This window comes from Chaetodon auriga, chromosome 15, assembly GCF_051107435.1.
Source record: "Chaetodon auriga isolate fChaAug3 chromosome 15, fChaAug3.hap1, whole genome shotgun sequence".
In the NCBI taxonomy this organism is placed as follows: domain Eukaryota; kingdom Metazoa; phylum Chordata; class Actinopteri; order Chaetodontiformes; family Chaetodontidae; genus Chaetodon; species Chaetodon auriga.
Genome location: NC_135088.1, coordinates 7,566,711 through 7,670,965, shown reverse-complemented (window position 1 = coordinate 7,670,965; position 104,255 = coordinate 7,566,711). Strand labels below are relative to the sequence as shown.

Genomic DNA, 104,255 nt, shown 5'->3' with positions numbered 1-104,255 from the left:
TTTAAAGGCTGTTATGAGGACAGCAGGCTCAGCTCATCCATAAAGAGACTGTCCCTCACCTGGGGACCACCAGGATGAAACAGCATTGTCGACAATCTGCCTTGCTGTAGTGCCTTTAAGCAAGGTAACTAGACAGAATGAGCTCTGGGGGGCGCTGTTCTGAAGCTGACCATGACCTCTGACTCCATGCACTCATGAACAAAGTAATATAAATAGTGTTTTTTATTATTATTATTGTTATTATTATTATCATTATTATTATTTAGACAGCTAATGTGATTGGTCATTGGGTTATTATTCTTCGTTTTAGGGTCTAACCTAAAAGCAACTGGCTAAAGCTGCTGTAGTGACTCTGCAGTGCTGAACTGACTTTACAGTGAACTTGGAGCTGTGACAGGCGCAATAGTCTCTGATATTCCTAAAATATCTTCAAGATTTTAAGGCGTGATCTATTTGGTATCTCTCTGAAAATGCATCAGGAGATACAACTTTTATTTTTTCCGAGTGATGAGTGAGTGTTAACGGCAGGGAAAGCCCATAGCTACAGCAGATCAGCCTGACCAGCCCATGAAACGTGCCTCTCCAGACGCACGGCGGTGGCCAGCCCATTGCACAGGCGGCGATGTGGAGGTCAGTCGCTCATCAGTGCAACGCGCCGAGCAGTTTCCCCCCTTAAACCCACACGGCTCCCTTTGTCCTCTTGTCCTCCAGAAACAAGGGATTTCGCATTGCACTCCGTCGGCGCATCCCGCAAGTCTCGCTGTGTGGTTCCATTTTTTTTTTTTTTTTTTTTTTTTCCGGGTGGCGGGTGTCCCGGTGCGTCGTCGTCCGAACACCGGACAAGTGATGCTCTGAGGTGCACTGTTGCTCCCGTGTCGCCTCACATCTCTGCAGCAAACCGGGCTGGAAATGGTCCTATGCTCAACTAACCGGCGGCGCTCTGAGGTAGGTGCCCACAGCTGCCCCGCATGGATGCGGGGGAGATGGCGGGTGGGGTGGAGGGGGGGGGATACTTTCTATTCAGCGCATGTTTCCCCCCATTTGATCAGATATCGGCTCTGAGCACAATGTCCTCTGCAGGGAGCTCAGCACTGCGGCTTCCCGCACTAGTTTTTGAATATTTCATTTAACCCAAGAGGGACACTCGGATGCGCCGTGGTGACCTTATCATGCAGTCTGGGGATGACATTCATGAAAGGGTTTCCCCTCGCGGATTGAATGTTGCCACGGTGACTTGAAGTTTGCCTATTTATCCCTCAAACGCATCTCCTCACTCGGGTCAGTGGTTCTTTCTCCTTTAAGATGCTGTTATGGAACAAGCTGTCATTCAGTGTGAGAGGCTGCTACGGTGAACCACATGGTCGAGCTGTGAGGTTAATGTTGTAGTGTGATAGGAGATATTCATGCCATTAAAAACTTAAAGTTACTTCCTCGCACTCCAGCTCCCTATAGGCTGAGGCTGGAACAGGGATCTAATACTGCACGATGCACACATGATGTACTGCACTTCAATAAGAATTTAATTATTGAGGTCATGTGTAGATTTATAAATCATAAGGCAGCAGAGACTCTTTTCTTTGTCTACTAGTGGAGCAAAGCCTAGCAAGTCATGAAAGCTTGTGTCCTGAAGAGGGCACACTGAGGGATTCCATTTACAGTTCACAACACCAGCAAACTATAAATCAAAAGCCTCCAATTTAGTTCTCTTAATGGGAAAACGGATCATACCATTCATCACACATGCACCGCAGACGAAGCTCCACTGGGAGGCCTTTCTGAGTAAAGCATAAAAATTAAATAACTGATACATGACAGATGAAGGAGGGAAGGTAAGGAAGCAGGAAGGAGACTGCTTGCGGTCTCCATCACCCAGAGAGCCCGGACCTGTTCTCTAACAAAGCTAATTTCTAACCAGTATTAGCATCACTGCTGTCCAGCTGCTACTGCAGGTTAAAGTTTGCGTGTTTTTTCTTTTTGTGTCTTAAAATCTTAATATGTGTCCATCTTTTCATTGATGTTTAGTAGGAGCTGTTCATCTCTCACGGCTCTGCCTCTCTACCTTTTCCTCCCTCCCTCCCTCTGTCCCTCCTTCCCTCGCTCTGCTGGTGGTGTCATGTTTTCCTGCCTCCCCTCGCAGGTTAGACTCTCAGTCAACAGAGGGTCACAGCCACTAACACATCACCCACCCTCCTCCTGGCTGGCGAGAGTCGTCCGTCTGCCTGCGTTCATCTGAACAGCAGTGAGGACAGACAGGACTTCCACTGTAGTGGTTCTGCCTGTGTGTGCGTGTGTGTGTCAGCGCTTCAGTGCCTTTAGTGTTCCCCAAAGCCCTCCTCTGTGTGTGTGCGTGTGTGTCTGTGTGCAGTGATGTGTGGTTGTGTCAAGGTGGAGAATTAAGAGGAAGACGGGACCTGTTCAAGTCAGCAAAACCGAGCCAGCTGCTGCTGCGTGTGTGTGTGTGTGTGTCAGGATTGAGAAGTCCAGCACGTGAGACCAAGAGGCAAGTGTGTGTGTGTGTGTGTGAGGGGCTAGTGTTGACCAGGCTATGAGTGCGTCTCAGAGGGAGAGGCCGTTGGATGCTGAGCTGAGCTAAGAGGAGAGCAGAACAGGAGAATCTGTAAGAGGAGCAGCCATGGGGCTCGGACAGTCCAGCAAGGCTCCGGTCACCGACGACACGGACGAGGGTGAGTAATGAGGCATCCCAAAACTCTGATTTGACTTTCCTTCTTTTTGTTTTTCCACTTTTGAGGCTGAGATCTATGAAGATAACTAAGAAAGGCAGGTCAAAGAGAAAAAGTTGTGAGCAGAATTCGCCACCGTCGACTGGCTTGTCCCTGGGTGTCCATTTTCCCTGCAGCCTTATTAATGGGCTGACTTATTCTTATTACCTGCCAAAATAAAGAGCACTTAGAGTAAATGGTTAGAGTGATGTAATGCTGATTAGGTCTGCCACTTCCTGAGTAACAGAAAAGAGGAATTCCCCTTACTGTAGCTACAGTTTTCTGAAGCCCACAGACACAGATAGAACTCTTCAGGACAGTTTCTTCCTGTTGTCTTTGGTGGTGAAGTCCTCGTATTTATGGTAATTTGAAAGCGGCTTGAATCTTGCCAGACTATTATCTTAAATTCTTTCCGACCGATCGCCATCAAGGTCAGCTTCAAAAGGAGTTATTACTTTGATTGGCAGAGCTCCTGGTTTGAATTTATCTCCCTTTTCTTTGTGACATGAGTAGATAATACAATGTGAATTTATTGATCCGAGGCAGTCTCGGAAATGAATTCCGCTCTGGCTGCACCCCATGGACTTCAAATAAGTCAGTGTTACATGAGTCAGTCACTTAGTCACAAGTGAAGAGGCTTTCCCAGGTTTTTCCTCACTCTGTGTCTCATATCGTAAATCATCTAAGACATTTGTCATTTTAAGAAGTTGCAAATTGAGATCCGTCAGGTTCAAACTCAAACTCCATTGATTATCATTGGACTTTTCTTTCATTCGTGTATCTTTTCACGATTGCGTGGCAAACGAAAATGATTTTTTTTTCTGTGTCACATTGCCGCCCCGCAGCCTCATGAAATCCGTATCTGTGGCTTTTTCACCGGAGGCAACTTCTATCAAAGAGGAAATCATTATTCATGGTTAACCTTGCTGCTTAGTCATCTAGAGTGCCGTTCTGGAAATGTCACTCATTACAGAGCCTCCCTGAACTCTGGCTTAATGCAACAGTGCACCTTTCTGACTTCTCCCTCACAAAACAGCGTGGGCGATTTCACCGAGGGCAGGGGAATAATAAACACAAGAGACACATCGTTTTGAATTAGAGAGAGCGCCACTCATCGGAAACAAAGTAATCCCCTCGCCGATGAAACTCACGTCAGACACAGGCAGGATTCTCCTTCCGAGGCTGGAGGAACCAGACGGGTTCTCTGCGTGTTGAGTCTACATCATACGCTCACTCCCTCTGAGTAGCAATAAAGATGCAAATTGAGTTTTCACTTCACACTTCAGGAACATTAAAGGTTGCTTCAAGGTAATATTGGCCGCGGAGGTGGAATTTATGTTTGTTAATTCGACAGCGAACATTAATAAATGCTGACATTTCAGAAGTATTTTATCAAGAGCTGTGTTTCCGTCTAACTGTCGAGCGACTTTGGAGCAAAGTTTTGAAATGACACAAAACAGGAAAGAAAAAGAAAATGCCAATTAGGTTTGAACGGGTTTCGAGCGGCTAAATTAGGTTATGCAAAGCAGAGTTCAATCGGTAGTTTGTGGTATCGGCTAAGTTACGCATGGCTGTGATAAACAGCAGAGGAAGTAGAAGTCATGACCTGGAAACAAAACTGACAATAAACCTCAAAGTAAAAACAAAACCAGTCACCTTGGCCATCCTCCATGGAATAGTAATAATATTTCTTCTTCTTCTTCTTCTTCTTCTCCTCCTCCTCAGAGCTTTCACAGTTGCTCAGTCACGCAGTTAAATGTTTGCTACGTCATAACTTATTCAGAAAAGTTGTTTCCATCTGCCATCGGGCGCTTTAACTCTTTCTCTCGTGAAAGGCAAACATCACCTCAAGTGAGCGAAAAGCTTCTTTTTGTGTGAAATTGGGGACTTTTTTTAAATTTTGCCCCTTCCATCGACTTCCGTAACACAGGACTTCAAAATGTGTGTAAAATTATGTTGATAGAAACGCGGCTAATGTACGTACACATGCTCTGAGGTCATTTATTTCCACAGTTCCCGCGCAGCTAAAAAACTACCAGACTGGTTGTAAAGTTATGAAGAATATTTTTACTTGTTTAGAAAAATGTTTTTCTTTGAGTCCTTCGACACTTTCAGTTTAGACTGTGGTGCCACCATCAGGCCGGGTTTGCAAACATCTGTTTCTTTCCCATATTTTACACACTTCTGTTTCACCGAGATGAATGTGAGATTGTGATGGATCCAGTCATTTAATGGCACTTTTTGTGATTTATTTTAATCTGCTGTGGCAACAGTTATAGCCTCATTTTACTTACTTTACTCTTCATTTTTGTAGTGTCTGTTGTACATCTGTGGAACATAAATTTTTAAACGAACATAAATATTTTAGATCAAAAGCAGCAGCAAGTTGTCCAAAAAAGAAAATATAATAAAATGAAATTTCAAAGTGTAAATGTTCAAATAAGTTTTTTCCAATGAAATGATCAGAATGTATCTGCAGACATAATTTATAGACTTTTTTTTCCTTGCTGCTGTCAGTACAGAAACAGATGCATAATTTGTTGCTCATACTCAACCCGCATTAGTTGATTTACAGAGGTGTGTGTGCATGGAGGTGAACTCTGTCAAGACATGTTTATCTCCTCTGAGAATGATGTGTGTGCCACATATGCTTCTTGTGAGCCACATAGGTTTTCCACTTTGTGCAACCAGGAGCCTCTGGTTAATGGACAGGCCCTGTTTACTGCTGATCATGCTCTACTCACACTGCAGTGGCACATGGACCCATGGGCTCCCTCTCAGTTGTCAGAGCAACAGCGTGAGCGCTGATGTTCCCACGCTGGTGGGTCCTTAAGTGATTTACAGGCTTCTGTGTGAGAGGTGGGAATGAGAGAGAGAGGGAGGGAATCAGAGCGAGACACTACGTCCACAATTGAAAACCTCATTTATGTTTTCCACACAGAAACACCTAAAGAGCAGGACAGTGGCTAAATCTCTTCCTCTTCAATCAGCTAAACTGTGGATCACAGCCAGAATCCAGTAAAGAGTGAGACATCTTAGTTAGTCTATGGAGTCTCAGCTGGTTAAAGTGTCTTGATACAGCCAAACTATAATTCATGTGCTCTCCATTTACACGTCTGCTTCTGTCGTCAGAGAACTGAATGATGGCAAACGTGTGATTTGATTTAGGGTCATAAATGCTACCTGTTAACTAGCCAACCACAGTGCTGCATGAAGTGAGACTTAAATCAAAAACATCAAGGAGCCACGCTGTCAGACTGGCCGATACGTATGTTTACCATGATGAACGTGAATACTGTAGTTTGTTTTGAGTCGATCCCACATGCACTATCCTGCTGCTGGAAATGCTCACTCAGGCACCAAATGTGTATTAATCCACCGCTGAAAATAGTCCCCAACAAACGTATTATTTACTCCTGTTTGAGTTTGCTAAAACTACAATGCCCAGCTGTTTTAGGTAAATACTGAAACTACCTGTTTGTGCTCTGTTTTTAAAGATTTATGTCTTCACTGGGATTGAATGTGCTTGGGGCTGAGTGCAACAGACGGCAGGGGACTTGGAACACACTGCTGGTCTTTTCATTGGATTTGTTGTCAATGTGAGAATACTTTGCAAAACATGAAATAATGCCAGCGTCATGCTTCACAAAGAGACAGAAAGTTGTCTTCTTCAGTTTACTGGCACACCGACTGCGAGCAGGCTGATTTCACGAGTTTTCAAAAGCTCACTTTTCCTTTTCCACCTGAAAAGTGACGTCTTTGAGTTTAGTTAGTTGTGTGTCTGAGCAGCTGTGAGGATGCGTCTAACATAAATCTCGTCATTTGCGTAACGTTGCGGTACAGTCGTGCAGAAGGCGCGGGAGGTTGTTGATTACTTCAAATCAAACCGATTAGCACGTGTCAGTCAAATTCCAATTGACTAGCAGTTGATTTCCTCAGTTAGTCTTAGCCATGGAAAAGCCATCAATGTGTCAATTCCACTCTAGCAGATTTCAGTCATTATACGCTCTATTACTCATGTGTCCATCATTTAATACAGCAACCATTCAGTTATGCTGGTAAAATATGAGTTTCCATCCCACCCCCTCCCCGTCTCTCTGTGTCTACCTCCCTCTCTTTGTATGTCTTCATGTCTCTCTCCTTCTGCCCTCTCATCCACGACCACAGCTGTCTCTCAGAAAAACCCATCAGAGCAGAATCTCTGAGTATCTCAGCAGGAAAATGACCATGTTTATCTGGAGTGTGTGTCATCTATAAGTCTATGCATGCACAGTATGTGTGTGTGTGTGTGCATCATCAGGCGGGTTTCATATGGTCCCTATCAGACTAGGTTGTGTAAACACTCCAACACAGATAGTGTGAGAGGAGGAAGTGCCAGTGATACGTGACTAACAGAGCATAACATTAACTGTCACATCCAATAGATCTAGTGACTGCAGGCAGAATGAGTGTGCGTGTGCGTGTGTGTGTTTGTGTGTGTGGTGCGAGAGGAGCAGGTGATGTTTTCAGTCAACACTTGACATATATAAAGATTGTGAATGTAAGTGTGTGCATCTGTGTGTGTGTGTGTGGCCAGAGGAGTGCAAAGGGTGGGCAGCAGCTGTTCCATCATCGGGGACACGGCAGAGAGGGACAACCTTCTGTCCCGGTTGTCATGGCAGCAAGACACAAACAGCCCCATCCGGTTCCAATTGGCGATAAACGTCGCTGATGGTTGGAGAGCGAGATAGGGATTTAAGCTCTGGTTTAGGTCGTGTGTGTGTGTGGTGTGTCTGTGTGTCTGTGTGTCTGTGCCCATGTGTAACATGCATGCAGAGGAGAGAATGCTACAAAGACTGAGAGGATATTGAGCTGCAAAAAAAAAAAAAAAAAGAGAGAGAGCTAAAAATACTTCTTTTGTTCGGTGGAAAAACGCAACAATCATAAAAGGCGTCTTTGTGAGGAGCTTATTTCAATTCTCTGCTAGACAATGTCAGTGACCTGTGGACGCCCCGGAGTCCTCCATCTGCTTCAGCTTGACTTTCTGCACTGCCCAGATGAGCTCAAAGCAAACCTCACAGTGAACCTACTGTAACTGTACCGACAGTTAACATTCATCTGTTCTGCTTCGAGTGACTGGATGACCGTGTTTTCATTTTTTAGGTTGTGTTTACCTGGAACGCATTTTCATATTATGTGTATAAGCTTTCTTTTCTTCGTTAGCCTCACACTTAATGTATTTGAAGCTGAAATCAATAAGTTGTCAAATGATTAAACTGCAGCGAAAACGAGTATCTGGTGCATGTGTTTTAATATTGAAGGTTCCAGGTTTAAATCTCTGTTTTGTGCTCAGTCTGAATTAACATAGATTTTCTGCTCCTCTTTCTTGCAGTGAATTTCGACCACTTCCAGATCCTGAGAGCAATAGGAAAAGGAAGCTTCGGAAAAGTAAGTTTTCTTTCCGCCCTGGAGAGGTGAAGAGAGCCGAGTTGGAAACGGTGTGCTAGGATGTTTCTGATTGGTCGAGAAATGCGATCACAACTTCTTAAAGCCCAACTTGCCTGTTTTGTGCACTCTGAACTCTTAAGTTAGTGATTTTACCATCACATCAGCAATAAACAGCAGTGAATCCTCACGATGTAGAAGCTGGAAGTAGTGCTTGAAAAATGACTTCAAAATAGCTGCCGATTATTTTTCCGTCGATCAGCTTGTCGTTGCAGCTCTACATGATCTCCTGTGATTTCCTTAAAAAGGCATGTGGACATGAGGCGCAGCGCATTACAAATTATATATCATGTCCCCGCTCTGTCAGTAGTTAGACCAACTGGCGGCTCCATGGAAACTAATCTGAGGTGACAGCAGTCGTGCTTCCTCTTGCTGTTAAGCTATATAATGCAGAGTAATTCCCATCAGCATGTACAGTTCATGAGTGCACATATAGTGACGCACACTCTCATGCACATGTATGCGCACACCCACAAACCATCCACGCTCTGTCCAACAACAGATAAGCAGTCTAATCACAGTAGCTGGCAAGCTGTTCAATGGGAGGAGTGATGTGATCAGGGTTTGGCTGATTAACTGTGCCAGCTGGTCCACAGATCACTCTCTTAGATAGCAGTAATCACTGACTTATTGACGCTTGTAGCACAGACAAGCACAACTACAAATAAATATGGGGTATTAAATGGCTGCATATTGAAAATAGTGTCTGTTGTCAGACGCATCGTCAAAAGGGGTAATCATGTACAGTTTGATAAATACACACAATGACAGCTACCCAGACTGCACCGGGTGCTGTATTCTCCATTTTAAGTATTTATTTCCACTGATGTAAACAGACTGAGTGCTGTTCGAAAGCATTTTTATGCAATTTTGAAAGAAATGTCCACATTCCCCACTAAAATGCACGAGCAGTTCTAATGAACGCTGACGTGATGTTTCCCATCTCTAAAATGCAAAACCTGCCGGTGTGAAAAGTTTAACGTCTGAAGAGAGGATTAAATTTGTTATCACGGAGATTAAAGGGAGATCCTGAAGTTTCCTTCCAGCCTTGTTAGACGGGCAACATTTCTTGTTATTGCACGATAGCACTTGATGTGCCCTTGAGTCTCAAGCAATAAAGCTTCAGACAAACTTGGATGAATGATGGTAAACACACTTCTCTACTGCAGCATTTCTCAGGAGTTTTTCAACATGCAACACAGAATGTCAGAATTCTTATTTTTCGATGTATCATGCAACATAATTAACACATGATCAATGATGCATCACACTACTTTCTGGCTACACTTAAGAATACAATTATGCGTAAGAGGAAGGGGGTGATTTTATCATATATTATCATATTGGATGATGAAAGTACTGAGGTGTAAGACAGAGATGCACAAGCAGAACACAGAGTATTAAGTTTGACCACAGCAGTGAAGGAATTTACCCTTTTTGTGATCTTATCAGGTCTGCATCGTGCAGAAGAAGGACACTAAGAAGATGTACGCTATGAAGTACATGAACAAGCTAAAGTGCGTGGAGCGGAACGAAGTGAGGAATGTCCTGAAAGAGCTGCAGATCATGCAGAACCTCGAACATCCTTTCCTGGTCAACTTCTGGTAAGCCACTGATGCTTAAGCAAATACTGAATATGTGTGGTTGTATATGTCTGCGGATCAATTAGCGTTGGGACTGATCCAATCCAACATCTGTATCAGGTGCCGATCTACAGTAACAACTCAACATGTCCTTAGTTTGGAGATGCTTTAGTCTGGAAACACAGGAATGCCAGACAGCACCTTGTAATGTGTGTAAAGCCAACATTCAGAGGGGTGGAAGTCGTGCTGCATTGTATCGGCATTGACAGATATCCAAACTGAGGTTATTGGGACTGAAAAAAGTGGGTCAGTGCATCTCTAGTATAGGAAATGATTATTCCTTTTTCATGAATTCAAGCTCAGACTGACTTAAATTTAGCACAGAGTGACTTGGACTGAAGCTCCATTCTTTAAATATGTATACAAGAAGCTGCTGTGAACTCCATTTCCACTTCACCTCCACACAGGCTGGTGTTTGACACTTGCTATTACCATCAGCCATAGCAGCTATTCGACTGATTTTGCAGTGCACTGTGTGTCACCAATTCGATGTTTATGGTGATTATATCCTGTCTAGTAAATCAGTGAGTGCACAGACACACAGAGAGGCCATTAAAGAAAGCTCTGGATTGAGGTGTCCTCCACTGAAGAACACCGACAAGCCTCCATCTGCATCATCTCACCGCGTGAAGCTGCTAAAAGGAAAATGTGGTTTGCTCACTGAGCCCAGCTTCAACTTTTAAAGCCGCGACCCTCCTCTCCCGGCAGCTCCTTGTTTGCCTCACCGCATTTTAGGGTTGAGGAAGTCTTTCCCTCAACGTCGCACAAGCTCATTCAAACTCTAGTGAGCTAATCTAAGATGACTCATCAGGTAATTTTCAGCAAGTCATTCATCATAATTTGAAAGCCAGAGCTTATTGAGCACCAGGAATCGTACTTTTGAGATGTCTGATAAGTATGGCTTGTTAAGTTTCCATCTGAAAGGCATCATTAATTCTTGATAAGCACTCCCACTCTGCAGCTTTTGAGAGGACGCCACCCTGGTTTTCTGTCAAGCAGAAAGGCAGAGAGAAGGGGATGTCTGTCCAAAGACGATGAATAACTGCCATGGTCGTGTGGTCCAGTTTTTAAAAATCAAGGCACATTTATTCATGTATTGTTCCTGCTTTTGATGTGGTTGGGTACTTGCTCTTTTGGGGTTAGGCAGCGTCTTACAAAAAAAAAAAAAAAAAAAAAAAGCTAATTTTTCTCCCCATCTACCCTTTGTCTCAGTTTTCTATCCTCTTTTCACCTACTTCCCCTATTCTTCCACTTTAATTGTACGTCTTTGTGAATCAATAGCTCTCTTTTAATTACTAATTTGAGGGAAATAAAACTAAATCCCCCCACGGTGAGAATGAATGCAAAGAGACCAAGAGCACAGTAAAAAGAACAGAGGATGGGAAAAGATGGCAGAGGTGGTAGAAAAGGGAAACGGCAGAGGGGGTGAGCAGAGGAATAGAGAGAAATGCAGTGTACAGACTCATCAGACAAACAATGCCAGTGCTTGCTTTCTTGCTTGATTGCATGCTGTGTTGGACAAAAAAAAAAAAAAAAGTCCGAACTTAATGGTTTTGGCAGCGTAAACTCCCACTGGGTGGGGGTGATTTCCTCCAGAGATGTGCTTGGGTCAGCGCTGTGCCCACTCTCCCTCTCTCTTTCTGTCTCTCTCGCTGTGTTGAGTTGGCGTAAGTTATGATTGTCCTGAGGTAAGCGCTCAAGGTCAGAGACGGGGAGAGATTACCTGCAGGCATAGGAAGCGCACTGAGCCTGCTACATGCAGAAAACCAGCCTTTATTTTTCCTCTGGCCTGTCCTCTCATCTTCCTCGCCTGTCCCCTCTTCATTCACCTCGTCCTCTCTCACCTTCCTCTTGTTTTTCCTCCTCCTCTCCTGCTTTCCTCTTCCACCACCTGCTTCACTTACTTTTCTCTCCTCTTGCTGTCATTGCACTTGGTACTGGGCACGACCTCAGGGGTCCATCTGTGCGCAGCCAAGCGACAATGTACTTGGAGGCAGGAGCAAAAAAAACAACACACCCACTTCTACATAAGTTGTTTTCCTTCCATGCAAACTACGTACTGTAATGTGGAATTCTGATTTTGAAGAATATTAACTTCTTGCATTCAGTCTGTGTACTGATGTGCCAGCACTGTTAGGGCAGCCTGATGTGCGTGCGCTGCACTAAATCCCACTGTGTAAGGGGAGCCCTTATTGGCACTGCACTGCTTTGACTCAAAGGCCAGAGATACTCTCACACTGAATCCAGAGAGGGGAAAAGATGGCATCCAGCATCAGATGCTGTATTCAGCTGTCGGTCTTGCTTCCTCTTTAACTGTGGCTTTTGCAGTTGATTTGTTTGTTGATGGAGGAAAAGTCACAGAGGAAGAACTTTGTGAAAATACCTTGCTGTTTGGTGTGATGAATGTGTTGATCGCAGGATGTGTAATGTTTTCTCTGTGAGTACCACATTTGTTTGGGGCGTCAAGCGGGAAGAACTGTAGCGCAGTAGTGGAAAAAAAAAACTGTTTAGTTCTTGAGGTGAGTACAATTTTTATATATTTTCATACTGTTATAAATAAAGTGTAGCATTACAGTGATCTGTGGAGTGTTGGGAGTCCCTCAGAACTTCGTCTTCTTGTAATCTGGAAGAGGCTCAAAATGGCAAAGGCTCAAAATGAGAATAAAAAAGGGCCAGATTAGAAGTCTGTGACATAATAATATATTAATAATAAATTAAATTTGTGTAGCACCTGTCATAGAATTGCAGTTCAAAGTGCTTCACGTAAAACAAAAGACAGAATGAACATAAAAACAGGGGTAGAAAAGTAATGGAAAATAAAATGGAGAAAAAAACACTTAATAATAATAAAAATAAGGAGAAAAGAAGAAGTATCAAAGGTCTCCACACTCTTTTTATTCCTTTACTATAGGGGATGTTAGCATTTCACCTCATATGCAGACTGATGCAAACAAGCATAACACAGCCTCCCAATTTCCCATTAGCAAAGATTTGCTAAAAAAAATGGCTAGGATTAAGGAATTAACAGTGTAACTATAGATCTTCAGTATCTTTTCTGTTTTCTTCCACAAACTTGGCCACGGAGTAACACTGTCCACTGCCATCCTCTTTCACTGCGTGATTCAGATTTGAGTCTGTCAGACGCTTCATCCCAAGACATCTCCCATGTCCAACCTCTCCAATACTACTATGATGTAACATGCTATAAAAAAAAGCCATTGCGTAACTGTCAAAGGAAAAGAAGAAGAACATTAACAAAAATCTGAAACATTGTGGAGTAAAAGCTTCACTAGCTTCAGGGAGTCCCTCTCCTGCCCAATCCTACTAATGCATTTCATTTCTTTGCAGAACGAGATATCACTCGTGTGCATTTTTCCCCTCAGAAAACCAAACAGAAATGACATAACCTCTCACAAAGGCAGTGGTTTTCTCAACAAGCTAAATAGAATTCCTCCAAGCATCTGGATATAAAAGGTCCAGAACGCAAGATATGTTGCATTGTGACAGGCACTAAAGTCTGTGTGCAGGGCACAATCTGAATGAATGGCCTGAGCTAAAATAAGCTTAACTCCAGAGTCTAATACTAGAACCAAGCAATAGTAAGATCTGCTGGCACCTAAGGTACAAATTGCATCGTTGTGGATCTGCAAAATGTGCACATCAGATCCTCATTTTACTTTTAACACTGCAGGCTTTGCCAAATGCCGGAAAGCAGCATGTCAAGTATTTGATGTCAAGGTGACCTGGTGAAATGGAAGATCATAGAAACAGGGGCGGCAAGAATAAGAGAACATCCTGATCAAAGACTGTTACGCAGCCGTAAGTGGAAATAACGAAAAGTAAAAAAAAAAAAAAAAAAAAAAAAGCAGAACGAAAAGTCATTCTTTCAAATATGCTCACTATTAGTTTGTGTGACTTTTTTTACGTGTGAGATCCATTTTCCGTGTGTTTTTTATAAGAGATGTGTGTGTGCGCGTATTTTTGCATCAGAGTGCATCCATGCGTGTGCACTCAGGGAGCATTAGACACAGGCTGATGGGAGCTGTCAGTCAAAGGAGGTGTTGGGAGATGGGTGGGAGGAAGGTCGGAGGGCTGTCGGCTTCGATCCAACGTGTCACAGTCTGAGCGGCTGGCCGGCTGTGTCCATTTCAGCGAGGGGCATTGGTCAGATGGTGTGTGTGTGTGTGTGTGTGTGTGTGTGTGTGTGTGGGGATAGTAACCAGCCGCTATTGCAAAACCTTGCTTTGAACAACACAGTCTCAATGAGCCACTTTATTACTGAGATTCAGTGAAGTGGATTTTCTGCTGTGGGCATTCAATACATAGATGTTAATTAACAGAAATCACTCTACAGTTTAGACCGAGGCGGTTTAGCCCATTTACTTCATAAAAGGTGTTCAGGTTATGGAAGATGGGTTACTGAGAGGGATGAAGAAGCCCATGTAAAGGAGGATATACGGTATGTTAACATTTAATGAATAGAGGGGATACGTTTAGGATTATTGCCAACATTACCATTACTTTTAAAGAAGGGAAACTATACTTTATTTAGGCACTTACTGTAATGTAATGAAAAAAACTGGGATTTTTTTGCTGAACATTTCAGTATGAACAGCCACTTTGCTTGATTTAAAAGCCATAATCTACCTAAAGCAGGGATAAATTGTGTGTGTCTGAAACATTGCCCTTCTGTAAGCAACAAAAATGTTATGTCATTTGGAAATTGCAGCAGTTTTTGTATTATTTTAATTAACCGTGCGGCCTCGCATGTCACAATTGTTACCCCTGAAAGGGGGAAAGAAAGTCTTCTTGTAAGGACACGTTACCATTAGCTTCTGAGCCCCTGTGGTGTCTCGAGACTTCCATTACTGAAGTGGCCTGGGGTGCGTGTGCCTCTAAAAGCTCCATGCAGGATGCTCTCCCATCAGACTGACTGCCTGGAGGCCACCAAGAGGTCACATTGAAATGCATGTGTGGCAGAGCAGATACAGACAATGAAAGAAAGAAAGACAGAATTAGACAGAGAGAGAGCGAGAGGAGGGAAAAGAGGAACAACGAAAGGACAAGAGAGAACAAGCAAGCGAGAGAGAAGCCAGATGCAAGCAAGGTGCCAGGAAGGCTGATGAAAAGTCTGCACCATTTCAGCATAATGCACAGGTGCTAATCTGCAGCCCGGCTGCTGTTCTCTGCTCTCTACCCAAAATTCTGGTTGAGGCATCAAGCAACAGCTGCTAACAGATACTTGAGGATTTGCCTGTCTTTTCAGCCCAGTGCAGCTGCAAAGTGCAAATGGAGACAGACAGCAGCGTGATGATGTTGTCAAAACGGGGAAAAAAAAAAAAGAAAAAGAACAGAGAGTAAAAGAAATAAGTCACTAGTTATACTTTTACATCTGTTTCCGTTTCCTTCTTTCTATCATCTTTATTCTTTTGCATGATATTATGTGGTTTATACTGCCTGTTAGGTTTGACATGGTGAGGCGTAGCGCGTGCAGCATCAGCAGCTTCAGTACAATCACTGTAATTACAGGCATACAGTAACCAGTACATGTAAAACGAACTAAAATGAGAGCTGTCAGCTGGATTTGTTAAAATAGCAGATCATCTATTCCACACTGCTGAAACACTTGGTCTGTAGACACAATGTTAGGGTCACGAATCTTAATGTATGCCGCTACTATTCATGGAAAACACAGCCTAAAAAAATCCCCACTTCAGATACATAGCATTGAAAAAAATTGTTAAGTCCAGCCTCATGCACTCTCATGTTCTTAGTATTTATTTCATGTCCATATTGTCGTTGTGCTAACTAGCATGCTATCATATGTTGTTGATATGGGTGTTAATTGTTTACCGGGTCATACTTACTTCAACAACTGAGTGAGCGACACAGAGAAGGTGTAAATTGGAACACTTGGTCACAGCTGCTCATCTGTGATGGATATTTTTCTACCTTATATTTGTATTTCCAACATGAAACTTTCTACGCTAATGCACAGATTCAACATGAAACAGACTCTTTGAAATCACAGTAGCCATACATACATATACTCCGTCACATCGTCACATTAACGGCAACTTGGGTAACTTTTGTGACCCAGCGCCTTGAGTACCTGTGACGGACAACTTAATGAGTACCATTTCTAATTCATTTTGACAGCAGTGGCAGCAGGCCAGTGGAGAGTTCATTCATATTGAAGCACCTTCTAAACACTGTGGTGCCATGTCAGTGAGGGAGAGAGAGAGAGAGAGAGAGAGAGAGAGAGAGAGAGAGAGAGAGACAGACAGACAGACAGACAGACAGACAGACAGACAGACAGACAGACAGACAGACAGAGGGCTTGTTTTTTGAAGAAATGGGGCTTTTATTGTCATAGGAGACCAATTTACACTCTGAGTAGAGATATTGCTGAAATAGCATAAAATAGAAAGTTCAATTAGCACAAGGTCAGTCAGTCCCAGAGCAATGATGTTGATTTACAGCTATAATATCTTACATGTATAGCAGAACATATCTTTATGAAGTGCAATGATGTGCACTTGTGCGGTCAAGTGCTGAAGCAGTCAGAAAAAATACTTAGTGGGGATTTTGTATGTGTATCTGCAGGATGCAAATTTCAGCTGTACCTTAGATTCCAGGAAAGTTGGGGCGCTGAGTAAAACATAAATAAAAACAGAGTGCAGTCATTTGCAAGTTAACTTTGTTTACCAACAACAGTTTTACGAAGTGTTGAACCTCCCTCCATCCTCGCTTGTGAATGGCTGAGCCTTTCCAGGACGCCCCTTTCATACCCGATCATGATACCATCACCTGTCCTATGTGTTTTAAACAACGTCCCAACTTCTTTGGCCGTGTGCACGTGTGTTTATTTGTGTACAGTTTGTAGGTAATATATAAACAACATTTTGGCAGCTGTCATCAGATGCTGCGAAAACGGTTGCTGGTTCACACAACAGGCTGCTGGGTGGCCATAATTATGTGCGTGTGTGTGTGTGTGTGCACTTTACACTAATCAGAGTGTACTGTAAGTGCCTCACTGTGTGTATAACCACAGCAGGCTGTCAACCATCTTTATGGCAGCTTTGTTCCTGAGCAACCATGTGAGAGATTGCGGTGAGTCACTCAGTCTTGTTTGCTTACGAGCCAGAACAACTTCCCCGAACAATGACGGCTGAGCCCTTTCAGATTTTACCACCTTGGTTTTCTGATGGAAGGGCTTGTGGGATTGAAAACATGGAAACCTCAGTCAAGCATGAGAGCTGGTTTTCTACTCGATTAAACTGGTTTCATGGAGGACTCACGTGTACTATCGATTGATTTGATGGACTTGCTGTCAGTCCCTCCTAAAGCCCAATCCAACCGATCAATCCAGTAGTTATGTGCTGTATGATAAAATATTAAAACACTGCATTTTCATATTATCTTCTATTTTGGCTTTTCTACTAACCAACTGATGTTGAAGCTGTTATGTTACATTTGCTTTTCTTGCCCAGTGAAAAGCCTGAAAATGCTAAATTAAGCACCAGAGGTGATGTTTGGTCAGTACAGATGTCACATTTGGATATTACCAAAATGATCAAAAAGAAGGTTCAGGATTATCAAGTCAAAAGACAGTTTAGTAGACAAAAAGATTACAGTTTTCACAAAATCAAAAGTAAAGTTTAGGAATGTCCCCATCAAGGTTTTGGGCCCTGAGTCCTTTAATATTGGTTATCAGCCGATACCGATTGGATTGTGTTTTTCTGCTACATTATAGCCAATACGGATCCATTAAAATAATCCCATATATAATAATCAATCAATCCTTTGACTTGGCTTGCACCTTTTATAGCAAAAATTAAATAAAACACATAATACCATAATTGAATAGTCAATAGTTCATACTAATAGTTTACAAACAGAAAAGATGAAATTAAATTTGCAGATTAAGAACTCACAAAGTCACTGAACTCATTACATTAGAAGAAACTGTCCCATGGTATATTTTACAGATTGTATAGTTTTAAAAAGATAAACTGCTGCTTTTCTGGAGGAAGCCAGTGTTTGTCTGCCAAGAAAAAGAGCAATTAAAGTCCAGTTTGTGTCCGCTAAATGCTTCTGACAACAGTCTCTGGGATTCTTTACCACCTTAACTCCCTCCACTGGGTTCGATGTATTTACACTCCACTGTGTGTGTGTGTGTGTGTGTGTGTGTGTGTGTGTGTGTGTGTTTGTCTAACAGAGAGAGTGGGTGGAGAAACACTGAGGTGGACCAAAAATTGAGAGAACAGGCCAGAAAAAAGGGGTAGAAAGAGAGAGAATGAGGGACAAAGAGAGTTAATCAAATGATTAATACGCAGAGTAAAATGGAGTCTGTCCACTGGACACAAAGTGCTGTTGAGCTCACTCTTTAAAGCACTGAAAAGCGTAGTTTTTCTTGTCTTTGCTTACAGTTTTTAGCTCGCCTTGATTTAAGCTTTGGCCATCAAATTTGGGGTCGCAGATATTTCAAATTTGGTTGCTGGATCTCACGCTTAACTTTTTTCTCATGACAATATTTTCATAATATTCTCATCAAAGTTATTTCCATCCTCAAATGAAAGCTTCAGACTAATAGCAGCTCTCCGTGAAGGAGACGGCAGCGCTTCAGCTAATTACGCAGGAATGTTTTGACCATCTATGAACTCAGTCGCGTTGGTCCCAAAAACTACAAATCCTGTATCAAAGTGAAGACTTGCTTTGATATTTAAAAGAATGTGGTGTTAATGCGAGGGCCTGTTTGATCTGAGCTTCCTCTCTGTGCCAGACACGAGTGTCATATCATTTTCCAACACGCTCTCTCGCTCATTCCCATTAAGACACAGACATACAAACACACACTGATCACTGCTTTCTCTCCCTCACATCTAATGGCAGCAGTTGGAGCTTTGATTTTTTTCAGAGTCAAGTCTTTGTAGACTCTCCATGGGAGTCTCCTCTTCTCAGAATATGTTGCTTTAAAGTAATTTTGTCTCCTTTTTCATACAAAAATGCAGGATTGATGGGATTTTAACAGAGGTGCCTGTCATTTTGACAAGATAAAGAAAAGTTTTCTGTCGAGGAAAAAACTTTAAGACCAATCATCTCACAGACTGAAAGTCCTCCTTGTCCAGCTTGCTTCAACTAATTGATTTATTTTCATTTTGGTGATGAATTTAAAAGGAATAATTGCATAAAGTGAAAACAGAAATGTACTTACACAGCTACAAAACAATGAATCAATGTCAAAAAAAGAGACCATGCAATGACTGACAAGGTCTAAACCAGATCAGGCCATTAGAGATCATTACATTTTTCTGTTTGTAATTTCATAAACAAGGGTGGATTCTTCCTCATCTGATTTGGTGATATCATGGCTCTCTTTTGTGAAATGAAAACTGGGTTTGAGTTTGTTCTTTGCATGCGTTTCCTCATATCTCTCTGTATGAGACAGGAAAAACTGAGCACTACAGCTTATAACAGTCTTAGTTTTGTGCTGTAAATGTACTCAGTGCACCATTTAAATCCTTCCCAGAAAAAAAAGAGGTATCATCCCATTATGCTGTCCCCTCCTCATGGCAAACACACCCTCATACATACAAGCTTTGCCAAAAACTTTAGAGAATCTCTGTGTCCGCAGGCGTGGCTAAGTCATGCCTGTCTGAGTGATAGATAGCGCTGCAGCTGGTCTCATCCATTCGGCTGTACTGTATAATATACTTGAAGTGGGAAGGGCTGGCCTCCTCTCATTTCTTTTGCTCCAAAAACTGCTATTCATTCATTCATTCATTAGAGAACTGTTTGTTGATGTGTGTGTGTGTGTGTGTCATTGTGCATCTGTGTGTTTAGGAGACTCATTCAAATTCAAGATGAGTTGTTTTTTTTTTTTTTTTGCCAGTTTAAGTTGTTTTATAATAATGCATCATATTTAATGATGCATGCAGAGGGACAGTGCTGTATGTGTGTGTGCGTGCGTGTGCGTGTGTGTGCGTGTATCTTCATGCACCTCTTTGTGACTTTGGCGAATGTGTGTGCGTCTTCGGGACAGGCATCTAGCAGATAGTCTTTCCACACTCTGAGGCCATTGGCAATCAGATGTCAAGTGGCCTCAGCATTATCTGAGCCTTAGCAGACAGTTTTGAGTCAGCTCGATCAATCCACATCCACCCAGCGCAGAAAAGCACCACCTCCAGTTTATTGGAGAAGGGCCCTGAGGAAGGGAGGGAGTTCACCAGCGTGGCAAAAAACTACCCTCGGTCACTGAGGCTTGACTTTGAGCCAAGATGACGGTCCTTACAGAGAAGTGTGTGTCAGTAGAAAACCCGATGGACTCAAGAGAAAATGTCCCAGTCACCTCGCAGCAGTGTTCAGTGAAATTGTAGCCTATTTATTTCAGATCAGTAACATGTTGAAGGACTTGAGACGGGCGGGGGTGCAGTTCGCCATTTCTATGGAAGATCTGAACACAGAGCAACGCTTCAGGCGAGCCAGGAAATGTTGGCTGCTGCAGATTTTTAAATATTATTTTACATAAATTAGTTTCTTGTGGGAGAGAAACTAATTAGCTGATCGTTTGGGGGTGGGAGGTGGGGGTGGGGGGGGACGCTCAGCATGTAAAATCAATGATGATTTGTGCAACAGCTTCTCAAATAGCAATGCAGTGGGCTGCATGCTGATATATGCTTGCTGTGCATGACAGCGCTTAATAGATTGATGAATAGATGGATGACCACAAGTAGCATTACCACTTAGAACATCCCTCAAACACTAATTGAGGACTGAGGCATACTGCATGTAGTATGCACTAAAAACAATGCAAAAGAATGCCAAAAAACCTTCATTCATGAATATAGGAAGTGACTACTTGTTGGAGGCATCTAAGCAAATGGGATCACTTTTCCTTGCCAAATGACTGCAGAGTGATATCAGGAATATTTAATAGATGTAATGGTCTGCTTTAATGAAATGGCAATACAGTCACCAGTCTGATGGAAGACCTGTTGAGAGCAGGGCAGGGAGCTGCATGAGCAGACAATGTTGCCGAGTGTGTACAGATATAGAGCTTCAGTTAAAGCTTTTCACGCTGCCAATGCTGACGGCGTAGAAGACAAACGAACGCTTAATAACACCGTACATCACTTCGTGTAATGCAAAAAAAAAAAAAAAGGGGGCCAGGATAATCTGTTGATCACTAATGTAATCACAACAGAGATTATGTTTTCTCTATACCGACTGTCCTCATTTGCTTTTCGCTCTCGAAATCAGAAAGTAACAAAAACAATAGGAACTATGATGATGACTGTCGAGCACACATTTTTTTAACCTGTAGATGATGTATTTGATGTATATAAGCCTCTTCAGTATGCTTATATCCTTCATAATTTGTGTTTATGAAGTCATTATTATTAATAAGAATGTCAGGTATATTACTGCTCATAAATGTGGGTCCAACATCCTTCATTTGTAGCTCTTAAACTTAAAAAACAGAAGTCCCTGCAGGCCAAAACACTGAATATAAAAACATTCACTTTAAGGATTAAGAGAGAGGGAAGGAAAAAACAAGACAGAAGAAAGCGACAGAAGAAAAAAGAGGCATAAAAAGAAAGATTTTATGTCGTTTACTAAGTCTACATCCTGTCAAACACTATGTTACCTGCCTCACCTGTCTCCTAAATATCATAGCCACTTGTACCAGCTTGTTAACCTTGAAGACAAGATAATGAGCATTGCCTCAGGCATGACTCAGCCAATATGTGGGCGCTCTCTCGCTGCGATGTAAAAGAGTGTTTCTCTTCTGCCTGTGCTAAGTCCTACGGAGAGCAGCATCTACACCCTGGGAGGCTCCTGAGGTTGTGTTTTTCTGAGATCGTGGGGTTGAAACACTGATGGGTGATTTTGTTCAACCGTTTGTTCTTGCCAAACCTTTTGTACTGAGGTCTTCTAGAGGCTGATTTGCCTGAGGAGCAAGAGGCTGACAAGAGTTCAATTTGCACTTGTCATCCTTTTTTATTGCTGACGGGTAAAAGTGTATCTTCAATGTTGCTGCAATCCAGAAAGTTAGAAAAAAAAAACACCCTCTGCTCAGATAGACATCCTCCCAGCATGGCCAGTCCCATCTAAAAATGAAGAGGGTTATCTTTGGGAACCCTTCCTGCACACTGTTTTATGGTAAATATGTGACTCTTAATCGTGGCTTCCTCTCCTCACCTCTTATTTCCCTCCTCTTTCTCTTCTCCTGCAACTTCCACATCTCCATATTTACCTTCCCTTCAAACCTCCCTCTCTGCTGACTACGTCTTTCTTCATGTCTCTTTCCGTCACCGCTGTTATTTTCACTCTCACTTCTGATTCCTTCTCCCCTTCCATTCTGTTTGCACGTCGTCCTCTTCCTTCCATCCCTCTGGCATTCTCACGCTTCACTCCTGACCACCTCCCCCTGCAGGTATTCCTTCCAGGATGAGGAGGACATGTTTATGGTGGTGGACCTGCTCTTGGGAGGCGACCTGCGCTATCACCTCCAGCAGAACGTCCACTTCTCGGAGAGCACTGTCAAACTCTACATCTGTGAATTAGCCCTGGCCTTGGGATACCTACGTACCAAGCGCATCATACACAGGTTTGAAGCTTTCTCTCAATATTCCTCCTCTGAACCCTTTTTTTTTGTTGTTGTTCGTTATACTGTAATTTCTTCAATAGCCTTTAATAATGCAGAGGATGGTTTGCTACCCGCTCTGTCTGCACAAATAACATGAGAGAAATACTTTTTGACTGGTTGCTCCATTGTGTCTCTCCCTGATACACTACATGTTCCCCTTCTGTCTCTCTCCCTTGCTTTTCACCGTGAGCACTGAGCACCCTGGTGTTCTTTTCTCCTTGGCTGTCCACTTCCATATTATTTTCTAATATGACTGCTCCTCCACTGTGCAGAAAGGTCAAGCTGTCTTGACATGAGGGTCGCACCTGACACAACAGTTTACCCTGAGCTGCAGACTATAGTCATCATGAAATGCACCAGTTCTGTCTACGCTGCTGTGTCGATGCCTCATTTAATTTACAAAATGCAGGTTAAGAGCTTTTTAGGCAGAACGAGCCACAGCTATGGCAGAGCCACAGACTCGCATTGGCCAAGAAAGACATGGCTGCAGCCCAGTATTATTATTTTAAGTTGTTGAAGTGACTGAAAGCGCTTGGGGTATCCTGTTACAGCCAGTGAAGCTGCCAAAAAACGATTAATACACTGAGTGAGGGAAAAGTTCAAAACTGCTCTTTTGCTGAGACACTAACCCGTTGAGATTCCTTACTGGAAACACACAAATCTGCCTCATTCCTTTGGGGACAATGCAGATACAGTAACATACACAATTAGAGATACACTGTCTCACACTAAATATTTTCTAATTTGCTTTGCCAAATACTATTTGGAGGAAACGTTACTTGTTTTTTTATATATATACATATTATATTTATTAACCTCAGTGGCAGAAAGGTCTCATTTGAAACAGGCTAATATCACATAGCTTAACATGTTCCCCTGTTAATGCAAACTCAAAACTTTGCCTGTTGTCTCAATGAATCCAACATTATATATAGTACATTCAACAAAACTAATCCCAACTGTACATGCTGTTATTTCATACTCACCTGTCTGTTGGTCAGAGTTTATTTTCTGTAACACAAGTGCTGTTTTCATCCATTCATTCATTCAGATTTTTCACATTAAAGCTCTTCCAGTCATCATTTTACAGGTGACCTTTTGGTGAATTAAACCTGACTCTGACAATGTATTGATGGAAAATTTCACTAGAAGTTATCATGTGAGCTACTTAACTAGCAGTTTATTTCTGGCCATGGCTACTGTATGAATACAGGCTTTTATATGAACATCATTTAAAGGAGGACTTTAGATACAGAAACACATACTTAGACTACTGCAGGCTACCCACACACATCCTAATGTATACTTTAACCTTTTTATGACTCTTCCATACATACATACAGTACTGTATGTAAGTACATTTCTCGCATGGACGATCTAAGTAGTGCTTTGCTCCAATCTCTGAGGCATTGTGATGTCCATATTCCATCCGCTGCTTACATTTACTCTGGTGACCACAGTAAACATAGAAAGAGAGGCCCTCTCAGATCATGACTAATAGGAAACATCACCGCAACAGAGAACATTCATTTATCAACACCCCCTGATAACAAATTACGCCGTTTAACGTAAAGCAGGCTACTTGTTCTTGTCCACGCTCTTAAACCTTCACAGGAAAGAGAGGGAGAGAGAGAGTAATAAATGGGACGGATTATTAATTTGCTTATTCATTCGGTCCATTGAGGGGTATGAATATTTAAATCGTGTTTTCTATTTCAGTGCTGGAGAGGACAGACTTGCCACTTGATGTGCAGGTGTTGGGGGTGTTTGTTTAGACGGAATCAACATCTTTTCAATCTGCATTCATTAGCTTCAAATAGGAAGAGGAGCTGAAAGTAACTCTCAGCTCATCTCTATGGAAATTGAATATATAATTTCCTCCCTCAGATGTGGACGTGATGACTTTGGTACAGCGAGTGAATGAACTTAAAGCGTTCAGAATGTGTTTTTGTGTGCGCAGTATGCACCAGTGTATACGTTTGTGTGTGCATGCAGGATGTACACATTCTCCTTCCGCTGGTCTCTGATGATAATTAGGGGAGTAATGATGATAATGACATTAATCGCATGCAACATGATGATACACTAATTATATTATTTGCAAGTTTGATCACAACTGTGACAGAATATGCTTGGCAGCAGTTGGTTCAATATGATGTCCAGATTCGTTAATCTAAGCTTCATTTATCCAAGAAGTCTCATGGAGATAAAGATCTCCTTTAAGAGACCTGACAACAAATATACATCCTGTATAAGTTCACAATAAGAAAATTCGACCACTACATACAAAGACACACTAATTGAGACAAAACAAATATTCAAAAAATCTTAAGTGGAACTTTAAAGTCCTTCGGAGGGTCTCAAACTGCAATTTGTCGCAGTTCATTTTGTAATGTGCATACATGCCGTCTTTATAGCACTTACAGCATGCTTACAATTAATAAAAGAGGTATGGGGGTCATCAAAAGCAGACTGCAATCTGGAGAAGGGCTGGTTTGTGGACGTGACAAAAACATACAAGATGGTATCATCAGCATTTTGTTTTACGTGTTTTACACAGCATCCCAAATATTTTTTGGAATCTGGATTGTAAAACTACTCCCATCAACTACAATCGATAGAGCTCACCTGGGTTCTCGGCAGCAGTGGAGTGATTTTTGACAAATAAAAGTAATTTAATCAACTTGGAAAAAGCTTACATAAGGTTTTGTGTGGTCAAGGTCAGGGTAAAGATCTTGAGGGAGTTCTGTCTCCATCTGTAACTATACTGGAATCCATGAAAACATGACAACAGCAGCGGCCACAACAGGACACATTTCAGTCTTTAGCATTGCTAATTACTTTGAATAATGAGCTTGCACTCTATGGCGAATATGAACAATCTCAAGGGAGCGGAGACTGAACAGCAGTGAGGTTAATAACACCAGCTCATCTCTCAGAGCCTGGACGGAAAATCAACGACAGGGCAGCGTCATCATGGTGACACACGGGAGCCTCTGAGCTGATATGATGCAAGGAAACAAAAGAGTTTATGGCACTTTGGGTAAGACTTAATAATTATTCATCTTTGCTGTCTCGCTCAAAAAAGTGTGGCTAACCTAACGCTCAGCTCAAAACTCTGACAGAATAATTTTTTTAGATTTCTTGCAGTGTTCCTAGATCTCGGCAACTAACTTGATGAGTACAATGTTATTATCACTAATTAATAATACTCCATGTTTTCAGAAACCTATAAATTAATCACATTACATTCCATCACGTGTCAATCTTTTTCTGTCTAAATAATCCTTTTGTGGTGCATAAGTATATTTTCGTGAATGCAGTGTGTATTTGCAATTGGAGACATCGTATTCAGAATTCAGTCAACCTCATGGGTGTCATGCATCCGGTTCAGCCTAATTCAGGGTTGGTTAGTCTGTGTTTTTAACCCTAAGCTCTCTGAGGAGTTTGAATTATTAACAACAGAATGAGTCTCAATTAGATGACATCTTCAGAGACCTCACGAGTCTCTCCAAACAAGTGGAAAGACGGAGAAAGACACAGTATGTATGTGTCTGCGTACATTTACCTCGTCACAGTCTCTTTGACAACAACACAACAACAACAACAACAATAATCTCTGGCTGAATCCTCAGGTGCATTTTTGCTGCCTCCTGGAATCCTTGTAATGGAAAGACTTGCATGATGTCCGCCAGCAGAAACCCTTAACGAGTCATTATGCCTCAGCATTTCATTGGGAAACACACTGGCCATTAAGGTGGTTAAGAGACTAATTGTTTGCTTCTCATCAAACTGACAGTGATGGATATGCTGCAGACAGATCTCACTTTACAGTCAAAATGGACGGTGCATCAGTGTGTTGTTAACCACAGCACTAGACATCACTAAATCCTCCACAGTGGCACCTAAAATGAATGAGCATTTGCTCTTTTTATAGTGTGTTGATGGGTGAATAATTATTGTCAACAATATACCACGAAAAGACTGAAACCATGACAATAAATACAGTCAGTGTAGCAGAAGTTGATATACAATATGTTATTACTCACGACTCACTGAGCCACATTATTGCACTGGGTGACTTGTTCTGTCATGACCATAAGCGTGTGGACCCTGTAGTCTTCAGTTTCAGTGATAAGTTTGTTGGTACTGTAGGTACTGTACCCAGCTGCAGTTAGAACATGTGGGCTTGGGGCTGAGTGCCACAAAAAGGCTGGAAAAGTTGGAAAGTAAGGAGAGATGGATGAACACACTGTCGCGTTTTGTCTTTTAGAAATTGTCCAGTCGATTTATTCAGATTTCCTATTTCTTAACAAATGAACTGAAGCGTACTGAGAGCCAGCTGTTGCAGCAACAAACCTATTTCAGCCAAAAAGGATTCTTTTGCAGGCTCCTGCCTTACTCCCTCTGACACACACACACACATGCACACGCACACGCACACACACGCATACACACAGTATATCATGCCTTCCCCTCATAATCTCTCTCATCATCATTCCCCCTTTTTTCCCTCTTGTGCTATTTTCTCTACCTACAGTAGTTTTATTTCTTTCCCAAGCTCTTCTTTAGCTCATCCTAATTTCTTAGTCCTGGTTGTGCAGGATCTGTCTTTTTCTCAGAGGGAGTGGCACGAAGTGTAGCCCTGCTTCAAATAATTTATTTGCTCTTTCATCCCCTTTTCCTCCAGAGGTCTTTCGCCAAGCTGTCAAAAGGGAACATGGTCTTAATTCACCTATATGGTTAATTAAAGGTGAAAGAAAGGAGGAAAAAACAGTCTCAGTGGGTCTTCTAATGGGTGGTTCTTAAAATGTAGAGGTAATATAAAGTACCGCAGATTGCATGGAGGCATGCAGGCATAGTCGTTACTCTTACTCTCCATCAGCTGCTGGAAACGGCGAGCGTTTGTCATGTCTTCAAGTGAAGTATTCTTTATTCATGGAGTGTGTTAATGTTTTATTTCCCAGCAGAAGAAGAAAAAGAAGAACCAGGAGGGAGGGGAGGAAGGGAGGGAGGGGGAAATTATACACTCATATTTCATAAATACAGATTAAGGTGCCAGCTGGTGCCAGCTCTCTGATTTCCACCACAAAATGGTGAATTGAGCATTATCGTTGTGGAAAATCTCCCCCAGCTCAACCCCGCTCACAGCAGCAGATTAGCCGATGGGAGGAGGTCTGCGCTCTGAACATGATAGAATGTTTACTAGCTAGTCTGCTCCAAAAAACATCACTAATTGCCTGCTTGTGTATCTAACTCACGTGCCTGCCTGGAGGAGAAAGAAAGAGCGAGATTTTGGCAGAGAGCAACGCATTCAAGCAGTCAGAAAGGCAGATGGGGAGACAGAAAGAAGGAGCTACAGGCAGAGATAGAGTCAAAGATCCAGGCAGAGAGGGTGGAGAGAGCTAAGGTTTTTTTAACACTCCTTGAATGTTTCTGACTCAGTGAATTATTCATCACTGGTAATTGTGATGTGAGTTTTGGCCTTGGCTTTTTAGTGCCGACTGGCTGCTTTCAGCGTCTGCTGTGCACTCGCCGCCTCCCAAAAATCAGCTCCAAATTAGACTGGGGACTTGTCAAGCCCGACTTTCGTCAACCAGACACACTCAGTATGTGTTGATGAATAAGGAATGAACATCTCTCGGTTGCCACTGTCACGCACACACGCAATGTTTACCCATGTGCATAAACGGGGCGAAACACGCACGTACACCTGTGCCACTCTCACACTTGTCAGAGCTGCTTTTCTTTAACAGAAAGAAGAAAGGGTGAGTGAGAGACGCAGCAGTTTGCTGGGGTGGAGCTGTTAGCCTCTGTGGGTCTAGTTGGGCTTTCAATTCACGTTCAAAGGCAGCGGCTGTCTGACTCGCTCTTCGTCGGCTGGTGGGCGTGGGCACTTAGAACTGAGGGATTCTGTCACCATGCGTATCTGCATGTTTCTGTGCAACTGTGTTTTATCGCGTTCATGTGTGTCTGTGTGTGTGTGTTGCTTGTTTTGAGCGTGTGATGTAGCTGTGCTGTGGGCTTTCTGGGGCTTCCAGAGCTCCTCCACCCTCCTTTGTGGCAGAGAGGGAGAGGCACAATCTCAAACAGCTCTCTGCTTTTATTCTGGAGTGGAGAAGAGAGCTAGTAAAGCAGCAGAGCCATGAAAGAGCCTCTGATTAAACCGCCTGAAATCTAGGCCCAGAAAACCAGTAACAGCAATTTCACTGAAGCAGCTACGCAGTTTTTTTCAAACTGAATTGAATTTAGTGGTAATCCACTGAATTAAAGATTTTTATAAGGCTGAGAACAATCCATCCACTTTACATTTTGCCCAAAGCTACAGAAACAGAAAAAATGTAAGACATGATGTAACTAGAGCTGCTTATCGAATCTCAATACTTTTGTACTTTTGGCACAGTCAGAAACGATTAATGGATTTGTCGATTGACAGAATATGAGTCTACGACAATTTTGATAATCAATAAATTGTTCAAGTAATTTTTAAGGTAAAATGCCAATTATCAAATGGCCTTCAAATGTGAATATTTGCTGGTTTTTCTCAGGTGTCTTTGTCAGCAATCTGAAGGTTTGGACTATTGGTCAGGCTAAAAAAAGCTGAAGATTCTGCTTTTTCTTTTTACATTTTATAAACTAAACAATCATTCGATTAATGGAGAAAATAATCTGCAAATTAATAACAATGAAAATAATCGTGGCAGTCCTACTAACAAGTACCAAAGCTGGCACTGAATGTCTGCTGATATCTGTAATCTATTTTGAATTTCTTATAAAATAAAACATTCCAATATTTGAGAAATTGTTAAATACAAACATATAAAAAGACTGTTTCTCTCCAACAGGCCGCTGAGGCATATGTGTGTGGATATGTGCTTTCATAAGTTCCTTGAATGATTGGAGTGTGTGGCTGCGTGGTTGCATGATCTGTGCCTGTGTGTGTGTGTGTGTGTGTGTGTGTGTGTGTGTGTGTGTGTGTGTGTGTGCATAAGCCTCCGTTCTCAGGTGTGTTGGCCGCTCCAGTATCACTGCAGTATCGTATGACCAGGTACAGGCTTCAGTTACCCCTCTGCCTCTGATAGCAGGCTGTAATGAGGCCATTAGATCCTAGTAATAGCTTGTAGGGTCAGTCAACCGAGAGAAAAGCCAGGGGGATCAGCTTGCGCCAAGCTCTCCTCGCCCTTCGTTTCACTCCTCACTCAGGAGAGCCCCAGTTTTTACATCCACTCTTGCCTTTTCCTACTGCTCACTTCATTTCTTTACCATGCTTGCTCAATTTGGCCTTTGTACTCGCTGCCTATCTCTCTAAATTTACCCACAGCTCTCTATATCTCCTCCCCTCCTTCTACTCCAATCGTCTCATTGACTCTCCATTTTCTTGATTTATCCGTTCAAACTAGCTATATATTCTGTTTTCTCTCAAATCGTCACGACCCCGCCTTCAGCTCTCTCACTCAGTAAATGTAAAGCTGTCTGACTTCCTAGCTCTGTTCACCTCCTCTCTTTCAGTCTGGCCCGTACGTCACAAATTATTTCTTTACTCCCTCTCTCAGTTTATCGTTATACATTTACTTTATATCCCCCTCCCTGTCTTTCTGTTTCTCATTTTTTCGGGCCAAGTGATTGATACGCAGCTGTCAATTCATATGTAAAGCGCTTTCAATTATCGTTTTATCACTTTTTGCTGTCAGGTAAAAAAGGAAAATCAGAGAACCAGACAGGAAAACGTGCACCCAAAAAAGCCACAATTTCATGTACGACTGCAGTGACGAAGAATGACGGATGATTACAAATTGCTGTCGCGATAGTCAGTAAACGGTCCAGGATCTGGATCAAGCAGCTGAAGTAAAACACTTCTGTCCTACCAGGCACCCACACACTCACACACTTCTACATCCAAGTTTACTTATTCCAGTATTTCCCAACACATTTTTTCTCCGTTGGACATTTCATCAGCTAGAAAACTCTTTCATGCTACGCGCCTTTTTGTTGTGTCATCCCGTTCAAAGTGGTAAACGCTTGCAGATGGTTGAGGTGTCACCTAGCCAAGCAGTCCTGTCTTCACACAGCACTGGTGTGACTGGGGCTGCAACAGACCCATCTGTTTGTCAGCACTAATAGATGTTGCATAGTGGTTATACAGGCTAATAAACACAGGGGAGAATGAAATATTCAGGCCACAACTCAAAGTGTCCTCTCAAGTCTTTTACTGTAGAAATGAACAGTAACTCATCCAGACATAGTTACATAATTCATATCAATAACACTGTATAAAGTCACTTCATTCAGTACACACTGCACAGAAAAAACTGAAACGATATAAATGGCAACACTCAACGATTACTCAAAATACCATCTCCAGATGTTCGGGAACATGATTGTTTGGTACAATGAAAATCATATCATCAGTGAAAATGAAATGTAAAAACTACCATTCCCTCTAAAAGTATGACTCACATTGAAATATCTGTCAAAATAATCGCAGTATGGTAATAACTATAATCAAAATCACAGCTCCTCGTAGCTGCGATGAACACAGGGTCAACTCTAAAGTCTGAGTCAAGGAAAATACAATATCCTGTGAATATCAGCACTGCTCTTTCCCCAGACATCATCATTACAGTCTGACCTACTTTTCATGATGACTTTGTTCCTGACAGAAAGACTTTAGTTTGTAATTGTTGGGTAATTCTTTTATGTCAGCTTCTATGAAATGAAAACAGAACTTAATTCATGGATCATTAAACCGAATGCAACTGAGAAACTGTGAGCATTGATTGTGACTGTAAGAATAGGCTTCATAAGTCTCTGAGGTTTATAAAATATTGACTTAATTTTAGTGCAAAACCGCTATTTATGCAGGGCTGAGCCCATTAAGTGGATCTGAGACTATTCTTTCATTTGTTCTGGTTTTAAATAAATCTCGTTATTTCGTGTCTTGTAACATAACACTTATTTAGTACTTTAAGCTACTGGTATCCATCTACCACTGGATAGCAGAGAGTCCCGTTTAAAGAAGAAACACTCACTAAATCCACTTCTTTAAGATGTCATTACTGTACATGTATATGCAGTCACTTTCATGTTAACTGGTTCTTTGCATAGAAGTAGCTGACTACTTTAACTACAGTACGCGTTTGAGGTAAATGTACATGCCTTGCACTCAGAGACATCTGCTTCCCTGTCATTGTCCATTCCTTGAGCTGCATCTGTTGCACCCTTGCTGGTGTTAGCTAGTGTTTCAAACCAGTGCAGCCCTGGAGGACGGCGGTTTTTGAAAATGTGAAGGAAGCGTTTTCAAGCTAAAACAGGTGTTAAGTTGAATGTCTGCTGTTGTAGGAACAGGTCAGTCATGGCCATCATCACCACCTCTACCTCAAAAGCTTGGCTTTTACCATGTGCCACCTCCTAATGAGCCTCGCTGCTTTGCTTTATCTCTTGAGCCACTTGTCTCAGCACCTTCTTGTCCTGTGGCTTCACAATGGCAGCATGGCCTTTAGCTACAAAAGAGGCTTCCGTGTTCTCGCTTACAGCCTGCTTTTTTAGCAGCAACACATGCCCCTCCTCTCTCTTTGAGGCAAATGTCAGCTAATTAAGGGTTACATGTTCGACCTTTCTCACCCCCATCTGGGCCGGCGCCATTCAATCCGCCAAAGCGCCCATGAGCCGAGCTCCATGCTACAGGTCGTCCCTGTCTCTGAGAGTGTGCCGCAGACACACACGCGCGCACAACCAGGCACACACAAAACACAGGTCAGCATGGCCTTTGATATGCTAAATACCGCTGGGTTCCTACAGGGCAGCAGACTCAATTAGAGGAGACACACTCATTCTGACACTGAGGATGCACAGTGGGTTTGACTGCCACAAAGATGATGTGTGTGTGTGTTACAGTGCCACAGTCTCAATACTGTTGTGATTAAACAAAACACATGAGATGTCCAAATGCGCTTTTCTTCCTACAACCCTACTCCAAAAAAATTGGGAAGCTGTGTAAAACATGAATAAAAGCAGAATACACTCATTTGCAAACAAACTGCATTTACTGACAACTGCTTTATGAAGTGTTCCTGAGCCCATGCAGTAACATCCTTCATCGAATCATGTGTTCACAAAGTGGTGAACCTCTCTCCATCCCTGCTTGTGAACGACTGAGCCTTTCGCAGATGCCCCTTTTCACCTGTTACCAATCAACCTGTTTACCTGTGAAATGTTCCAAACAGGTGTTTTTGGAGGATTCCACAACTTGTTTGAAATGCGTCGCTAGCATCAAATTGAGAATACACAGATATTTACACAAATCAATGAAGCTGATGAGGTGAAAATTAAATATACTGCCTTTGTACTCTCAGATGAGTAAATGTTTTACACTGCATCCCGACTGTTTCGGAATCGGGATCGTACTGCTGCTTCCGTTGCCAAATTTGTTCCCTTAAAATCTGCATCATGTATTAATTTGTCTCCTACAACAGAAGGTCATTTAAAATGCAAAGACCCCTCCCTCCTCCACAGATTTTTGGTGCCATAGGAGTCATTTCCTGAAATCGTCCGCTGGCCTGATCACAAAACGAGTTAAAAACGCACACCTGAGAATGAGCAGGAAAAGCATCTTCACTTCACCATCGCTGCTAATGTCCACAAACTGGTACTTCTGAGGCGTCCTCACGCTGTAATGTCGATGTCAATTTCAAGGTGTAGTAATTCTCAAATTGAACACTGCATTTGATCATCAAGCACAAACGGAACATTTGAGAAGGCCGCTGAATATTGAATGTCGTCTCTCCGGTTCAAAAGCATTTTTAGAGCTGTGGGGATGCATTCCAGAGACAAGAGAACAGAGAGGAGCTGAGAACACACTGTACCCTTCCACTGATGTAGTCTGCAGCTACGCACAGGCATGAAGGAGTGGACTGTTCAGATAAAAAAAAAAAAAAAAAAAAAAAAAAAAAACACACTCCTGTCTTATGAGAGGATGGTGATTAGCAGAATCTGATGCTGTTGTTGAAGTGTGGTTAAGCATGTCTGTGAGTCTCCAAGCATCCACACACATTATGTTATTAGGAATAGTCTAAGGTTAGGGATGAAAGAGAAGGTTGACAGTGTGAAGGACAGATAAAGATCAGTGATAATGAGAAGAAAGAGGAGAATAATGTTGCGTTGAGTTCAAATAAATGGCCAGGAGGGACGCCATTGGGCACTGAGCTGTTCTTTGATGTGGCCGATTGTCATCAGGGACCTTGATATTGTTACTGGTGCCTTTCTGTCACTCTGTAACAAGTCTGTGTTGCTCTGAAGTCTGCGGCTAACATTCATTCTCCTCTCTGCTAATTTGCTTTCTATGGGTCTGCTATGTTGCTGAGTATTTAATATGGCAACCGTTAGTAAAGCATCACTTTCATGGGAAGAGAGGGTGATTCAGCAGGGAGAGCGATTATCAAAAAATACGTGTAATCAGAACAACAAAAGGACGCAAGTAGCTGAACGTAAAATGGTAAATGTCAGTCTTTCGCAAAAATACAGAAATAGACTGACTAATGGTTCACTTTCCCGACTAAAATGACTTCAAAAGACGTCGATTTGAGAAGTGTCTGGAAAATGAAATGGAAATATAAAATTACAGTAACAGGAAACTACTCCCTGTATTCAGTGTACGTGCTGCAGAACAATTTTTTATTTTCCTCATAAAATCTCTGCACAGTAGTAGTCTTTGCACCAGATCCAGTACGTCTTTTAGTGCACTGGTAGTTTTCTGCTCCTAATAACAGATTCAGCTTCCAGAAGAATTTGGAGTAACTGTGTCGCTTCTAGGTGCCATTTTGGATTGATGTGGCGTCGAAGAAAAAGAGAAAAAATAGGTGCAGAAAAACAAATATCTGCTTGAAAACGTGAGAAAAACAGACAACACAAGGGATGACGAGAAACAAGCAGGAGGCAAAGGCGACTCTATGAAAAGCCTCAGTCTACACCTGTTCCTCTTCTCAGGTGTCTCAGCTACTCCCACGGCTTCACCTGCTGTCCCTTCCTCCCCCTCAAAAGTATTAGATATTCATTTGCTGTCGTCACATGCCTGACACAGGGTGTCATTTTAAAACGTTTTGATCTGTGGTATTATATGACCATTTTCGTCACTCACTGAAGCAAAGTGATTCAACGAATCGATGAGTCAGCCTACTCCATAGTCACCTCCTGGAAGCTTTTACATTTGATGATGTGTGCACGAAGCTTTGGGTGTCACTCTGACACACAGGAAGTGCTTCAACTTCAGCAGCAGAAAAAGGGGTTTGTTTAGCATATTCCGAGCAAGAACTGGGCAATTAATATGAGCAATGGAGCCTCCCTGGCAGGACAGATAAAGAGGAGAGTGCCACCTACAGAGGCTCAAGCGTCATCAGCAGCAGATAAGTCATCAGAGTAGCGCCCACACGGTTTTATTTACAGGTAAACTGTGGGAAGTGCGGTGCTGAAACACCAAAGCCATGTGAATTTATTACTGAAAATGATAAAAGAAGAACAAACCAAAGTCAAGGATCTTTTAGATTACCACTTTAAAGTATATTTTTAAGGATGTGTCTCATGGGACCAAATGTGTGAGGGTGAGATGAGACGGCGGTGACTACAGTAACGTTCACAGAGCAGAGGTGTCAACTCTGTCTGACACCACCGCTCTGGTTCTGTGTTAAATAATTCCTCTGACTGGTCTAAGGGGGTCACTATCATCAAAGTCAAGTTATAGTCTTGTCTAATCTGAATAAAAGTTTGAAGGATGACTCATATGTCACCGATGACATATCAGACAAGTTCTCATATCTAAATAATTACCTGGGTTGTTTGTCACTGCCTTCAAAATGTTCAAAGAACTAATTCTATGAGTGGCCTCTTGCTTTAACTTTGGGGGCTGCAACGCCTGGTTTCAAGTGTCAAAGCCATTTTGTCAGCCGGCTCTTCAACAAATAACCAATCTCATTATTTCACACCCACAGACACGGCATTGTGATGTAGCCTCAGAGCAAACAGTTAGTAAAATCTGCTCTGAGTCATGAGGAAACGTCTTTATGAAAATGCGTGCCTTGAAAGTGTAAAATATTAAAGTGAACTGAAGGGAGCAGAGTGAAGGCCAGTGCAGACTCGCTGCCTATTATCACTGTGGTACTTAGATACAAAAACCAGTTATTTCTGCACACACACACACACACACACACACACACACACACACACACACACACACACTCCAAGACTTCTTCTTGCCGTTGGATTGCCAAAAGCTTAAGTTTGATAAAGATCAAGAAAACTTTGGGGTTTAAGGTAACAAACCATATTTTACAGATTTAACTACAGTTGTCTAAAGACTCTGCTCTGATTGTATCCTCCTTAAGGCCAGATTTTGTAAATCCCTCTACTGCTTGCTTTCCAAACAATACTGCTTATTAGAATTTATATATTGTACACAAAAACACATACTGATTTCACTGTCCTGTGTTTATGTTTTCCCTTCCAGAGACATCAAACCTGACAACATACTCCTAGATGAACATGGTAAGATCCTTTGTCTTATTCTATTTTTAATTCATTCATATGGGTGTCAGGGGGTGGACTTCAAAATCCAGAAACTGTACAATAAGCTTTGATTAGGTTTTGTAAGTGTTTACATCTGTTAATAACATTCGACTTAAATGGTGACTTGACTTGGCTCAGCATTACAAATTCGAGACCTAACTGCTTCTGACGAAGGATTTTACCAAACCTCCGACCTCTGGGATCACTTCTGCACAGATCAAAGGGGTTGAAAGGCTTAGAGGCAGGTCTCACAGTCATAGGCCTTGCAGCATAAAGAAGGTAAATACCTCATACCTTATTTTAACAAATGCAACAAAGAGAAGGTGTGCACACATGCATCTTTATTTTCTGCCCACAGTGATAGTCGGCGTTGGGTGAAGCGCTGTGACATTTACATGGTGTTTTCCTTCTCTGAGCTTTAGGATAAAATAAGACAGAGGGATGTGATAGGAGTGTGGAGGACAGGGTGATATTCATCATGCCTCCTCTCTCTGAGGGAAAATCTGCTTCTGAATGATTGATTAAGTCTCATCATAGGCTTTAGTGTCAGTTTCAGTTTCACACAAAGAGACATCTTGCATGCACGCACACACGATGAGAAAAGAGGCAGAGAGCGCAGTGTGTGTGTGTGTGTGTGTGTGTCTGTGCGCGTGTGTGTGTGTGTGTGTGTGCGTGTGTGCGTGTGTGCGTGTGCGTGCATGAATGACAGAGGGGAACGATTACAAATCAAGGCCACATAAAGACAGACTGTAAATTTCTCCATCAATATGTTAATCAAGAGGAATATTAAATTACTTCATGTTATGATCCATCGTAGAGACACACAGACATCCGAAGATAGACATGATGGTACAGTATGAACACGTACACCATGTGGCAAAAGTATTACAACATTATGAACATTATACCTTAAGTGCTGGGATGAGACCATGTATTTGACAATGGTCACTGTTTCAGATCTAACAATCACAGTGTCACACACTTTTGCCATATCTTGGTCATTGCATGAAACAAATAGTTTAAGCCCTGTTTAAACTCTCTATCACGCTTTCCTTGGAGTGTGGACCCCCACATACAGCCTCACCTGTTAATTAATAACCCCTTACCATTCTAGTAGAAATGAGCTTAACTCGTCTATCCAAGGCATACGCAAAGCTAATTCACAGCTGTTCTTGAACCATGTGGAGCACATGTATCAGAATTACTGTGCTACAGGCATTGAGTAACAGAAGTTGAACAGGAGTCTCTCATGGTAGCCCGACAACCTCAGTAATGACAAGACTCCAGGAAGCAGCTGCGTCCAGCCAAGAAACAGTCCAGCATGTAACTCCTCACAAAGCCACACTGTGTCATTTTTATATTTGTGTTAGATATTAGGTTTTAATTAGCGAGCTTTAGAGGTGCTGGTAGACAGTTTTTGTTAGTTTGGACAGAGCCAGTTGTTTGCAGTGTTTTTGCTAAGGTAAGATGATTAGCTGCTGGCTGTTGCTCCATATTAGCATAAATATGAGAGTGATGTTAATCCTCTAATCTAATTTTCAAAAAGCAAATAACTGTATTTTGCAAACTATTGCTATCACTATTACTTTAAAAAGGACAAAAATGGTTATGTACTCAATGGACTAAACTTACATCATGAATTCACACCTGGTTCAAGCAATGGAGGTGACAGATTATAACAGTACAGGACTGCTGTGAACAGACAGTAGGCCATATATTAAAGATCATTTGAGCATGAACTTTACAGTTACTTTACACAGGAAATACAAGGATGCCACACAAAACGTGAACAACACCTCAAATCTTATGGAACAGGTATATAAAATAAACAATGTAGTATTTGGCCTCAGGCTCAAGAGCAACAGATTTTACAGTACACTGCACGTATTCTTCATACACTGATTTCCCCCAAGTGGAACTAAGCAGTCGCAACCATGAAAAACAGTCCACGACCAAGTCTGTCCACATACTTTTAGCCATATCGTGCACACACATAGGCAGACACACACACAAGTCCTGAGATCTCGCAGGGCAATGGGCAGCTGCTCAAGGGAGCTGAGCAGATATGTGGGACAGCAGCCCTGCTGTCGCTACAAACTGGAAGCAGACAAAGAAAGACAGAGAGCGAGACAACACAAGAAGAGGGAAAGCGATGAGCAAACGTTTCTGGAAAGACAGATTTGTCAAAGGAAGAAAAGCTGGGTAGACAAAGAGAGAAGGAGATACGTGAAGAAGAGAGATAAAGACGGACAAGAGAGAGAGAAAGGCAGTTTTGTCAGCCTCAGCCTGGTTTCCATAGGACATCAGACGTTCACCTGGGTTTTTTTTTCTCTCTCTCTGTTTGCGTGCGTGTCCTTTTAAACTCAAGAAGCACTTCTCTCCCCCTCATGCATTCTACCCCCACTGTTATTCTGTGCAGACCTGTAGTTTACCTCTCCATTAAAGCCTAAAACAACATGAGGTATCAGAGGAGGGGGAAAAGGCTGTTTCACTTCTGCACACCACGTCAATTTTGTGAGCTGGAATTGACCCGTTCCTCTGGGAGCTGCTTCAAATACAGAAAAACAATTTACTCATGCACATGTGAATCGGCGCTGTGCCTAACGGCGTAGCCCCAGGATGCTAGAAGAAGCTCCAAGAGGGCCGTTGTCTAGGTTATCCACTATGAGCCCGCACACATGCTATGAAGGCAGGCACTACGTTCAGGTAATATCATGAGGGAAGCCACACCAACACCCATGGGACTCTTTAGAGAAATACAGTATATGATCTTTCCTGATAAGAACTAGCAGGTAGAGTTAGCTTATGTAGGTAAAATGATGGAATTAAAAATAGGCTGAAAACAGGTGCCAATGCTGAGGTAGTAAATAGCCAAAACAATATACAGCCGTTTTTAATATTACGAGAGCGTTTTCACATCAAAATGCATGCATTTGATTGGCCAACACACACATTGCAGGATAACGATGCATTGCTGTTGCTGCAGAAGTTGAGCGAGGTTGAACTTTATTTACTCTGCCACCCTACATTTGTTTTGCTGGAGTCCTCTGCGTTTCATTCTGGTGCGGAAATGTGGACGCATGCCAATAAGATTAAACACTGAGAATTGACTACAAAGAGAGTGAAATGCATTGGTATGGAAAACGAAGTACGTAGGGATTCTGACTTGGAAAAGGTGACTGAGAGCAGGAGAGCTGAGCCATGTTACATGATGCTAAGACATATTCAAAAGTGTGGATACCTGAAATGGCCAACAGAGATCCAGAATGGGACTAATAGTAAACTAATTTGTGTACGCACAGTATACATGACATATGTCATCTGTTGTGGGGGTGATCTGAGGTCATAGAAAGCATACGAAAGTAAGAATAGAAGAGACATGCAGCAGCGTGACATAACGGCAGGATCAAACCTCCACAATGGTTGAGGTAATCCCAGTAAAACATGTTAGATAACTAAGCCACCAGCAAACCTGCTGAGCCTTTGTTCAGCCACCACACACTTCAACAGTCGTTGGCAGGGAACAGAACGACTGCAGACAAACAAGGGTTAATCTCACGTATGGACTCTAGATTTTAGAGCTCATATAATCAATTTAAGGGAACAGCACTGCTCTGAACTACATGTATGATCTTAACAAATGATCAAATTTGTCAAATCTGATCATTTAGTGGACATGCCTGACAGACTAGTGAAGCCGCCATTTAAAAAAAATAGAAATAATGCAACAGGAACTATAATTAAAGCTTTACATACAATAGCATTACCCGCATTTAATTTGGTCATATTCAGGCCTCTGAAACACTTTTTCACAGCACAACATGTCCACATGCTGAACAACAACAAGACCAGAGCATGAAAACAGTGACTTTGCTGGAAATTCAGTGATTTTAATATGTTACGTCACACAGGCTGATTAGCTTCCTCTCTGTCTCTCTAAAAAGCAAGCTCCTGCTAGTCCATCAGCAGCTAATGGTACTTTAAAATAAAAGCACTCTGTCACAAATAAGCTGTTTTTCCTCCCTGGGGTCCACTTTTGTTTCAATCACAATGGACCCCACCGCTTTTGTACATCCATTCACTCTAACCAGCAAGTAATCCACGAACATGAGAGTCAAGTTCTGTTACCCAACAGCAATGTACTGTACATTTTCCATAAGGCTGAGATTAAAACTGTGTCATGGTTCATCTCTTAATCTCTCTCTCTGACTAATGCCATCTGTCCACGACTATGCCACGTTTGAGACCATATCTGCTCTATCACGGAGATTCTACATTTCACCTGCCACTAATATTGAAACGTGAACACTTAATGGTTGGAGCAAACCCATGAGTCTAAAAGAATGTGCTATTGACCACCAATCAACAGAAAGGTACCGGACAGCTGGGTGGGACCAGAGTTGAATTTCTCCATCCATTTCTAATTTATTCACACTTTCTCTAATCTCTTCATTAACCAGGGTTTATTTTATTTTGACTCACTTGCTTGCCTTTTTTAGACCTAATTGGAGCAAATATGATGATGCAAAGGATCATCATCGCCATCCTCGGAGCTGTTTTGAACTGATGTCAGAATGACACTTTGGTTAAAAATTTGCTTGTAGGTACTTCTGGCCTAACATTTTGATGATGCTTGTCTGTTTCTTCCTGCCGGCTACTGTGTAAAACTCCTGTCCTGAATCTGTCTTCTGCAAAGCTAAGAGAGATGAAGACAGAAAAGGGAAAAAAAGGGAGATAAGTATGTGACAGAGACAGGAGGCTTCATTAAATATGAAAACAAGAAGCTCCAGTTAAAGTCTACAGTGACGTTTCTTTTTATATTGGCAAAGCACCACCCAATCTCCCCTCTGTGCATCACTACACAGCTGCAGGCTTCACCCACTGAGCATGTTTCAAACTGCACAGGACAAAGAGGGGTTAAGAAGTAAGAGCATAAGGAAGCGGAAAAAAAGAAAATTAAAACCTGAAAAATAACAAGTGGATTGGAAAGGGGGGAAAGTGGGTGGAATAAAAAGGTACGCAGAAAGAAAAGGTGTGATAATGCAGAGTGACAAAAAATTGAGGTAAGACGGAAAGAGGGAGAAAATGAGATTTTTTCCTTCCAGTTCTTTTATCTTTAAGGCTCTGTATCTTTTTGTAAACACTGAGACTGGCTAGCTCCTGCCTGCTTTATATTCACACACCGTTATCTCTGTGCACGGTGTGTGTGATAAAATACTCTGCCTTTAAAATACAGTATGGCTGTGCAGCGCTCACGTGTGGTCGTACTGTATGTGTTGGCTGAGGTAACCGGGGGCATCAATTCATGCGAGCAGTCACTCTGCGGCAAAAACTCTCTGGCTCTGTCTTGCTCTCTCACTCAGTATGACCCACACACACACAGACACACACACTGTATACATTCAGCTCATTAGTGTGTGCTCAGTGTGCATGGCAAAGACTATGGGCCATTTTGCAGCACTGTGAGACACAGGTCAATGGTTTGACTTTGGAAATCACTGAGGTTGCCATTAAAACAGTCTTTCAGCTCTGTCACAATATCACCGTACACGTTTCATTCCATCAATAAAGCTGCAGTTTATTTGCATTTGATGTCTTTTATATCAATGTAAGAACATTATGATCGCAGGAGTGCGTAAAGGAAACAGCATCATTCCAATGGATTATGTTGTATAAAATTCTTTTGATCCTCGTTTTTGCATATCCAACACTCACACAAGCAGCATACAAAGTAGGATACCTGCTACGTGGAAGATGTGGTTAAATTTGAGTCTAAAGAAAAAGCTTAAACTTTTAGGGGAAACACGGTTACTGTCATTGCTGGCGGTGTAAACACAGCCGTGTGATCTCACAGCTCAGCGCCACCTTAAGACTGACACGGTTCACACATGTATCAAAAACATGCTCCGGATCACTTTGAGGTAATATAATCTCTCTGTTCTACAGGGCACGTCCATCTAACAGACTTCAACATCGCTGCAATCGTTAAAGAAGACCTCAAAGCAACTTCCATCGCTGGGACAAAGCCGTACATGGGTAAGAAAACAGAAACTATGATTTCAGTTCCCAAGGATGTCGAAGGGATGTTAGAGACCAACTTTGGTGAGCCCAGTTTTCACCGGAGGAAGAATCCTCCCTCTGCTGGTTGGAAGGCAGTTTGTTCATTTTTGTTGATTCATCAAAGGCATGTGCCACAACCAAGCACACAGAACAAATAGAGCAAAACTCGGCTGGCAGGCTTAAAAAATCTCAATGATTGATTTAAGAGTAAGGAATCAATTACGGATCGATGGGTTGAGGGACACATGCAGAACATGCAAGAAAAAAAGACGAAGAACTGTAATTTTGAGATCTGAGAAGAAAAGCAAAAATGCTCCTGTACAACGCCACAATTGAATATAAAATACTTCATCACAAAACCCCTGAAGCCAAGTTCACAGAGTTTGACCTTTGTCAATATTAGCTACTCCATGGTAGAACAAGAGACAGCTAAAAATAAGTGTGCACTTATACCAACACAGTCATGGTAGTACTTTGTTGCAAGGTACACAGTGAAGGTTAAAAGCTTAAGGAGCTTAATGCATACGTTGTTTAGGAAGCATTTTAGAATTAGCTCTGATAAACATCATTTTTGCATCTTGTTTGATTTTGATGCATGGACTCAAAACCTGAGAGTAACATTTAAAAGAAAATGCTGCCCACAGAAACCAACTTTTATCCTTTTCAGCGTCGCTGCAGTCGTCGTCCTCGTGACTCTTAAGCACAGTAGTGATCAGATCGATGTGTATTCAGCTCCTGGGAGATCAGATAGTAGCTAACAGGATTTCAGGGGGATATGAATGATGAGGCAGCGCATGTCTGTGTGTGTTTGTGTATGAGTGTGTGCTCCTGCTTTTATGCCTATAACGTGTACACTCATGACAGAGAATGATCTTGTAGCCACGTGTGACTACATTTCAGCCGAATACTCTGTGGTGTAATAGATAATTCATGGGTACTCTGGGAGGAAGAAAAGACCCTCTCTTTCAGAGGCTTCAGTAGATAAACTACACGTTTTCCTCCTCAGCGAGAGAGCAGAGCAAACCTGCCATGACGAAGAGGAGGAAGGGAGTGTGTGCGTGCTCCTGAGTGTACACTATGTCTCTCTCAGACCTAATTTTGAGAGTGTAATACAGATAAAGAATCAGTGTGGGAAGGGTAAGAGATAAGTGATGGAAATTCATCTTGACCATTTGAAACAAGATTACATCTGAGCAACCCAGAATAGATTATTCGCTTCCAAAATCTAACCAACCAATTTAAGGGTTTAAATAGCTCGTCCCACCAACAAAACTAGTTTAGTAAGTTATTTATTACAAAGACACCATGATGCTACACTGGCTCCAAAATAGATCCCAATACCTAATACTTGCCTCTGGCAAAAAAAAGGGGGGCAATTATGTTCTTCATCACAGAACAAGAACAAAAGCTCAACAGTTCAAGTGTGAAAACTTTCTGGTTATGAGCTCAGCCACTTCTGTAAAATCTGCTGACAACAGATCTTATGTGTATAAGCAACTTACACAGCATGCGCCACTCTGTTGCACAAACCCCATTCAGACACGCAACTTGCAACGTAAGTTTGGTGGCAATTTTACATGTCGGCCTCATGATTGAATAACCACCAAAGTCACTTTTTGCAAATCAGTTGTGACAGTCTGACTGGGTGACACTTCCAACAGCCAGTCCCTCATGCTATTATTTCAGTTTTCATCCATGCCAGTTGCAAGGCAAATAAGCAGCAGAAATCCAATTAGTGATAAAAACTGATGAGTAAATTCATGAGGGCAAGAGGGAGCCAGTGTCACATGCAGAGATGACGGTCATTAATTACAAAATGAATTTTAAAAATCAATCATAATCCAGTGCCAAATATTGTGCAACCTCCGTTTCCCACAGTCCTGCTCTGATGAAAAACGCCATTATGGAGGATTTAACGAAGGCCTATGTGTGAATAACAAAAAGACAGATGAAGCAAGCTTTGCTATGTTTTCCACATCTGAAAGAGGCTGTAGTTAAAATAAACTGTCCTGAAAAACACAAGAGGCATCACACACCAAACTTCCATTTAAATTTGTCGTACAATATTTTGTGTCTATCAGCTCCGGAGCTGTTTCAGACCTTCGAGGGGTCCCACCCTGGCTACTCCTTCTCTGTCGACTGGTGGTCGCTGGGCATCACAGCCTATGAGCTGCTAAGAGGACAGGTAACTGAGACATACACACAAAGAGCCCCATCACTATGTCCACATCTCAACTCGCTTCAGCCTTGGCTTGGCACACTTTACTGCAGTGAATAATACATATGACGTCTGACGAGAGTGTGCTAGAAAAGTCCTGTCAGAAGGAAAGCAGACGTAAGTCCTCAGCCTTCACCAAACAACAGGGGGGTGAAGCTATAATTGAATTTTACATTTAAGCTGACCTTCCTGGGGAAGATGTTTAAATGTTTAGTCACGGTGTGAGACGAATCGCTGTGGGAGAATGAGAAAATAGAATCTGAGTTATTTCCAGAGCCATATAATTGGAATTGATTTTTGAATATATGATTTATTTAATTTTTGCACCGGTCCCATCTGGAAAAATTTTATTCAGATGTCATGGAAATAAACACAGGACGTAATTTTTTCACTCAGCCTCCTTGCTGTGTCAGATCAGAGTCTCAGAGCTGACAGCACTCCGCTCACTGTGGATTCAACTCAGACTGCAGCTGCAGAAGTTCCTCTCATATTTCAGGATGATGATTACGCCAACTACAGTAACCTCTGTCTACACTGACAAGGACCCAGAACACCTGAAAGTGATCTGGACCGTTCATGAAGTGGTGCTGAAATAAATTCCATGTTTCAGACATTTCAAAGCTCTCCCTGTCACCCTTCTCCATAAAACTGCTGACAGCTGTCTTACCTAATAGCTTTCCATTCCGCTTTCGAAAACTATTTTGTCTACTTTCTGATTCCCACTAAAATATCTATAGTCGTCTCTCAACCTTCCTTTAGCCCTTCAGAAATGATGTTTTGTCCTCTTCCTGACCTGAGAGCTACATCTTTTCTGCTCCAGAACACCTTAAGTCTTCTCTCTTACCTAAAAGCTGTGTCCTGTGATTTTCAAGTACTTTTAACCTTCACTCACTCAGGAGAGGATTGCTGAGCACACACTTATACGCCTTCACACCCAGAAATTACTTACAGTGACATAGATGTTAGCCCCATTCTCTCCCTTCACTCATACTCCACTTTTTGGACTTTCCTGTATAATCTGAGTCATCTATGCAAACCCTCTCCTAAACTTTCTCTCACCCCTCTCTCTCCCACATCATCCTCAGCCTCTCCCAGAAAATTCATTTTCACTTCATCCTTCTGTCTCCTAGGGACTCTCTTCTGCACCTTTCACTGACTGCCACATTTCAACACCAACTATAAAGCGTAAATCAGTCTCAGGGTGTTGAAAACTGCCCCGTTGGATGTGCAGAATTATTTGGCTGTTGAAAATGGAGAGCTAGCTCGCTATTATCCAGCTCGGGGCACCTTTCGATCCCTTCTCAGCCTTTACTTCATCTTATCGCACTCTTAAGCTCCCACCCCGTCTTACTCCATTCATGCTTCACTCAGACCATTTAACTCCTCTCTCACTAGCCAGGGTTCCCTGCCAGGCCTGGCCACTGGTTGCAGGTAAAGGTCCAGGTAGCTCAGTTCCTTTCTAGAGCCGCAAATCAATCACTGTCACTTTGTTTCTCAGCCTCCAAATGAGATTAATTAGACGACCTCAGAGGGGGACCTCCTGGTCAAAAATGCCAATATATTGTGACATGTGAGCCAGTGTCTGCCTTCTGAACACCTGACTCCAAAAGAATATATTACTGGTTATCTGACACTGTCTGGGGAGCATCTGCAGAATTGGAATATAATTGATATCATGCATCTAAAAGAGCCTGTAATAAAAATGAGGAGGCGAGCCGTCCACCTGGGTTTCATGTCACTCCCATTTCTCTTTCATCTTTGCTGCCTCTCCTCACTCTGAACCATCTGACAAAGCAGAAATGGCATCAAAAGTGTGGCGAGAACGATTTGCCCATTGAGCATTTGCTCTTCTGTGAACAAACAATCTGGGAGAAATGGGCAAAAGTGTGGCTTGTCCACCTCCACACTGCCTGATCTAGCTGTGTTTTGTCACTGTGTCATTCTCCAACTCCAGAGGGTGGAGAAGGACTGGTGTGAAGAACTCTCAACAGGCTTTCTCTTGTTTTCTGACCCGCAGACAGCCCACTCGTTCTGCACGGCTGAGAGTTTAAGTTGTGCTTTGAGAAGAGTCCCTCATTCTCTGTTTCCTCTATCATTTGTCCTCATCAGTGTGGGAAATGGGTTCACAGAAGGTGAACACAAGGAGAGGAGGAAGAGAGAGAGGAGAGGGCCAACTGCAAACTTGAAGACACATACTTTATCACTGCCCCCAGGCAGAGAATGACTAAGAATACAAGTCCTCTATAACATATTGTCTCCTCTCCTCTTTCCAGAGACCGTATGTGATGAGATCCAGTACACCAGCTAATGAGATCCTTCAGACCTTCCACAAGGTCCATCCCAGCTACCCAGCAGCCTGGTCTTTGGAGATGAAGTCCCTACTCAGAAAGGTAAATGTGGCACATGCATACTGCACTATATAATCTAGGATTAATCTCACCTTTTCACGTGATACCCCCTCAGTTCCAATCAGTTATAAAACACACCAGTGGAAGAAGCCCAGTCCGTTTTGAGAGTCATTTAGCTTGCCAGCAAATGGCAAGAAGCCAAAAAGTCTGTGATTTGTTCTTCACCCGTTCTACAGAATCAGTTTATTCTCCAGCTCCATCCTCTCTGGTCTATGGACCCACCCTCAAAGTGCCCGGCTCCCGGGCTGGCCCTTCCCTGGAGCCGACAGCAGTGCACTGGCCAGATGTGGGTGGTAACTCAATAAAGTTGTGTATTAGAGGCCTCACTTGGGTGTATTTTGGTTAGCCAACCATTGAACTGAGTCTCAAACTGAGTACTTTTCTTTGTTTCCTGGGGTCCAAAAGAGTTATTCTGTTGAGATAAGGACTCATTCATTGACTGACTACTTCCTTGGTGGAGATCTGAGAGCATTTTTATTCACATTGTACAAGTCACATTGTACACCTGATGTGACTTTGAATTAGGGCCACCACACCTCCAGAATGTACTGTGATCATATATTTAAACCTGCACTTGACAACTTCTCACAAAGATGATGCCTGGTGGCCAAACTGAACTTCGGTGCCATAATACTCTCATGAATAATGACATCAGTAAAGTGAAACGCACAAGTTGCCCAATATAACTGATGAGATCTTAATAAACAGACAAGACAGGCAACGATCTGATGTGGGTGAGCCTAGCATTTCTGGATGGCTTCTTAGCTACTTTTCAGGAGATTACAGGAGTTTATTTCCCGTGGGAACACAATTATCCATACCTGACACCGGCACTTCATTTGGGCAAGCAAGCTGCATTTACAGAATCTAAATTAGGAGGTCACTTTCATCATTGCAACCCTACTTTGTATACCACCTGTTTATGTGTTCAGGAAGATCTTGCAGCATTCAGTGCAGCTTTGTAATTATAATCAAGTATTCATAAAGAGGAATTTGTGTTGTAGAAGAATAGACCTTGGAATGTAAACAAAAGGACTATCCATATCACTCCTTAATTACAATAAATTGATGTACATTTTGTTTTTGCATTTGATGTAATTAGCATATTCTTAAATCTTCAGAGTCTATTAATAATTACCTGTCTAACATCTGTTCTTCTTGTTGCAATTAAGCCTCTAGCAAGGCTAACAGACACTGTTGCTGGAGCATTTGGGTTTTGTCTTGGCAGCGATCCACTGCAGTCAAACTGTTGCATTGCTTCGTGCTCAGACTCCTCGTACCTCATTGGCATTCCGGTTGCATAAATGTGTGTGTATGTGGGAGTGAAAGAGGGAGTGTGTGTGTGCGTGCTGCGTGCGAGAGGGAGACAGAAATGTAAAGAAAGTGAGAACGTATGGGGAGAATTCCACGCTCGATATATTTGTCCTTCATCCCTCTCACTTCCCAACCTCGTAAATTCTCATCACCATTTGCTTCCTACATGTATCTCATTTTCACTTCCTCTGTCACTCGTTACCTCCATCCTCTCCTCAATACCCACCACCCTCATCCCTTTTGTCCCCGTATCCTCATTCTCAGACACATCCTTTAGGGCAAACATGTACTCGTGTCTCAGTGGGACTCTGCCCGTAACTTTTCAACCATGCCTCCCCATGGACAATTGTTCTTACTCTAATCCTTTTGTCTCCTTCAGTTGCTGTGCATAGATGTCCAGAAGCGCATTTCCTGTCTAGCAGAGCTACAGGATCTGGACTACATGTCAGATGTCAACTGGGACGCTGTGCTCAGCAAACAGCTTCCTCCAGGCTTTATTCCCAATGTGAGTATCAGAACTGCCTCAGTGTGCTACCCAAAAAACATGCTAACATCTGAACAGAAAAGGATGTTTTATCTGACACTGTCCTGCTATACTGTGGTGCTAATCAGATCCAGTACACTCCAACCCACCCACCTTAAACAAAAAAAAAAAAAAAAAAAAAACACTGAAAAACAAAATATATGGAACAAAAATGAACAAATAGAATATGATGCATATGCCATCTGCTACATCTTTGTCAGAGAACAATAGCATGATTTTACCCCTTTTTCACATTTCAGAATAAAAATACCATACATCACTGAAACCCCTCCTCTCGCCTACTGTTCTCACATACCTATTCCCATTCCAGTATTTCCCCGAAGGCGACGAAGATGTAAGGAACACAAGATGTAGCTAAAACTACCCACTCTTCATCTCATCTTTTCTAGTCAAGCTGCAGACACCACCCCCTGCTGGGCTGAGCAGGATGTCCCACTGAGTGTGTAGACTGAGTACGACAAAGCAGACATGTGTGCATTCTTCTTAGATATAGACAAAGTAGCTCTACGGGTGGTCTCTGGATCATCATGACCAGTTGGATGAAGATAGTGCTTGCGTGTAATAATAACACCAAGCGGGAAGCAGGTGTTGGGTTTTTACAGTAGCTGTACTGGTTTACTGTGCCCAATTTCAAAGCTGGTAACAGTAAAATATTTATCCAACATTCTACTTCACAATACAACTGCCATCGGACAAAATACTTAAAAATAGCTGACATTTGAGTACTTTAATCACACTGCATTCATGGCTGCAGATACGACTCATTCAGCTACTAATGACTAATGACAGATAAAACTAATGCCACTGCAACTAGTGATTAAACCTACAATCGATTAATCTGCCAGTTGTATTCTTGATGAATCAATTAATTGTTTAGCACATGAAAACACAGAAAACTTTGCTCTATTTTTGCTTTAAATACATAAATTACTCTAGTCACTCTAATTTTCATTGGTGGTCAGTCACACCAATGCAATGATCAAGCAATACAATGACTATCCTCTACTGTTTCAGTGAAACAGCAAGATGTCACTGCTTAGTGCCAGATCTGAATGCATGCAGACTAATGAGTGTTGCAAATGAATAGATGACTAAATGACTTCATCTAACGCTAAGTCTATAGCGCCTGCAGAGCAGCGGGTATCCCCAGCCGCCAGGCTGGCACAACAGAGGAAAAACACAGAGGATCGATGGGGAATTGACAGTGTCTCTCTATCTAATTATAGGCCTATCCTCTGTCTTTAGTGCCTTATAGACTCAGCGAGAACTCAGCCCTTATGTTTCATTTCCTAATGCCTCAGCGTTCAGTCTGCTTTGCCCTTTACTGGCCGCTGCTGTTTAAGTCTTGCTAGAATAAAAGTATAACATTATATTGTTTTGGATAACACGTCTAATTTAATCATGGTGTATTATTTTATGGGAATCAGATGTCAGAAACAATGCCTGGTCGTCACTAAAAACCATGAGAAGCTCACTGCAAGGGTAAAGTGGCACTCGGGTTATATCTCAGAGGTTGAAATATTACCCATATTAAATATTTGAACCTGCGAATCTCTTGTGTCTTTTTTTAAATGTGTGCTTACAGAGGCGGAGACTAAACTGTGACCCTACATTTGAGCTGGAGGAAATGATCCTGGAGTCCAAACCGCTTCACAAGAAGAAGAAAAGGCTTGCTAGAAAAACCAGGGACCAGGGATCTGATGGGTCCCCACAGGTAAGGCTTTAAGCTAGGAATTCATTACCCATCACACAAGAACAGGTTTGTTCTAAGACAAGACACCTTTCTTACTCACTTAACATATATGTTTTACAGATCAATAAGACACCATCCACTTTTTCACTTTACAAAGCGTTTAAATACGAATTCAAACTCAATTTTAGGTTGGTTTATCCTGTCCTCAGTGGGTCACACGTGCCTCTTAAAGGTATCCCTCCCTCTCAGTGCTCATCATTATTCATTAACGAGAGCTGACCGCTGGTTCCATTTGGCCCAGTTACAGGTGATAAGTTGCTCCTTAGTTTGTCTTTTAAATGTGTCTGGAGTGCTATTAAAAATGTTGAGGACACATTTCAGAGCTCTGTCCTCCCTCACCTTCATCAGAACAAATGGACCGCCTGCCTGCTGCAAGTATGGGGAAGGCAAAAGTATGCAATCACCTCGCTGTAGTCTTTCAGTCTCTCGGTCTGTCCACATAAATCAACTGTTGTCCTCTGGGTGTTTATACAAAACAGAGAGGAAAGCACTGAAAGGTTAATTTGATCACTCAGTCAAGTGAGAGACGTGGGAGGAACACACACGTATATACACACACTCATAAACAGCGTGATAGTGAAAGCGGTGAGGCAGGAGAGATTGTATTTTTGGTCTAGTGCAGCACTGGGACCTGATCAGTGCAGCCATTTTTCTGTCAAGGCTAACTGTAGCTCAAATGACCGCAAGTCATTTGTGTTCACTTGCATCTTTAGTGCAAATAGGTCGTGAAAAGCTTGGAGGAAACCCGAAAAACATTCTGTGCGACAACAAAGGTCGAGCTGACATGTTCTTTTGCAAGGGCTTCGAAAAAACACGGTATTTTAAAATAATTTCATTCTGGGGGCACATTTTGTTCAAATCTACTTTCAATATTTGATGTGCAAACTATTTTGGTGAATTGCAGTTTGATAAAATCTCTGTCTTCATTTGCAGGTGAACATTTTTCACTAGAAAAGACATATTCTACTGTTTTTGACTATTCCCACACAATGACTCGCTAAATTACTTCTCTGCACAAACTCACCTCTGAAGGTATTCTAATGGGCCTTTGTCACACAGTATTTAATAAAGCTGTCGCTATATGTGACCCTGGAGGTCAGAGAACTTGTACAGAGAAGCATGTTACTACCCATCCTGCATAACCATCCTCCGCTGATAAATCACTGTGTGAGATATAAATGGTAGAACACCTATTCCTACACTGGAGGCTGAAGCCAGCTCCTGCCACTAGAGAGATTTCAGTAATGCACCTTTAAAACTGGCACTGAGGTCTGTTTATCAGAAGAAATGTATTTACAGTACTGGAGTCAATTTGTCAGTACAACTGGGAAGTGCTACATTGAATTCTAGGCTTTTGTCCAATTTTGAATCTCTGGCTTTTTCTGTCGAGACATGAAAAGATCTGACAGTGGACACTGACTACAATCAAATGTGCGCTGTTACCAGTAGCAGTCCTGCGTGTTGGGTCTGGTCACTATCCAACACACTGCACCACACCACTGAAACTTGCCCCCCCCCCCACACACACACACACACAACCTAACCTAAAGCGCACACACATTGAAAACCTACGCCATTACAAAGTCACTAAGGTTGGACCCTCTCCCACTTTTCCACAGAACAGTTTATGGGAGTCTTTTCTAATAGAAGTGAAGCAATTTGTGTGGTCTAGACTCGAGAGCACATACCTTGTCAGCTTGCAATAGGAAGTCAGAGCTGGCCCAAAGTGCGCCATGTTTTATGAAGGCTGACAGCTGCTTGTGGAGACCTGCCTGCCTTTGTGTATATATCAGTGATATCTCACTGTGCAGCCAGACAACATTCGTCATCCTTTGGCCCATTCAGACAAAGAGAATGTCTCCTATTCTAATGAAATAATGATAGTGGGCTTTCAGGGAAACATTTGTTATGTTTATGGAGCAAGATGAAGTAACAGTGCATGGTCAGACGAAGGGAAACTAACATTAAGTCACTGAAATGGTTTTGTACTCTTGTGGCTTGCATTTCTGGATTCAATCACCTTATTCATTTTGCTGTCATGCTTGATCACTGCAGCTCAACCAAAACCAGGGTTAATATTATTCAGCTGTATTTGCTTGACAGGTCTTTCACATGAAAATGGAGGTCAACTATTTTCAACAATACACAACTGCAAGTGGCATATATTAAAAGAAAGATTGAGCTTTTATGCAGATCAGTGCAGTAGTAAATAATAACAGCGGTTAAGATTCGTGAACTCTCTTTAAACCCTGTTCAACTCCCTTTCTGGAGCGCTGCCATTTTGACACAATAACATCAGCTAATAGAGGCTGAGGCATTTGTCCTCCCCTTCTAAACTACTTGCCAAAAACCTTGTGTCACTTTTTAAGGTGTTTTTGATTTAAAAAATGTTCAGAAAATCTCGCTCTTGATAAAGATTTGTTTTTGAAATTGAAGTTGTATTTTTTCCTGGCCAACCTGGAGACAGCCTTTCACGCCCACCTTTAAAACACCACACTTATTTTAAGATGCTCTCTTTGCTAATTAGCCTCATGTGTATCTCCCATTGTCTCCCAGCTATTCCGCTAAATACCACTGCTTCACTCCCCAGCAGCCAAAGACACTAAAAATACTTTTAAGAGGGACCATAATATACATTGTAAACATACAGTGTGAAACACCATACTGCAGATTTTACCATTCTTTCCAAATAATTTGTTTAGCCTGCATGTTATTCATTTCACATAGTCCTATTTTGAATGTGTGCTGGTCACACAGAATACTCGCTTTACTATCTATACATATGAGTTTGTGTTTGTGTAATGCTTTGCCATATCCACTTACAAAGGGCCTGGGGGGCCGCTCGTGATCGATGCATAGAAAAGAGAGAAACAAAGAGAATGCTTGATGTGTGTTTGTGTGTTGATGTGTGTGTTCTGTGCAGCATTTCTGAAGCACAGCCGGATCAATATTGAATGAAGTAAGCAAGTTGCTCTTATACCTGTCCCTGCCATCTTCTTTCTCATTACCTGAGGCTGTTTTTTTTTTTTTTTTTGCACATTCCTCCTCTACTCATTTTCACTTTCTCCTCTCCAACCTAATTTCTCCTCACTTGTCCTCAGACTCCTTCCACAATGCTGTCTACATATCGCTCTAACCCCCCCCTTCACACAACGCCGGTCCCCTTCCTTATCCATTTTTTCCAGCTCCTCTTTAATCTCCCTGCCTCTGCCTCCCTGTCGCTGTTACGCTCATAACGTGGCGTAAAATTAGCTCAATTAAATCACTGATAATATACAGCACAAAATTGGACCCGTGCTGTGAGAACAATATAAACTGGCAGACTCCCATCACACACAGACACAGACACACATCTCTCTCCAAATCAGAGATGTCATTCAAGTTCATTATCCATTGCATGTATGAAATACAGTGAAAAGCTTTCTTGTAGAGTTTATTTAGATAACAAACACCAGGGTTCATTCAAAATAGCAGCAATACAGATGGACAGAAGGGTTGCAGAAGGATTATTGTGTGCATGTATGTGTGTGTGGAGGGAATTCAGAGTACAGTATCTTAATAAAAAGATATATAGTCTTTTTTTAGTTGATTTTTGTATGGTCTGGTTGAGTGTAGAGTATGAACTATTAATTAAGATTATTATTATTATATTAATTAAGAATCCAAAAAAAAAAAATCCATTCAAAAATAAAGAAAAAGTATCATGATACTTAAGTTTGGTGATAATACGCTGTCGCTGGGGTGTTTGGGTTGTTTGCCTCAAAATTATTAGCACTGCCATGGAGTGCATCGTGGTTGGAAATTATGTTTAGAATATCAAATATCAAATGGTAACATGAAACCAATGTGAAAGGGGTCACTTGTTTTGATGAAACTAACGAGTATTATCATCCAAATATACTGTTTCATAGCGAGTTTCAGCTCATTTTTAGCGGGTCTGGACTGCAATTTTACTGTTTTGGTTTTGCTCTCACGACTCTCATGGTGTCGTTTTTGGCCACAGCAGGCAGCTACATACTCAGCACCAAATGGCAGATAGTTAGCAACGAGCTGGTGAACATAACAGGAGTTGGTAGAGACCAAAAGCAGAGCTAAAAAGGAGTGAATACTGATGTGTAAATGCTGGATGTGTAAATAAACAAATGTTTGCTAACAAGTTTGCCATATCAGCTTAAAAGGTGATGTTATGTCAATGGTGTGTCCTCAACTCCCTTCTTCTGCCCTCAAGTGGCCAAAAACATAAGTTACTGCAGGTTTAAGGTGATTAAATGATGCAGTAAAATCATGTGACAATGAATGTTAAAGAAAGACAGGTGACTGTTTCAGCACCAGAGAGGGACACATGGGTTTAAATGTTTGGGTTCCACGTCAAGTGACACAAACTGTTTTTCACTTGCACCATCCTGTGGCCAAATGCAGTAATGAGGAATGTGTGCTTACAGTAAGCCTCTTTGTTTTATTGCACCTGCAAGCGACATCAAGTGCTCCACAGAGGATGACAAAAATGAACATAAATTTTATGTTGGTTCTTATTTTTCCACACTGAACTCAGTCTGTCGCTGTGCTATTCTACCAAACTCTTCCCAATTATTTTCTTCAAGAAAAATTTTAATATGATGAAAATTTATGTGTGCTTGCTGCTAAGCAAATGGAGGCTGCATAGAAGTATTGGAAAATCACTTAATTAGTATTAGAGTCAGGTAAATGAATGGGCCAGTGGAAGAGACAGAGAGCTGCATGTGTATCAGGGGATACAGCTCCATGGTTGCCACTAATTAAAAGTGTAGAGTCAGATCTCGTCTTCAGAATGTCATCAGAGGTTGAAGCTCAAGAAGCACAGCTTGTTCCACATAGATTTTTTCACTGAACACAGGCAAACTCAGCTGAAAATGCTGACATAATATGTCTCCGGACTGTTAAAATTATGGTTTGAGCATTCCTAATCAGCTTGTTTTTAATATTCCTGATGGGGTAAAAATAAATCCACCATTTACACCAGATTGTTCTTCTAAAACCAATAGCGCAGGCAAGATGTGTTGTCTAAGTATTTGGTGCCAAAGAACAATAAATTATGGGTAATGTGGAAAAACCTACACTCTACATCATACTTTCTAAAATAGAGTCCATGATCTTATATTAATTGAATTTACTTTTAAATTAATGAGCACTCATGCTCTGCACTCAAACCGAGTCCACTATTTTGATGACACCTTTTGTTTTCAGGGTAAGAATTGGGAATCATTTTAATTACTGGGGTATTATGTAATTTATTATATATTGTTTAAAAGTTCTCTAATTCCGACTTCAATCACAGGACATATTAGCAGGCACATTACAAATGAAAGCTGTCCGCAGCCACAGACAGACACACAGTAAGCCCGGATAAAGATGCTGAGAAATGTCTCTCGTCCAGAAGAGCACTCCCTGTTGGTTTGTCTCACTAAATGGAAAGTTTAATCAAGCAGTTGGAGCAATTAGCTTCTGAAATGCCTTTTTTAAAATCGTAAAGCAGAGACAGAGAGGGAGATAGGGAGAGAGAGAAAACAAGTGAAGTGTCTAAGTTAAAGCATTTTTAACATACTCTCTGCAAGGCCAGAGCCTTCTCTTAGCATTGTGTATGGATCCCATTTCCAAAAAGTGTTCCTCCTTTCCTTCCTCATTTTCTTTCACTGTCTTCAACAATGTCCATTTGACCCTTAATTCTCAAGACAGAGGATAGGGAGGAGAAGAAGAGCATCGAATCAACAAAACCAACTGCTCAAACCAACCTGGTGAGGTGGTCCTTGGGTGTTTTGAGACACATTTTAGCAAGATGTAGGCTTAAGCTTAACTCCTCACAAATTGTAAAACAATAAAACTTGTGTCTCGCTCGTAGGCGATCGATGGCCGTCATCCATAAGTCTTAGCAGCATAGCTAACTGTTGTAAATGCAAGTGTTAATGTTTTTGGCAGTTACTAAACAGGGGCATTACCACCACCCTCTGGGCTGGAGAGGGGCCGACCCTGATTTGCATGTAGCTTGGAGAAACCGAGACGGTGGATTGTGGAGGTTGTGTGCTTTCTAGGTTATACAAAGGTGGTGTTTTTGTAGTCACGTTCTGTCATGCCTTCAGAATATGTCAGCATGACAGCATCAGAGGGACACTACATCATACCTACTGCCTCATCTGTCACATCTGTTATGCATCACATCTATCATTAATATTTGACAAATTACGCAGTTTTCCTCCTCTGTCTCTGTTGGCCAGCTTGTTTCTTTGTCCTTTTGTTCCACACAAGCACACCCTGTTCTCCCAGTCTATGTTTGAATGATTGAGAATTACCGAGTTGCTTTTATGTTCCTTCTGAGTCCACGTGAATTTGCCTTTATCCTGTGTGATGCTGCTGTGACTGTCTTTTTACCAGAAACCCACAGGAAAAGAAACAGACACTCTTTGTCTTTCACTTGCGATTAACATATATGCTAATCATAGACCTACATCTTCTTCACCCTCTCCTCTCATGCAAGCACAATTAGGCACAATTATTACACAATGCAAACTCTACACCTTCTGTTCTTTCACTTCTCAGATGTACACGCATACACCTCCCTCTCCTCTCTCTTTCTTTCTCTCTATTTTCCTGCCCTAATTTAGTTGATAGCTTTTGGTCTGCCAGTGGCTGCTCGCCCACTGTGACAGCACCTGTACACAGCTTCACCGCTTGGCTGTGTGACTGACAGCTCTGGGCAGGGAGTCAGCCATTTCTCTCCTGGGGAGGCTTCCAGGAGCCTGGGCTTGGAGCTTCGAGGGCCAATCTGACTAGAGGGGTGTGGTGAAGCAGCATGTACTCGCACTTGTGTTTGAGCTTTTATGTGAGGTCCTGTTCTTGAGAACGAGCCCCCCCGATGCCCTGATCTTAAAAGTCTTTCAAATTGAAGACATTTTTGGAGGTTGTAAGTGGCCAGAGAGTTTTTTTGTGTTAATTTTGGAATTTGTGATTCATTTAGGTTAATCTAAAGGTGTAAACACATATAAGTGATATTGGTATATCATTAGCAAATGAACACACCCATCGACATTTGTTAATTTTCTCGTGTTGTTGCATCCCTAGTTTGTCTCTGTAAAACACACACACACACACACACACACACACACACACTACAACGTCACAATGATGGTGTATCTCTATGATCCCTCTCCTCACTGCCTCCTTGGGAGAGTGAGAAAGCACCTGTCTACTTGTCTTGGCACTACAGTAGTTGTGAGAACAGCCCGGCTTGACAGAGCCCGGCATGACAGAGCTGGATGATCTCACTTGATTAAGTGGGCCAAATATGTATGAGAGCATGCAGCAGGTGGAGACATCAGAGCACAAGTGTCCTCTAAAGTTAGGTCAATTTCCTCTTCTGGCAGCTTATTAAAGGAGATGAAGCCAGCATGAGGAAAACAGTGTGTACTGCCTGTTGAACATTTTACATACTGTGTGTGTGAGGCAGCAGGTACTACGAAAAGTTACGTCTCTAAACAGTGATAACAAATGTGTGTGCATTTAATGTAAACACTTGTGAGCTGGGAACGGTAATGACTGATGATCTCGACTGTGTTGCTGCTTTGTCAGAATTGCCAGCAGTGATCACTGAGTTGCTGACGTCGTTCTGTTTGTCTCTCCTCCAGAATGGCCAGCTGCAGCAGCGATTGGATAATGTCCAGAGAGACTTCATTATTTTCAACAGAGAAAAGTAAGCTCCATTAGCTGCCCTACGCATTCTCTATGACCAATACTGTACAGCGCTGTAGTGTTAAGTGTTGTGAAACTAAAAAAGTAAGTAAAAAGATGTGTAAAATAGCCAACACAATGTTCAATTAATACTGTTTGGTTGACTGCGTGTGTGGTTAATAAAACATTCTGCAGTTTATAGACTGTAGTCAGGCTTTGTTTAAAGTGGAAAAAAAACCTCTCCTTGCTGGCTGGTGAAAGCGTGTAGGATGGTGTGAAAGGACAGTAATGTGGCTATTTGTGGCAGAAGATCTGGTCCATATATGTGGGTGTGTGATTAAGGCAGAAACACAGTGACGGGCAGAGAGAGTGTCCCCCATGTTGACAATACAGAAAAGATAGTAAAAGATTAATAAAATATTTGCAAAGAAGAGAAAACGTCACTTGCAGTACACATTAGAGTCTTGTAATCTGTCTAAATCATTCATAAATTGTAGCCACAAAAGGCATACCAAATAAATACTGAAGCTTGTGGAAGATTAAGATTTTAGGGGAAATAACTTGTGATGGCACTTCTCTCTTGTAAACTACTTTGACTGATTCTGTTTATTTAGGTACCTGCATCTGTTCAATGTTAACAAAAGGTGTTGTTTGCTCAACAGGTCAAGGAAAGCAGTCGTGGACTCGGAGTCCTCTGAGCTGTCCATGAGTGAGAAGAACAAGGCAATAGAGGACGGACAGAACAACAATGTTGAACCGGCTGCCTACTTATCAGGATAGCTCTCTTAACCTGAGATCCCTACTGACTCCCTTATCACTTGCACCTGCCCACAGCTTGTAGATCAGCTATTAACACCCAGACACCTATTGTTGTATCAGCACAGGCACTCTTCAATGTTCCTGTACCACAACATCATCTATACAAACACAAATGCTGTATGCACTGATGCATCACGTTTCACCCCCCCCCAAAAAAAACACATTATCAAGAGCTCCAGACCTGCAGGAGTGAAATGGACTCCTGGAGCAGCAGCCATGCGACAGCCAGGCTTTTCGCTTTTCTCTCGCCAAGAAGAATGACCCTCAGCAGAGTGTCTCTCACATCATGGCCCCTTACATCACTCTGGTGCTCTAAGGTCTGCTCAACCTCTACTCTGGGCAGTGTGCTGAAGTGAAGAGGAAGTCACTCCCCAGCCAAAAAAAGGAGACATTGCCACACCTTCTTAGCTGTTACAGGAAGTAAAGTCCGATGTGATCAACTATGGCTGAAAGCTGTGCGCGCTGCTGATCTGGACAGGACGCTCAATTTTTATTCTCAGCGAGGATTTCTCTGGTTAATTAGAGCTATTTAAATGTAACAGTGGTTCTCAAGGGCCACATGGAAATGGACTAAAGAAGAACTGGCATAAGGAGTTTGGCTAACATACTGAAAAAGAAACACTTGGGGTGGCTTTCCCCCATGCGAGCAACATGACTTGAGGGTCGAGCATGATACTAAGAGTACAAAACATTCAAATGGAGAGGTTACTACGGTAAATCGAGGCCTTTGTTTTTAAGACAGCAACCACAGATTCCTCTTAGATAGAAAATAAAGAGCTGAACTGTAGGCTTGAGCGGGAATGGCTCACTTTTATCATAGCAGCAGACACATGGTTGTAGTGGTCATTATGCTTAGCTTTGCTAGTGAAGCTAAAAAAGATGGTAGGATTGCAACATTTGGTACAATGTCCCAGCTACATCAGCTGCAGATACAGGCAAAACACGCAGCAAGTTTTCTTCACTTGTATGCTTTCAGTTACTACCAAGTCAATACAGGTTGAAAGCTTCAGGCACTAAGTGGACCTATTGCTGAAAGTTTTTTGTGAACCTGGTTTTGAACTCCTGTAAAACACTGACATTTTGAACTGACCTTTGCCTCAATCTGCAAAAGACCAGCTGGGTCTTGAAATAAAAGGTTTATAGCTAAGAAAACGTAGAAAAGGTAGTCGGTAGATGTTCTGTGTTCTGCACTGAACCTTGCTTTGCACATGCTTCTTCATCAACTGTAGCATTTATGCACAGAGAGGCAAAAACAAAAAAAAAAAATCTAAAGCTGTGAGTGAATACTTATTCCCTTAGGGATGGTTTTATAGACAAGGATTAAGCTGAGTCCTAGATAAGATTCATTTTTCAGTTACTGTCTGCATTGAAATTTGTTTTTGTCAAATAATCGTTTAATGTCCCTCCTCTTTTGTGTTGGATTCAACCAATTACATATGTGCCACCAGATAAGTCTGTAAATGTGTATTTGCAATTAATTGCTCCCATAGAAAAATACATTCTGCAGCAACATTCTTGTGCAGATGGAATTAAACAGCAATTTGGCACGAGGTGGATGACACAGTGGGGAAAAAAAAACAATCTTAAAACTGATTTTCACATGTTCAGAGTTATTAACAAGGAAACAATGAAGGACAAAATAAACACCAGGCGAGGCAATACCCCTAATTCTTACTGCAAACTCGGCCAAAACCATGTCGAAGACACAACACCTGCCTTTGAAGTTTGCAGAGGGATGCCTTATAGCAGATATGGCACACAGCTTGTTCCCTTAAACTATATGTGTAGGTAGAAAACAACCTGAGCTTTTTTCACAACCAGTAAGTTAATGTGGTTTCTACTAATGCCTCGTCATTCTATTGACCTTGGTCTTATCTATCTGCAATACGACTCAATCCTTTCAAGCCTGATACGTGTAATTATATTTAAAACATATTTCGCTCTATTCAATTCATTACTGTTGGCACTTTTCTATTGAAAATTGATACAATGTTTTGACTTACCTTTGTGTTCTTGTTGTTGATGCTGTTGTTGTCATTGATGTAACTTTACGGATCCAAAGGTGGTTTCCTGTACAAGTTGTAAGATATAGTGGGATAGTTAGACAGATGGACTTATCCAAGGTATACCTGGGGTAAATAATATTTGTGAATGATTATATTAAATTAGTGACTGGTAATCATCTGATGTGGCAGATTCAACCCTTCCAAAACAAGAATGTATAGAGTAATCATTGACAAGTAGTTTTTGACCCAGGTAAGACCATTTTTCAACCAAATGTCTGTCTAAAAAAAAAAAAAAAAAAAAAAAAAAAAAAAAGATGTAGTCTGGGAACAGAACTGTTCCACACCTGTGAATTTCATTCCTATTAAGGTTTTGTTGTCCTTCAGTTGTCACTGTGTGTTTATTGTATTCAAATGTGATGGAGTTGCAAACTATTAAGGTGTGCCTTAAATAATGACTTTCTTTTTCAGAACCAATCTTGCTGTACCCTGTGCCTTATTTCACTTTGTCTTTCTGAATCAACATATTTTACTGAATAAGAATTCCAAATAATTAGTAATGTTAGCCTCTCACTAGGAAGAGTGAAAGGTAATAAAAAGGGGAAAAGATGTTAATCATGCTAAAAGGACTTTATCCTAATCTAAATCTAAATATTTACTAGTGTAGGTGTTGATTGCTCTCCACCATCCTAAATATAATGCTGCCCCCCAATGTTAACTGGCTTGTAGTACAGTTAATAACTTAGAGAGGGGTGGAGATGTCGGTATGAACATCCATGGATAAAATGCAAAGATATAACTGAATATAAGTGAAGCATGTGAAATACGACAAGAGGAGACGTGGAAACAGAAAGCAGTCCTCTCCCAAACTTCAGTGGCTGCTGTGCATCTTTAAATGAATCAGGTATTCTCATGCAGTGTGAGAATACTCTTTTGACTCTCTCTCTCTTTTCCAATGTGTCTCAGGGCATTCTTTAGTAATGAATCCTCAGCATCAAACATGCACCATATGCTTTTCCTTTTCTCTCTCCCACCCACACACATCCACAGCGTACAAATTTGTGTACACCACTTCTCTAGGTCATCTAGAGGGTACAATCCCTTCTCTCACACACAGTGGGCTGAGCTTAGGCAGCACATTTACACATTAATGGCTGGTCTGAGGGGGATTTCCAGTTGATAAATGCATCCACAATCTGCCAGGAAACCCCACAGATACAAGCAGAAAACCTCAGGGTATCACATAAATGTTGAAAATACTTACTATTATCGATTCATTGTACACACTAACACAAGATCTTTCTTGTTTCAGAGCAGACTGGATAATAACAATTGCTGAATGTACATTATCCTCTCCTCTCATTACAGTCAGACACAGTTTCTCATTAGGCAACCGACAACACCAACAAGCAACCACCACACACGCCACTCCAGTTTAGCTTGAGGTTGCTGACTCATCTCACTATCCAGACCTAGTCAGCATTTTACGATCGTCATCTCTGCCATCAGACATGATTGCTATGATGTCATGAGACATCTACTAACCATTAAACAATGCAAGTGGGACCTTGCAGCCATTTTACTGGTGGACCTCACACTGAGGTTGAGTGTGTGTAACCCCTGATATGAGGGAACACATTGGATATTTCATTCCGCCAAGTCGTTAGACTCCACAGTGAGAGTGTGATAAATGTGCTGTTTTGCTAAATTACTTTCATAATGTGCACCCTTCATACCAGTAGGCTAATTTACACAGTTCGGACAAACCATAGCCTCTCATGACAAAGAGTCTGTGATGCAGGAACTTTGGGGAGGTTATAAAATAGCAGTGAATAAAGTAGCTGAAATTAGTTCAACCTTTACCAGCTGCAATTTAAAGTGATACTTAATAAGTAATGCATCAATAATCAATACAATAATTTCATACAGGTTATTCTAACATGGGCCATTTTTCACAACAAGTACATTTACTTTTGGTACTTTTAAGTATATTTTGATACTGACCATTGATACTTTTGTAACTTTACTTGCAGGACTTTTACTTGTGACAAAATACTTCAACATTGTGGTATAACTACTTTTACTTTTCTGAGTACTTCTTCCACCATTGTATGCAGCATCTTTTATCAGAGAAACCAGACTGCAACACATAAGTTAAGCCCTCCTGGCGTTTTGACAGATCTCACAGCAGTTTCTACTTAACAGTCTTGGCTGCCTCAGCAGGGCAAACTGACCTGAGACAATCCCAAAGTTAGCAACCACCCAAACTACGCCCCTCTAGCTAGCACCAAGCATTGCACTCCACTGTAAACACTGGATAGCTATGAAGGGTCTCATCATCATTTGCTTGAGTGATGCTGTTGTAAACCAAAACAGTAAACGTTGCAATATGAAAACAAATTTACCTCGAGCTGAAAATCCTTTATTAGTGGGAATTCCGTTGGCTCGTTTCCAAGTGTATGCTAACGTTAGTAGCGCCGCCATGTTGCCACAGTGAGCGTAGGTTGAATTAGCAGGCTAACTCTAGCGGAGAAGCTAGCTAGAGTCCGACACTTTCCACAGTGTTTCAGGAGCCTCGGGTCCACAATGCCGGAAGCCCACGACAGGCGTCCGGCGGATATTAAGTGGCTAATTGAACAGACGCTTAACATTTGAACCAACGGCCGCAGGTGAACTTCTCAGTACCAGCGAAGAAGAATTTTCGCCGCGAGCAGGTGACTGTGTGCAGTGCTGCCTCTGGTGGCCGTATGATAAATTGCATCAAAATAAGAGCATACTGTTTTCAATGGGCTTGAGCTGTTGATCCAGTCGTACGAAAGCTGAGTTGGCATAAAACTCAGTATTTATCTTTTATCTTATCTTTCTTATTTTTATCTTTTATCGTATTTTTTAGGCTATTATGTGTATGATATATCTGCCTCACCACAGACTCAGAGAGGTTAGAAATGATGATGTTGGTGTCAATCAAACCACATCCTTTGTTTTTTAGGTTATGCATGCTGCTCATTCAGTTTAAATCTCTCAACTCAGTCAGTCACTGACAGTCTAAATAAATGGGCTGTTCACAGACTGTGTAAGCAGTAGAACAGGCCCATAAAAGTGGAATCTGGAGGTGTATAAACACCCAGAAAAGAGGTTGACACAGAGATATGCCGCTGCATGGTTTTAAGTAATTCTGGTTTATTGAAAAATGAGCTTTGACGATTTACATAAATTACATGTAAAGTCCATCTACATAGTGTAAATACACAATGCATATGGAGATGAATTTAGAGAGCTACATATGCAAACTAAATCTGCAGCCTTTTCTTGAAAATATAAATGTAATGCTAATGCGTATGCAAACTGAAAAAGCTTGAAGTAAATCCATGAAACAGGGCATTTTTGATTATCATTTATAATGTCATATAAAAAAAGATGTAGCCTTCTTTTACACCAAATAATAAGCCAGTAAGTTTAGGTCTCCCTCTTAAGATTTTATTTAGCAAAAAAGACTCATACTTCATACTTAATATAAATAAGAGATCTAAGTCAGTCAGTTGCAACTCATGTTTATTCAGGAAACAAATCATACCTCCACAACACACCTTATTTTTGACCTGCCATCTCTGGGTTTTGACACAACAGTAAAAAAGAAATAACATAAAAACAATAACAAAGGTTGTCAAACTAACATAAATACAACAAACCACCACTTGTGCCTGCCTCAGAGTCTGCCAAACCACTGCCAAATGAAAACGCCATCTCCTTCCCTCCCGCCCTCCCTCCCCCACAGTGGGACAGCGACAAATAAAAGCTTTCCTCACTGCACCGCAACCCCCCTGCCTTATCAGAAAACAGCAGAGACGTAAAAAAGAGCTCAAAAGACCCCCAACACAATCAGATCCAGAGTGCGTAAAGTACACTGAATTGGACCCATAGCTGTATTTAGGCTGATGTTGGATTAGTATTGGCCAGGACTGCATTAGAGGGTAATGTTGGGATGACAAGGGAATGATGGTCTTCCTCTTTGTCCTAAGATGAGAGCCCAGTTTGTCAGCAATGAAAAAGTAAAGCCAGAGGTGAAGTGCTGTTATCTGAAAGCAGGTTTTTGTTACTTACTCATTTCATTGCATCTGTTTTTTGTTTTTTTTTCTTTGCCCTCGATTGCAAAGCTAGTTACGGTCGCGCTACAAGGGACAAGTTGGGTTTATTCGCTCTTCTTGTGAACAGATTTTTGTATCTTTTTTTCCTCCGTTCTCCTTCTCAAGATGATTTCAGGATGACAGGAGCAGGCATTAAGCTAGAAGCAAATGCAAAGGACGGTTTCTTACAATTCTTTTTTTTTCTTTTAATAGAGCCATGATGGAGCGCAAGAAATAAAAAACTGACATAAACCTTTAGGGGATAAAGAATATTAAAACCCTTTCTATTATTTACTTTTTCTTCTGTCTTCACAAAATCTTCTCTTAAGCAGATGTGTCTATCTTCCTTTTTTAACACCGATAATTAAGCAATTAATACATCATGGGGATGGTATTTATCAAGCACCTCAGAGGAGGGGGGCAAATGGATCATGGATCACGTCACCCGTGTTAATGTGGCCCATGCAGCTCCACGTCCAACAGCACTCCTGCTCCAACACTTGATAAATACCTCGTACTGGTCCAGGAGGACCAAACAGGCTGCAACAACATCATTCACAAAGCTACATTACAGTTACCGTACATACAATGCCACCTAGAGCTAATCAATGGTACTGCATGAGAATACATGGCTAATGTGGGATCTAGTGTTTTGCTTTGCTGACTATGGAGAAAGCAGGCTACTGAAAACGGGGTGACATTGAAAGCCAAACAGGGTGAAAGAACCATAGCATCATTCTGAGAAAAGCAGCACCCATTTTCCTTTAAGAGCATAGTTTGTTTTCTTTCTTGGTTGAATGTGGTAGTATGCAGGTTTACTGGTGTATTATTCCATTACCAAAGCACCAAGTGGACATTTTCACTGTATTTGTGGTGTATTCTACACTGAGAAGACGTGATACGAAGACTGCTCATGTGTTTTGTGCTTTGGTGGTGACCTTATTCTTTAGTCGCAACTCCAAACCACTTCAATACTCCAAATTCCCCAGGAAAAGGGATACTGTTCTCATCTGAGCAAGGTAGCACTGTGACAGGTAAGGCATGAGGATTCAGTGTTTTGCTCTTTTAACTTTTAACTAATCATGGTCCTATGCATCTCCTCCTCCCTCCCTCCCTCCCCCACTTCCCCTTTCCCTCCCTCCCACCCTCAATCCTGCACTCTGGCTGCTCTCCCTTTTCTGGAAGCGACCCCCTCGTCCTGCCGTTTAACTGAGGGATGTGATGTTGGAACGACCACCAGGGGGCACTACGATACGCCGGCCAGCAGGCCTGATGGGGATGTCATCTGGGGTGGGGGGACCTGGACAGAGAGAAAGGGAGAGAAAGACGACGCAGGTTACAATGGAGGCAGTTGGGAAAAGACTGTGGTGCGTCCTCATGTTGCTCTGAGGGGAAATTAACCACAAACAGCACAAAAATGGCCTCAACTGTAGCAGTACGTAACAAGAATCCATCTACACGAACCAGTAAGACTTTACAGATGCTGATGATGAGATGTACTCCTTTAGCTCTGCTCTGGAAACTGGCATCATTCATCAAACCCTTCAAACGTACTCTCCTCAGAATAGCTTTTATGCCGTCATAACACACAAATAATTGTTGTTATTATTACTTTCCAGACACTAGAGGTTTTTCAAGACACATTATTATGGCCTATGATATACGGTAGGCGTCACAGAGATGACAGGAAGTGCAAATTTCAGCGGACCGTGTGCTGCGTGAGTGCTGCTGAAACATTAACAGAAGGAACTACAGTTTGACATAAAGCATGCAGTTTCCAAAGGATGAGCCAGGGCTGCAACAAATCATCAGCGAGTGTATATAAATGGAAAGCTGAGTGATGTCAGACTACGATAGGCTGCATCCAGGCAAACAATCCTTCCCATCTCCTTCCAGACAACTAAATTAACTCTGCAGGTGGTGGCCCTGGAAAAACTAAAATAGATAAGAGACTGACTCATTCTGAGAGAGCGCACACTCTCTCAAACACACATAGCCATTACAAAGCCTGGGAAAAGCAGGGGCAGCCTCACTCCCCTCTAAATTCATGCACTCAGATGTGCAAATTCTTTCCAGCGCAGGTCACCTTCTTTTTTCATCGATGAGGTATCGCACATCAGCTACGCTTGTAAGGACAGGTTGCTCAACGGGGCCGAAGGCTAAACACCATCCTGTGGGCTTCTCGTTCAAAATGAGTGGCTGGCCGTTAAAAAATACCACTTGCATTCACAAAGACAGCCGGTCCCATGTTGAGCGCAGCTCTGTTCTGTTCAGGTCAAAAGGGGTAGCTGTCACTGATTTAAGGTCACACATGGACACGTTTAGACTGTCAGGGAGGACAGAACGAATAGCTACAATAACAGCTATCATCGCTCTGTTTGATTATGAAACAGCGGAAACACTGACTGATCTGGTTCATTATTTTACCACGTGTACAAAGTACCACTGTTCGGTGGCCTGACAAAAACAATTTCTCACATAGGTTTGCTAAATCTGAGATAATCCAAGGCTGACATTACATATGGGCACAATCAGACTGTCATTCAGCAGCTCTGCATAGTGGAACAGATGCTGAATGTGAATACATTGTGTTGTGATCTTTCACATTTGATAGGCTCTCTTAATGGACTGGGTCCAGATGCCTGGACTGAAATCTTGCACGCTGTATGGTTCAGGCCTTGAGCCAGTATGCTTATCCAGCGTGACTTACAAGTGCAACTGTGGAAAAAAAGCTAGATTTCCGACTGGAGCTTGACATTACAAAGAGTTAGTTAGAGGTCACAGTGTCCTCAAAGGGTAATGACAGGTATTTTATTGGAGAGGTTGAGTTAGGAATCACCTGAGTTAGGAAGACGAACCTATTAAGATCTTGAGTGGTGCAAAATATATGTTTCATAGATGCTCTTAAATCTGCATGCATGCTTCAAATAGAATAAAATAAGTGCAATAAATTTCATACATGCAGGAATGCGGGATAATAGAAACCACCACATGCTTCGTACAATGTGCATACCACAGAAATGCACAAATGCACTGGGCTGCTTTCTTGAATGCTAACTCGTCTGAAAAAGGTAGAATACAGTTCACGTCATGAGTATGGGTCAAAAGTACTGTTTGTGCAGTTTTAATTTGGGGAAATGTTGACTTCATGTCAAGCCACATTAAAGCAAAAAACAGAAAGCCAGCCAACTTTCACTGGTTGTGTACAAAAACTGAACTTAATGCTTTCTGCAGTGTGGCTCATTACAACTCAAGGGAGCTAAAGCTGCCAACTTAATGTCATGCATAAACAGAGAAATTGTCATATAAACAGCGAATAAACCCTTTTACGAAGGAGTGTGACGGACTGCAAACAACTGCATGCCATACTGTGAACATCATTAAGTTTGAAACAGGATAATGAGAGATTATTAGATTTCTCTACAGGTGTCATATTTAACGCCATGGACTGTGAATGCATCATTCATGATGCAGCGTGTTAAAAATCACATGATCGTTGTCCTTCACAGCATCAAGCAGTGGCTGAGATAATGATGGTAGACTGACTGATGCGCATGCATGATGTGTCTACAAACAACACAAATCAATACAGACGGGAAACTGATGAAACAAAGGACTGGGTGAGAGAAGGGTGGGGGTTGTATTCAGAAGCTGGGCTCACCGCAGGGTGCAGGGTTACCTGCTAGACTAAATCCAGACTGGTGCAGGTTTCTGACAGGCTGTTTGGTGGGAGAGGTGCGTGCCGAGGCGGAGGGGGTACCACCGCGGGACATGGAGAATTCAGACACCGGGCCGTCGTACATCCCCCTGGGTACTGCCCTCAGGACGGCCAGCTACAGGACAAACAACAGGAGGAGGTGGAGAGAGAAGGAAGCATAAGAGGAGGTGGAAGAAGGAAGGATGGGTAAGAATAAAAAGACATCATGGCCTTTGCAAAAGACTTAATGTCACCAAATCCACACCTGTTCAGCATTATATGGTTGTTTGTGCAACTGCTGGTGTCTGAATTATATGTGCATTTTTCAGAGGGCCTTTTTCCTGCCAAGAACCAGTTCCAGATTTACACACAAAGACAAACACAGACATAAAAGCAAGCAAAAGCTTGACAGACTGGAGCAGAAAAAGAACAACATACAGCATGTGTACACTTTCAAAGCAAGTTGAAAGTTTATGCTACTAGTGAACAAGCCATTGTCTGCCTGTCTGTCTGTCTGCCTGCCTGCCTGTCTGCCTGCCTGTCTGTCTGTCTGCCTGTCTGCCTGCCTGTCTGCCTGCCTGCCTGTCTGTCTGCCTGTCTGTCTGTCTGCCTGTCTGTCTGTCTGTCTGTCTGTCTGTCTGTCTGCCTGCCTGTCTGTCTGTCTGCCTGTCTGTCTGCCTGTGACGTGACTCAGTGGAATCTTGGACGCTCTGTCAAGAGTTAAAAAGAGACATCTGTGAATGAAGAAAGCATAACAGCGACTGCTACCAAGATAAACAGCGCACTGTTACTACAGCTCCATTTTCTCATCACCAGCCAGCTGCAAATTAGGAAATGGTTGAACAATGAGATTTCTGGCCCATAAATAAGACGGCGAGAGAGCAGAGAGCAGGGTCTGCTATGGGTTTAAATTGTCGTAAATTAAATGGTTAAATGCTGTTAACTCTTTACGCTTCGGAGGAGATTTCCTCTTCTATCGAAGTGTTTAATGAGGCATTTTGAGGCAATTTGTGAGGAATTTGTGGAATATTTCCACTTGGATTCTAGTTTTTCAATTAATGTAGCAGCACAGCTCACGCTCATGCTATTTCTCTTCTCATATTATTTCTTGGCTGTCTCCCATTAGTTTGCATTTTTTGAAAGAGTACATAGGTGTTGTGTCTGACTAGAATCAATAAAATGATGTGAGAGAGACTGGCAGCTGGGAAAGGCTTGAAATCATTCCCAGAAGGGACAAAACACCGTTACAATGCTCATGTGAAACAGTGAAAATGCTACAGGTACACTTAATTTTAGTGGACTTTGTTTACCACTATGTCCATTATGGAACTGTTCTTTGTTCTTGGCAGGTGGAAAAACCCTTAAAAACAGTGTATAGCAGCGGCACAACATGAATCAGGCGGGTCAAGTAATCAGAAATGGAAATAATATGAGCTGAAGTTCTGCCGACAGAACTTAAAAGATTTAAAAGACAGACTAATGGGAGCTGCTGGCAGGATGTATGTGTTGTTGTGTGTTCTGCAACCTGTGGCAACAGCTTCCAAACAAACTCAGGGCCTTCATTACACCCTGCATATTGAAGGATATTCATCTGCATCGCACGCCGATTGTGATACTGAAAACTTGCCAGGTCTTCATATAGATGTCAAACCTTGCCTGGTAACTTGCATACTAGGTGTGAAAATGGCCATTGTGCAACCGAAAATTGTACATTGTGCATTATAGCACAGGGCGAATCGTTCTAATGAACTGCAGTCATTTCTTCACTGTTCTGTGATGTGTAGCTATAGGTTTTATCCTGGAATCACAGTCTAAATATTCACATCGGCTGCTGCTGAGACTGAGCCTGGACCGTTTCTGTCTTTCCAAACCTTTTGCCAAACTAGAATCAGAACAGTCTCGCGTGACTGCAGTAAATTGTCAATTTGGGACTCTTTGGTAACCCCTTTACTGCGTGTGTGTGTGAGGTCTCTCTGGAAAGTTATCCAAATCCAAACTCACTGTATCCTTTTTAAAACCATGATGACAAAGCGTCGACCACCCTCACTGCGTGGACCCTGTGCTCTACAGGGTAAAAGCACAGCCAGCGTGCCGGGGCTGAACCCTGGAGGCTGATTTCAGACTGTATCTCCCCCACGTCCCACTTCACTGCCTCCACCCACGTTTCTCTCCACCGTAGAAACTTCTGTTTCAGCTTCCATCTTTATGATCCAAAACACCTTGAGTTCTGCCCTCCACCTTCCCTTATTGTCTTCGTGTGTGTGTCTTTAAATAAGTGCGATCATCTAAAGCAACAAATATTCTCTCTTCCATCATGTTTGTTTTAATTTAGGCAAATCTGGTGCAAAGTGGGCACTGCTGTGGTGTTTTTGGACCCTGCATTTACCAGAATTCACTTACAATCAGTGCGGTGGATACGATGATGGCTTTTTTTGTCTTCATCTGTGCAGCAGTTCAATTTCATTTTACATTAACAATTGTGTAGGTAGCTTCGTGCTGTACAATCTAAAGTTTGCCTTTCAAACAGGATATAGCGTTACATAATGTTTAAAGACAACGGTCTGGACCAAATAATTGCTGTGTTGAGCGTAAACAGAAGGCTGTGACAGAAGTAAAACATATACTGACCTGCTTCCTGGCTTTCACACGCTTGTAGGCAAAGTCAGGGAAGGCAGAGCAGGGAATGAAGCGACCCACGCCGGAGGTCACATGCAGGTTCCCATCTTCCAGGATGATCTTTCCCTGGCAAATCACCACGAGTGGGGCTCCACGCAGCTCCATGCCCTCAAAGACATTGTACTCAGCAGCCTGAAGCACAAAAATAAAATCATTAGATACCTGAAAAGAAATGAGGTTGCGCAGCAAAGATGCAACGGTGGAGGGCAGTAAATCACGAGAAGATGCAGAATAGAATAAGAATAATAATAATACAAATGCTGTGGAAATCTGCATCATATTCATATTAAGAGACATATACATGCCTGCTCTCACAACAACATGCATGTACACTTTATCATTTTACTTTTTGTCACCATTTTTAACTAAGTTTCCTTTGTGTTGAATGAATGATTGAGCACAAAAACACACAGATGTACAGAGAAAAGCATCATATGACGTTCAGCCCTGCAACAGGAGCCTGACTCTTTCAATCCATCTCATGACTCAGACCAAAGGTTTTAAGGAGGACTCGCTGTTTAAAATGAACAGGACGACTTTTAATGAGCAGTTACAGAACTTTAAGGTTTGAACAAATAACTCCACTCAGAGTAACACGTAACGGGGGGGGGCGGTTTAATTAATTTGTCATGGGGCTTTAGCATCATTTTGATTTTGAAGACTGAATCAAATTAAATTAAATCAAATTGGATTTCGAGACAGAACACAAACAACAAAATAAACTGCTCTTGAACCTTCCCTTGAAGGACGGATGGTGGGATGCGGGAGACAACAACAGGGGGAGCTGTGGGAGGTTGAATGAGGAGACAGGAAGCGGAGGCTCTTTCTCTTTCTCCCCTCCTCTCTCTTAATCCCACAGTCTCTTTCGCCCACTCTTTATCATTCATCACCTTGTTTCTTACACTTGTCTGTTCGGCATGTACAAACAGCTGCCGTCACCCAGCTGGTGTGTAATGCCCCTGTAGTACTTCTCGCTCTCTTTCCCTTCCTCTCTACCTCGTTGCTCTTTCCAGTTGTCCGTCTCCTTCGTCCATATATCCCTCTTTCTGTGTGCTTTTCATGCCCCGTCTTTCCCTCCTTCACCCTTGATTTATGTAATCCCTTGTGTTTTTTTTTCTTTTTTTCAATCTTCAGCACAATTCATCCTCTTCCAACTGCCCTTGTGCCAGCTTTCTTTTCTCTACATGTTTGTGATCTGTGATGGTCCCCTCCCCTCATTCCATTGTTGCTTATTTCCTCTGCACACGGCCCTGTTTTCTGCTGCCGTCCAAATTCAGGCCAGAACAGGACATAACTAAGACTCGCTGTGTGCCAAACATGATGTCATGACTTAGCCAAGTGTGTGTCAGAGTGTGTGTGCTGCTGCCCCTTCTTGTCTATGTGTCAGGATATCCTTATGTGCATCTAAGTGTTTGTGTGTTGACAACAACAAGCAATTTAGACCAGATGTGGGCTTACTGATAACAAACTAAGGCACAGCACTGTCTAAGTCATATTTACTCTGCAGGAGAAGGCATTCCCCGGCAAAGTGTGCTGGTAAACAGGGCCGCTCCTGTTTGGCCTGCCATCAGACCATCCATTAAGGTGGATTTATTGGAACTGGGAGCTGCCGTGCTCTGGTCTTCTGTTTTATTTTATCTGGAAGGATGAGCAGCAGGAAATGAAAGGGTGACATCATTATGTAAGAACCCACGGGTCCTCGGTGGATGTACTCCACATTTGGAGAAGGCGTATTATTAGTCCAGTTCTCTCTTTCTTTTTCCACTCCTCTATTTGGAGGCACAGCGATGCTCTTTCTCTCTGACTAAACAAGCACCATCAGGCCTCAAAGCAAGGCGAATTAAAAACTACCAACTGAACTTCATCACTCCTGAGACCCACCTACATACACTAACAGGAAACACATTCTTGCCTCACAAATGTATTTCTGTATAAGCAGGATTTGTGCTACACTGGTAAAGCCTTAATTTCCTGTGTGTACACTTTGTCTGCTGTGAGTGGCCTGTTTGAGATGCTCTCATGTCTGTGTAATGGTACAACCCGCACTGCAGAACAGTTGGGACGCTGTGTCAAACATAAATATAACAGTACAAAGACAATATATTTAATGTTTCACCTCATCAACTTCACTGATTTTTGTAAATATCTGCTTATTCTGAATGTGATGCAGCAACACGTGTCAAACGACTTTGGATAGGAGCAACTAAAGACTGTTTGGATCATTCCACAGGTAAACAGGTCCATTGGTAACAGGTGATAGCATCATGATTGGGTATGAAAGGGGCGTCCTGAAAAGGCTCAGTCCAAAGGATATTACTCCATGGGCTCAGGGACACTTTGTAAGACCGCCGTCAGTAAACACAGTTCATTTGAAGATGATTACATTCTGTTTTTATTTACATGTACCAGGTATACTGCACCGTACACACAGTTAATATAAACTGTGTGTGAGTAAGAGAGAATGTGTGTGTGTGTGTGTTAATGAGGCTCATGTGTTCGATCCTCAGAGGGAGGACAAAAGACATCTGCAATGGGGTAATACAGTTTCACATGTTTCTGATGTCGCCACTTGTTTCACTACCTAACTCTGAACACATGACAACTGACAAAAATTGTCAGAATGACATTAAGCGTAATTAAAGAAAGTTATTGAATCACTTGTTCAGACTAATGGTCTAGACTTCAGCAAAGAGAATCACTGGGGCTATTTCTCACATATGCAACACAGCTAGACAGACCTCGAAGGACTGGAGGACAAAAGGGAAAGCAAATCAACACGAGCAGGCAATAGCATGTCTGTAGGTTTTTCCAAATATTAACACATGAAATCGAGCAGTCTTCTCGCTGCGATTCATGGTCAGAACCTTAAACCCCTTTGGCCACCACGGCGCCCCAAATTGCAACAAAGTCTGAGTCAAAGCAGTGGGTTGCACAGGAGGCGGATGGAGCAAATGGTGGCCACGTTACACTACCGCTTCTGATTCAGCCTGCGTGTTGAGCGAGAAGTTTCCCATGTAATCAAATGTCTCATGACCAAAGCTGTTTGAGACGAGTTGTTTTTCCTACCAGCGATGTGTACAGATGTTCCAGATCTCTGGGGTTTATGAAAGTATTTGAAATATTAGTGTTTACACAATCCTGTGCAATGAATGACATTCTTTAAACCCGCTATGGTTGTCCAATCATGAAAACATTTCAAACGGATCCGTTCAAGTGAATGTGATATAGAGGATGGAAATACCTCACGACTACACGGCGCACAGATTCCCCGTTGATCCCCTCTTGTTGGACTTTACAGGGCATTTTGGAGAATGTTTGCATCACTGGCAGAATGTTTGTTGTATCTGAATAATCCCTACGTTTCCAAATCATTACATCAGTCATTACTGAGGGTTTGTGGATTTAGTGAGGTTCGACTTTACATTGAGAGCCGCTAATGTGGCGAGTGCAGTGTGAGTCGTCTTAGTAGCGAACATCCACTGAGACTTCATTTCCGTTCAGAGGAACTGAGAGCTCTCTGGAAGCTGCTCAAAAATGTGCTCTCTCTCCCTAACCACCCTCTCTCTCTCTCTCTCTCTCTCTCTCTCTTTATCTCATGTCTCCTGCACACACACACATACATACACAGATGTATCTCATATTCTGCTCTACTCTTTCCCTCAAAATCACCCTTTTTAACAGCATTTTGTAATCTCCTGCTCTTTTTCACCCCAGCTCTTCTACTCAGCCAGTCTCATTTCTGCACAACAGAGCAAATGGGTTGATGTCACCAGGAAGTACTGTAATGTACTGTAATAATACCATTATTAAAAAAATGTTGGTGCACATCACTCTGCATTCACCCATTGTAGCCAAGTAAGATTGAGGATGTGCAGCAATAAAATTTCACTACGCCGCACGTACCGAGTTGTGTGTCTTGGCAGTGATGGTGCGGATGGAGTCTGTGTCCCAGATGACCAGGTCGGCATCAGAGCCCACGGCGATCCGACCCTTACGAGGGTACAGGTTCAGGATCTTAGCTGCGTTGGTGCTGGTGACCGCCACGAACATGTTCTCGTCCATCTTGCCTGTGGTCTGTGAGGGGAAAGGAGCAAAAACGGGGATCAGAAAGCATTTGTCAAAAGAAGTCTCACTCTCACTGCGCATAGAAAAGCATATAGATGGTTTAGATACATGGATGTTTGTAGCTCTAGCTGGATTACATTCAGACAAAAAAGGCTCCAGACGATGCATCTTCCTTACATTTCATACTTCATTTTGGTGTCTTGTAGGAAGCAATTAGTTTAGCTTAGCATGAAGTCTGGCTCCATTCAAGTTTGGTATGAGCTTGGATTTTAGTAACTTCCCGAGGGAAATAGATTCAGTGTAACTTTTTAAAAGCCCCTCCACATTTTACAGGCAGCGCTGCACTCCACAGCTGTATAAACCTACATGCTCTGCGTCTGTTAGCAGCACACTGATGCAGTGATAACGAGAGAGAGAGAGAGAGAAGGAAGGGGAAAAAATGAGGGCAGTGTGCTGTATTCAAGGGTGAAGGAAAGGACAGACGTGCAGATAGAAGAGGAAAAGATAAAGGCAGAGACAGTGACAACAAGAAAGTGAAATAAAGCTGGAGGGAGGAGGGAGAGAGACGAATATCTGAGGAGAGAAACGTCAGGAAAAAAAAGTGAAAGCCAGATAAAAGGAGGGAGACAGGGAGCAAGAGCGGCCTCATGAAAATACGGAAAATAAAAATAGAAACCACAGAGATGAGAAAGAGCCGCAAACAGCTCAAACTGAGCATCACAGAACAGAGACTGATGATGTCTGGTTTAAAACAAAGCTCACAAAAATAACGACTTTCCTTTGGAGAAAAGGTTAGAGAGCAAGTGAATCAAGATGAAAATAAAGGCCATGAATAAATCTCTCCCATTACTCTGTCCTCCTTCCTCTAAAGTCCTCACCACAGCTTTGTCCCAGATGAGGGACATCCTCTCCTCCACTCCGTTGACACCTTCTGGGATCTGAGTGAAGTCGTCCTTGCCAATGGCCTTCTGGGACACACTGAAGGTACAGTGAGCGCTGCCAGTCACACTCAGGTCTCCACTGGGGGACGAAGAAACATGAAAATACAGAGTTCAGATGGAGTTACATCAGCGCTGCACAATCAGTGTACACAAGCAATCAAAACTAAAATGTTTATTTACTTTAACAGGATATGTACAACAAATCAGAAGGAGGACTGAGAGTGATTTAAATACGCCTCGTGCCAGAGTTTGTTCTTCCAGTGCAAACCGTTGCTAATGATTTCTCTTTCCATATGACGCTCAAACTCACATGCCAGAAGAAGTCCGCCAGGATTTATCATACGCAGCTCAAAACCACACAAGTCCAGTTCCGTGCATTCATTGAACTAAACGTCTGAATCTTTGCACAAGCAGGCGACAGGTGCACAGAAGGTCAAGCTCCTGCAGACTGTCAGCACGTCAGGTACGTTTAGGACGAGCTACATTTCTATTCAAGGATCTTTATCATTATTTTTCACTGATTTTTAGGTTCCAACTCTAAATATCAGCCTGGCCGAGGAACTGCCTGCTAATGAGGGAGTAACCCTTCAGCAAAGCATTGTAATTAAATCAGTTCTGCTTTATTTGCTGCTATATAAGCATATATGGCAACCATAGAGTGTTTAAATGCAGTTCACTAACAAGCAGTGTGCGGTTTGGACAAGTATTTACAAGAGTACAATACGAGTGACAATGCCATTCAAATGTACCGTTGCCCTACTTTGCCTTGTGCTGTGTTACTTGTGGAGATTACACTTATTATATATGACACAGTTTCGTGTCAAATACTGAATAAAAACGTGCTGTTTCACCCCCCAGCTGAGCAGGAGATGATAAGCAGGTCGACCAGAGGGAGGTGCTGTGATACCTACCTGGACAGCAGCGTGTTCAGATAGTCTGGAGTGGTGGGATCCGGGCTGAGAGGAGGTGATGTTACAAAAGAAGCCGCCTTGGCCCAGTTCTTGCTCCAGTAATGCGTCCCGTCAGTCCCCAGGCTGGCCGTGATTGGCTCCCCAAACACAACATTTCCTGGGAAAGAAACGATGGTAAAAATCTGTCAAAGTATCCAATGACAGCGTATCAAACTGATTTATTTTAGTGATTCTTGGCATTGCCAAAAAGTTGCATCAATCAAGCCTGATTAATTCGTCAGCAGTATAATCTCACTAAAAGCTCTGGTAATTCATCTGAGTGTTTGCATGAGAGGAGCCACGCCTAATCTCTGCGAGGCCAAACATCACCCTTGGCAATGTACGCATTTCGCTTTGGCTGGGTTGTAGCTGAGCTTGCTCCTCTGTGCATGACGAGCCGGGGTTTGATTCCTGTCACTAGCACTTGTCTCCTCTTCTTCATGGTGCTTTGCTCTCACACCTCGCTGTTTGATGGCCTTCCTGCTTTAAATGTTACATCTTGGGAGTAGATCCAAAGAAAGGTGTCAAGCCCGCTGAGGTCCCGAAAAAGTGTGCACGACCGCAAGAAGTCGTCCTTTTGAGGTCACCAAAGACATCCAAGCACACATTCTCCTGGTTTCTCCCGTGCTCCAAGTCCCATTCTCAAAAACTGTATATTTCACAGTCCATCAGAGCCAGCCAGCCCCTCGGCTCACCTCCACTCTTTCCTGGGTCTGCGAGGAATGATCTGTGTGACAGCTGAACCATCCCGAATGACAAAGCTGAGAACTCCTCTAAGAATAACATCTTTTTTTTCATGATGTCAGGCAGAGCCAAAGTCCGTGTACATCAGCTGCTTCAGCAAAAACGGTAAAATCATCTTATAAGAGGTGCAGTGATAGCGGGATGTGCGTTCCACGTGCCTCAGCCGCCAGACAGAAGGATGGCAACCAACGAGCAGAAGGAAAATACCAACAGAGCGAAAAACAGCGGAAAAGTGGGCAGCAAAGTAATAACGACTACATTGTTTTAAAGGGAAGTCTCTTGTTTGTTTGTACTGGTTTGAGGACCAAGAATTCACAACAATTAGGCTAAATGAGAAAAACATGTAAAAGTTGTAAACACGATTAGAAGATGGAATCAACATCATGTTTTGTCTTATTCTAGTGAGGAACATGTGTTATTTTACTCTTCTACTACTCCACTTGGATACACAATGAACTAAAAGCGCTGCAGAATAAAGTGTTTAATGCCCAGAGATGAAACTCACAAATTAGATAAATCTCAAGCAAGACGCAGCATCTGAGCGAAGAGCTTTACTGTCAGAGATAAGATGCGCGTGCGGGTGTTCCAGAGATAATGAACAGAAACCAGGAAACAGAACGCCATCATAAACAGTAAAAACCTGTGACTGCTGTGGGAGTGTACATCACACCATCATGGACCTGGTCTGCAGGTGTGCAGGCATCGCAAAGTGAAGTCCAAACACTGATCTTTACCTTTTTTCCGGGCCTGTGAGATGATGTCAGCTGCACTCTTGCTCATGACCCGGGTCACATAGAGAGGACAGTTGGTTTGGCTGGCGATGGTGATGGCACGAAACACCGCCTCTGCCTCCAGCTACAGAAGGGACAGGACATTGTGGTTGGCGTGGAAATGTTTTTCCCATTAGGATTTTCTCAAATAAACTTCAAGTATCTTAACCGCAGTGCATTACGTATTTTTGGAGCTGTATTAGTAAACTGGTTCACCAAATGACGAGAGGAAGCTTGTAATTTCAACATAATCTGGAGAGGAAAGTCAATAACCTGCTTTTAAACAAACATCTCTGGACACATTTTGGAGGCCTGTTCCACATCAGAGAGCACCTGGCATTTTATTGTGATCCTCAGATTCCTAAAATATATGTTTCTGTATTTCCAAGTTTGTGAAATCCAGTGAGCAAGAACAACTTTCAATCCAAAATGGTCAAGAAAAGAAGCCAAGATGGGAAACCAGATGGGACGACGGCCTCCTGCATGTGTTTTCTAGGTTGCAAGGTGACGCAAACACTTCAGCTGATCACTGTGTTCTCGTCCGCAAGCTCAACCTGGGACCAATAACAAATGGATTAAAACCAAACAGGACACCAGACTCTGGTAAAACACTATTCCAACTCGGCGTCCGGACAATTAAATTATGCAGCGATGAGTCTTAAGACTCCACTTCACGACGTGACACTGTGAGGCTGGTGGGACAGCTTCACTCCACTGCACCACAGAGTGGAAAATTCCAGTCAAGATAAAAGAGCATGGCTTTCATTTTGCTGTTTGTTGAAGAAACATTAGCAGCAACAGTTGAGGGAACCGGAGAATTTTCACCCAACGCCTCTAATATGTCTGAAACCACATGTGTGTAACAAGAGCAATGTGTGTGTGACGACCGCTCCAACAACGTCACTGTGGACGATGTGAGTGTGTGTGTGTGACCATGTGTGCACTGCTGTGTGTGTTTCTTTTAAAACTGGCAGCACACCAAAGAAGATCATCAGAAAAAACACATTACAACACGTATTATCTCACTAAAAACAAAGAATATGTGTCAAAACAAATGTACTACCTCTTCCGGCCTGCTGAGCACGTGTCCCTCTGGTCCAGTGATACCCATCTGCAGCATGCGGGCCTGCTCCTGTTCAACAAACACGCCAAAAGTAGGTTGTTAGCCGCTTAGCTCATAGATACACGCAGGAGAGTTTTTTTACGTCGCTGGTGTGAGTGCTCGGGCTGATGTAAAGTTTTGGTCACACTCCAAAACGATATTCTGTTTCTGTGTCTTTGTGTGAAGGGTATGAGCAACAGGTCTGTCATCTGGGTCAGGCCACACATGGAGGACCGTGGGAATCCACCAGGGCCTTTGTATACACGTAGACCTACCTCCCGAAACATCTGGCTGCATGTTTGTCTCACAGGTGACGCCTGCATGGAGACACTTGGATGCTATTATTCAACTGTTTTGACGTTGGGTCATGCTAACTTTTCCATAAGCTATGCATATCAGGCCAAGCAGAGCAAGCCTCCTAAAGCTTTCCAAATACACTTCAGCTGTGATGAATCATTTCAAACACTTATCTCGAGTCTGACCAGCCTTAGCACAGAAATTAGCTCCCTGGGTTAGCTATTGTAGCTAACGTCATAGAGGTCTACTTCATCTGCACCTGCAAAACAAGTGTTGATTTGGAAAGCTTTGGTTAAGTTAGTGAAAACTTGCAACCCAGGCTGAAAATACTGGAATTTCATTTAATATATTCTTGATGGAAAAATGTTTCTCAAGACACACAAATTCACTATTGAGTCGTAAACTTTGACAGGAAGTTAAAGTCAGGTTTCCTCATGTGGCCGTAAGAGGAAGTGCAGCTTCAGGCACTGGCAGCGGTTTCAGCTTTGATCCATGGTGGGTGTAACGTGGTTACAACACTAACAACATTCATCACGCACAGGTCTAAACAAGGCCTCTCTATCTCTGGAGATCTAAAGTGAAGCCAGGTCATGACATAATCTGGGGGTTCAGACGTTTTTGCTCTCGAAACTGATGGAAATCAGACTCCCTCAGAGTTTAAGACTGGATAGGAGAGCTGGGCTTTGCAATGAATCATATCCAATACACACACATGTGCACACAGTGACAGAACCCAGGCCCAGTCTGGAGCTCTGACTAATGCCTACCCCTCTCAATCCACCAACTATTAGGGTTCATTCATTTTCATTTGTCCAGAGTGAAGAGCAGGCCTGTGTATACTACACCCACACATTACTGTCCTCCAGGTTACACATTCTCCCTCATCAGTGACGGTGTGTTTAGTCTGCAGGTAGGGGAGATGCACCGTGATAAGGCTCGACTAGAAAGGTGCACTGAAGCGAACTAAACTGGAATAAATCACGCTAAACTAAGACAGAACACAGAGCTGGACACGAGACAAGTACTTTGGTAGTAAAGAATATGAAACAGGGGAAGAACGGAGAAGAAGAAATGTCCAAGGGCTGAAACAGACAGTTTATTTATCTTTATTCTTACCTCAGCGATGATCTCGCCGTTCTCAGCGTGGACCTGAGCGATGCCTCCCCGCTCTGCCAAGAAGGTGAAGACCTCATAGAGCTGGAGGAGGACGACAAAGAAATTACAGCGGCGCTGCTTTTATATTTAAAATCCCCGCCCGGCTGTTTACACAAGAATCAGACGCTCGTTTTTATTCGAGGGGTCACCCTAAAGCCACAGTTTGAAAGAAGCCCACAATTTACAGGATGTCCACAATGACACGCTGCAATTACTGTGTGTGGTCTCCAGAAATGGTTAAACTCATGTGGGACGTGCTGCAGTTCTTGTTATGTTGCTGCGCCACAGTTCCTTAGTGAGCTGCATGACATCAGTTTTTCAGGCTGGACTATTTCAGTTGCCTCATGTGCTTCTCCGAATTATCTACGGCTGCATGAGAAACACGAAGAGTCCTGCCTCACACTGCCTGGACGTTTGTTTTCCGACTTTTACCGGCTAGATTTACAATATGAACTCACACTGCACATCACAGGCAACAAGCTACATAAGGACACGGTACTTCAAGGGAGAGAAAAAGATTGAGTTTCCAAAGCTTTGCATGAAGTTGTAAATCTTGTGTATTATATTGAACACCCTGATTTAGTCACTTTTTAAGGCACTGTGCCTGAGAACCAGGCCATTGCTATGTTTTCATGCTTCTCGATTTATCAGCTTTTCAACAAGTCAGCAATGATTAATTAAATTGATTGCAACTGATCTGACTTCATTACTTAAATGAGATCATGATATTTGAATTACACACTGAGCGAATTCAGGATCATACCACCACATGACCGGGATCACTGCTGAGTCTAACCCTGACCCTAACCTTACCCACACAACTGCACATGAACGTTATGTCCGTGTTTACACTGTCAAAGGACAGGTTCACGCTTTTAAAGCACGTCTAAAAAAAAGTTCAATGAAAGAGTTTAATCATTCATCCTGTTCGTACTGGCCGTGAAGAAGAGTTCTCTTTTTAACACAGTTCCAGCGTGAAGCGATGAGGCACAAAAGCCACCTTCCTCGTTCTGTGCAAAGCTAATATTTGGGCTTCAGTAGTCTGACGCAGCAAAACTCAAGTGGAAATCTTTCTTTTTAGTACAAACATCTCCACTGACACAGTTTCCTTGCTGAGCTGCAGCGAGAGTCAGACTGCAGAAGCCTCATATTGGCTTGTGCATTTATTCACAGGTGAAGAACTGTGGATTTTGTCTCCTGTTGCTTCAACGCCAGTGTGGAAAGAAAGACAAGTTTCAGTGAGCAAAAGCTGTTTTAATGCACATATGGCATGCACGTTTTCATACAGACCGAACCGAATCTTTGAAGGACGATTTAGTGGGATCTAGTGTTGAGCTTGCAGATTGCGACCAACTGAATATACCTCCCCTCCCCTCCCCTCACCCCTCCCTTTCCAAGTGTGTAGAAGAAGCTGCGGTGACCACAAAACTCACCAAATATGCAAAAGGTGCCCTCTAGAGCTAGTGTTTGGTTTGTCCCTTCTAGGCTACTCTAGCAACACGGCGGCAGACCCGCTCCCTCTGCAGATATAAAGAGCTCATTCTAAGCTAACGAAAACACAATCATTCTTATTTTCAAGTGATTACACACTAACTTCTACACACAGGACTAAGCTACAGTTATTGTACCTCACTGTTGCTCATCTGGTAGTAGTCCTTGTAAGCCATGTAGACCTGGAAAGAGTTCACACCTGTAACAAAGGAATGCAAAATGAAGAATGGGAAAAACGCTACTAAAAGCTCCCTAAAAAGGTCAAAGGTGGATATAGAAATGAACTAATAACCAGTAGTGAAAAACTGCACACAATCACTTCTTTGGGTAGAGGTTACGTTACACCACCACAGACTACCTTTCTCCTTGATGAGGGTATCCACCTCCTGCTTTATGCTGTCGTTCCAGTGGGTGATATCCACGTGGAGGGAATAGTCGCAGCACGCCTTCTCATCGGCCCACTGCCTCCACTGGTCGTAGGTCTCCATCAGGCTGCTTCCGGGCTCTGGGATCACATGGTCCACTGGAGGAGATGGACGGTGGAGGAGAGAGGACAGAGGGATGAGGGGAGGGTGAAAGGAGGAGAGGTTTTCAGGGAGAAAAGGTCACAGAGCAGTGATGGAGAGGGGTGGGGTGGGGTTGGGGAGTCCAGGAGATGAAGACGGGGAGATGTCAGGATTTGTCTGCTGGTGTTTCCACTTTCTCCCTGCGTCGTTTATCTTGCGTAATCAGCTGTCTGTTCCTGCAGTGCTCAGCCAGTGGGGACCAACCTTGTCAGATGTCACATTACATTTTGAGTGTCTTTGTCAGGGTGTGGGTGTCCTTGATAAATTTAGGGGCCACTTCAACTGGGGGTATTTCCAGACTTTTGATTTTGGTTATGCAACCACAATCAATTTTTCATGAGTTCATTCTAAAAATGTACTCAGTGGTGCCGCAAGGTGACTGCAGTGGCATGCGACATACTGTAAAGCGTCCATGGCTGGGTTGGGGTTAGGGTTATTCTTCAGTTCTAACTGACTGGTGGGGATTTAACTTCAGTGGGGTCATTATTAAAGGTCTTGGTTGCTGATGTCTACATTTGCATGATCTACTGTGCTTTTTCACAGACAGAGTACATGTTCGCCTTTAAGCATGGCCCTGAGGTGAATATTCACTTTGGGAACATCTTTTGCGCCTTTTCTCATTGAAATTATTCATGGACAGTAAATCCTCATTGTACACAACAGTATCACCACACGCAGAATATCCCGCTCCATCTTACTCAGCTCCAATACAATAAGGCCGCCTGCTGGTTCACCACCTGACCTGCCTCTTTATCTCATTAAGGATGACCTAATCTTCTTATCTGGTCTTTGCATGTTAATAGGATAGAGCTGGAAATGGCTAAAACGCTGTTGTTGTCTCTGTCAACCATCTGAATCGCTTGTTTGTTCACCGTCGCACAAACACAACATCATCTGTGAGCAGAGACGGACGTTTACAGTGTACAATACACACAGATACAAACCACAATGCTGGTTTTCACTTTCTCCCCCCACACAGCAGACACTAGATTATAATCCCTGGATGAATGGGGCCCATGAATAGAGCTACAGTAGCACGGCTGTTAGTGAGTGTATCTGTTTAAAGGCAGAGCCACACTGGCAGCAGAGCAGCAGCCAGCTCAAAAGAAGTTAATGGCATTAATGAGACTGTGGTGCCTACCAGCTGTTGGCTGTGATAGCGTCTCTCAGCTACATGAAGCGCACACATAAACCCACACTGTACCAGACGAGCATGCAGACAGACACTGGTGTTGAATTTCCGTGGGAGCAGTGTTTTTGCTCTGTGCCCCCCTTCCTGATCCCACCCCCTTGGATTCAGTCTTTTGTATGGTCCTCTTTTGGAGAGCTGCCCAAAAACAGACAAAAACCGCTTCCCATCCCTTCCTCTTGTGCTCTGTTGGGGCCTCAGCCCTCCTTCCCCTCCCTTTCTGCCCCTCTTTTCAGCTTTAGTCTGAAACTCGGCTTCACTGCGGGGATGACCTTTCCTACAGCCCTTACCGATCATGGTCGTGCCGCCGGCGAGAGCGGCCTTTGATCCCTGGGTGAAGTCGTCCACGGTTGTGGTTCCACGGTACGGCATCTGGAAGTGGGTGTGGATGTCAATGCCGCCGGGGATCACCATCTTCCCGTTGGCCTCGATGGTCTTCACCCCACCGGGCACGATCAGGTTGTCGCCGATCTGCCTGTTGAGGGGGGAGATGATGTTGTCATGATTGGGTTTTTTTTACTACTTGTGCTGTGCAATGCCACTTCTTTCAAAGCCCCATGGTCCAGCAGGCATCTGGGTGTTTATTATGCAACACCAGACTTTCTGTGGGTGCCTCTGTCTGAGCTGCCTCACTGAGGGACTTGGGGGGGACAAAGGGCCTATAAATGGAAAAATCAAGTGGGAGCAGAACGGGGGAAAGAGATGAGAGGCTGATTCAAACTACCTTGTCTTCTGGGGCGGGGACGTGCTCATACTAGCACATAAAATTGGGGTCCGGACTAGCTGTTATGACCTTGTCTTTCACCCAAAGACCACGAACGGAGACCATAGGAACAAGGTTTTTGGTTCAGGTCAGCCAGCAGGACCCGGTGTGCCTGATCGAGCAGCCTGTTCTCATGCATGTAATCTCTGAAGTTTCCATATCACTCATTCTGCAGGGAGAGTTAATTAGACTGCTATATTTAGTTTGGGTTCATGTAGACAATAATAGCGATATTTGCACTCGACTTAAAGTTTGTGTCGCTGAGAGCAATGCAGCCAGTGTCACCTGTCTCAAGGTCAAGCTTTGTTTAACCTGTCACCTCGCCTTTAGCTACAATTTCCAATCAGAATCAAACACTTCAATGATGAAACGACTGTTAAAGGGAACATTTTAGATCATTATGAACGGAGTTATTCCCATCCTCTTGTCCAATTCTGACAAACCACCTTTGTTAAGGACTATATAGAGTAATGATTTCCAGGGGACGACTTTCTGTGTTCACTCGACTGAAATTATCTCTGTTACAATGATGTTTTTGGAAAGCTGTAGGCTGGTGCTTCCATTGATGTCATTCACGCAGATGTCCAGCATCTCAAGTCATAATGAACCAGAACTTCCCTTTCTTGAACAAGTCACCTGGACGTCCAATCTGGTGGAATGATCAAGATGTCTGACTTAACATTTTGCACACGTCAGCAAATGGATGATGAGCCAGAGTTGGAGTGGAGAGATGAAAGCGAACGGGAGTGAATAAAAGCAGAGCAGAAAGGAGGACAGCCGAGGACTTACTTAATGAGGCCATCCTCCATGTAGATGTCGGCATGGAAGGACTGGTCATCGTTCACGATCCTCCCGCCTTTGATCAGAAGCCTGTCGCTCTGCGGACGAAAGGGGAGAGGAGGATAGAGATGATTCACTGCAATTTCATTCCAACAAAGGCCCAGTTTGGCTTGAAACATTGTCAAGAAAAGCTTAATTGGATCACTCCTGTTCTATATTTAGAGGTGGTCAGCGTTTTTTCTGTTTCTCTAGATTACATCCTTTTTCCACCCAGAGGACATGAACAATGCTTCATTCATTCCTTCACTCCTGGCTAGGAAGAGACGGGACATGTTTGTCCGTCTTGTTCCATGTATACACACCGCATACAGTTTAGCTGTGGACCACCCTCCGGGTCTGTCTGCTCAGCTCTGTCTGCGGTCTTGTGCAGAAATGTGGTTTTGATTCCGCCTGCAAGCAAGCAACGCGTTTGTATTGACATTTTCTTGATAACCTTGTTGACTGAGTCGTCATATAAAGCAGCCAATCAAGTACTGTCCCACAACTAAAGCAGTAAGGTCATTTTTAATGGTCATCTCAAACCTTCAGTGCGGGACTTCTCCATATAAATGAATGTCAATTGCATTCAAGTCCTTGCCAAACGAACTGACGCAATGCTAATTAAGCTGCCAGGTAAATCTCTCTGTGTGTCAGTATACTGGAGTTTTTAAACCTGGTGTCTGTGGTGACTTTCTTCGTGGCAGTAGTGATCAACCAGTGATGACTGGTTTGTCAGAGCTGAGCAACTGAAGCGACGGAGCGGGCGACAGCAGCTAGTAGCATGGTGGAGCCTATAAGCACGCTGACAGTGTTCGTGTAGTCACACTCACTGCCAGCAGGGGGAGACAAAAGTTCCACAGTGCATGTTAAAATTAGAAATGTTATGAATTTGGGGCATTAAGGTGGCGCTGTGGTTAGCATCGAGGCCTTTCTGCGCGGGGCTCCTCCGGGTGCTCCGCCTTCCTCCCACAGTCCAACTACACGCAGGTTAAATGCTGATTTGTGTGAGCATTAATGGTTGTTGTCTAAGAGTCAGCCCTCTGATGAACTGGCACCCCACCTCTCACGCTATGCTGGGATTGGCTCCGGCCCCCGACAACCCTCCAAAGGATAAATAATGGAATGGGATGGATTTCATCACGGTCCACATCAAATGTCAGGATGTTTGTGTGTTCATGTAGCCCTCAGCAAGAATCTTCAAAGACGTAAGTGCTTCCTGCATCGAGGCTACAAAGGGTGTGTCTGCTGCTTTTCTCTATTGCTTCTCTGCTCTGCGGTCAGTGTGCCCTTTCAAATATGATTAATACAGTTGTTAATATAAGATTACTGGAGCACAAAGTGATGCTTGTGATCATAATTGGCGTCAACATCGTCACGCCATGTGCCTTCCAGCTTGCAACCATAACACTGACTGGTACAAAGATTGACTGGCTAGATCTGGGAGTGCCAGTCTGATCACACGTTTTACAAAATCAGCAGCTAGAAGGCACTCGTGAAGGCCGACGGAGCAGCTTTCTCTGTGAAATGACCTGGACCGGTCACGGCGGTACATCTGGGAGGACGACGGTTTGCTGCTGGAAGCAGAGCTGAAGCTGCTTTTAAGGCCTGATCACGGATTAACATCTTAACTGCGGTCATCCAGATTTTGTTTTGCAACAATCCCAGCTCTGGATGTTTTTTTTCCCAGCATTATCCATTTATCCAAAAGACCAAATATTGATTATTGATCATTTGAGGTGGGATGTTTTTAATCCGCATGAGAAAAAGATCGTGCACGTCCCACTTTGGGGCGCTAAAATCAAACGACACCGTCACGTCGGAGGAACCCTTCAACTTCACATCCAGTCATGTGGTCTGATTTGGGCGTTGCCATGACGCCACAGTCAGACATCAAATCTGCTGCTGCACCGCGGTCTGACTCTAGCAGGCCGTTGTCATGGCGACTGGTTGGCTGCAGGGAGACAGACCAGAGAGGAGGGGAGGCTGGGCTCTGGTTTTACTGGCTTGTTGGAGAGCCAGTTCACCGAACAACTGGCTGTCGGACTGGGTGGAGGGCTACATGGATGGAGGGGAGGCGTAGGGCGGTCGGTTGGGTGATCTGTGGGATTCATTCAAGGCCAGAAATGACAGATGAACACATCATTCTTTCAGGCATTGGTCAAGTTTGAGATTTTGGGCTATTTCAGTTCCAAACTAGCGGACAGAAAACGTCCAAAGACATCACGTAGTGAAATTATGATGGACATTTTTCACTGTTTTTTCCGGCATTTCACAAACCAAATGATTAATCAATGAAATAATCAGAACTCAGCAGATTAATCAATAATGTACAGCTGTTAGTTGCAGCTCAAGCGATGTTTTATAATATTCATGCAGGCACATCTGTATGGAATGAATCAATTTCATTCAATAGTTACGGCCATCAATTAATCATTTAAGTCATTTACAGCTAAACTTTTGCTGGTTCCAGCTTCTCAAGCGGGAAGATAACAAGCAATACTTCAGATTAACTGACAGATCAATTAATCAAAGATGGAAATTACAGCCTGTCTTGAACAGTGTTTACCTTCAGTGTGGGTGAAGAAGACAGCTCCTTCAAAGCAAAGTGAACTACGCATCAGTCTGGAAAAACAAATGTGTCTCTCTAATTTATGACATCACTCGCTTTTTCTTAGGTTGTACCCTGAAGAAGTGTAGCCTCAGTGATACGCTCACACTCAGTTCCTCGCCCCTCTAAGAGAAACAGGCTTCCATATTTTCGGCCCATGTGTGCGGTGATTTACACCCCTGGCCGTGGCCCCAGTGTTTCATCACTATAATGAACTGCAGCCTCTCCTTCACACGTCAGAAAAAAGGAAAAAGTATAATACGGTTTTGTATGAGGCTCCAGTGATACGAGCTCAACAAGCGCTGAGCTCATCAACAACGCGTAATGTGCGTATTCTTGCGTCTTGGTGCTGGTGTGTGTGTGTGTGTGTGTGTGTGTGTGTGTGTGTGTGTGTGTGATGGTGATGGAGTAGTGCGAAACCCAAGAAACCCCACCCTGAAGCAACACATTACAACACGCAGCCATCAGCGGCTGGAACACGGCACCAGCATGGATCATACCGCAGAGCTGAAACCATCGCTCATTAGCTCACAGACAATTCCTTCCTAATCTCATTTTGGACTTGAACATGGAGCGCATACTCACAGCTTCATCACGTCATTTCACCTCTTTCATGGAAATACTGCAGTATGATGCTAAGTCTGATGTGGTAGAAAACCTTAAAACCTATGAAGTACTTAGAATAGAAGACCTACGATCCAACACTTCCTGCTTCCAGCCTCTTAGATTGGGGGAATTAGGGCTGCAGCTAACAATTACTTTCACTATCGATTAATGCGCCAATTGTTAGCTCAACGAATCAGTTAATCAGAGTCTAACTAACTTTTATCTTGATCCTCTTGACCCAGTGATTTTGCTTTTCGTAACACTTGCAGTGTGGGATCAATAAAGTCTTATCTTACCTTATCTTATCTAACAGTCATACATGACAAAGAAAAGCAGCAAGTTTGAGAAGCTAAAACCAGAGACTGTTTGACCGGTACGTAGAACTTGCTGAGGCTCTAAAACAGCCGACGGATTAGTAAACTTGAAGCAATCAATCGGTTTAGAAGCAACTGGGAACGAGTGATTTTAACAATCAATTAAAGGTTTCAGTCATTTGACATGAAAAAACGGGAAACTGCTTTGAGCCTCGGAGCTTTTTTCCTATTTTTTTTGTCATTTTATAGACTGAACGATTCATTGATTCATGAAAAGTAACCAGTAATGAAAAAACCTGCTAGTTGCAGCACTTAAACTATAGTCCAACACAGCAAAGACAGACCTGCTCTCATCAGCTGCATCAGACGAGCGAAGATTTTTTATCTGATTTATAAGACTGCAGTGAGGGGTGTGCCCTCTCTCTCTCTCTCTCTCTCTCTCTCTCTCTCTCTCACACACACACACACACAGTTGCGCTTCACTTTTGGAAACATTACATAGACTCACATTCACTTCTTGGAGACTTGTGTTTTTCCTCCATAAGCAACAATGTGATTGTGTAAACAGATTTATATGCCCACAACATGGACAATACCATTCAACACACACACACACACACACACACACACATTCCCCTTGGTCAGTTCCTGCCCATTCATGCAGGAGACCACAATCACTTGACAATCAATAGCTTTCCATTTCCATTACAACACAGCGACCATCGGTCTGCTGATCTGGGTATTCTTCAGTTCGTGCACCCGTCAGTGAAATACATAACGAGCTCAGGAGCAGACTTCAGTAGCTTCCAGTCGAGCGGAAAACTCCACGTTAAAATGCTCAATGTCAACAACTCAAATCCTCATTCATAAAATCTAATGGCACAGATCTTTTGAATGGAACCAAGCACGGCAGAAGTGTCAAAAGAATATCCAGAACACATTTCTTAATAAAGGGGCGGGCGGGCTGTCGAGCTCCGTCACACACACATCATCTGAGACAGGAGTTCTTTCATTAACACTTGGTAATCTCACTTCATAAACTGAAACGCAGACCCAGCATTTATTGTGGCCTTTTCATGGAAACTATGACAAACAGACTGCCACGTTCGCCGGCGCTCCTGTCATTTACGCAGACACAGCAGTATGTTAGACTTCAAACATTTCATGGAAAATACAGCAAGCGACAGGATGCTGTTCCTCAGCGTGGCCACAGACCAAGATGGCGCCGCCAATGGCAGCCTCGGCCGTTCGCTCCCGTTTTTGCTCATTTTTAGCATACTAATAGGATCAGTTTTTCTGTTAAACTCATAAACACACTCGTCACGTTCACGTATGTCTGACATCTCACTCCTTTCTCTGTAGCACAGCCCTCATCACAGCTGTCTGTCAATAGACTTTACGCATATGCTTTTTCATTAATGTTATTCCTCTTTAATTCTATCATCTATTTGGCTCTGTTTTTCCTCGATGCTGTATTTGTGGAGTGAAAGCCAACACATTCTTCGTCCGCCTGCATACTTAATAACACAGATTCTGATTCTGATTATGTGGTCACTGTGTGCCAAAAGGCTGTTTACTGTTTCAGAGTCTATCCGTGGTTCTGTCACTTTTTCCTATTCACTATTTAAGACAGAAAAAAAGGAGCGTGTTTTTGCTGTAAGTGGCGACGCTGTGGGCATGCGCCCCGGCCAGTCGTGTCACCAGGAGGTCTTCCCATCAGCTCAGTTTGTTACGTTTTTACGATTTACCATTAAAACAATTTTCTGCCCAATGAAACTGAACTCAAACCCTTGCGACTGGTTAACAGTGACATTGCTGGAGTTAAACCATGTGTGCTATTATGCGGTTATGGGAATAAACCTCACCATTTGTTACAACATTAACAGAACAGCACCATCCACATAATGAACGGATACCGCAGTCATAATGCTGTTCGAATTTCTGCTGCTGCCCGGACTTCGGGAAGGACAGTTTAATGGCGTTCAGAGGCTGTTGTGGTTTTCACAAGAGTCCTGAGACTGAGATGAGGCTGGATGGCCACTACTGGTTCAAGATGGTGGGTTCAGACAAGGATAACATCTCACATGTGATGAAAAGCTTATGACCGACTTCGAAGCTTTGATGAGCAACAAGAGTGATGACTAAATAACACGGGAAAGCCCAAAGTCTTGTGGAGCTACAACCCTGATTTCACAGAGCTGGGACGCAGCGTAAGACAAGAAGAAAACAGAAGGCGATAACTTGATAATCCTTTTGGACATAAACTCAATAAAAACAGTACAAAGGCAACATGTTTCATGTTTTAGCTTAGCTTGATTTTTGTAAATATCTGCTTATTCTGAAACTGATGCAGCAACACGTTTCAAACAAGTTGGGAAAGGAGCAACTGAAGATTGGGAGAGTTGAGGAATCCTCCAAAGACACCTGTTTGGATCATTCCACAGGTAAACAGGTTCATTGGTAACAGGTGAGAGCATCACCATTGGCTTTGAAAGGGGCGTCCTGGAAAGGCTCAGTTGCTCACAAGCGAGGATGGAGCGAGGTTCACCACTTTGTGAACACATGATTGTATGAAGGATATTGCTTCATGGGCTCAGGAACACTTCGGAAAGCAGTCGTCAGTATTTGCAAACGATAGCGTTTTTATTATGTTTTACACAACGTCCCAACGTCTTTGGAGTCAAGGTTGTATGCAGCTTGTCCATTATGTTGCATTCTTCGATTTCAAACATCCTGCTGACATGAACGCCAAAAGGAGCAGTAATTTGTTTCGTTTATGTTAAGCTTATAGTCTGTTCATGTCAAAATAAGTGGATTTAAAACTATGTTTGCTTTGTATTTTAGATTCTTGGTTCAGTGCAGCGTTAGAATATTAACACGAGACATCACCGATGATCCTGATTTGCTCTGACCTCCCAGGGTCACCGACCATGTCCTCGTTTGTCAATCACGTCACTGTTACAGCGTCCAGTTTTTTGGAAGAGAAAAATAATCTCAGTGGATGAGCTGCGCGCAGCATTCACTGGAAATAATGAAGTGGATTGTTGCGTTAGCACGAATCTGACCGCTGAACTGTTTGTGCAGCACTGAAACACTACAACAAGACAACCTACGCATCCAATAAATCTGCATAAAATATGCAATTTAAAAGTTTAAATGATGTTTTACTAAAGATACAGAGAAGGAATCAGAAAATCTTTCAGCTGCTCTGAACCCTGAATGGTGGAAACATGAAAAAGAAACACGTTTTATGGATAATAAATAATAATGTGATGACGAGTGTTTGATTTTTTTGGGAAAACAGTGCACAGAGAACAACTGCTAGCAGAGATTTTTAAGGCTCCGACCATCATAAATATTTCTTAAACGTCCACATGTGAACTTGCTGGTGTGTGTGCGTGACTGTGACCTACTCTCATTCCTCTGGCTCTGGTTAAACGGTCGAGGATTTGGTGTTTTACTACTGTAAGTCTCAGCTGTCTGAGAGTCGACAAATGAGGACAGTTGGAGGAGGATTAGCTTTTTTTTCTCTTTAGGTTGGGGAGTTATAATGCTAAAAGAATGTGAGTGAAGGTATATGAGAGAGCACATTCATATGAATCATCCTGAAGGGAAAACAGAGGTAGACATTGAAACCTTTAAACAAATACATGCATGCAGATACATCAATATGTCTAAAATTAAGTAATTAATCAACCGCCATCGCAATACAGCTGCAAGTGGGCTGGGTTACAACACCCCCCATCCCATCTTTATCATTGTTATTCTTATCTGAAAGACCTCTGGTGTCACTTTTATGTTGTTTATTGCTTGTACTCAATCATGAATATGAAGGAGGATTAGCTTTAATGCAAACATCACAACCACAAACGCTCACTAAAGGTCTGTTTCAAGTTCAGACAAATGTATGCTGTCATGAATATAAGCTGATCAAATGCATGTTATAAATCTGCACGGTTTCGGAGACGGCGTGCCTCCAGCTGCTTTACTCTTCTGATGCATTTTAAATATTTGAAGTCACTGGAAAAATAGTCATTAAGCTCTTTCTACCTTCCTCCAATGCATCTTCCCTCTTGTGCTGACAAGCTCATCTGTTACAGTAAATGTCTGGCAACAAAAAGTAAAGTTCAGGTGGAAAAAAAAAAAAAAAAAAAAAAAATCTCGTCACACAAAGCACCAAAAATAAAGTGCTTCTAGCTGCACAGGAAACTGTCATTTTCTGTTACACAAGCCAGCAGTAATCAAAAATAGACGGCAGGATGTTGTTCTTGTACTACTACGCTGATATGCACTGACAACTTTTTTCCACTTCCAGCAGACTGGAGAGAGAGCAGCTCATAAACCGGGATGCAAATTGCTAATAGCCACTCCACAGTGCTTAATAAGTGGGAATGAGCCTGGAAAAGTCCACGGCTACCAAACAGGCCAAAGGGGCTGAGAGGACATTAGAGGAGACCCGTGTGTGGGTGGAGGGAGCAGGCGGGGAGGCAGGCAGGGAACCAGTGGAAGAGGGAAGTCATCCTGAATGTGCACCGGGGCCTCTGCTGCAGCCCTGTTGCCTAGCGAGCAAAAATATTTACTCTTTACCCAAAACTGCGCAGGATTTTTTTCCCCGCATTCTGGAAAAGTGAAAACAATGAGACTTATCAATCTAAATTAACAGTGGCGGGTCCTGCCAGCCACGGTCAAAGAGAAACCCGCTCGTCTGGAATGTTGATCCTGTGATGGGCGGGAGTCGTGTCAGACAGGTTGAATTACAAACCCTCAGTCAAGAAGTCTGAGAAGTGTCTGTTTGTGTGTGCCTGAATCCAAGCGTGCGTCCAATCACATCCCCGCACGACAAACCAAACAGGGCTTGTATTTTCCCGCTGGTCGCCATGGTGACTCGCAACGTCTGGGTGGCCGCGGGGTATTTGGTTTGCGCTCGAGCCCGCTTGTGCCCACTGCTTTGTGGCGCGGCAACAAGGGGAGCGGGTTTCATTTCCCGGCCCGGCTCCGTGCCCGCGGACGCCCGTTCCAGCTGGAGGGGATTATTGATGACATGCACCAGCCTGGAACAACACTGAGGCTGCTGTGAGTGGGTACGAGGGAAGGGAAGAGCCACACCTAGAAATCTGACAGAGCCACTCTGGCAGTGAGCAGGCGTGAGGAAGCAGCTGGAATAGAGCGGCAAGGCTTGGAAATACAGAAGGAAAGTCTGGGAGGGGAGGAGGGCTGTGAGCAGGTATGAGGTCGCTGTGTGGCAGTATGTGCCTTTATATATCAGAGCTTACTGCCGAGTTAATTGTGCGCTTAGAGCTGATACCACTCTGGGATGGCTGCTCAAACTGTAACTTTACACTACATATTAAGTGAGTGTGGACTCTCATTGTTTCACATGGTGTGGTGTTAAAGAAACTACAGCTGCTGTCCTTTGACGGACCCGAAGCATCTTCGGCTCTGACTGAGGCCACACCTTCACAGTGCTTCTGCCTTCACGATTGCAGAATCAAGCTTCTAATCTGTTCGACTTAATGTTCATGATGTCAAACCCAATTTCTGATTAATTATTGCTTCTCTAATCAGTTTTCACTGTTACTCACTGAGTCTGCTTTCCTGTTCAGCATTCGAATTGTGCATTGATGCGCAAAGGAAATGATCAGTGCACGTACTGGATGTGAAACAGGAGAACAACAGTCATTCCTCTTGTAATTCAGTTATAAGTTGAGTCTTCCTTCTGACATTGTTGACTTCCTTCTTTAGTCCTCTTCACTAAAACAATGTGACGATCCTCTCAGGTTGTTTGGCGACACTATAAACAGAAGTTTTTCTGTTGTAGCCGCTCAAGGCCTGTTTGCTGCCCCCAGTGGTTGATGTATCATTTCTAAAGAGCTCACCAAATTAAACAACCATGTCCTCTACAGCAGGATGACACCCTCCAAAACACCTCGACTTGCTCACGCTCTCCGCCCTCTGTGGGGCGTAGGGCATCGCTAATGTTCCTCCACCTTTGACGGTGTTTAGCAGATAGTCGTGCCTCGCCCCATGAGGGACCATCTCCAGCTGCTCAACTGTTTTTCTCCAGGTGGTCTTTGGTCGGCATTGTTTCCTTTCTCCAGGTCGTGTCCATTTTAGAGGGACTTTGAGGATCCACTCTGTGGGTGATCTGTAGTCGCGTCTAAGCCATCTCAGACGATGGCGCTAAATTTCTGAGAATGCAATTCGACTATCTTTATGCAGACTTATTTGTCTGATGTCTTATTGGGCCAGAAATACGGCAGACTTACTACTACTCGTGTCGCATTTGGTTATCTGCTAGCACTCAGCCCCATGTGGCAGAACATCTTGGCTTGGGAACGATCAAGACTTTGGTCATGAACACTTCTTATCTTAAGTTACGAGACAACAGGAAACAAACGTTGCTCCTCTTTTTTTTAAATCCAATATTTTGCTGACGCATCTTCCACTCTGACCTCCTCCCTTTGCGGACGCTGCAGCTCTATCGTAACGTCACCTGACTTCCTCATTTGCTCCCATCATAACTATTACAGTCGCCAAAGAGCTGTGTCACCTGGACGTGAAGAGTGATGCCGCTGTTCTTCCAGGGAGGGCAGTGTAAACCAATACGTGCGTTATTCTGCCGCTCACAGCGTTTTTACTGCCCCCCAGTGGTTGAAACAGGCATCATTTTGAACAGAATGCTACGTCTTGTATTTTCACTTGCCATTACCAAAAGCAACCACAGGTGTCGCCAAATCAACAAGTTAACCTTCTGTTGGAATAAAAGACTGGACTAACATGATGTGTTGAGAGCAAATGCTGATGAAAGTGGTGGTGCAGTGTGAAAACTGTGCTCTATTGCATCATGTCTGAAAGCCAATAAATCAGCCACATGTGAAGTGACGCGGTGTGAAGCCACCTTATCTCTGCTTTTGGCCAAGAACACCAACGAGACATTTTGTACTGTGGTGGAAGCTGAATGTCAGCGCAGTTAACATGTTGGCTATAACTGGGTGGAGCTTGTTTGTGAGGATTACAACAATTTCCCTGCTGAAAAATTGAACTTCCATGCCCAGATAGCGCATCATGAGGCCCTCACACTGCACACAACTCATGTTACGGATTTTTCCAGAGTGCAATTTCTTGCCTCTGTATCAAAGTAAGTCGGGAGGAGACAGATCTTATCTTAGTGAGTCTCTGTTGCAGTCTCATATAACTGATTTTGTCTGTGGATACGGGTGTTTTGACATAACTATGATGCATTTTGCAAGTTTAACACGCCGAAATTCTACCATAAAAGAAGGCTAAAGAAGAAAAAAAAACCTCTCTGTAGGGGGTGAGTAAAATTTAGATTTCCATTCCTAAAATGACTGTAAAACATGCACTGGAAAATTCTGGCCCACTTCAGCATATGACAGAGACATGTCCTACTTTAAGAGTAATGGCATCAAGAGGCTGTGCTCAGAATACAGACCTCTACAGGCCCAAACTACCCCAGTCTTCCCCCAAAATCACCCCTTTGGTGTAATATCAGCTGAGGAGACGAGACAAAGGCTGTGTCTCCCACACCCCTGACTGCAGCCTGAGCTGCAACAATGAAAACTGGAAGGCAGGCATTTAACACACACACACACACACACATACAGAGAGAAGGAGAGGCAGTGGGAGAGGTTTCTCTGCAGTTGTGACACACACCAGCAACCAGCTGGCTGGCTGTGTAACACCAACCTGCCCTGAATTCAACCTCCAGCCGAGATGCTCTGACAGGGGTCTGAATCTTTCCCCTTCTCGTGATGCAGGACTCCGAGCGCCCCGTTACTAGGCCAGCTTATCACAGCTCATCACAGATGGGCGTGTGTGTCCCCCACCTCTCCCTTTCCTCCTCTCCCCTCTCACTCTGCTCTGCAGCAGCCTGCAACATGAACAGCAGCCCCTGTCTGCGAGCTGCAGGGGACAAATTTCATTCTCCATATTAATACAAATGAGGCCTCGTGTGGGAATAATGAGCTGATGAACAAGAACGGCAAATTCTTTAACGCTGCTCACTTGTGTTCGGCTGTTTGCAAACTAATAGCTGCAGGATAATACAACCAGGCTGTAGCATCATTAGGACACTTTCAAGTGTGCCACTAAAAATAATGTGCATCAAACTGGTAAGAAAGGAGGAGAGGGAGAGTAACATCACTGTTGAACAGCCTCCCACACAGTGATCAATTAGGCCCGAAATATTCTCCATCAGAGAGAAAGGGCTGAACACATTCTTGTTAAAAAAAAAAAAAAAAATGAAAAAAACAAAAACGCGATTTTAATCTCTTCAATCACATTGAAATGATAAGAAAATATATGTTTTTCTCAAAATGTAGGTAAAACTGCAAGGGAAATTGCTATAATATAAAGCACATCAACGCAATATTAGAAAGATATGCTGCCAAACTACATTAAAAATATATCATTAAGCTGGATCGGGTCACTCTAAACTCACAGCTGTGCACTGCAGACAGCAGAAGAGCCTGCAGGAGCATTACAGTGATTTTTATGGGCGAGCCGGCTGGCCAGACGCATGGATCCCCTCAACAAAGAAAGATGCAGGACACCTTTAAGAAAACGCCTCATCTCCCTGCCTGGCTGTCACTATGGCAGCCACTCATGCCATTTCATGGTGCGCATTTTTTCCAGCGGCTTCCTGCAGTCGAGCCTGACGACAGAAATGAAAAAATCTCAAACCCGGAGTCGTGCCGGTGGTCGCTTGTGTGCGTTTCTGATCCATCGCTGTGAAACGGCGGCGACGCACTAACGCAGTGATTTGCAACAGCGCGCATCAAAGTTCGCACAGCCAGTGAAGCAGAAATAACTCCCCTTTACTCACTGTGATCTTTGGGATGTTCTTTTTTCCTTGATAAGACATTTTTCGTCCGTTTCCACCTTTAAAACCAAGCTCTGGAAATCGTATTCCCCTCTTTGCGGATGCTGCAGCGGCCCTCGCCTGGATGGGAGCTTCAGGGAATGGTCGCCCCTCTTGTCAGTGCGATGTAAAGTGCCTCGCAGAGTGCTATAGGAGCGTCTGTGGGCCGGCCCCTCCCTCAATAGGCTCAAGTGGAAAGCGGCGCTGTCGCAATCTTTCCACCGGAGGGCGCAGTGGAGCAGCTGGTGAGCGGCCTCCAGCCGGCATCCAGTTGTCTGCGTGACTGAGCTGTCACACATTTTTCTTAAACATATAAATCACATGTTATCCCTCACTGACCTGTCAGAGGCTTGTCTTGCTTCAGATGAATCTGGTTTATAATCAGCCCCTGTGTGGTCTGTTCTGCGTCTGTGTATCACTGCCACTGGGGGTTAATTGATCAGAGTGGATTGCAGTAATGGTTGATTGATTGGAGCAGAGTGTGGCGCACAGTGTAGCCAATAGGAAGAAGCAAAAGCATGACCCTCTGACCCCCCGCAGGATAGATATCACCGTCATTACACTCCTTACTGTCATCCACATGATCAACATCAGGTTCTGAAATCCTGTGGCGATCCTACTGAATTCAGTTAACCATACACTGAATGCATAGAGGTTTTTTTTAATGTGGCCAATTTGCTAAATAAATGAAATGGACTGTTTATAAAGGGAAGTATATTAGCTGTAAACAGTTTTGTTTTTCTCAAAACAGAGGAGGGGCAAAATGGTGTAGCAGCTGTCACCGAGCCTGCCCACCACATTACACACCCCACATGTCTGCTCACCATGACACACACGCACACACACACACACACACACTGTCTCTGCGTGTCCCCACCCAGCCATGTGTCTCTTTTGTTTGGACCTAAAGTGGAGCCCCCCCCCCCTCACTCCACCAGTCGTTTCCTCCACCGCTCCCCCTCCTCGGCACTAATGCACCCATAATGAGGAGGCACGTGACAGAGGGTGTGCCTGTGCGTGTGTGTGTATGTGTGTGTGGGTCTATAATATGACCATTAGCTGGAAAATCATTCATTCATTCATCACTGTGTTCAAAAAATAAGTGTAATGTTTTTTTTAAAAAAGACAACAGCTCATCTCTCTTTTTAGTATAATTATGTTATCTGTTTTGTTTTCCAAATTCAACAACCCTGTGATTAATATCATGTGCTGAATATCTACTTTTTAGGCCAATGCAAGGAGTTTCAAATGACTTGCTTCACAGCATCAGCTTCTTCTTACGTTGATGCACATGATTACTCACGAAATCATAAAAGATTTACACCACATTTCCAAATATCTAATCTTTTAAACATTTAAAAGTCAGCCCGGGCTTCCCTCCACATTCATGACCTGTGCATACACATGCTTTCAAAACGGATTTCTTTTTTCATAGAAATCCATCACCACTGATTGTTTTTCTCCTGCCTTTGGCTTCAGGAGGACACAGCGCCTGCATGCTGACATGTCCTTTCATGGCAGTGAAGCAGTAAGGCATTACCTCAGCATTCCCAGGCCTTGGTGAATGCATCAACAACACACATCAAGCTTGCAGGCTTGCTACCTCTGCAGATCGCATTAACCAGCTGACACTGACAGACAGACAGGACTCAGACAGATCGAGGATGCAGAAAAGACTCAGGTCATCAAAGATGCAGCAGACTTAGCACCTTGGCGACACCGAATGGAAAAGAGAACTGATAAACTTTAACACCCAGCAATCATATTAAATTATCATTAACCTACATGGCTAATATGTGATCCCTTCAAACCAAAGGACACCAGAGAATTTAGGATCTACGGTGACAGCGGTGAGTGCAGCTTATGCTCACAGATGTTTTTTCAGTAAAGGGTTTGAATTATATTCTTTGGAGATTTCATTTATGACTTTTTTCTGGATGAAAAAGGAAACGCACACACACACACACACACACACACACACACACACACACACACACACACACACACACACACCAGCACAAGAACTGAATTTGGATAATGGGACAAATCTGCAAGGACTTATTCTGACTATTAGGTAATGCATATCCAAAAAGTTGTGAGACAGATTGAAAAAAGATGGTCAACACTGAAGAAGCAGAGGCTGAGATCTGCTCCCTCCTAGGAGTCAAGCCCCAAAAACACTGGATCCTACATTTCCCATAATGCAACTCAGCAGTGTCTCTTCATTGTACCATCCGGGCTTTTCATGTTTTACACAGTGTCCCGACTTTTTGGGGAATTGGGGTTGTATATTTGAAGTCTCAAACCTAAACCTAAACCACAGAAGACACAATGCAGAGCTCACATGCAGTAGGTCGATGTGTGCATATGGATAAATGTGTCAGTGCATATGTGAGTATGATTTTTTTTAATTGTTTATGTGTATGACAGCTCTTTCCAGTCTGCACGCCACCCTGCAGGACAAAGACAAAGAGGGGGGTCGTCCCCAAACCAGCACCCCTGGACATCTGGCTGACCACTCCCCATCCTGCACTCCATTACAGCAGCTGATTGCACTCATTAGCTCTCAAACCAGGAGGAAACCAATAAAATCTCTAATTATGATCATTATTGTTTGCTATTACTACGACATCAATCGAGCTTACAAATATTTATTCTAACACGGCCATAAAATAACCCTGTAAGAGCTCCAACAACCGGCAGACTGACAACCACAGCATTACAAAGTCAGTTACATTCTGAATTACTATAATTAAAGTAAAACAGGTGCATCTGATGGTCAGACATGACAAACAGGCACTTTGCCTGACATCAGTAGTGGCATGAAAATGTTCATGTTAAGCCTCACTATCATCCAGATTGGGCAAGATCAGGAGGAGCAAGCATGTTCTGACTCTGGTGTCAGTCCGATGTCCTCAAAAAGTCTCCAAAAAAGCAAAAAAAAAAAAAAAAAAATGCACACAGCCTGTCTCTGTGTGTGTCTGATGATTTCTGCTGAGTCATCTGGTCCCTCAGGAGGTGCAATATTGCAGTTCAGAATCAGGCCACATGGGGGGAAACTGGCTGTCTGCCATACTGAAGACATCTGTACACAAATGCTTAGAGGAAAGACATAATGTTACACCACGATGAGATGAACTGTGGCAGTAAAGGCTGTAAAAGGCCGGACAGAGTTAACATTTAGATTTCAGGAGAGAGAAAGTAAATACATTATGAGGATGACATGAGGATTCAGATTGGTTGGATAGGTTGCGTGCACCAGCCCGGTCCCAGGCGGTCTGCTCTCAGGCTGTGAATCGATAACGGCGCAGGAAGCACCGAGGCGTGAATGAGAAAGGACAAACGGTTCAAACAAAACTGTGAAATTCTCAGATAAACTGAGCTTTGTGGCCTCAATCAGTCCCCCGGCATTAGTCTCACAACAGGTAACTCTTCTGCTTGCTGCTGAGTCTCGACAGATGAGAGATCTGCCACCGCAGCAGAAACAGCAGCAGACTTTTACTTTACGCGGTGAGAGAGAAGAAACAGTGAGTGAGACACGCACAGAAAAAACACTGAACAGATTCCAAGTGATAATTTGGACTTTTCTAATTGACGTGTCTCTTTTTTGCCTGTTTTTTGGCCATAATAGATTCTGCTGCAAACCTGATGAAGGTCTGTGTACAGAAAAGCTGTTATTAAGTAGTTCTGACTGCGAGTGAAGACGACAGCATGGAGGAGTCTTTTGTTCTGTTTTGTGGTCTTTTCCTACGCGCCTGTCGATCCACGGGCGTGCAGAAGTTTTGCTGTTTCGCTGCCAAATTCATAAAAGCTCATATCACCAGTGCTTCTGAAGAGAAATGAGCTCACAGGAAGTGCTCCTGTCCAAGATTTAAACTTAAATAAATGTCTGTTAAGTCATTATTTATCGCCGAATGAGGTAACACAATGGTGACCGAGCCCACTGATGAAGCTGCTGTAATATTCATATATTATGAACTGGGTGTCTGTGGCCACATTCTCTGATAAAATGCTGTGTAAAGTTACTGCAAACGGAACATTTCCTGTTGCTGCAGCATCAAATTAAAAGCATTTCACTGGTGAAATATGAGTTTCATTATGGAGTACACACAGGAGACGCAGTGTGTTTGTCAGTGAGCTTTGCACTCACGGCTGTCATTCATTCATTCTACAAGACTACACGTCTAACTACAGGTGTCACCTGATTACCTTTACCTTTAAATACAGCATATGAGTATATGTCCTCTAAAGTGATACACACCATGCAGTGTCATTCTGCACATGCTCACAGCACAATCACTGCCGCTGCTGCTGATTTCAGGCCAGAGCTGACGTCAGGCTGATGATACGTTCATGCATCTGAGCAGACAATTAAATTTTATGAGATTCTTCTAATCTTTGACATATTGCATTACATCAGATCATTCCGTCATGTTTAACTCTTCCCTGCTCCTTATAAAAACCACTCATGCTTTGTATGAGTACGTGTGTCAATATGTGGTCAGCCCTGCGATGACTAACGAGTAATCACCCTCACTTTGTCGAACGCTGTCTTCGCTCTCTGAGCCATAATTACAAGTGTGTGTGTTTGTGTGCCAAAGCCAGAGAGAGAGAGACATGAATCATCATTTTTGGTGCCCAGAGAGTGATCTCAGTCTGACATTAGAGGAATCAACTTCCCCGCCTGCTAAAGGCAAGTGTCACTTAACAGTGGCTGTGGTAAATATTTAGTGTGCCTGCTTGGTAACACATGCAGATCTTATCAGCATCTTCTTCTTCTTCTTCTTCCATCCATATATAATCCAATAATATAATTCAAAGCAGGTGGCACGATAAGTGCTGTGGTATGAATTTTGGCAGCTTTTTCAGACTTTAAACTGCAAAAATAATTAAAGGTGCGTCATTATTTTGAACTTTACTGCCATAATCAGTAATCAGAAAAACACATTTTCTGCAGGAAGCCTTGAAAAAACAGACTTGAGGGCAAATCTTTTTGTTTTTTTTATGTCAAGCTCTAAATGCTGAAATTGGTTTTAGGGGGGTGACAGAGAATAACTGTTTTTGATGTTTCATTCCATGGCGCTGAAGTATTAAGACACGTTTAGGACATTTTGATGTGTCACAGTGGGTGAGTAGTAGTCTGCTCTGTGTGTGTCCTGCATGTGATTTTGCAGAAATCTGCTCAGCACTCTGAGACGTAGGTTTAGATAATAGACCTCTGCAACTGCTGCTTAAACTGCCTACTGCTGCTGACCACTCTGTGTGACTCCTAAAAACAGCCTAGACACCAAATTACCATAATAATCAACCCATGCATAATGGAAAACAAAATCACTCTGCTATCCCAAACAGCCTCCAAGAACACAACTTGCGACCACCTGAAAACACAGAGCTCAACTCAGAGCAGGTCTCACAACCTTAAACATTAAAAATACGTTTTGGTTTTATGCAATTTATCACACACAAACCTCAAACTACAGTCTCCAAAGTGACTGCAGAGTTGAATTAATACCTCTCTGTCTCTCAAAAAGAGACTTAAGATACAAGAGTGCACTCAGTGCTGGTCTCAGGGGTCTGGGGGGCATGTGGGTGGAGGGCAGGGGGTGCAGAGCAGGCTGGGTGTGCAG

At 42.9% G+C, this 104,255-nt stretch overlaps 2 protein-coding genes across 3 annotated transcripts; one reads left to right on the top strand and one right to left on the bottom strand.

Annotated features, from left to right (window-relative positions):
• The first annotated feature begins 548 nt into the window (after positions 1 to 548).
• stk32a (serine/threonine kinase 32A) lies at positions 549 to 59,013 on the top strand. Its single transcript, XM_076751165.1, has 13 exons — positions 549 to 945; positions 2,138 to 2,684; positions 8,092 to 8,147; positions 9,657 to 9,808; positions 22,287 to 22,460; positions 35,995 to 36,032; positions 42,000 to 42,089; positions 44,195 to 44,298; positions 46,605 to 46,721; positions 48,433 to 48,558; positions 50,183 to 50,311; positions 58,006 to 58,070; positions 58,711 to 59,013. The coding sequence occupies exons 2-13, from the start codon at positions 2,633 to 2,635 to the stop codon at positions 58,826 to 58,828; spliced, it is 1,221 nt and encodes a 406-aa protein (XP_076607280.1). The 5' UTR covers positions 549 to 945; positions 2,138 to 2,632; the 3' UTR covers positions 58,829 to 59,013.
• A 5,392-nt stretch (positions 59,014 to 64,405) lies between these two features.
• dpysl3 (dihydropyrimidinase like 3) lies at positions 64,406 to 98,844 on the bottom strand. 2 transcript variants are annotated; one of them, XM_076749987.1, is made up of 14 exons: positions 98,593 to 98,844; positions 86,190 to 86,278; positions 84,928 to 85,112; positions 83,241 to 83,405; positions 83,020 to 83,081; positions 81,353 to 81,433; positions 79,901 to 79,969; positions 78,802 to 78,922; positions 77,285 to 77,441; positions 76,311 to 76,452; positions 75,271 to 75,441; positions 71,320 to 71,499; positions 68,674 to 68,827; positions 64,406 to 66,294 (listed from the first exon to the last, which is right to left on the bottom strand). In XM_076749987.1, exons 1-14 carry the CDS (start codon positions 98,629 to 98,631, stop codon positions 66,200 to 66,202), a joined length of 1,710 nt encoding a protein of 569 aa, XP_076606102.1. In that variant the 5' UTR covers positions 98,632 to 98,844; the 3' UTR covers positions 64,406 to 66,199. The 2 variants fall into 2 exon arrangements, with proteins under 2 accessions (XP_076606102.1, XP_076606101.1); XM_076749986.1 differs by having other exon boundaries at positions 68,656 to 68,827; positions 98,593 to 98,834.
• Positions 98,845 to 104,255: the final 5,411 nt, after the last annotated feature.

Excerpts from the sequence above, each read along its gene's own strand:
- stk32a (XM_076751165.1), top strand. The coding sequence starts at position 2,633 with ATGGGGCTCGGACAGTCCAGCAAGGCTCCGGTCACCGACGACACGGAC. Across the intron at positions 8,148-9,656 it reads GAAAAGGAAGCTTCGGAAAA|GTCTGCATCGTGCAGAAGAA; the intron begins GTAAGTTTTCTT and ends TGATCTTATCAG. Across the intron at positions 36,033-41,999 it reads CATACTCCTAGATGAACATG|GGCACGTCCATCTAACAGAC; the intron begins GTAAGATCCTTT and ends TCTGTTCTACAG.
- dpysl3 (XM_076749986.1), bottom strand. The coding sequence starts at position 98,631 with ATGTCTTATCAAGGAAAAAAGAACATCCCAAAGATCACA. Across the intron at positions 86,279-98,592 it reads AGAACATCCCAAAGATCACA|AGCGACAGGCTTCTGATCAA; the intron begins GTGAGTAAAGGG and ends TTTCGTCCGCAG. Across the intron at positions 85,113-86,189 it reads ATGGAGGATGGCCTCATTAA|GCAGATCGGCGACAACCTGA; the intron begins GTAAGTCCTCGG and ends CCCCCTCAACAG.